This window comes from Alligator mississippiensis, chromosome 3 (assembly GCF_030867095.1).
Source record: "Alligator mississippiensis isolate rAllMis1 chromosome 3, rAllMis1, whole genome shotgun sequence".
NCBI lineage: Eukaryota > Metazoa > Chordata > Crocodylia > Alligatoridae > Alligator > Alligator mississippiensis.
In genome coordinates this window covers 102,304,559-102,448,737 of record NC_081826.1, presented here as the reverse complement: position 1 = coordinate 102,448,737, position 144,179 = coordinate 102,304,559, and positions in this window count along the sequence as shown.

Here is a 144,179-nt window from a genome sequence, read left to right as displayed (position 1 = left end):
TGTGTCTGTTTCTCATTCAACCTTTATTTATGTTTATATTCTGATAATACTCTCTCCTCTTTTTGACTGAGAGTCACAGGAATTACATACTACTATGCAGCTTTTTCATTTTGTGGGGTTCTTGATGAACTTACTTTTTTGTGCTCAATACTGCTCTTTATGGGCACAACTGCACATGCAATTACAGCTCCTGAATAAACTGTGAAGATTATTTCTCCAGAGTTAATTGCTTCATGACACCACATTTGAACATGTACATGGAAGCAATTAATTCTGGAGCAATAAACTCCGCAGCTTATTCAGGTACAGAACGTGGAGCCCAGGTGAGGCAGCTCTGGCTAGCAGTTTCCTGGGGATCAGCTTGCCAGCCTGGGGCTACTTCCCCTAGCTCCATTATGTGGTAGGTAGGCCCTTGGTATCATGGAATACCTATGATGACATTAGAGATTTGACATGTGATTGCTTGCCACGTGATCTCCTGTCTCTTTCATAGATTCATAGATGTTAGGGTCGGAAGGGACCTCAATAGATCATCGAGTCCGACCCCCTGCATAAGTAGGAAAGAGTGCTGGGTCTAGATGACCCCAGCTAGATACTCATCTAACCTCCTCTTGAAGACCCCCAGGGTAGGGGAGAGCACCACCTCCCTTGGGAGCCTGTTCCAGACCTTGGCCACTCGAACTGTGAAGAAGTTCTTCCTAATGTCCAGTCTAAATCTGCTCTCTGCTAGCTTGTGGCCATTGTTTCTTGTAACCCTCGGGGGCGCCTTGGTGAATAAAACCTCACCAGTTCCCTTCTGTGCCCCCATGATGAACTTATAGGCAGCCACAAGGTCGCCTCTCAACCTTCTCTTGCGGAGGCTGAAAAGGTCCAGTTTCTCTAGTCTCTCCTCATAGGGCTTGGTCTGCAGGCCCTTGACCATACGAGTGGCCCTTCTCTGGACCCTCTCCAGGTTATCCGCATCCTTCTTGAAGTGTGGCGCCCAGAATTGCACGCAGTACTCCAACTGCGGTCTGACCAGCGCCCGATAGATGGGAAGTATCACCTCCCTGGACCTATTCGTCATGCATCTGCTGATGCACGATAAAGTGCCATTGGCTTTTCTGATGGCTTCGTCACACTGCCGGCTCATGTTCATCTTGGAGTCCACTAGGACTCCAAGATCCCTTTCCACCTCTGTGCCACCCAGCAGGTCATTCCCTAGGCTGTAGGTGTGCTGGACATTTTTCCTCCCTAGGTGCAGCACTTTGCATTTCTCCTTGTTGAACTGCATCCTGTTGTTTTCCGCCCACTTGTCCAACCTATCCAGGTCTGCCTGCAGCTGTTCCCTGCCCTCCGGCATGTCCACTTCTCCCCATAGCTTTGTGTCATCTGCAAACTTGGACAGAGTACATTTCACTCCCTCGTCCAAGTCGCTGATGAAGACATTAAAGAGTATCGGTCCAAGGACTGAGCCCTGCGGGACCCCACTGCCCACACCCTTCCAGGTCGAGACCGACCCATCTACCACGACTCTTTGGGTGCGACCCTCTAGCCAATTCGCCACCCACCGGACTGTGCAGTCATCCACATCACAGCCTCTTAACTTGTTCACCAGTATCGGGTGGGATACCGTATCAAAGGCCTTCCTGAAGTCTAAGTATACAACATCCACCCCTCCTCCTGTGTCCAGGCGTTTCGTAACCTGGTCATAGAAAGAGACTAGGTTGGTCAGGCACGATCTGCCTGCCACAAACCCGTGCTGGTTTCCCCCCAGCATAATTTGCCCTGCCGGGCTCTCACAAATGTGAGCCTTGATAATTTTTTCAAAGACTTTACCAAGGATGGAGGTGAGACTGACTGGCCTATAGTTGCCTGCGTCCTCCTTCCTCCCCTTTTTGAAAATGGGGACCACGTTAGTCCTTTTCCAGTCCTCTGGGACTTGGCCCGTGCACCACGAGCGTTCGAATATTCTTGCCAATGGCTGTGCAATGATGTCGGCCAGTGCCTTCAGCACCCTCGGATGAAGCTTATCCGGCCCTGCCGATTTAAAGGCATCCAGTTCTTCCAAGTGACTCTGCACCACCTCAGGATCTATGTATGGAAGTCTGGCGCCTTGCTGCTGCCTCTCTACAACCCCAGTGAGAGACTTGTCATGCCCGTCACTTAGGAACACTGAGGCAAAGAACTCGTTGCGGAGTTCAGCCTTGTCCCCCCTATCTGTCACCAATTGTTTCTGCCCATTTAGCAGTGGTCCTATTCCCCCCTGGGCCTTCCTTTTACTCCCAATATATCTAAAAAACAATTTCTTGTTGTCTTTTACTTGGGTTGCCATCCTCAGCTCCATGGTAGCTTTGGCCCACCTAACTGCCTCCCTACAAGCACGAGCAGAGGAGGTATATTCATCTTTAGTGATCTCACCCTGTTTCCACTTTTTATGTGCTCCACACTTTGTGATAGTGTGGGCAAAACTTCTCCCCAGATGAATGCAGTTTGGCTACAAAACATATTCTACCTGAGGTAATAATCACAAAATATCAATATACATATCTTTATCAATGTAATCCTTCTTCTGGGCACCAGTTGGCAGCAACAAGGGCTGGGTTCAATTTTGGGGTACTAAATATATTTTACCCCTGATCGAGCCCCTACCTAGACCACCTGGGCAACACTAAATGAATCACTAGGGTGTCCCATATAAACAAAACCTTCCCAAGCAGTGTAAACACAAAAGGCAGATTTATTACAGAAAACAGAGGAAAACACCAAATGCTATTTAAAACACTACTAACTAGAAGACAGTCTATCGGTTGCTATGTGCTAGGGAAAGCTGCTAAAGAGCGTGAGTCCTCCTGTGGTGCAAGGGCCCCTCATGGCTCTTGGAGGAATGGTAGTGTGCCAATCTTTGCTCCCATTGAGAGGCTGTGTGTGTGGGGAGTGACTGTGGCTCTAGACAGCATGCACACACCCCTAAATTTTGGGTCGGATTATATGGACTGCTGAAACAGAAGTGCAGGAAAAACTCCAAAAGAAGCCAGGTTGATTAATGGCTACAACCGGCCCAACCACACAGCTTGACTAGAGACAAGGGCCATCAAAAGAAACAAGGATAAGACCAGGCCTGCCCTCTAGGCATGGGCTTCAGGTAATTTGGGTCACAGCTCCATGGGGAGCAGCAAGTTGCAAACCTCAATCCTAGCCCAAAACTGGCAGAATTAGAAACTCCCAGGTTTCAACCCTGTTTAAACTGCCAGAAAGACTAACTCCTGGACAGAAGAACCAAGGAACAAATACTCTTTTCCTGAGTATTAATCCCTGAAAACCTCAAAAGAACAAAGAGGAAGAGAAGGAGGAGGAGGAGTCCCAGACACTGGGACAATTCTCCCTCCCTCTCCCTTCTACCTGAGCTTCCCTTTTTATTATTTGCAAACTCCTTTTCTCTTGGAGGAGACATCACTCTTCAGCAGCCCCTAGCAGCTTCCTCCCACCCCAAGCCAGCCTAGCTCACCTGATATCCCTTTGCATGACATCCCCTTGGCCTTGTCCAGTCAGGGAGCACCGCACTCCAGTTCCTCTCCCAATCAATTGGCCAAATGAAGAATCCTCTGCTTCCCCTAGCCAATGAGGCCAGAGGGTTTTAGGTATTTACCCCACATACAGGCCTCAGCCTGCCATGTTCTGAGCATATGGCCAACACAAGGGCCATCTTGTCCACTCACCCCCCCCCCCCCCACACACACACTACAACCTAAGAGTGTGGGTGTTGCATCAAGTACAATATAATTGCAGTAACTGCCAGGCTTGGTGTTACATTTGATAAGGAACAGTGTTGATATGAATGTTGCTTTGGAGTTGCCCACAGTGAGGATATGCATATGAACAATTCTCAGTGGAGAAAGAGAAATGAATAACTAAAAACTGAAGTTCTTTAAGACATGTTGTCCACAGGCAAAGCTCCATCCCATTATTGCCCTCCTTCTCCTATTCCTTGGAGTCACACATATTATGTTACTCTTCATTTAAAAGGAAACTGGAAAAAAATGGAGCAAGAAAGGCCCTTTATCCTTTCAGCATGGAGAATATAAGAAGGAACACCCCACTGCTAAAGGAAAGGTGTTTGCTGCATGTGCACACCCACTGTAAATGTGTCCTTATATTTGTACATCCTAAATAAACTCCCGTTATCCAGTACTCCAAAGTAATTTCCCATTATATTAATCAAACCTTTAAATTTTAATTCTATACTCAAGTGAATTAGTGCTTGCCTTATTAGAAACCATATCTTAAAACCTCATTTTCTTATTATCACCTATACCTTCATTTTAATTAAAACAATATAGCTCTTTGTCCTTGTCTGCTGTGCTGTATATTGCTAGCCTAGTCTAAGGATTTGATTACCAGTTCAGACTCTTGGCTCCATTATTTTGTCTTCCCAGCAAGGCCAATATCACGTTACAAAGAAAAGTGACACCTGTAAAGCTCTTAACTAGATGTTTAATGCTGTAAATGTGAAGGAAAGAGTTCTCTGCTATGCTGTCTACTGATCAATTTGTTCTGTGAAATGTGTTTGATTATTTTTCTGTGATGAGGTGTAGAAACTAAGCTAGACATGGATGAAGTATTAAACTGAAAAACAAAACCACAGCAAAGGTATTGCCAAACCTAACAATTATCCACAAAACCCACACCCAGAGGATTAGAGAAGTGCAATTAAGTGGTAAACTGAAGAGGACCATCAAAAAGAACAACTAATCTTGCACTCTGTTATTCCAGCTCAGGAAGAAATTAGGCTATAGAATCCTGAGAGCAAATCCATTCTCAAAAGCATTTATGTGAAAATTAGTGGTATTGTTTTACCAACATGCTTTTTGGATAGTACATTATGATTCACAATTGTCCATTTGCTTTGGGCTGGAGAGAGTTCCTTCAATGTTGATTGTTGTTAGTATACAGTATATGTCATTGGTGGTTTCCTTGTGCAAACCAAACCTTAGTAAACAGATACAAAACTAGTTCTAGTTTGTCAGGAATCACTATTTAATCACAAGTAATACTAAAATGTATCCCTCATAATCATGACTGAAGAATACTCTCTTCTGTGCTGAGTATAGGATGTGTGTAAATAAACTTTTTGAATATCTGACAAAAATAGAGGTAGATTACACCACTTATCACTCTTTTTTAGCAATGATATTGCTTCAGGTGATATCTGTCCCAGGTATTGTTCCCAGGTGCTATTGTACATGCATGAAAAATTGAGATAAGGGTTTTACATATAGTACGTTGGACTTCAATTTGAACTAACTTGTTGGAACCCATTATATGGTTACATAATGTGTTTAATAAGATTGCGATATATGAACTAATGTGTGCAATATAGAAAATAAATACTGTAATTACAGTTGGATAACTTCTGGTAATTCAGACAAATGCGTATAACTTTAGTATAAGACTTTATATTTGATAAAATCATCAATATTGTCCCTTGCTTTAAACAAAAAAAAAGTAATAGTACATTTCTGTCTTCCTATATGTAAAGCACTTTGGTGAAAAGATGCAAATTTAGTGTTGTATGAAATGTCCAGATGCACAGTAATAATCTTACAGCTTCTTATGTAGATTTCAAAATGACAGAAAAAGATAGGTTTCATTATACCCATTTTACAGATGGGTGGAGTCTCTTCCTTAAAGTCATGGTACAGGTATAATTACCAACCAGAGCACCTGAATCCTAATGCACTAACTCATCCATAACAATATACCTCCCTCCACAAGGAAGGGAATAATATAGCCCTGTACATCAACTGCTATTTTTGCATGACTAGACTTACTACCCATCAATAAAAATCTGAAGCTGTAAATGCTCTGCAATTACCCAAAATGGTTTTCAAACCTCATTTTTTCAAGCAGAGTCTTAGTTTTCATCACCAAAACTATTTTGAAGCTAAACTGATAAAACCAAGAGTATTAGACATGCAATGTTTTATATCAGGGAACTATTTGCCTATAGCATCCCAATCATGAGTCTTGGTTAGAATCTAGATAAATTCAGACACATGCCCATTACTTTTGCCTGTCCTTAGCCATGCCAGTTTCCTTTGTTTTCTTGTTTATTCCCTATATCCGCCTGTGTGTTTGTTCTTTCTTTCTTTGATTTCATTACAAAGAACTTGGGGGGGTTGTTTTTCATTTGAATTTCTCTTCTCCCTCCCTCCCTTCCTATCCACCAATTCCATGGTTGAAACACCTTGCCTTCTCCATTTCTGGTTCTTTGACTGACCCTTCCTTGGTTCTATGATACCTTGCAGAGAGCTGAATGTCTGAGAGAGGCAGGATGCAGTAGACCAGTAGCAATTAGAGTGCAAAACAGTCAGTGCTCCATAGACCACTGTTAAGAACTATTTCTTTTTCTGATTTCCAGCAGATGATTACTTTTCTGACCAGGACTGTTTTATGTGTAAAATGAAATCCACCATTCTGGAAGAAAAGGTTGAATTCAAAGTCTTCTCTGCAACAGTTGGATTTTCACAGTAAATATTCCTGCATACATCAACAATTTGTTTTTGTAAAATTAGTTCATTGTGAAAGGCAAGTTTCCTGGGGCAAACTATTAGTATTTTAAAGTAAAACACTTTCTCACAACTTAAATTCCAAGTGTTCAAGGGGCTTATTTGATTGCTCTATATTCCTTTTTGAGAAACAGAAATCATAGTTCAGGGGAGGGGGCACTTCATGTCCTTTTTTTAAATTAAAAAAAAAATCTTTTTTTCAGACTTCAGCAGAAAATTCTTCTCTCTAGTCTTTCTTCATAAGAAGTAAAAAAAAATAAAATAAAAAAAAAATGGGCCAATTCTCTCCTGCTGTTCCTGAGTTTTTTTCCACAGCATGCTTCCAAATTACTGCAATATATCATCATTTCCAATAGATACGAGTTCAAGACTGGGTCAGATGTTCTTTCAATAGGACATCAAAAAAGTGCTAATACAATATGTTAGCAGGAAGTTTGTGTTAGTGGTTATGCATATTTCATTAGTAACCTTTGTTCTTGTGCTGTTCTTACAAAATGCAAAGTACACATTTTTCTTTTAAGTGTTTTATTTAAAAAATAAAATCCTATTTGCAGAGCCATGTATTTCAAATTTTCTAGAACAAATGAACTTAGACAATATGATAGAATCTAATGTTATATAAACTTTTGGCATTGAATTAATTATAAACTACATGTAAATTTCCCTCTTCCTTTCATATTTTACACTGGGGGGGGGAGGGGGGCGCTGCATAAATACTGGAAAATCATGGGTGGAGTATTGTTCTTTAAAGCCTGTGTTTAAACATCAAAGATGCTTGTTTATTTATTTATGAACCAGAATCTGCATTTGTTTAGCAAATACAATTAAATTCAAGGACATGAGTTACTGCATAACTGACTATTGCAAAATTTACTTATTTGTATGGTGTAAGAGGTTTTACTTTCTTTTGGTGTGTAACAGTTATGTCTGTTAATATTAATGTACATTATTTAGTGGTAAGACACCTAAATGTCAAAATCTTTCTAATGCAAATTACATTTCATATTATTTTTTTCAGGAAAGTGTATCGGTGCACATATCTTGTATACCCTTTTATAGACCAGGTATTCTAAGGCTGGAAGGGTTAATATACCATTAAATATGGGTATATTTTAATCCCAACCACTTCTGGTTTTATTATCAAGAATCTAATACCTCTATGTAATGTAGCATAAAGATTAATCAAGCCATAAAACTATGAGTTCCCCAACTTTGAGTTAATGATTCTACTTAATAATTGAATATTGTGTAACTTTTTTTCCTTCTAGCTGAACTAAAATATCTTTAGTTTAACTCCATTGTCCATCTGACTACTGCTTAGTGCAAGGGTGGTAACTTCTATTTCCATCAGTAAATTGTACCACTTAATGCAAACTAAAAGCATCTCTCTTCATCCTTGACTGGTACAATTTAAGTTTCCTAACCTGTCCTTATAGGTTCTTCCAACTGTTTCATTTAATTAGCGTCTGAATCTATATCTCTCGAACCTTTAAATTTGGGTCTGGGTTCAGGTGAGAGAATTTGGCCAGGCAAGGGGACACAGGAGTGAGATTTGGGTTAAAAACATGGAAATAGAGCTGCATGAAATCCAGGTCCTCAGTATTCATGATACAGCCCACACACAGGATTATTACTGCTCAGTGGATAGTGAGAGCCTCTGTTTCTACCAGTATGTTTTACTCCTTAATACAAACCAAAAGCAGAACTCAATCTGTTTAGTACAAATAGAGTTATGTGAACAACAGGCCAAGTATGGAAGAAGATAGAGCCTGGAGAAACTACCAACCCTACACATTAGGAGAGCAAAAAATCCCTGCTTCCAGCTAGATGCACAAGCTAGGTGTGGAACCAGGAAATGGAAATATTTTTTGAGAGTGGGGGAGAGAGAGAAATCAATGTTGCTTACCACAGCCACAAGAACATTGTGGAGACAGGAAGAAAGAAAATGAAACTCCTTCCTATTCAAAGTGCATCAGGAACTTTGGACACTCTCTCAGACCATGTAGCATGGTGAATCTGGGAAAAATAACTCCATCATTCCTAAAAGGCTATTTATTTCCAGCAACTCTTAAGCCTTTTCTCTCCCTCTGCCTTTTATTTTTATTTTTATTTCTTCTCTATAAAATAAGCTTGCCATCATCTGGCTTCTGCCAGACTGTTTTCCTTGAGTCTTGCTTCCATCTGTCTACACTGATCAGAGTAGGAAGAGTCTGTGCCAAAAGTACTTAGGAGGCAAAAAGATAATTCTTGTGTTTTCCTGAGATGCATACATTTCCTCCCCCCACCACCCCCACCTCCCTCCCTCTTCCACTACACACACACACACACACACACACACACACACACACACACACACACACACACACTTTATTTGTCATTTTTCTTCATTTGAATCTTGGTTGTCAAAACTTAGCCAAACTTAAACATGTCAGATAATAATGGCAAACCACTAATAGGGTGTGGGTGGGCTTGTGTAAGAACTCAAGTTAACTTTGTTTACAAAATGTGCTTTGCCTTTTTTTTTGTGTGTGTGACAAAATCACAATAGCAGTTTTTGCCTAGCTTGGGGCTTTGTCAAGAGATTGCTGTATACAGCACCTGTCGCCTTGACTTTCCATTCTCTAGCGCTTGCACTCAAACCTATAAATTAAGCACACACATATGCAGTATGCAAAAAAAAAGCAATTGTGCTTCATATTTAACAGTTTGGTAGCCTTCAAAGCATCTTACATGTTTAAAACACATTTTATGTGATCTATCTCATGAGCTTGAATTGTTATCCATTGTTTAAGCAAAAAAAGTTTATTTTTTGGAACAACAAAAATATCTGTTAATGCTGCTTCCCTTTTAGTGCAATTGTAGCTGTTAGTGGCATGCTCAAGAAGTCCAATTCTTTTGTTATTTTGTAGGTGACTGTGGTTGGGTAATCATGACTTAGTGGTCTAATATGTGAAGGGGGGACTTGTGGATTGACATAATGAAAATAACACGTAGTACCTTCACTGCAGTGTTAAACAAAACAAGAAAATCAAATATGCTCCAAGCCTCCAACCCTATCCTCTAAAAATGTGAACTAAGAACTACTAATATGATTCACTGTCTCTTTCCTGTATTTCTTCAGGGGAGAGAAAACAAACAAACAAAAACACACAAACAAACAAAATCCCTTAGCCCATCACCAAAAATCGTTTTATATATTTGACACTGGCTTCCTATTTTAGGTTACAAAAAATGAACTGCAACTCTGATCATGCTGTAGGTATGGATTGACTTATTAATACAAATACCATATCTACCTTGTCCATGGTTCCTGGTAAGAATTTTTTCTCCCTGTAGAATAATGACTAGTGAAATTGCTTGCCATGCTAGGGAGGGTGAAGAAATTTATTGGTCTAATAATCCTTTTTTAATCTTAAGGATAAATGGGAGAAACAGGCTTTTTTATTTATTTATTTTTTTACCCTTTGATAGGTAAAAAGAAATAGCTTATTTCCCAGTGTACATAATATTTTACAGCAAACTTCTGAGTGCATGCAGTTATTTGTTTCAGTTTCCACTGCTTTAGCCTACACCTTGTCCTTGGCATATTAGCAGTAGACTTGACTGCAGTATGTGGAATCTTTTTAAATCCACAGTTACTGCTTGTACTCCCTTACAGGAACTTTGTCAAATTTTAATTCCATTTCTGTTATTTTTGCACTCTTATCTCTAATATAAATAACATTCTGAGACTCTTTGGATGTACCCAAGGCCCTCAACAATTTAAAACATTTTCATCCCATCTCTGATTTCCAGAACAGCTGCAGAGCCTCACAAAACTTAAAACTTCAAGTAAAAATAATTCTAATTAAGCAATGAAGCATGATAGGAAAGACATTTCTGGGTAATTACAACATGCCTGGCTTGGTATTATCAGGCATAAGGTCAATGAGGGAGAGGGAGAGGAGGAACGTTATCCAGAATGCGCCTGATTACTATCAGAATTCTTCTGGCAGCCACTCGCAGTACAATTATGTCCACAATTCTTAAGCCATTTATTTCGTCATTTGGATCTCGACTGAACGAAGAATCTCTCTTCGTTGCCAATGGAATGAATCATTCAAAGTATGATATTTAGTGATTCGTGACATTAAAAAAAAATCAAGAAATATAGAGGGGAAAATAGTCCTATAACTGCTGCTAATTCACATGTAACTCATTTTTACACCTTAGTTGGAATATCAGATAAAATGGAATAGTGCACTGCAAATACAATAAAAAAAAAAAATGCTCATCTTTTACTATATTTACAGTAAACATTTTACCTGATTTGATAATCAGTTCTAATCTGTGAGACGCCTACAGTTGGAGGGCCGAATTCCCAGTCTTTTTATGAAACAAGCTGTGCAAGTACTTAGTTGAATCTAATACTTTTCACTTCATTGTGTAGCCAAACATCTTAAAACAACCTTAGCAGCCCCAGCGTTTCCACAATGCAAAACCTCTTCTCTCAGTCCTACTTTTTCTTTACAGATCTTAAGTGTTAGCCTCCTGTTTTTTATAACAATGTCCCAGGATAGCAAAACTACTTGACAATCTAAATTGTATTATTCTGTGCTTACAATCTCTTATTTTATTTGCGTGATCCACAAACCTCAATCCCTCATCTCCTTTCACTAAATGAAATTAGTTTTTCCACTCATTAAAAAAATTAATTGGCAAGAATCCAAGTTTTTTACTTCTAAACAAATTCTAATTTCACAAAGTCTTACCCTGAGGTGAAATATAAATGGAATTAAACATTTGATCCAGGTACAGACATTACACACAAATCAGTGTTTGGAAACTTGTCTACGCTCATAATAGAACAAAAGTTCAGTGCAAATAGACTGGTTTAAAAATGGTGGAACTTGGTCTGAGAGGGCATTTATACACATATCTTTTCATTTGGCAACACACTGGAGATCCACTGCTTCTGAGTAGACTCTATCAAAATAGAGACTGCTCCTCACGTGAGCTGATGCACACTGCACTGTGCTGTGTGCAGCTGTATAAGAGGAAAAATATGCGCCAGCACCAAGAAAATAACAGTGGTGTGTCTTTGAACTAAAGCACCTCTGAGGTGGTTTAGTTCAAAAGCATGCTGCCACCATTTTCTTTGCATTGACATGTATTTCACCACTTATACAAATGCAAGTGTCGCAGCACCGAACACTTTTCAAAGCACCTGGTGCTGTGGCAATTGCACATGTAAAAATGCCCACGCAGACCTAGACTGATATGGTATCAGACTTGCGAGATTGAGGTTCAACTGGCCTATCAAACTTCTGTACCAGATAACCTAGTGACTCGAGTTTGGTTGCGGTCTCCTGGCATCCCAGGTTGCTTCATGGACTCCCTCCTCTAGCCTCAACTCATACTCATCTGCTCCCAGGCTCTTGCAGCGTTGAGCCAGAAAAGCCTCTGTCCCCAGCCCTGCCTCCTGCCTGTAGCTGTCAGCAGCAACCAGGCAACAGAGGTTAGGGGAGTAATGGAAGTCCCCACTCTGTGGCCCTGCCCAGCTGTGCTTGCTTGGGTTGGGCAGGGGGGGGGGGGGACTGGGGCCATGGGACCTCTGCTCCACCTCACCCCATTGCACAGCTGCTGCTTACAGCTAGTGAGGCTCCCAGCCTTGCCTCCTGCTTGTGGCTGGGAAGTGGGGTTGAGGAGGGAGGGAGGAGCAGAAGTCCCCACTGCATGTCCCCAGTCCAGCACCCCCAGACTTCAGTCAACACAGCAGAGGGAGGCCTGGTGGTGGGGGCCTCCATTCCTCTTCCCTGCTGCTGACAGCCTGGCCTCCAGCAGTGGTGAGGCAGTGGTGGGGAGGGAATTGGGGGGTCCCCACCATGTGGACCCAGCCCTAGACCCCCCCACTCAACTACAGTCAGCACAGCTGGGGGAGCCTCAAGGTGGAGGTCTCTGCTCCCTGCCGCTCATGCTGCTGCTGGTCTATGGGGGTTAGGAAAAGGGGTCATGCTGGACAATCAAGGATGGTCTGGCTGCCTGTCTGAGCTCAGTATTCTCCAGCAGCCTTCTGGAAAGCATGTGGAAGCACCCACAACCTGCTGGCCTTGGCCAGTGTAGGCAGCCCTCCCTGTTCCCCCCCCCCCCCCGGATGAATGTCTGTTTTTTTTACTCCTAACCTAACCTATGGCACTTAGAGTAAAGCAAGAAATTTAGATCACTTCTGCCTTGGTCTTTTTGAACATCTGTACTTAGGCTTAGGAGGTTACTTTCTCACAAACCCAGAAGAACAACATTTGTATGGCACATAAGACCTAGGAACATTCCCAAGGAAAACGGGGAGTTAGTTTTTTATAGATGGTGATTTATTTCTAAGGACAGGGACAGGAAATTCCCTCAGCCCCCTGAGCTATTTGTTCTCTGCTTCTAAATGTGGCATGCCTTCTTAATAGTGAATATATTTTCTTTGCTTCCCTATATTTTTTTTTCCTGCAGTTTTCATTATCATGTATTAAATAGATTACACATGCTATTTATGGTACCTAAGTCTGAAGCTTTGAAACCTTGCTTTTCTCAACCCCCTTAAGAACTGAGAAATAAATTATAACTTGCAACTCTTCATATAACCATTTCCTATCACAAACAGCACACACTGAAACACTTTTTGTGCTAGGTTATACTAATTTATATTGATATCTTCTTTTTATTCTATATAAAACATGCAAATTACATTTTAGAGAAAGCAGGAAATGGTAGAGCTAGTCAGAGTATATATATTATTCTCCAACAGAAAATTTTGTACTTTTAGAAAAAGAAATAACTGAAAGAGTGAAAACCTTTGATTGTGAACTGATGCAGAAATGAGCCATGCCAGATGTAATTTTAGAATTCTATGTCCCCATTCTCTATCTCTGTGATGCCCCATGGCCATGCACCTATCCCATGATGCATATTATGGCTAAGTAGCCCTGCCTTTAAATGAAAACAAATGTTAATTTATCCCAAGCTACAACACCGTGAGGCACTATGGCCTTATTTCAAAAACCAATACTTTATTTTGAGGGGGGTTTTTGAAAGGGATAGAGGCTACAGGGAGAGGCTATTGGATGTTTAGGTCTTTTAATAAACATAGAATTTTTTCTGTGGGGAACAGGAATATTCATTTATTTATTTAGCATTTTCCTATCATCTGGTTAAAAAAAAATAGATGCGAATGATATTAGCCTTAATACATGGTCTGAGACATCAAAAAATGAGTTATATAAAGAGATTGTTCTTGACAATAGAAGATCTTTTACTTTTAAAAAGTAGGATCTATACCCGAAGAGCAGGCAGTTATCATGTATTTCTTATATTACACGAATCTATTCTCTATGGAGATTCATGCCATCACATTTAATATGCTACATGAAACCCTGTGCAAGGGGACAGAGTCAATAATCTGTACATAATTAGGGAAGATGCACTCTAAGGAAGGACAGGAATGAATATACATATCAAACTGAGAGGCAAACATTGCTAAAATGATTCTTCATAAAAGAGATGCTATACTCATCTTTAAAAATATTACTTTCTGTTCACCTTTCAGTAAAATGTGTCTTTTATACAGAGCACTATCACAACAAATGCAGTTAGGTTAAACTCTCAAAATAGGAAATACATGTTCTATGGGCCTTGTGTTGATTCTGTATTCAGGGGAGACTTTAACTCTCTAATTAAACTGGAATTATTTTCCAGTTTGTTTCTTAGCGCCATGGAAAATACACCCAGTCTCAGTTCTTTGGCATATGTTGGTAGAAAGCCATATTTTCACCTATAGTCAGACTCTCTCCAGATAACTCTCAATACCATTTTCTAGTGCTCTGAGATTCTTAGGGATGGCATGCTCACAAACCAAGACAGTTGCAAAGGGCTTGCATTCTCTTTCAGAGAAATCCCTCAAAGTAGAAGAAGCAAAAACTCCAAGGACTCTGAATATAATTTGGAAACAAACAACATCTCTCTTCAGATATTTCTTCATATTTATTTAGTTCTGTGCCTGATATTCATTTAAAAGAAAAAGAAAAAGAAGTAGTAAAATTGAAAAGCCTCATGTCATGATTTTATGTACAGGCACTGTGATAGGGGTGGAAAGATGTTGTTAATGGACATACTAAAGCACATAGAGTTCTTGTGCTTCTACTGATGTTAATAGTTTTGCCTTTTTGAAGTAGTGCTATCTTTTGTATACATATCAATAAGTCTATGATCCATAAACATATTTAAAACTCAAGTGTCAGATTCTACCATTTTAAACTAAAAGGTCTCAATTCATAGGTAACAGAGCTCTAGAGATGATGTCTACTAGTCTGAGGAAATATTGCTCAATTTGGTAGTGTAAACATAATACCAAAAAGCTTACAATCCCAGAACACTGAAAGATTGGTATACAAAATGGTAAATCCAGTAATATGGGTTTTTCATAAATTTATAAAATTGAATGTGGTACTGTATACTTGGAGAAAGGCAATTGCAGTAACTGTATTTAAGAAGAGAAGTGATAGGAAAAATGATCCAGGCAACTAAAACTTAAGGCTTCAGGAAAAATAATTTGAGAGTAAGAATAATGAAAGTCAAATGGAAATGAGATAAAATGCAGCATGGATTTTCTGAAGGTAGGTCATGCCAAAGTAATGTAAAATACTTCCTTGATAAGGTAACTGATTTTCTAGACAAGGGAAATGTGATAGATGTACTCTGTCTAGACTTCAGTAAGGACTTTGGAACGGTGCCACATGAGTAATTAATGTATAGAATGGAGAGATGGGAGTCGGTACCAGAACTGGAAGATAGTTAAACTAATTACAGAAAAAATAACAATTTGTTGTGGTTAAGGGGAGTATATGACTAGAGGACCTCCAATATTTTTAGCTATGGCAGTGGTTGGAAGTTACTGCTGGACTTCCTTCAGGGTTGCTCTGGTAGTGTTATTTAATATTTTCAGTATCAACCCTAACATCAAAGTTGGAATGTGTTAATAAAATCTATTGATGACACAAAATTTTGAGGCCTGGTCAATACTAAGAAGGATTTTATAGAGACAGAATGGGATGACCTTGAGAATTACAATAACCAAAGTGGGATGGAATTCAGTAATATAAATTACAAAGTCAGCTGAAAGTGGTTGAGAAGGAGAGAAACTTGCATACATTTTTTATCACAAGACTATAAGGATGGGATGCAGCTGTGAAATAGGAAGGTGATCCTAAGTTATTTAAGACATTTCCACTAGATTTCATAGACTTCATAGACATTAGGGCTGGAAGGGACCTCGGAAGATCATCCAGTCCAGCCCCCCGCCCAAAGGGCAGGACGTCAGCTGGGGTCATAGGATCCCAGCAAGATAAGCATCCAGTTTCATCTTGAAGGTGTTCAATGAAGGCGCTTGAACAACCTCCGGCGGCAGGCTGTTCCAGACCTTGGGGGCTCGGACAGTAAAGAAATTCTTCCTTATGTCCAGCCTGAAACGATCTTGTAGTAGTTTGTGACCATTCGTCCTCGTCATCCCTTGGGGCGCTCTGGTGAACAAACGTTCCCCTAGATACTGGTGGTCACCCCTGATAAACTTGTAGGTGGCCATCAGATCACCCCTGAGCCTGCGCTTTTCCAGCCTAAAGAGCCCCAGGGCTCTCAGCCTGTCATCGTAGGGTCTGCTTCCCTGACGCCTGATCATGCGTGTGGCTCTTCTCTGGACTCTCTCAAGCTTCTCCACATCCTTTTTGAATTGTGGAGCCCAAAACTGGACGCAGTACTCCAGCTGTGGCCTCACTAAGGCCGAGTACAGGGGGAGAATGACGTCCCGGGATTTGCTTGAGAAGCATCTATGGATGCAAGCCAGCGTTTTGGTCGCTTTACTAGCCGCAGCATCGCATTGCAGGCTCATGTTCATCTTGTGGTCAATGATGACCCCCAAGTCTCTTTCTTCCATAGCGCTAACCAACATAGCACTGCTGAGCCTATAAGGATGCTGCGGGTTTTTTTTCCCCAAGGTGGAGAACCTTGCATTTATCGGCGTTGAACACCATCAGATTCTCATCCGCCCACTTGTTGAGCCTGTCCAGGTCAGCCTGGATCACCCGCCTGTCTTCTGGTGTGGATGCTTTGCCCCAAAGTTTGGTGTCGTCGGCGAACTTGGCCAGTCCGCTTCTGACTCCAGTGTCCACATCGTTAATGAAGATGTTGAACAGTATGGGTCCAAGGACAGAGCCCTGGGGGACCCCACTGGTCACAGGACACCACGATGAGTGACTTCCATCAATTACTACCCTCTGGGTCTGACCCCGGAGCCAATTTTCCAGCCAGTGGATCGTGGGGGACCCAAGGCGACAATTGGCCAGTTTCTCCAAGAGACGATCATGGGACAGCAGATCGAAGGCTTTTTTGAAGTCAAGATATATGACATCAATCTCATCTCCCTTGTCCAGGTGATAGGTCACCTGGTCGTAGAAGGAAATGAGATTGGTCAAGCAAGACCTACCCGCAACAAACCCGTGCTGGCTATCCCTTAAGATGTCAGCGTCGGCCAGTCCGTTAAGGATGGCCTCCTTAATAAACTTTTCTAAGATCTTCCCCGGGATAGAAGTCAGGCTGATGGGCCTATAGTTAGCCAGATCCACTTTCCTCCCTTTCTTGAAGATAGGCACCACGTTGGCCTTCTTCCAGTCTTTGGGCACTACCCCAGAGCGCCAAGAGTTTTCAAAGATCTGCGCTAGAGGCTGGGCTATGATGCTCGCCAGCTCCTTGAGTACCCTGGGGTGAAGATTGTCAGGGCCGGCTGACTTGAAGGTATCCAACTTCTCAAGATGTTCCTTCACAAAGTCAGCATTAATGGAGGGCAGGGGATCACCCTCACCCAGACTTCCTGGCCCTGTAGCAGGCACAGGCGTCCCATGGGGCTGATGAAAGACCGACGCAAAGTACCTATTTAATAGGTTGGCTTTTTCCTGGGCGTCAGTTGTCAGTTGCCCCATCTGGTTCAGCAGGGGTCCAACGTTGCCCCTGCTTTTCCTCCGGCTCCCCACATATCTGAAAAAGGACTTTTTATTGTCCTTGATGCTCAAAGCTAGCTGGAGTTCAGTTGCAGCCTTGGCTTTCCTGGTCTGCTCCCTACAGGACCGGACCAGTGCAGAATAATCCTCCTTGGAGGTGACTCCCATCCTCCATCCTTTGTTTTTCTCTCCACTAGGAGTAGAGAAAAACAGTACACATTAAACTCCTTTATATGGCACTGGATTTCTGTGTACAATTTTGGTCAGCCAAACTAAAAACTATTTAAATTGGGAGAGGTAGAGCCTACTATAATCATTAGGGAAATACAGAGCTTCTTTTAAGAGAGGACAAAATCAGAAAAATAAAGACTGAGTGGAAATACGATTAATCTTACCCATAATGAATGTATCAGAGGGAGTGAAGACAAGGGAGGGAAAATAATCCTCTAAACTAATGGGCAATGTTGACATAAAAACAAATGGGTATAGACTAGCCATGAATACGTTTTTAGGCTGGAAATCAGAAGATTTCTAACCATCTTAAGACTGCTGTCCTGAATTAGCCTTCTAAAAGAAGTAGGGACATGAAACCCAACTATTTTTAAGATGAGCCCAGTGAATTTATGAATGGGATTATCTGCCTTTGTTGCCTGTCATAGCAGAAGACTGGACTTGACCTGGAAGAGTACCTTCCAGTCCTGTTGTCCTATGTCCTCTTTCTCCCTGTGATGTTCTCCCTAAAAGTGAACAAAATTTGCTGGATGATGTAATAAAGACAAGAGGAAAGCAATATGCAGCTTAAGCTCTCATTTGGAATGGTGGATTTTAAGGTCTTCTAAAAATCTTTCTTACAACAAATAAATAGATTTAAAAAGCTTTTCAGTATAGATTAAATATACTGAATAATTATTAGAGCTGCACGAAAGAGCACCATTTTGTCTTGACTTATGTTTCACTATTTCAATGGGACAGTGTTTTGTTTTGAGTTTCATTTCATTATGTCAAAATTGTTTCACTGTTTTGACGCCATTTTGATATTTTGCCTATAGGCTATAATGGGGAATTGCAAAACTGCCTATACATTTGTCATTTCTTGTCTGATTTGAATGAAAACTGTAGGGAAGGTAACCTCTACTGAAGCCACAAATCCTGCCAAGTTTCAAGGAGATAGGTACAGAGGTTTCTGGGAAACTGCACCTCAAGCTGCTGACAAACAAAACTCATGACATGTGTGACTGTGTGTGTGTGTGTGTGTGTGTGTGTGTGTGTGTGTGTGTGTGTGTGTGTGTTAAGGTGCAACCTCACTGGTGCTAGGGCCTCTACATGACATGGTAGTTTGCCCCACTGAAGACTTCTCCTCCCCCCACAGCCTCAATCCAATCCACCACTTTAAATAACAACAGGTAAGTAAGCAGCACAGTAGCACTAGCAGCATCTCAGGCAGCCAGACTATCACCTTTCTTTCCTTTCCTGCAGGGACTTCTTTACTAGCAGCTTTCAGAGAACTCTCCCTGCCAGCCCCAGCCCTGGGGCTTAGATGTGTCCAGGGCCCTGCCTCCTTCCAGTCAGATGACTGGGGACAGGTGCTAGGGGTGTAGGTTGTAGCCGTGTTGGTTTAAGGACATGGCACTGGCAGACAAGGTTCTTCAAGTCAATCTGGTATCTTTTAGTAGAACAACTGAATAGTTGGAGAAATATATCTTAGCAAGCTTTCAAGTTGAGAAACCATTCATCAGGCTGAGGAAGCACCTGCAGTTTGTGTGTGTGCTTTTCCTGGATGGAAGGGAATAGTAAAGAAGCCAGAAGCTGGCACACAATGCAGGCAAAAAAGCCAGTCAGCGAAAATGGAAATGGAGGCATCAGGGGGTGAGGGACAGGCTGGTGGGGGGGGGGCATGTAGCAGGTAGAAGTGCACATGTACTTGGGGAGTCAGATGTCTGGCAGGTTGTAGTGTGTAAGAATTCCACTGTCTATATTGAGTCCATGAGTTTCTGTACCTAGGAGGTTGATGAAGTACAGTTCATAGGCTTATCTGTGAAAAGTGGTTTGTAAATTCGCTTTGAGGATCAGGCCTGAGAGATTGGAGACAGGTAGTATTCTGTTAGTCTTTGATAGATGTTGAGTGTGTGCTCATTCTGGTGTGCAGTTGTTACTTGGTTCTTTTGTAATGTAATCTCATTTATGTAATATAAGTAGATAATTGTATATGTATGTGTATTTATGTAATGTATTCATGTAATAAATAAAATAAAACGATATAAATGTATGTATGTGTTCCTGTATAAATTCTGTCTTATAATATGCAATATATGCTGTGCTTCCCTGCACAGTGAATGGAATACACCCTGTGAGAGAGAGCACAGATATCTTTTCTGAGGGAAAAGAATCAAAATAGCTTAACAAAAACAAAAAGCATCTTGGGGAAGGAATACATTGAAAGGAATCAATAAATATAATGATACAATAAAAGGGTACAGAAAGCCAAAGGTATTGATGAATCCCACTTGCTAGGCCAGCAAGTAGGAAATGAATAGTAGTCTTTGTTGTTTGATGCTGCTGAGCTGCTGGAAGACACAGCTCAGAACTGACCCTAAGGCAGAAAGCAGCTCAGTTCAAACAATGCTGCTTTTTATGCTGTTTTTCCATCCTTCTCCCAGAACACAGGGATTGGAAGGGACCTCAAGGAAAGATCACAGTCACTGGCCAGCTACACAGTCAATATCAGAGAAGTCCTTCCCCCCTCTTTCCCCTCCCTCTCCTTACTTTCTGTTTCCCCGCAAGCAAGCCCAGCTTCAGCTTCAAAACTTTTGAAACGTTTCAACTGCCCTCATTTCATTTCAAAGCTGTTTTGAAGCCCTTCATTTCATTTCAATTTTGCTGTTTCAAACTCAAAATAAGTTGAAACAGCATCAAAATGAAACAGCTAGTGAAATTTTGCACAGCCCTAATAATTATTTCTTCTAATAAAATATATGAACAGTAAACACTCCCCCTTGGGGCTTAATCTTGAAATCATTATTGACACTTTATTTATTCCTTACTGTAGTAAAAAGGCACATTTTTTTTTCCTGTCAAGGCAAGGCTGCCTTGAATCAGGACACTTACAAACTTTTAAATACACTTTTTTTTTTGCTTTAGGAAAGCTATCCTACATTTCAGCCTTAAAAATAAATTACTATATTTTTATAGTAAAATAAACTGCTATTCTTGATATCCCAAATTACAACTAAAGTTATCAAACTTTATAATCTCAGAATGTGTATTCTGGACATGGCAATATGATGTGGCCGCCTTGATAGTAAAAGTACTATCTTATCTTATTTTTCTGTTTTGTAGTTTTTTCCTTTATGCCTTTCTTCAGGAATGTACCTGCCAACTAAAAAAATCAATACACACAGTTTTCTCTTCTGTGGATTTTAATTCCTTAGTAGTAAAAATAATAAGTTATCTTTCCTGTGGAATATCTATAAGGCAAAAGATACAAGTCTAGACTGATAACCTTTTGGAAATCTGGCATCCTTAGCATGTAAAGTAATATAATCTAAGATGTTTTTATAGAACTGTGCACTAAATTCAATCTTTTATTCAGACAAGTTTTGAATTATATCCTTCTTAAACAAAGTTTCTAAGAATGAACAGAAATGCTTTTCAAACCAATAGTCTCAAAATGCTGATACTGTAATTATGCTGACAAAGATCTAAAAATATCTTGCCTGTCTGTATTATGAGTTTGGGATATTGGACACTTTAGTATGTTCAAATAACTTTACTTTTATAGTGTTTTCTAGATCTATAGCATTTCTCCCTAGATCTTGACTTGGTTTTTACTATAAATGTCCCTCTGGCCAACACAGTTTACATCACAGCTGTCCAACTAAGTGGCTGGAGGCCAGATGCCCACAGGCCACTCTACAGCAAGCCATGAATCCCCTGGGCCACATTCTGCCCAGGACCCTCCTCCCCCCACTCATTGCACCATGTACCCCTCCTGGCTATAATCATCTTCCATCCCACCCCCTCCCACACACACACACTGCTGCACTTTGTGCACTGCCTCAGGCTCATTTTCAGCTCCCCAAGCCACACTAAACTATACTGCCCTGCCCTGCCCCTGGCTAGCACCCTGTCCCAGGGGAGCCGGGGTGACAGAGGAACCCCGGGTCAACAGAGAGCCCCACTTACCTCCTGTAGAGCCAGAAGAGCCGGAGGAGGGGTGCACGGCAAAACCACCGGTGCGGGTGATCACCCGTGCATATATACGGCTGTGGCCAAGCAGCGGGGGCAGAGGACGCTGCCCGGAAGAGATAAAAAGTGGCCCCAATGAGGAGGTGGTGCGGCTGATGCGAGGAGGCTGGAGGGGAGAGCCCTCATGCAGAGGGAATCAGCCACTGCACCCGGCAGTGTGGAAAGCCGGGGGTGGAGCTACCAGAGGCTCTGAGATAGTCAGCAGTGAGGCCAACAGCAGAGCTGGTGAGATAGCCAGCAGCAAAACCGGCAAGGAAACCGGCAGCGACGGTGATATCAGAGCCGGCCGGCAAGCTGCGTTTAGTGCCAACAGCAGGACCAGCGGGAGAGCCTGCAGCACAGTCGACCACAGAGGTGGCAGTGAAGGTAGGCACAACGCTGATGAGGAAAACAGCAGCTGCACCCACAGCAGAGCCAGCGGCAGCATCCGCTGAGGACCTGTCAAAGAGGTAACGTGGGCGGGCCCAACAGGGCCTCGTCGGGCTGCAGTAAACAACGGACAGAGACCTGAAGAAGGGCTGGATAGTGGATCCTCGTGGCCCCAGCGGCCTTGGGAAGAGGCGGGAATTAGACACCCCAGCAGGGGAGCCGTCTGAGTGGTGGGGCCTGAGCCCAGGGTGAACCACTCGGCCCAGAGGCATCTTTGTGGGCCTCCGGGTCCTTTAGCTTAGAAACCCTGGTTAGCTTGGTGGTGGGGTGGGCACATACCGTCACAGATTGGTTAGATTAGAGCGTTAGGGAGCAGTAGTGGAAGGACCAGGCCAATGGTCCTCTTGAGCCATACACTGGGCCTGAAGACCCAGACGCACGGCGGACGGGCTGTAGGCAGGAGCGGGGAGAAGCCGAGAACACCAAAGGGGCCTGAAGACCGATAGCCTAAGGTGGCAAGTGGCCGGGGTTTAGGGGAGGTCGGAGCCCCGAGAGTGCCCGCCGGGAGATGCGATCCCCCTGGAGGCTGCCCCGAGGGGGAACCCCCCACTGAGGTACCATCCCAAGTCGTGGCAGGAGGGTTAAGGGGACCCCCTGACGTCAGCAGGGGTAGCCTGTGGGGTCCACCTGCAAGCCCAGGACAGACATGATCTCTAGTCTGGGCGAAGGCTGTGCGGGAGCACCTCCTGGAATGAAGGCGGGCACACACCCACCACAGCACTACTTGTCCCACATATCCTTGTCATGGCATAAAAGTTGCCAAAAATTGGTGCCAATTGAGGGTGGCTGTGAAAAGGTTAACACAGGACCATGCCCCCTCCTTCCTGCTACCTGTCACAGAACCTGGCAGCCATAATGTAGCACACTGTCTTTATCCTTCTACACCTTCATGCAGTGCATTTATGGAAAAGAAAATCATCTTACACACTGAAGACTCACACCCCGACTTTTGGAGAAAGGGGTGTAAGTGGTGTGAGAGTAAATATGGGATCAAAAAGAGCTGCTTCCCATTTCTGAAGTATTTCATTTTTAAACACTTAATATATGTCAAGTAAACTAAACAAAGAACCAGAATCAAAATGAGGATCCTCCTTTCACCAAGCAGCCACGTGGCTAGAGTGGTAATCTCAGATGTTGGAGACTAAGCTTCAGATCCATGATCTGCTTGATGAGACTTGAACTTTCATTTTCCACAGCCAGAAAAGTACTCTAGCTCTTACAGTTGAGGTATTCCAGGTTGGTGTTCTCTCAGTCTCTTCTACTGACATACTTCCATTCTGAGAGAGAAAGAGCCTCCAAGTCTCCTGGTGGTTGGAACACACTTCTAAGAAGTTGGAGACCTTGATTGACCGTCCTTCTCTGAATCCTAAAGAGTGAAGGTGTGGATTAGAATTCCCTTAAGAAGTGGGGTTTGAGTAGGAGATCTCCTGACCCTTGGATTATTATAGGAAAGGGGAACCACAACCACTACTTTCTTCCCGAGCCTCGTCCTGTTTCTTTGGCTTTGGTTGATGAAAAAACATTCAATTTTAGTTGAACAAAATGCTTCTTTTGAGCTGAAATCATTTATCTCATTTTCCTTCAGCAAAATATGTATATCTTTTAAATCAATCTCTTCAAAAAATCTATATATCCACAAAATTATCCAATATTTATCCTTTATCTCCCAACTCTAGCCATCATTCTTTTTTTTCCAACAGTCTGTATAAAAAGTTGCTTTTATTGTTTTCTAAGGTTTTGGCAATTCTACCTTCATTACCCCATCTGTCTCTTCCCAGCTGCTCATTTCCACCCAATCCTGTTTTAAGCGTTCAAAATAAATAAATACATAATTAAATATCTTTGCCAAAATCTCTAATAATAATCCTAGCCCCATCTGCCCCTACAAGCACACCAGATGCCCAACCCAGTCATTCCCGGTAATGATCTTTGTTTTCTAGCTTGGCTGTAACAACTATTTAAAACAAAGACCTTTCTTAATGAATGTTCTGTCTTATGGTTCTCCATTAACATATGCTTTCAAGAGGTATGTTGTACGTTCCCAAGACAAGGTGCTCAGGGAACTAAAAAATGAGTCTCACTTCTCCTAATAGAGTGTTTGGAGATTCCTGGAAAGCAGTGAGTATGATCTGCTGAAGAAGGGACTAGATAGAACAGCTGACCTTCATTTTTTTCTCCAGGGTCCTCTTCTCTGTTGGCAGCATGTTTGGTATTTATTACCAAACATGAGAATGGACAGTCAGCTGCAAACTCTGTGGTATAGGACCAGTTCACCAAGCTTTAGGTGTCATGTTACTTATGCTACTGATAAAATATTGGCGTGCCAATATTTATAGTCTGATTTTCTCTACTTTGAAGACTTGATTCCAATCTTTCCTTTCCCTACTTGCGATATAACACCCTAATTGATGACATGCTAATTAGGCATCCCTACTTTTCTGAACCATCTTGTCTACTTAATTTAAACACTTTTCAGGAGACTTGCCTTATTTATTCTGTAAAATATTTATAGGACAGATGCATTTGCAAAGCAAAAATCTCCTGAAGCACAGATATTGACTAAACTGAATCTTTTCAACCAGAACATTTGCCAGATGCATCAAGTAAGGCTAATATTATCAAACAGTGTGCTTTCCTACTAAAAATGAAAAATAAGTGTTATAAAAATCCTGTGTAAAAATGTGTTGTCAGGAAATTTGGCAGGGGGCGTAAGAGGTGATGGCGCTCAATACTTTTGGAGGTATGTAGGTGTTCGATTTATAGACAACTTCAGGGTAAAGTTAGGGGAATAAAACACTCTCTATTATAAAAATGAGAATAATTATTCCTTATATAATTACCTCTCTTTCCAGTAGAAACTGTGGCTGAAAGGGATATTTATTGACATGAGGGGAGGGAGGGGGGCAGAACCTGTATAAGAACTTTTTAGTATAGTTCTTCATATAAGTGTAACATATTTAACAAGTGATGATGATAAAAACAATTCAAAGGACAAAGATAAATATATGATACAAAGCAAACTTATTAAATCAAAGTTAATAAATCAGTCCATTCAGTAATTCTGGCCACCTACAGCTTGATCCAAAGTCATGGAAAGTCACTAGGGCAGAGTCCTCTATTGGATCAACTGCTAAGAATTTTGCACACTTCAGGCACTTATACACATGCTCCAGAGTTGGGGGCGGGGAGCGGGGGGGGAGGGGGACATTTTAATTAGAGCAGCTCTTGGGAGCCTCTCTAATTAAAATGCCTGCAGGATCTTGTGTATTCAGTGTCCTGCGTTTCAAAATGGCGGCATTTTAAAGCTCATTCAACAAGCATCCCTGCTGCCATTTTGAAATGTAGGGATGCTGAATACACAAGCTGCTGTAGCACGTTGGAGTATTTTCATTAGAATGGTTCAGCAGATTCAATTTCATAGATTTCATAGATACTAGGGCTGGAAGGGACCTTGGAAGATCATTGAGTCCAGCCCTCTGCCCCAGGGGCAGGAAGTCAGCTGGGGTCACAGGATCCCAGCAAGATAAATGTCCAATTGACTCTTAAAGGAATCCAGAGTAGGTACTTGTACCACCTCTGGCGGCAGTCTGTTCCAGCTCTTGGGGGCTCAGACTGTAAAGAAGTACTTCCTTATGTCCAGCCTGAAATGGTCTTGGAAAAGTTTGTGACCATTTGAACTTGTCATCCCATGGGGCAATCTGGTGAACAGGCATTCCCCCAGATCCTGATTTACACCCCTTATATACTTATAGGCTGCTACCAGGTCCTCCCTGAGCCTGCGCTTTTCTAGGCTGAAGAGTCCCATAGCTCTCAGCCTCTTATCATAAAGCCTGTTTTCCTGCCCTCTGATGATGCACATGGCTCTCCTCTGCACTCTCTCAAGCTTCTCCACATTCTTTTTAAATAGTGGAGCCCAGACTTGGATACAGTACTCCAGCTGTGGCCGCACTAAGGCCAAGTACAGCAGGAGGATGACATCCTGGGATTTGCTAGAGAAGCATCTATGGATGCAAGCCAGAGTTTTGCTCACTTTGCCAGCTGCAACATCACATTGGTGGCTCATATTCATCTTGTGTTCAATCATGACCCCCAAGTCTCTTTTGGCCATGGTGCTAGCAAGCATAGCACTGCTGAGCCTATAAGCACACTGCGGGTTTTTCTTCCCAAGGTGGAGTACCTTGCATTTTTCAGAGTTGAAGGCCATCAGGGTTTCATCCACCCATTTTCTGAGCCTGTCAAGGTTGGCCTGGATCACCATCCTGTCCTTGGGTGTGGACACTTTTCTGCAAAGTTTAGTGTCATCAGTGAACTTGGCCAGTTCACTCCTGACACCAATGTTCACATCATTAATGAAGATGTCGAATAGTGTTGGCCGAAGGACAGAGCCTTGGGGGACCCCATTGGTCGTGGCACACCACAATGATTGACTTCCATCAACTACCACTCTCTGGGTCCAACCTTGAATCCAATTCCCCAGCCAGAAGACTGTGATGTAGCTGAGGCCATGGTTAGCTAGTTTTTCTATAAGACAACTATGGTATACCAGATCGAAAGCTTTTTTAAAGTCAATCAATCTCTTCTCCCTTGTCCAGGTGATATGTCACCTGGTCATAGAAGGAGATGAGATTGGTCAGGCAAGACCTACCCACAACAAACCTGTGCTGGCTGTCCCTCGAGAATTTGCCTTCAGCCAGTTTGTCAAGAATGGTCTTTTTGAAGATTTTCTCCAAGATCTTCCCGGAAATGGAGGTCAGGCTGATAGGCCTGTAGTTCCCTGGATCTACTTTCCTCCCTTTCTTGAAAATAGGCACCACATTGGCCTTCTTCCAATTCTTAGGCACTTTGCCTGAGCATCACAAGTTCATGAAGATCCATGCCAGTGGCTGAGCTGTGATGCTTGCCAGCTCCTTGTGTACCCTGGGGTGTAAGCTGTCTGGGAGAGCTAACTTAAAGGTGTCCAACCTCTCAAGGTGTTCTTTCACTTTTCCCAATTAATCGAGACTTCTTCAATGCATTCTAATGGGAATGCATTGCAAGGTCTAAAAGTGCCCTTCTTGAACAAATTCATGCTTGTGGGGGAGAGGTGCGGGGAAAAGAGATGAATAGATTTGATCAGAGTATCCCCTCCTCTCTTTTCCCCCTCTTCCACCTCCTCCCTCAAACATGTTGCTGGTTCATTTTTTTATCCCAGTAGTCATGTGGTAGTCCCCTTGCTGCTTTTCTCTTAAACTCTTCACTAGTAAAGTTTGCCTTTGATTTGTGCCTTGGATTATGGCAAGTTTTGAAAACAAAGAGAGGTGTTATGCCTGGTGCTTTCCCATAAGAGCAGACCCCAGATTAGCATCATGTCAGCTACATCAGGAAGGGGAAAATTTGGATAATTTTCTTAATTGATAAGGCTCTTGCAAACCTAAAGCATGGCTGTTAGATATAATACAGTTTAGGAGTTATTTGATTATGATCAGAATCAACCCAGATTTAACTGATTTGATATATTCCTACATTTGAAAGAATCACCACTAGCAGGGATGTTAAATTATTACAAAAGGCTGTCATTCAAGTTATTCTTGTCTTGTCGTAATACTTCTATACATGCTTTACTGAATAATCTGCTTGTATCCTTTAATCAAACACCAGATGAAAAAAGGATAATAGTGAAATAAAAGGTTGTTCCAGTTCAGAAGTTAAATTCATATTAGAACTCACACTGTAATAATGGCTTTTTGTGAATTATTTTTGTGGTGGTAATGGATTATTCTGCCCAGTTGCAAACTGTTGGCACATCTTTGTTATTTGTATTGTTGGATCTTATGAGAACAGCAATAAAGAAAGTTGCTGTAATGGCTATTTACATTAATATATGGACTTTGGATTTCTGCCAAGTAAGCTTTTTTTCACTTAGATGTCTAATTACTGGAGGTTTTTTTTGTTTTTTCAGCCATTCTAGCAGTTTTTCTAGAATGCTAATCCTTACTATTAGCTGCCAAATGTTGAAGGTCTTTCATGTATTTGACAAACAAATCAGATTTAATATCATCAGTGAAATGATGCGAACAATTTTATTTTATTTAGGGTATTTAGAGACATAGTGCCTTGATGGTGTCACAAGCTAGAAATATTATTTGATGTCATATATCTTAAAACCTATTACCAAGAAGAATTTACTTGCTCACCAACATTATCAACAGAGAACAAAATTAAGGTGCTGAACCTTTTTATCACTATTAAAGATGGTATTAGGATATATGAGAATATTTTTGTAAGTTTAAAATCTATTGATAAGTGTTCATAAATCTCTTCATTTTAAAAATCAATAAACAGAGAGGCAAATAAATTCACAGATTGAGTGATAGCCTATGCTTTACTAACTTCTGTTTACCGTGGGAGGGTGATCCAGTTCTTCAGTGTATTCCAGTTTCCAGGCCAGGTGCAGTTGTGTTGGGTTTAGTCCCAAATAAAAGATTGGTGCCAGGTTGTTTGCATACCATTACCTGCCAATCAATTCCCACAGCCACAATAGAGGTCATTCTGCAACTACAAGGCTGCAGTCCATGCTGTCAGAAGAGGTTAGGGCAAATATACTTGTAGAAATAAACGTGTCATGAAAGGGAGGCTAAACAAGGCTGAAGTTATTGCTTGGAATTTTAATTTTCATGTGCTATGAGTAGAAGGGGAAAATGTTTGCTTCAATAGTATTAATTTGATTATATAAGATGCTATAATGTGTGAAGTAGAAATAGCCTGGATAGTAACTACTTAAAATATATTGTTCTGCATTGAATTTCAAGCCCCTCATTTGAGAAATTCTGAAACCAATATAAGAACAAATTTATTTTTAAAAAAACAACAGAAATTCACTAATGACTAGTTTTTCTCAAATCATGCTTACTGATGTCTATAACTTTCCAGAAATTGCAATTAATAAAGACTAATTTTTTTTTCGTTTTTGTTTTTTAGGGTTTTTTTTACATAAAAGTACTCATAGTTAATGTATACAGTAGTAATAGCAAAACATTCAAAACCAAATTCAAGTTTAAAAATGTGAATTAACAGTATTTTCAGTCTGCATCTAGTTTAAAGTAGTTTAGACTAATAATAAAATAAATATTTTCTATCACAAGTACAGTTGTACAGTTGAGCATATATAAAATATCCTTATATATACCCAAGTGTTTCTGATTCATAAGTTTAAATACAGTAGCATATTTATAATGCATAGTAGTGTTTTTCCCAATTCTCAAGTAACCAGAATCTTGGTTGTTCTAAGCAGAAAAGTTATAGCAAACTTTTTTAGACCAATAACCATAAATACATTCTTTAGTACATAATTAAGAACTTTAGTTATTGTGGTAACAGTGCTGAATTTTCAGGCAATGATAAACTATATAGATCCCACAAAGTAGCATCCCAGAAATAATAGATTGACAGATCAATTACTTTGCCAACTAAGGGGCCACTTAGCAACAAATAGCATAAAACACTGCAGCTCAGGCAAAGTAGGGCATGGAAGCAGCCAGAGTATCTAGGAGCTGCCTTATAGAAGCACTTCATTTGCAGATTGAAAGAATCTACAGGGATCCAAAGCTTCAGAGAGGGACCTTATATAGGAGGCCATTCTTAAGACAAGCTGATGCATAGACAGAAGTAAGAATAGCAGAGGAAAACAACATAAACAACAGTTCTTAGTTGACTAGCATGTGGTCTCTGGGCAGGAAAGCAGAAAAAGAGGCAATCATTAGGGGTGTGCGAAGTTCGGTTGTTTATTCGATTCAGAGAAGGTTCGGCTTGATTCCGAGGCCAAACCACCAAATCCTAATAGAATCCGGAGACCAAAAAACCCCTCTGAATTGATTCAGAAAAGATTTGGAAAAAGATTCAGAAGGCAGTGTTTCAGGGGAACAGAAACTGAGAAGAGGGAGAGGGAGCAGGTGGGGAAAGACTGGCATCTGTAGCTGGCCAGTGACTGTGATCTTTCCTTGAGTCCCCTTCCAATCACAGTCCTCTGAGGGAGGGACATAAAAACAGAACATAAGCCTCTGTCTTCAGCCTTTCTGTTCCTTTTGTGAGCTGTTTCTTCCTGAGCACTGGGAAGGCCCCCTGTTACAGGCTACTATCCCTGCTGTTTTCAACCCATTGTGCCTTAACGCACACACAAAGTCGCACGTCACAAGTTTTGCTTGTCAGCGCCTTGAGGTGCAGCTTCCCAGAAACCCCTGCACCTATATATTTGAAACTTAGCTGGTTTCATGTCCTCAGAAGAGGCTTCCATCCCTATTATTTTCATCCAAATCTGCCAAAAAATAAAAAAGTCATAGGTATTTCAGTGATTCCTCATTATAGTCTATGGTCAAATCTCCAAATGAGTCTGAATTAGCTTTGGAAGATTTGCCACTGATTCAGCCAAATTGATTCAGGCCAGCGATGTGAATCTCTGAATTGAATCACTGTCCTCTGAATTGGCTGAATCTGAATCAAATACTTCCCTATTTGCACAGGTCTAGTAATCATGGATTTCTCTACCTCCTCTAGGAGAAGAAAGAGATAGACAAGAACTAGTGAGCTCCCAAGTCCTTGAACCGAGCCATAAAGTCCTCCTAGGTTTTGAGTTTTATTTGGATTATTTTTACTTTGTTAGCTTCTCTTTTGCATCTCTGCACTGTTATTCTATGACAGAAGCAGTAATATGTCCTCAGACTAGGCCTTTGAAAGATGATATAAGAAGTCATGTGGCAACACAGATCTGTGCCATGGGCCCATGAACCCAGGAAGATGAGGGATAATGGGCAAAAAAACAAAAAATCCCTGTACCCCAGCAACAGCTCTAACATGGAGGAGATTCTGTAACTGCTGCCCTAGGAACAGGCCACTGCTTTGGAAAGGGAGGCCATAGCCAGGCAGCAGCAAAAGGAACTGAGTTCTCTGATACTGAAACTGCTCCAGATACTAGAGTGCTAGAATGAGGTAGCATAGCTATACCTAAAGGTGGCACAAGAAACACCATGGTAATCACATTACAATCTAATGATAGCATGACAACTATGCACAGTCAAGTGATATCAAATCCCTTTCCCATAGGACTGGGGTCAGGCTAGATATAAGTGGGCACATCTACTATGTGCACATGCTCTGGGGTGAGTTTACTCTAGAGTAATTGGCAGGGACCATGGGGTCAGAGACAGCTGTCTCTCGGTGGGGGCTGGGAGATTGCTCCCTGCCCCTGGGAGCTGCCTGCTGCTGGGATGTGTTCCACCACCAGACTTCGGCCAGGGACAAAGTTCCCTTGCAAGGAACTCTCAACCTGAGCTCTGCAGTCACAGGGCCAAGGCTGAGAGATTCTTGTTTTATGTCTACTGACAATCACTGTCTACCTACAATCATGAGTGTGGGGCCCAGGCTGGGAGATGAGAATCTCTCAGCCCAGGCCTTGTGAGTGGGGGGCTGGGAGATGAGAATTAGGGCTGTATGAAATTTCACAGGCAGTTTCGTTTTGACGCATTTTCAACTCATTTTGAGCTCTCAAAACAGTGAAATCAAAATGAAACAGAGAGCTTTGAAATGGCCTTGAAACAAAATGAGGGAAGTCGAAACATTTCAAAATTTTCAAAATGTTTCAAGTTTTGAAGCTCAAGCTGGGCTTGCCTTCAGGGAAATAGGAACTAAAGTAAGGAGAGGGAGGGGGAAGAGGGGAGAAGTCATTATTGACTGTGTAGCTGGCCAGTGACTGTTATCCTTCCCTGAGGTCTCTTCCAATCCCAGTGCTCTGGGGGAGGGATGGAAAAACTGCATAAAAGGCAGCATTGTTTGAACTGCCCTGCTTTCTGCCTTGGTGTCAGTTACTGAGCTGTGTGTTCCAGGTTTGCCTGTCAGCAGCCAGAGGTGCAGGGAGGGACCCAGAACCCAGAAGCCCTGAACCTATCTCCTTGACAGCTGGCAGGCTTTGTGGCCTCAGCAGGGGTTAGCATGCCTACAGCTTTCATCCTGCTGTGCCTTAACACACAAACTGTCACCTGTGTCATGAGTTTTGCTTGTCCACATCTTGAGATGCAGTTTCCCTGAAACCCCTGCACCAATCTCCTTGAAACTTGGCAGGCTTCATGTACTCAGAAGGGGCTACCATAGCTGTGAGGTTCATCCAAATCAGGCCAGAAATGACAAAGTTATAAGATGTTTCAAGCTTCCCCGTTACAGCCTCTGGGCAAAATGTCAAAACAGCAGAACTGTTTCAATGAAACGGAACGGAACAGAGGTTTCGAATCAAAACAAAATTCCAAATGAAATGCTGTTCCATCAAAACATCAAAATGCAAGTTGAAATGGAATGGTGCCATTTCACACAGCCCTAATAAGAATCTTCCAGTGCCCACATCATGATAGCGAAGTGTGGTCTGGGAGCTCCCTGCTGGACCAGAGGGACATTGTCCCTGCCCAGGCTCGGGTGGCAGAGCTCACCCCAGCAGCAGGCAGCTCCTCGGAGCAGGGAGAAATTTCCCACCCTCTGTTGCCTGGAGATAATTTCTTGAGGAGCACATTTGTTCTCATTCAGCCATCTACACATGCCATACTGCACAGTAAGTAATTGTGAGTAAATTTGCTACTTGTATTTACAGGTAGCAAATGTACTTGCTATTAGAGCAGATTACTGCACAGTAAACATCTGCACGTGTAGACGGTGATGCTTATTCCATAGTAATTAGCTCTAATCTTGAGTAAAGTACCTCATGTAGATGTGTCCAGTGTGAGGTAAGCTGAATTGACCAGGTGGAACCTGACAAACATGGAAGTAGAGAGATCAAATCCAATGACATTAGTCTAAGTCCCTAGATGAAGTGGGCAGACTAGCAATGGCATATCTGAATGCTGAAGATATACAATCCTGTCCAAATGAGAGACCCACTAAGAATACTGGAAGTAGGAGGTAACTTTCACTTTCTTCCAGAAAGAATTAGGGTGGTCCTAGTCCCTTGTCAGTGCATATGCCTAAACTTACCGTTCTTCAACTTTAAACTAGGGGAGAATTACTGAGGTAATATACAACAAGCCACACTTTTCCTCTCTCTCGACAACCACAGAACCTTTTTCTGCTTTCTCCCTTCAAAAGAAGACCTGTGAGGCCAGATGTGAGTGGAACACTTTGGGGATAAGGAAAGGATAAACACTGACTGCTTGGTAAGAGAGTCTGAGTGTGTTATATAAGGATACTTGCCTTTTAAGAAGCTTGAAATAATGTATCCATGTTTGTTGTATATAATTGTCTATGGGCATTTAGTTAGGAGTAAGGGTTCCAAATAGTTGCACAATAGAATTGTGTTATCTGCTTTAATATCTTGTGGTAATAACATTTAACCAATTCCTCACAGTTGATGGTGGCACTTTTGCTGAATGCATGGATAACATACAGAGCTTGAACAGAGGATAAGAGCCCAGAGTCCTTCCCACCCATCTCTCATACCCTTCTACATCAGTGACAGAAGACAACTCATTTCACAGATGTCAAATTATTACTAAGGTATTTAACCTGAGAGTGGAAAAACAGAGAAATAACTATAATAGAAGGAAAAAAATCCCTTATAAATGGAGCTATAGTCCATCCAAATTTGTCTGGACAATTTCCAACCTTTGAATTTAGAAGGATGCTGAGAGGAAGGATGAAAGTGATGTTCATCTAGTGGTATTCCAAAAGAAATTCCTTGAACTGGCTCAACTAACACTGTCACTGGGACAGAAAAAGAGGAGACACTGATGCCCAGTATCCTGCTACTTTTGGCATGGGATCCACAGATCTATCTAGGATTTTTATGCTTTTTGCTTAGGCTACCAAGTGATTGCCCCCAGGCATATGCCACTGATCCCTTTCCCTCTCATCAGTGCACCATTTGACCAGGTTAGAATTGATCTGACATGGCAAAGTTTAATGCAGTGTATTAGGAAACTTTATCAACTAGATTACTAAAAGGAGAAGCACATGCATCACTGAAAATTTGCTGAAACCTGGGAAGGATCCAGGCCAGGAGATTATCACACCTCCCTAGATATGGTTTCTAGGGTTAGGAACTTGGATCATCTTGATTTCCTCAATATTGTCCATTCCTTCAAATCCCAGGACATAGTGATTGTTGGTAGACTTTAGTCACTATGAAGTGTGCCAGGAGAGTAATGCATTAGTGCACAGACAGTTCTGAAAATTTTCAGATTGTGATGGAGATAAACATTTGGTATATGGTAGAGAAACCAAATAAGGGAAAAGCTTCTCTTGCTCTGCTGCTTACAGATAGGGAGAAATAATTTGAGAATACGAAGGTGGAACGCAATTTGAGTGACAATAATCATAAAATGATCAAATTAATGATCCTAAGGACCACATCAGAATAAAACAGTAGATTTTAGAAAGCCAGGCTTGAAAAAAATCAGGGCTGGCTGGTAGACCACAGAAAAGTTAAATTAATAGATGATAAACACAATTATCATCCAGTATAGGAGGTGTGTAATCAACCTAGAGTGAGGAAAGACCTGATTAGAGATCTTAATCTGGAGCAGGGATTCCTGCAATTATCATACAATCCCCAAAACATAGTCATTCAAATACACAAAGCCAGACTTGGACTTTGCTCTTACCTGCTATAATACCAACTCTGAGATGAGGACAATGGAATCTCTCTAGTTATCATCTACAATGCCCAGCTTGAACACCTTGGACATATCATTAATGTCCTCCAACCCCTCCTGGAACAGGATGACTGTCTCAAGATAGCTATGAGGACCAAACCTATCTTTGCTTGTGAACAACCTCCCAACCTCAAGTGGTATGTTTCATCTCTCAAGCCATAGGCTACCTAACTTCTGTTCTCAATGGGACATCAGGACTTGCAATGCACCCAGATGTTAACTGAGCTTCCCCATCAACAGTGAACACAGCATCACTGGACCAAGTAACACTGATTATAATATCCAAAGTTCATTCACCTACACATCTACAAACATTACATACACCATCACCTGCTTGGTGCCCCTCTGCTTTCCACATTGGACAGATGGAGTGATTTTTACATGTAAAAGTTCATGACCACCAATTTGGCATCAGTTCCAGAAGGATGCATGAGCTTATGGCAGAACACTTTGACCTCTCTGGACCTCAGAATAGCTGTTCTTAAACAGCAAAACCTTAAAACTCAAGTTGAATAGAAAATTGCAGATCAAAAAATCATCCACAGCCTGGATTGTGTTAAGTATGGTCAAAACAGTGACTACAAATTTTTATCCCATTACCTGCATTAGCTTATATGGGTTTATTACTTCTTTTCCACTCACTCCTAGCATTATTCCTCTGCCCCTCCAACCTCCTTCTTCTATCTTTTGTATTAAAGTCACTCTATTTGGTAGACTGCTCTGTGAATGCACTTTTGCAGTGCTGAAGTGGACTTGAGCTCATGAATGCTTATACATCTTTGATTTAGATGGTCTTTAAGGTGCTACCATGCCTTGCCTTCTGTCTGACTTCTGACTAACATGGCTAACTCCCTCTCTCTGTTCTCAGATCAGTAGAGCTGGTTGAAATTCATCCTAGAGAACTCAAGGACTTTCCTGAGTAATTGGTTATTATCTCTGAGAACACATATATGGCAGATTAGGTCCCAGAAGACTGAAAAAGGGCAGCTATAGTGTCCATCTTTTTCCTTTTTTTAAAAAGGAACAAGGAAGAACCAGGGAATCACAGACATAAATTTGCTATGTGAAAGCTACTGGTGTATTTCATTAAAGAATATATTTCTAAGTGCCTAGAGGATAACAGGATGACAAAGACCAGCCATCATGGATTTGTCAGGAGAAAATCATGTTTAACAAACCTGATTTGTTTCTATAACGAGGCGACAGGCTCTGTAGGTGGGGATAGGCAGGCAATACTAGTGGATGTTATATATCTTGATTTTAGCAAGGCTTTTGACACTATTTCCCATGACATTTTCATAAGTAAGATAAAGAAATACTTCCTAAGTAAAAATATTAAAAGATAGTGTAACAGGGTATACCTCCAGGGATGGTTTTGTTGTCCTCTGGCAGCTGTATGGAACCTGTCTTTCTATCCTGGCTTCCTTATCTGGCTCCTGTCTCTTCCTTTTGCCTACCACAACTTGTTGTTATGACTACAGTGATATTTAGGAGGGTTTCTTTAGGTGACTAGAGTCTAACCAAGGGTACCTCACCTTCCCCTCACATCTACTGACCTTCCTGGGTAGTGCAGGGATGCCCTTTTCTTCCCTCTCCCTCTCTCTACCTTTGGATGGGGCTCCAACCCTGTTGGGTCTTAGCCCACATAGCATAAGTCAGGGTCTCCTCCTCTCAGCCTGGAATCTCTCTCCCTGGGCTGCATCCTTCTCTGCCTTGTGGAAAAGTTTATATCCGAGTTACCCTATACCCTTCAGTCAGCTGACTGGGCTGCCTCCCTGCTTGGCCCACGTGCTGCCAGTCTCCCCCTGCAAGCTGTCAACCCTCCCCCTCAGGCTACAAAATCCCTAGCCTTAAATGGTCATGCTGCTTTCCCTCACCTGGCACTCTCTTCTCTGTAACAGGGCTCAGGTTCCCTCTTACAAGTGGGTATGGTTGGATAATCATAATAGCTATCAATGGCTTAATATCAAACTAGTTGGAAGTGGACTCTCCAAGGGATCTGTTCTGGATCTGGTACTGTTTAATAGCTTTATTAATGACTTGGTGGATTTGCAGAAAACTGAGAGGAGACATGTTGAAAGGTAGGTCCCAAATGACCTTGATACACTGGAAAAATGGTCAGAAATAAGTTGAATGAAATTCAAAAATAAAACATTTAAACTACTGAACAAAATTTGGAATTATCAAGAGGTCGTCTAGTCCAGCCCCCTACTCAAAGCAAAACCATCCTCAACTAGAACATCTCAGCTAAGGTTTTGTCTAGCCAGGTAATAAAAACCTCTACAGATGGGAGAGTCCACAACCTCTCTGGGTAACCTGTTCCAGTGTTTTACTACCCACCTAGTGAGATAATTCTTCCTAATGTCTAACCTAAACTTCCCTTGTTGTAACTTGAGACTGTTGCTCTTTGTTCTGTCACCATTGAGAAGAATTTAGCTCCATCCTCTTTTGAACCCCCCTTCATGTAGTAGAAGGCTGCTATTAAATCCCCTCTCAGTCTTCTCTTCTTTAAACTAAACAATCCCAGTTCCCTCTGCCTCTCCTCATAAGTGATGTCCCCCAGCCCCCACACCATTTTTGTTGCTCTCTGCTGGACTATCTTCAATGTGTCCATATCCTTTCTGTAGTGGGGTGCCCAAAACTGAACACATTACCGCAGATGTGGCCTCACCAGTGCTGAATAGAGGGAAATAATCACTTCCCTCAATCTGCTGGCAACACTCCTACCAATGCAGCCCAGTATGCCATTAGCCTTCTTGGCAACAAGGGCACACTGTTGGCTTATATTCAGCTTATTGTCCACAGTAACCCTCATGTCCTTTTCTGCAGAGCTCCTGCTTAGCCAGTCAACCCTCAACCTGTACTAGTGCAACCAGAACAGCCTCTACCAGTGGTGCAATGTTGTTGCAAAAAAACTATTAGTATGTTGGCTTGCATTAACAATCACAGAAAGTAATTCTTCCAATTCATGCAGCTTTGATAAATCATTACCTGGGCTACTTTGATACATCTTACCATGAGGTATTGATAACATGTGTACATGACCTGGTGGGTATTCATGAGACTCCCCTTAATTGATTCCTTTCTTTCCTAGGAGAGTAGTCCCAACAGGAGAGTACTCCCATTTGGAACCTTTCCTGTGGGGTACCTCAGGTTTCTATCTTGTTGCCTTGCCTATGAAGCATATACCTGAAGCCATTAGGTGAGATTGTGCAGAGTTTTGGATTAAGGGACCATCAATAATCTAATGACAAACTCTCTCTCTTTTTCAAACAAACTATGCCCTGCAGTCTTGGTTCCTACCCAGTGCCTGGCTACACTTGGGGTTTGTGTGTGGGTAAACCAACTGAAGTTGAATCTAGATGAAACGTAAGTGGTTAGTGGTTGTGAGACCATATGACCTGTCAGGAGAAAGGGACAACTATTATTAATAGTGTTCAGCCCCCCCTTAGCACTCAAGGAGTCCTTTTTTATTACAATCCCAATTTGTGGGTGACTGCATCTATAAAAAAAAATTCTTTCCTGATAAACTCTGATAATCTCAACTTCAGAGATGCTAAGTACGTGGGGGCCGGACAGCCCTGCTCCCCCTTGGGAAGATGGCTGTAACCTGAAACGCATAAAACTTTCCACATGTCCATCATTTTGACTCCCTCCTCCCCCCTCCCAGCAAAAATAAAAATTGGCATCTATGCAACTTATGATGCTGTCTAGTAGCAAGCCTGCATTCTGCCTCAAAATTGTAAGTTTATGCTTTGTATTATACTGACATGGCATACGTTTTAGTCGTTTAATTTCTCATAAAGGAAAGAAAAACAATATTAAAAAAGAAAATAATATTGTAAGAAATGAAAACCAATATTTTAGGCAAGCACAATTAATCTAATTTAATTGTATCAATGATCTCTGAATAAGTAGCATGATCTGTATTAAAATCACAGAGGATAATAAAATAGTGATTTATCTGAAGAATGTAACTATAATCTTTAGTTCTGTTTGTTAATTATCTCTAAGAAAGTTAATTTTTTAAAAAGAAGTTAGCTTGTTGAATTGTAGTTCTGTGATCAGTGTTTTGGGTCCATGGGCTAAATGAACAGTGTGGGGCCCCTTTGCAGGCTGGAACAGAACCTGTATACTGGGATTGGACCCTGAGGCCCTGTGCCACCTCAAGTCTGAGCCTGGGTACCAGGATCGGGCCCAGGGGTCCTGCACCACCTCTTTCCAGTCTTGTATGTGGGGATCCTGGCCCTGGAGCCTTGAGGCACCTCTGCCCAGCTCTGCATGTGGGGATTGGGGCCCTGGGACCTCACACTGCCTCTACTCAGCCCTGCACACTGGATCCAGCCCCATCCCTGTCCTGTGCACCCAATGTACTGAGCAGGATCATGTGAGCAGGGTGCCCATGGAGAGCAGTGTAGCCATATGACACAGTGCTGGTGGCTGGATCAAGCCCACAGGCTAGGGGTTGAGCTCCCCTGGTATAAATACTTATTGTGTTGTTGGTTACTTAAACTGTCTCTGCTACCATAATGATTCTCTAAGTTTATAAATAGAAGCCCCATTTTCTGATTGTTACTTGCAGGCAGCTATCTGAAATTGTTAGATATGCAATGATAATAAAAGCCTTTTAAAATGGCAATAGTAGTTCTCAAATTATAAGGCGTTCCAGCTGGCTTAATCTCCCTGTTCCATGGTATTTAGTCCCACTGCCAGCAGGGTTTTGACTTATGGTTTTGGACTCCCTATTCTACCCTTCCAGGGAATAGAAAAAGTTCTGATAAAGAGGAAGGGGAACTGGCAGGGACCCAACAGATTTCTGGATACTGACAGAGTTGGGGAGCAGCATGGTTTCCTCTTTTCAGTTTTCTGGAAATGATATTGGCTCCATTCTTCTCCTTCCTTTTTTTCCTTTCTTACTTATCTCTTATCTGCAAAATTAAAGTACTTAATTCTTAATTCACCGTGAGAAAGCATCCTTCAAAAAAAGCATTATAGTTCACCAATCTTAGCACAATACAAAACTAACAGGGTTCATGGCACACTGGTCATCTAGCATATGCTTTGATAGCTTGTGACACATACTGAGAGGTTTGAAATTTTCAGGGGACATATCTAGCATGAAAACTATTTCTAATATTTCTGATGCTTCAGTTTTTTCCAACATTCATGAATAAAATCTTGTTCTCCCTGATCCAAATTTAGCAAAACAAAAGGAGCTACTAATACTGGTGAAGACAATTGACCAGTTTTATTTACATAAATTAATGATTTTGTTTATTAACATGAATGCCAATATTTATTTATGTGTCTACTTGCAGTATCTCTTAGCAGTGAGTCCAATGATAAAATAATAAACTATTACTATTTCTGTCAGGATTTGGAAATGATATATTTTTAGGTTTATTGTTGCTTTTTATAAGGCAATACCTAGGTTTACACAGATATCCCAATAGATTGAATATCCTTTGGTGAGGAACAAAGAATGATAAGTGAATTGATATATGACTCTACCCTGAAAGCAGTAAGTAACTTTGTATACAAGACATATTCTCTGGAGAAGCAAGTGCTTATAAGTCATCCAAAACTCTCAAAACTCATGCAGGATACAGGATATATTTCATCTTTTACTGTTTGCCTACCAAACTTTTGATTCTGCCCAACAATATCAGCAAGTTAGAAACTAAGAACTGAAATAACACTACAGAAACATAGAGGTCAGCTTTCTCACTTTTTTTTTTTTTTTAGATATAAAAAAAACCCAGATATTTAAGCAGTTCACACTGTTTTATGTTGCTTCATTGTACAAAAGGTGGAGAATAATAAGGTGTCTACCTTCAGGCCTGTTCCTGGACAAATGACAGTTTCAACAAGATATAACTAATCAGTTGCATAAGTATTTTCCTGGTTCAACATTTTTAAAATTGAGATCAAAGGCAATTTACATTAAGATAATGTTAATCTTTCATTTGAAAGTTTTGTAACAGCAAGGAATTAGCATATTAAGCTTTGATGCACTCTGAATGCAGTTAGCCACTGATTTAATTTTCATTGCACTAAGTTGAAAGGGAAATAATGAATCTTTGGCTTCTGGTAACAGGAAGCAGTGGAGAGGAATATGTAGAATGAGAACTCTGTTTTATTTAGCCAGTTTTAAACACAGTTATTGCAAAAGCATGTAACCCAAGTTGCCTTTGGCATGCTCAAAATCCCCCTAAGATTGCAATAGAAATTTGGCAATACAATCATCATGGCCATATATTTGCATATTCTTCAGGTTTATTATTCAAGTTTGAGTTAGAGAAGACATGCTAAAATTAAGATTCTGTTGTCTATCCTTACTTACTGTTACTCATGCCTCTCCTTTTCTTCTTTCATCTTATTTCTGTGCCACCGGGTAGAATGGAAGAAGCCCCACTAATTATTTTAATGTAAAAGTATGGAAGACACTTTTCTTTTCACTACCTGCTAGCTAGGCTCACCTGACCACCTGTTTTCTTTTTAGGATAGTTAGTGGTATTTAGTGGATATAAATATTAATCAGTCTTTACCTAGCAGAATGTCAGCCACTCTATTTTTTTTTCATATGTATTGCTCAAAACTAAGGCATTTCGTACTACATAAAGATGTAGCAATTGACAAAACTAAAATGGAACATTTGTCATATAAGTATCATTTCTATAATGTCCTCCGACATCCTGTTGAGCCACTCTTTCAAATAAGAGGGATAATAGATCCTGATTTTTACTTTCAACTTCTAATTTTCAGTCTTCTCAGTGCTTAAAATAATGCCCCAGATAAAAGTGGTCTGATCATCCAAGGTATCAAACACCTATTAGCTTCTACTTTGAAAGTCAAACTATTCATTCTTTAGTGGCTGTAGGTGTATGTATATATGAACATTTTTTTTCATCTAAGACCGCAATACATTTTTTCCAGTAGGCAATATACACATATTACAAAAATTGTAATGAAATTAATGGTGCATACTAGCAGTAATGTCCTGCTATTAGGCCATTGTGAATGGCTCTTCTGATCCTTGGAAAAAAAATATTCTTTTAAACTATGATTTGATTTGATTCTATTTTTTTCTACCATCTCTACCCCAACACATAATCTGATGTTCAAATACATTTAGAAGTGAAGATAGTTTACTTGATAACTTCTTGGTGTTGTCAAAAACTTCCATCTCCTCTTAAGAGCTAAAGCAGCCATTATTTTTAGGTGTTGTTCAGGAATTTAAATAGTTTGTTTGTTTTTAATCATAAGTAGGCTTTCTTGATGGTATACCTATATTTTGTTTATGAAGTAATCTTTTTACAAATTTTATGTGGTTAAAAATTATAACTTCATTTTGTTGGCTGAGCCAGAGGTTCAGGCCTACTTAGCATGCTTGGAAAGAAATGCCTGCTAAATTTCCCTGAAATTTTTGAAGCGGCTAAATTTGCTTGACCTGAGGTACAGGGCACATTGTCCACAACTGATCACCGGGGGGGTAAGTGATCACTTCATTGGATAAGTGCAGTTTCTTGGTCACACAGATAAAAACATAAAAATAATGTCTGACTTTTCATTAAAAAATATTCTGCTAGTGACATCCTTTATTTTACCATTTTACAGTAGATCTATTTTGAGAAATCTGGAAGCCGTTTGAAACAGAAACACCTGATCTGCACCTGAAAAATATGTTCACATGCCTATTTTGTATGTACAAATATTTGTTTCTAGTATGTAATGATCTGTTTCTGCCTATCTGCAGAACTGTGATTCAGTTCTTGTGACTGTCATTGTCGCTGGTTCAGAATACTTCTGACTGATGCAGGATTCCCTTGCTTTATGCTGTACATGCATTCCTGAAAAATGGCACATAACTCAAATATGTTCCAAAACTTTGACTGTACTGACCCCCAGACCCATTTCTACCACTTTTACAAGACAAATTTGGTACTCACAAACAGCAGACAGTACACACAAGCACAGGGTACTATCATAATGAGGATGGCAGCTACAGAAACATGTGTTGCAGACAATGAGTGAGGAGCACAGATCCACACAGAAGACTATATTTTGGTGCGTGTCGCTCCCCCAGCACACCACACAAAGCAGCTGGTTGCAGGCTTCCACCACACTGATTGCATAAGAGTAAATTTACTTTGCATATAACAAATTTTGGTATAAAAAGGGTCATCTCATAAGAGTGAATTTGCATGTACAAAACCTGCATAAATCAAGGGAAATTGTACATATTTTGGCAGTGTATCTAGAAACTTTATATTTTCTGGTGAAGCTCCGATTCTTTTTATACATCAGATTGCTGTGTCACCTTAGCAGTGCTACTGTCTCAGAATTTATAATTGGAAAACGAGGTTGGCACAGAAATGAGTAATGCAGTTCTACAAAATGTGCATTGCTATCTATGTGAACCACTCACAGATACTGCAAGCAATTCTGGTGAATAATGGAAGGCAAAAGAAAGCAGGCTGGCCCTATCTTATCTTCTTGACCTCATATCAACAAGGCTATCATCTGAAAAAAACACTTTAGCAATGCTTCTCCTGTTCATCTAATCCTATCTTTTGTTTCTGTTTTCTTTATTCCATGTAAACATTTACAAGGTAAACCTCAAAATAACACTACTTGTCGTGAAAGTATTTGGTAAAGTTCAATCTATAAGAATAAGTAAACAATAATAAGAGTACTTTTGTTCAGAAGGGCACTTTCTGTAGGCAGTGAAATATTGACATCTTTATAGCCTTAATAATGCCAGTTTACATAGGAACCTTGTGTTTGGAATATTCTTAAAAAATGTTAGTCCTATGGGTTTCATATGCTGAAGACTAAGCAGAGAGCATAATTTTAGCAGCCAAAAATGTTAGTCAATCTCCCAGATACTGAAAGGGCATAAGTTAAGTGTTATACATATGCAAGGGAAATATTTATTATCCCCATACTGCAAAAACCTATATGCAAATATCTTGAGATAGCACCTGTCTTCCCAGGTCATGTTGCCTCAGGTGAGATCAACAGACGAGATCCTACAATTTCAATAAGGAGAGACTATCCTTTTGGTGAATTCTTCTACCATTGTGAGCCACCACCATCCAAATTTGCTAACCTTTTAGGCCACAGAATTCATATTTTTGTTTCTGAGAACACTAATGTGAAATTGGGCTAAGATGGATCCGTTCAGACTTTTCCTTATATTTTTGTTTTGTTAATTTATGAAAGAGGTGCCTCTACCTATATTTTTAAGCCTAAAAACATCCCTATATAATAAATAAAATACTTGATTTATGGATAAGAGTGCATATATTGGGTGCATGTCAATATCTGCTTATACTTAACTTTGAAAATGTGGACTTACATCATCTGCAATCTCTGTTCAGAGAGAGATTGATTTGGTAAGTTACTATAAAACAGATTTATCTTTTAATAGAGACAGTGGGAAATTATTGCTAGACTTTACAGGACCCAAATGGACTATTCTGCATATTTCAACTTTTTTCTGACTATGTTACAAGATCTCATCAGATAAGTGATGTCAGGTGGCAATGCTTAAATGATGACTTCATGATACTAGCTATAGTGAAAAAAACTTCTTATGCAAGACAGGGCAGCAATTCTAGACTGAATGAATAATTAAAATTCTACAACAGCCATGGCCTCAACTCAATAAAATATTTGAAACATTCTTTATTTTAATTACAGTATTAATTAAACATATTTAGATACTCTGTTGAATTAGGTATAGAGCACATATTAAGTACATATACCTGGATTGACTTCTTTGAATTATGGAAATAAAATTTTATTCTTTATTCAACCTAGAGATATATACTTATTCACATTATATACATATTCACTTAATATATATGAGATCAAAAGCTTGAAGGAGTTAAATGACAGTCAAGAACTTTCCTGATAACATTAGACCAACTAATGAATCAAGTCATACTTTTGTTAAATTCCCTGTTAGAGGAGAAATGCAGGATATATAGTATTCCAGTTAGCCTGAATCAGCTGGTGTTACCTGGGCAGGTTCTTGGACATCATTTGCTCCACTTCCTGCTCTTACTTTTACTTCTCTGCTGTTAATAGTTATTCCTGTTGCCTGATAAGGGTGAGGGAGGTGGGAGCTTTGAAGGAGTAACTGATGGTCCATCAAGTTTCTAGTGAATAAAGAAATTTCACATTCTCAAAGCTGTCATTGTGAACTGAGCTAATATTCATTCTTGCGGCAGTGAGCAAATAGGTGAGATGCCAAACTGGTATGGGAGAAGTTCATGTCCCTGATGTTACTAGCACTATATCTCTGATTCCTGCCTCTACCCAGGACAGCAAAGGACCGAACATGTAATTTAGCCCTTTAGTGACTACCACAAAAGATCATGATATACATTTTTTTCCTGAACTCCTATTTTATGAACATTTAAGTACCTACTCCTTGTGCATAATGTAGTGTAAAAGCAGATTTGAAAAATGGTCAACACAACACTGGAGGTGGGGGAGGGGAGAGAAGAAGGGGTGAGAGGAAGGAAAAAAAAAATGAAGGAACCAGTTACATGAACCAGAAAAATCTCTTGAACAGGCAGAGTTCTGATCACCCTATGAAGACCCTAGTTCTCTTGGGAGATCAATGACTGATTGTGATTCTTTTTGCTTGGCATTATTTGGAACTGCTTCAAATGTTCTGAATTTGACAGCAAAAAGAGAGTAATTCATTGAAAATAAATGAGACTTGTCAGGTCAATGAGTATCATTCTTCCTGGCTTATTGATGCCCTATTAGATATACCCCTATTGTAATATACCAGGATGATATAAAATAGTATTTGACACTTCTGGGAAAACTTGTTAACTATTTTTAGCTGACATAGTACAGAAAACAGTGCCTAGAGTATAGTAAACTCTGCCTTAGAACATGGAAGTGCAAAGAAGATTTTAAAACAGAAAAATTGTGCCTGGCTTTGCATCTCTTAGTCATGTGGCAGGGGCTGCTAACATTGGTATCTTCCTCCCTGCCTGCCCCCCCCCCCCCTCCCCGCCCCCTTACACACTCAGGGGGCTTTGCCTGGAGTGGGGAAATGCCTGGGACACTGTGCAGGCACCTTGCCCAGTGAGTCAAGCTGGGAAGCAGCCTATAGCCTTTAAGAGGACTGCAGGCCACCCTGGGGTTGGTGACACTCAAGTGCACCCTTTGGTTGTTGCCCTTTGGTTGGGACAGAAATGGGGTAAAGGGGTGCTAGTGTTGGTTGTTCTGGGTTTTTTCAATTAAACAATCCGTTTCCTTGGAGGAAGGGGAAGATCAGTGGGTTGTGGAACAACTGTGGCCATTCTTTGAGAGAGGGAGCTGTATTTTGGGAGGGTGAATGAGGGGATGACTCCTCTGGGTATGTAGCAGGGGAGTGGGAATTAATAGAAATGGGAGGGAATATGTTGGGTTAATTAACATTTTCTTCTATGGAGGTATTTAATGTGGGTTTGGAAGTGAGGTGGAGTTTGAAGAGACGGGACGGGGTTGAGCAAGGAAGGTACTCTTCTTGGTCAGAGGCAGAGTGCTTTTGTTTGTTTGTGGGAGGAGGGATCTTTTCTTCTACCTTCTTATTTAATACTTTATTCAGTTTCTGTATTTTTTTGTCTTTTCGGGGGAATTTTTTTGGAGGAAAGGGCAGCATATAAATCAAACCAATAAATAAATGTACTAACAGGGAGTAGAGCAAGTTCTATCAAGTTTTTTGTTACTGTAACTTCTAATGACCATTCTCTTGTAGTCCTAGGCCTACATTGGCAATTACTGGCAAAAACTACTAGCAATTCTAGTTGTTCAGTAGTTTGTAGGACTTGCACAAATATGTTCCAGGCAAAGAACACTAAAATATATATTTCATGAGGGTATAAATCGGATATGGAATACAATGAAGACCATACGGTACTATGCCAATAGTGCATATGTAAACAAACATGCATAATAAAAGAAAAGGATTATAGATGTGAAGAGATTTAGAGAAGGGTTTGGAAGGATAAGTTGATCTATTGGGTTCTGTAAACTCTATTGGTGTCCTTTTCCAACAATGCTGTGTCTCTAAAATTAAAAGGGAGAGAAAAAACCTCACAGATATTATAGATGGAAGGGATAAATTGAAAAGGAACTTTGATTTAAGAATTCGTAGTTGTAGTAGTAGTATACAATTACAAGAGCAAGTCTGCCTTTACAGGAGTGAAGAAAATGGCTGGGTTAAGGGACTTTCTTCTTTCCATCCAATACAGTAAAGGCTGTAGACATGCAACAATGATAAAATCAGCTGGAGTAGTGATGGGGAAGAGCAATTCTTTCCAGTGCCCTCTCTACTTGGAGAAAGTGGCTGTAATTGGCTGTATCAGCCCTATTCCAAAGTGAGTGGGGTCAAATGTGCTTAATTCACAGGCTGCAGGGTCCCTGGTGCCTCATCCTGTGGCCTGCAGGGTTCCCTACAAATCTATGGGATGCTTTATGGGCCATGGCCCAGTGTGCTAGATCCAGCCCACAGCGTGGTGCAGTTTGATCCCTGAATGCAGGGCCCCCGTGCCCACATGTAGGGCTGGATGGAGGTGGCATGGGACCCAGGAGCCTGTATCCTAACACTTGGAGCCTGGTGAAGGTAGAATAGGGCCCTGGGGCCCCAGTCCTGGCACATGGGGCTGGGCAGGTGTGAAGTGGAGTCCCAGAGCCCTGGTCCTGGCACACAGGGCCAAGCAGAGACAGCGCAGTCCAAATCTAGGCATGAGGGCCTGATTTTGGGGTGTTGGGTCCAATCTGGCCTGCAGCCCAACACCATTCATTTGGCTCTTGGAGCCAAAAGTTTGAGTACCACTGGGTGAGGAGAAGACAGAAATATGTGGAACCAATGACTTGTCTCTTACCATAGACAGGCTTTACCATCTCAAGTCTTGAAAAGTTTAAGTCTGTGCCCATGTATCTAAAGGAGTGAGAAACTATGGCTACATACACAGGTTCTAATGATTTAGGATAATTTTCCAATGTTTGTTCTCCTGGTAGAAAAGCTTGCCCAGAGATGTGTAATTTGAGTTACTGTGGAGCAGAGAGCTTACAGTGCTGGTGCTGCACAGTCAATGGGGTCTTGTGCACACATCTTAGCATGCTCTGCAAGCTCTCTGTCTGCACAGAGACAGATGACAGCAGCGCACATCTCTGATTGGTTGACCTAAATGGCTCGGGGTCAGCCTATGTCTACCTGCAGCACAATGTAGAATTATGAAGGGGTTGTGTTCTGCTCTCTGCTGGAGTAGCAGAGTCCAGAAAATGACACATGATCTCCCAGGGTAGGGTGGGCAGGAAAAAATCACCCTGGGATGCTGCAGAACTGTGCTATGGTGGAATGTGTACAGACATTGGCTCTGCCAAGAGAAACTCTCCTGGGAGTGATTTAACTCTGGTTTTCTCCGGTTATATTTCTCTAGAAGCAGCCATTTTTGCTCTGGGAAAAAAAAAAATTATGAGCACTCATAGTTTCTTTTGGGAAAGCATCAACTCTCCCGGGGGGGGGGGGGGGGGGGAAATGACTGTTTGCATCTGGCCTGGGTCTTCAGCCAGGTGTGGTTTGTCTACACAGGCTAAAATCCCATCCCATCCCCAAAGCTCTTTTTGCTAGTGGAATCCATGTCTCCATCTGGGAGCTTCACTGGTGTATTAGCAAAGTGTTTGTAATATAGACCAGCCCTTACCAAATCCAAGATGGTTACTACTTTTCTTATAACTACCATTTCACCTATGCTTTTATTTTGAGGTACAAAAATGGCAAAATGGCTTACCTCAAATTATTTATAATTGCCAGTTAGAACCTCAAACAGTAAATAATTAGAAAACACTATAGTCAGGTTGATTAACTTCCCACAAGATAATATTTCCTTTAATTTATTACCTAATATTTAGTTTAATAAAGCACAAACACATGTTTCTCATCATAAATTATGTGACCATCTGTTCTTAGCTGAATGACCTTGTAGGTTATTTCCTACAGCTTTGACTGATAACGAATGTGTGTTTTAAGACTGCAAGGACAAAGAAAGTGCATTGAAGAGCTTTGTGATGACAGTGTAATTTATAAACATACTGCATGAGTAATGTGGAGTAAGCATGCAATGATATCACAGTAATGTCTGCTTGTAGGACATATTTAACAAATCACTGTGTATTCTATAGCCTCTGGTTGAATGCAGTTTGATTGGAAATGTGCTGACATTGCAACTGGATGGCTTAGGGAGGAGTAATGGAATATGGTGTTCAAAAACATCCTAGCTCAGTGGTCAGTGAAAGTTTTGTAATCTTCTGAAGGTCCTTTTCTTGCCTATGGGAAATAACTTTGAACTTTCTATCCATTTCTTTAAAAGAAAGTCAAGTAATGCAATCAAGATTGATATTAAGGGTACTGTCAAATTAAAAAAAAAGATAATAAATAACACCTGAGAGTAAAATAATTATCTCATTCACTCTTCATTATAGATAATTTTGGATTATGAAAGCAAACTATGTATTTTTAATGTTATCAGTTTCATAATTTGGTTCCCAGTTGTTAGTAGTTGGCAATATTTTGGTTGAAGAGAGGTTGGCTTATCAGCAGTGGTGGCAGCAATTCCTTATATTCAAGAATGATCACTCCCATGGGTCTCGTAAAGGGTTTCAGATGAGTCTGTTGATGGCTAAGAAGGCTAATACTAGAGCTACTGACTCTCTGGCAGACACCATAGGTAGTCATTAAAGGGAGGGGTGAAACTGAAGATTTCTTGGTGTAGTTTCTTTCCTTCCATTTCTGTCATTTTTCTGCCCCCAAGACAAGGTGGTTTTCCTCAAAATAAGTTGTACCTTGTCACAAGGTGTTGCCATGTAGCCCTGTTCCAGGCTAGTTTTTTTTTTTTTTTTCCCTCAATCTATGATGTTAATGCCACACGTGTTAATATTCACCCAGAGGGTTTCCTTGAAGCATTTTCTGTGGCCTCCACATGTCCTTTCTTCTTGGCTGAGTTAGGAGTATAGTAGCTGTTTTAGTAAACATATGTCATGCATGCGCACCCAATAAACTGTCAACTGTAGTTCATGTTGAATAATCAATGCTGCTGTGCTGGTGGTATTAGCATTGGTAAAGACACTAGCATTTGTGTAATGATCGTCCCATTTTATGCTGAGGATCTTCTAGAGGTAGTGCTGGTAAAGGTGTTTCAGGTTTTTCAGGTGATCCCTGTAGGTCACCCAAGCTTCCCAGCCATAAATAAGTGTTGGGGTTACCACAGCCTTGTATAGTAGGAGCTTTGTTCAAGTCCTGATGTCATGATCATTAAACACATGATGATACAGTCTTCCAAAGGCAGAGATGGCACATTGGATCCTGTACAGGATTTCCTTGTCAATGTTGGCTGCCTTTGAGAGATGGCTGCCAGGGTATGCAAAGTGTGTTCAACATTGTCTAGCTCCTGTCCATCAATGGAGTTCTTTGCTCTAACTGTCCTGGAGCAGGCTGGTGAAGCACATTTGTTTTTCCAATGTTAAAAGTTAGTCCCAGGTACTGGTATGTTTGAGAGAAGCTGTTTGCTTGTCTTCCTCATTATGTGCATCAACAGCACAATCACTGGCATACTGAATTCAGTTTCACAATTGAGGCTGATGTAACTTTGGCTTTAGTATGAAGGTGGGAAAGATTGAAAAAATTCCTATTCAAGCTGTACTCAGTGCTAGTTCCATGTGTCAGACAGTCATGGATGAGTATCTTGATGACCTCAAGAAAGATGGAAAACAGAATTGGTGCAATTACACAGCCCTGCTTGATGTCAGTTCAAATGGCAAAGGGTTCTGTAACAGTGTCACTGCCCAGGATGGAGGCAGTCATGAAGGAGTCTTAGGATTGTGATAAATTTCCCTGGGCAGCCGAACTTTAATAAGATCTTCCATAGAACCTCATGGTTAACATCATCAAAGACTTTGATAAAATTAATAAAGGCCTGATGTTTTCAGCATTTGTCCTGGGTCTGCCAGGCTGCAAAAATCCTCAGCAAGAGGAAACAGTTCTGCAGAATTCAGGTGAGAATGGCGCCAATGATGGAAAGGAAGGCAATACCTTGATAATTTCCACAATCAGACCTATCTCCCTTTTTTTTTTTAAAGTGACAATATTGGCATTCCTTAGGTCAGCTGGGATTTCCTCAGTGTTCCAGATTTTAAGAAACAGTGTGTGTAGCTTGTCGGTCATGGTTTCCCTGCCAACTTGGAAGGCAGGAGTGCTATTATGTAGGCAGGGATGTTGTTTCTGTTGCAGCTCTTCCCAGTTCAACTCCTACCTTCCCCCTGAAAATAAGTGCTTGGGGCAGTTTCACCCCATGGCAGTGGCAATATGGAGATAAATGTTGATATCACATGATAGAATTGTGCTGCATACCTCCATTTTCCCTAGATATGTTGGAACCAAACTGGGAAAAGCTGCAGCAGAAACAGTTTGCCTGCCTGCTTAACTTAATGAATGTAGGCATACTTTTCTGCTGCCACTGCATCTTTGTTTGGATCTAAAATGCCTCCTGAAAACAGAGACATTTGGGACAATTCTTCCTGCTTCACATGCCTATGTCTGGGAGACACTTCAGGAATGGAATGGGAAGGGCTGTGGCACGAGCATACAATTCAGCCACAGCTGCTTCCTGATCATCTGGCTCTGCAGGAGGTACACAGCACAGTTCCACCTGGCTGTGGTGGCAGCAGCAGTGGGGTGAATATTATCTATTCTAATATTATAAAAGCCTTAGTTTGTCCATCTGTCCATAATGCTGTATTTACGCTCTGATTGGCTGACTAAAACAACAAATCAGAGTGCTCCAAAGCATTTGGACAGGAGACAACACGGTGGAGCATCACCGTGACAGCAGGGACACAGGGGATGGAGCAGGGGGAGGCAGCAGCAATGGAACAGGGGGAAAGGGGGAGTGGGCCAATTCCTCCCTCCCCCAACTGGATGAGAAGAGGGGGTGGGGCTGGACACAGGGGAATGCAGGGAATGCGGAGCTGCTGGGCCCTGTCAAAAGCCAGCAGCTAGGGGGAGGGAGGGGAGTGGGAGTGGGATCACGGTGGCAGTGCCCTGCTGCCACCATTGCTGCACCTCAAAAACAGCCCTGAAGTGGGGGGGGGGGAGGGGGAGTGAGCCTGGCCCTGAAGTGGTGGGGGCAAGGGTGGGGGGAGTGTGCCTGTTTGCCCCCTCTGCTGACCAAATGAGAAGCAGAAGTGGGGCCAGACATGGGGCTCTGTCCTTACCCACAATGACTGTGGGGAGTGTGGCCACTACCCTGCCACCACATCACCCTGACAAAAGCCAGCAGAGAGGGGGAGGGAGGCACAGTGACAGCATCCCACAGCTCCCAACAGGTCCTGCCAACAGCTGGAGGGATAGAGGGACGTGGGGAAGGGAGGCAAGTAGACACAAGGTGGGCCGACCCAAAGCAGACCTGAAGCAGGGGGAAAGGGGGGAATGGGCCCAGACCTGAAGGGGGGGGAGGGTAGAACAGGCCTGCACTCAGAATGGGGGGATCAGGGCCAGACCCAAATTGCAAGGGAGGGGAGGAAAGGGGTAGTGGTGGCTAGACACAGGCCTCTGTCTCCATTCTTGGTGGGCAATTGGCTAGTATAATTATAATGACCTAATACATTGTTAGCATATTAATTAATAATATAATTATAATGTGTGCATTATAATATTCATAATATTTAAATTAGCTTTAATGGGGTGCTGCTAAATTTTGAAACATTTTGGAAGGGTGCCTCAAGTCTAGAAACATTTAGCACTAGGAGTGTGTGAAATCCACTGTATTAGATTTGGATTCGGATTCAGTCCAAATTGGGGACAGTGATTCAATTCATTGATTCAGATCACTGTCCACAATTTGATTTGGACGAATCTGAAGTTTTAATGCTGATTCAGAGAACCAGTGATTCAGTCATAGACGCAGCTTTAAATGTTTTTTGTACATACCTGGAGGTACCAGGCACAGCTTGTGAATGCTGCGATGATAGGCAGGATGGAGCATCCCACAGGAGTGTGGAGGGCCACCCCACAAGTTCGGTGGTGAGCCTGGAAGTGGACCAGAAGTCCACTTCTGGGTCTGCCACTGGCGCATGATGAGGGGGGAGGGCTCCCGGGTTCCCCCTCAGACCCAGGAGGCATCAGTTGCGGGGGCCCCGGGCATGCTCATCAGTGGTACTGGAAGTAGACTGGAAGTACTTCTGGTCCATTTCTGGGTCTGCTTCTGAGCATGCTGGGGACCCCCCTGCACTCCTGTGGAACACTCCAAGCCACCTCATACCTTGAGGTATGTAGGAAAAACATTTAAACCTGTGTCTATGGCTGGATCACTGGTTCTCTGAATTGTCAAATATTTCTGAATCCCTCTGAATCGATTTGGAGGGTTCTGATTCAATTCAAAGAGATTAAAGGGTTTCCTGATTGAATTTGGAGATTCGGCTACCAAATCAGTCCAAATCTCTGCTGAATTGAAACAGCAACTTAAACTTTACAGCCGTATTGAGCACCAATAAAACTCTGATTTAGTTAAGGTATAAGGTTCAAATCTACCTACTTTCTGCCAATATTTCAATTCCCATTCATTAGTAGTACAGTAACTTGAGGGAAAGGGGAATAGTTTAAATTATTATTATCCATATAAAGTAGGACTTGGATGAGAAGCTGGGAAAAACAGATACAATTGGATAAAACAGCTGAAGGATGAAAAAGTCAGAAGTAGCCAAAAAAATGGATACAACATATATTTTGGTATCCTTCCTTAGAAAAATGAAATGTTGTAATTGTAATACATGGATGTCTGTAGATAAAACGGGGCTCCAGAATTGAAGCGGTGGGTTTTTAAAAACACTGCTTCAATTTAGGTCCCTTTAAACCCCCATGTTGTGCACACACCCTGCTGACTTACCTGCCTTTCCAGCAGCAGGGAGGGGAGGGCAAGCTGCTGGTGGGCGGAATGGTTCCTGGGCTGTGGGGTGGGGCTGGTGTTTCCCTGCATGACAGTGGCAGCCCCTGCCCCAGGTGGCACCCTCCCACAGGCACTCGGTTGGGTCAGTCTGAGGGAGCATCGCAGCTGTAGAGGGGAGCACCAGCCCCCCCCACCCCCCGCCCCAGCTCAGGCAGGAAGGCAGGCTCCAGGGGGGAGAAAAAGAAAAGACCAAGCTCCTTGCTTTTCTTGGGCGGAGCCTGCTTTCCCAGGCTGCTGCCAGGCTGCCTGCAGGCTTTCCTGTAGAGCCCCTGAGCTGCATGGAGCCCAGTGCTTCACTCCGTGCCTGTAGGGGCAGCAAACTAAAACTCCTCAGAGGAGTTTTAGTTTGCTGTGCCCCAAGTCATTTAAGGCGCATTACACCACCGAATTTCCTACAGTGGCTGTAATTAATGTGCAATATGGCGCCGACACGTGCAAACACCGACACCATCAAAGTGGTGCAAAAGCATTTAGCTTACTTTAAAGTGTCATGCATACATGCCCCTCATTTCATCTGTACACTGTAAGTCTGTCCTGGTAGCAACAATATGCAAGAACATTTCCTCCTCTTTTTTATTTTCATTAGTACTAGATGTAGTGGACTAAGCTCATGTTGAGAAGTCTGGTAAAATTCCATTCAGATTTGTCATATTTTTTAATAAGTAGGCATAAACCAAGAGTGGAAGGATCAACATTGGACCAAAAATTATTTTATACAGAGCTGGATGTTTGTAATTTACTCAAAATATATAATCCTTTGAGCAAAAACTGTTGGAATTTTCATATATGATTAATACTTGTAGTATTTTTACAGTTTGTGATCAGTCTTACCTAGAAAAGAAAGAATGAACATTACACTCTTCACTACATGGCTCTAACCCCTTCCTAACCTTAAGAATTGATCAGTTATGGTTGGTGGAGTTGTAACCATTTACATAAAAGACTGGACTTGGCCCATAAGCTGTTTTCAGTAATTGAGTCCATGGATACAGTGATTTCCCATTTTAAGTTTTTGCAAGAAACATTGCCAATAATGAATTGGCAGAAGTTCAAATAAACTACATTTTCGCTGAGTCTGTTGCTGGTAAATCACATTTTTAAACCACCCATTTCTTTAAGAAAATTACCTAGCATCATGATATTTTCCAAAAAGGTAGACGTTTTAATTTTTTGTGTGGTCCTTGAAAAGTGATAATAGATATCAACAAATATTTTTTCTGACAATTTAACATCTTCTCTGATGCATACTATCTAGTCTTCTAAAGATAAGTGCAAAGCACCAATGAAGTTTACAAAATAATGTGTCTGTGGAAGCATAAGAGGATGATAAATGTATGTAATAGTATAGCTGGCATTGTTTGTGTTTTGGCTTTACAATCTCATTTTCAAATACCATAGACAATTGTACTGGGAAATAAGAATATAAGTACATATATATTTTTCATATATATATAATGCTTGGTTGTGATGTACAACTATCAAACACCCTCATAGCTTTCTTCATTGAATTTAAACCTGCAGTTTTCCTTGTAACCCTTTTGTGGTGATAGAAAGAACAACAATAACTCACAGAGAGCACTGCTGCCACCATTATGGGTATTTATTCTGGAGAGAGAAAGGGAGAAAGGTCACACATGCTCATTTAAATCCAACTTACTGGGATCAACAAGTGTAGGTGGCAAGTAGAATCACTCAAGTAGTCTTATAAGCAAGGATCCTGGTTTTCTCAGTTTAAAAATTGCAAATTCTCTTATTAAAAAAAAAAAATAAAAGCAAATTCTCTGATGAACCCAAAATCAGCAATTAAAATGAAACGTCGTGTGTGTGTATTAATTGAATGAAATCTCTTCTTGATATATTTACAATTTTAAAGCAATTTGGAAACCTACCAATGCCTCAGTCACTATAATAAAAAAAATTCTAAATACCTATAAATTTTGGTATTAATTTTGGGATTTTATCATGGAAAATCAGAGTTCCCCCTGCCCCCTTAGCTCACCAAGAAGCAGGTCCAGGTCCCTCACTCTCAAGCCACAGCCCCCTGATGCTGATGGTGCCCCTCACTCCCTGCCCACAGCCCCTGGCCTTGATGGTGACCCTTACCCCCTAACCACAGACCCTGGTCCTGCTGGTGACCCTTGCCCCCCTACACACAGCCCCCTATTCCCTCCAGCCCATCTGGAGGGGCCACTAGCTGCAAGGGCTGTCAGGCCAGGGACTTGGGTCCATAGCCACCTGCCCCCCAACATCAGTACCCAAGCCCCAGCTGCCACCTATGGGAGGCAGTGGTTGCTGTGGCCTGAGCGGTGAGCAAAGCATGGAGCCCAGCTCACCTCCCCTGTGGGTGGCATGGCAGGGGTGGGTATGGGCTACCTGCTGTGAGCTTGGGTTCCCCACCCTACTGCCCTCTCCCTGGGGCCCCTATGGACCAGTGGGTAGGACCCGATGTGGCAGGACAGAGCGGAGCCTGGCAGGAAAGCTCTTTGCTGCTGCAAGCCCCATGCTGCCCTGGTGAGGTGCCCCTACCTGCCCAGCAGCAGTGGATTGACTGTGTGGAGTTTTGCCCTTCACTGCTGTCAGGCAGGCAGGGGGAGCCTCACCAGGGGGTGTGGAGCTTCCAGCAGCAGCAATGAGCTTCCCCACTTGGCCCCACCCTGCCCTGGCATGCTGGGTCCCACCCTATGGGATGTGGAGGCCCTGGGGGGAGGGCAGCAGGGCAGGAAGCCCCAAAGCTGTAGCAAGCAGCCTGCACCTGCCCCCCACCAAATATGGGGGTTATGTATCCCCATGGCCTCCTGGGAGTGAGTGCAGAAGTGGGGATCCAGCTCTTCTCCACTGCCCCTTGGATGAGACACCCATAGCCCTGTCCCACTCCCCAATGGGGCCCTGAAACTGTGCATTCCAGCCCCAGGCCCCAAGCCCCACATACTGCCTGGCTGGGCAGCAGCCCCAGCCTTGCCCAACTCCCTTCCTCCTTCCATCCTTTCTTCCCTCCCTATGGGGTCCTCAGTCCTGCCTCCCACTCCCCCCTGCCAGACTTACCGGTGAGAGCTGCTCTCCAGGCTGCCTGGCAACCATATGCATGTATATGCACATAATGTGCCCTGCCTGACTTCCCTCCTCCCGTTCCTTCCAGCCCCTTGCAGGCTGGTACTCTGCCAGCCTGCAGAGAGCTCTTTGCAAAAGTGGAAAATGTGTGTTTTTCTCAGTTAAAAGGGAAAATCCATGGTTTTTTCCATTTTTCCATGGGAAATGGAAAACCCAGATTCCTGATCATAACCAAGGTCATGTTGTTGATCTTTTCCCAGGTCACATGAAAGACAACATTTCTCTTCTGAGTTCACTCCCATGCCTTCTTATGTTTCCTTTAAGTCCTTCTTTCTTTTGTGACATTAAATGTGAGGACAATGAACTTCCATTAAGTGTCAGCCATATACTTTTGGTTGACCCATAAAATGTTTGTGGGGATTATAAAGTTTCCTGGGAGGAAAAGCACTTTAGCAACCGTCTTAGTGACAAAAGAAAATTCTTATCACTTTGCAACTGCCAAGTGCCAGTTACTTTAATAGGCATAGAAAATAACTGAATGCTGTCTTCTGTCAAGGCTGAATTTCCTGTGCTGTAAAAGCTGTTACCTTCAGATCGTTTGCAGTTGATGAAATAGCATATGTTAAGGCAATGAAGCATGTGGCACCCTCTGATTTTTTCATATGCCATCTTATGGAGAACACAATTTAATGCTGAAAAGGCATATCTCTAGTACAAATGCAGATGATTTCAAATATGATCTGGCATTGTACTGCCATCTGAGGATTTAGTGGGATTTCATTAAGGATCTTGGTCATGAACACAGAATGGGAATTTTCTGGCATTGTCTAACCTATTAGCTTAGAAAATAAAGCAAGAGAATCTGACATGGAAGCCTGACTTGGTGCCAAAAATGTAAGAGTCTCATTACAATACTGAAATGGTGGTTGTTATGTACAGTTATGCCCCTGAATGGTACCAAAGTCAGTGAGACCTTGGGATACTTGAAATAACCAATACAAGCTAAAGTTGATAGTGATAATTTATCCGTCTAAAATATTTTCAGAAAGTGCTTTCACAATGAATCAGAAAGAGTAACATGTCTTACTATTGCCTTTTGGTTCCTCTTTTTAACACTCTTTCTTAACTAGGTTTAAATACAGAATCAGCCTCAGTAGTGGGTGATGTGGGCAACACAGGGAAATAGCAAACATGCACTCACACACATGCATGTGAGCCCTGCTGCCCCCAGCCACTACTCAGGAGGAGCTGATTAGGGCATGTGCCGTCAGGATGGCACAAACTTCAGTCCACCTGCCTTGCTTCTGCACAGCAGCAGTGATGCCTGCCTGCCCACCTGCCTGGCACACCATGCTACTCCGCTTCCCCACTGGACTGTGCCTAGAGCCTTGCACCTCTACCCACCTGTCTCTGCCTGGTGCATGCCAAAATATAAGCTCACTTGGGGCACCATTTTTCATAGATTTTTCATAGATTTCATAGATTTATTTCATAGACATTAGGGTTGGTAGGGTTTCATAGATTTATTTCATAGATATTAGGGTTGGAAGGGACCTCATGAGATCATTGGATCCAGCCTCCTGCCCAAGGGGCAGGAAGTCAGCTGGGGTCAGATGACCCCAGCAAAATAATCATCCAAATGCTTCTTGAATGTGTTTGGAGTAGATGTTTGCACCACTTCTGGGGAGGAGTCTATTCCAGACTCTGGAGACTCAGACTGTAAAGAAGTTTTTTCCTTATGTCCAGTCTAAAATGGTCTTCCAGCAGTTTGTGACCATTGGACCTTGTCTTTCCTTGGGGTGCTCTGGTGAACAGATGTTCTCCTAGATCCTGATGCACACCCCGATATACTTATAGGCTGCCACCAAGTGCCCCCCCCCCCGAGCCTATGCTTTTTCAAGCTGAAAAGTCCCATGCCTCTCATCCTCTCCTCATAAGGCCTACTCTCTTGACCTCTGATCATGCATGTGGCTCTCCTCTGGACTCTTTCTAGCTTCCCCTCATCTTTCCTAAAGTGTGGAGCCCAGAACTGGATGCAGTACTCCAGCTGTGACCTCACCAAGGCCGACTAAAGCAGAAGGATGACATCTTGCTTCTTGCTTGAGATGCATTGATAGATACAAGCCAGGATTTTATGTGCTTTGGTGGCTGTGGTATCACATTGGTGGCTAATATTCATTTTTTGGTCAATCATGACCCACAAGTCTCTTTCAGTTGTAGTGCTAGTGAGTATAGGCACTGTTGAGCCTATAGGTATGATGTGGGTTCTTTCTCCTGAGGTGGAGCACCTAGCATTTCTCTATGTTGAAAGTCATTAGGTTTTGATTCACTCGCTTTGTGAGCCTGTCCAAGTCAGCTTGGATCCCCAGTCTATCCTCTAGCATGATTGCACTTCCCCATAATTTGATGTCATCTGCAAACTTATCCAGTCTGCTTCTGACACCCAAATCCAGGTCATTTATGAATATGTTGAAGTGTACTGGTCTGAGTACTGAATCCTGAAGGATGCCACTGGGCACCATGCATCAAAGGCTTTTTTGAAATCCAATCAAATGTCATCAGCCTTTCCTCCCCTGTCCAGGTGACATGTCACCTAGTCATAGGAGATGAGGTTGGCCAGGCATGACCTACCCATAACAGAGCCATGTTGGCTGTCTCTCAGGATGATGCCTTCTGTTAGCCTATTGTTGATGGATTCATCAATAATTTTATCCATGATCTTTCCAGGGATTGAGGTCAAACTGATTGGCCTGTAGTTCCCTTGATCTTCTTTCCTTCCTTTCTTGAAGATAGGCACCAAAATGGCCCTATTCCAATCTTCAGGAACTTCTCCCTAGCACCAAGAATTCTTCAATATCCTTGCTACTGGTCATGCTACGATGCTTTAGCAGTCTTGGGTGCATTTCATCAGGGCCCACTGACTTACGGATGTCCAGCTTCTCAAAGTATTCCCTCACAAGGTCTTTGCCAAATGTAGGTGTGTGGTCACCTGTGCCCTTGCAATCCTGTGTCCTGTCAGGCAGGGTGATCCCCGTGGGCTTGTGAAAAATCTACCTAAAGTAATCATTAAGGAGATTAGCTTTTTCCCTGGGTGTTGGATGTCAGCTGCCCCATTTGGTTCAGCAGGGGTCCAATGTTGTCCTTATTTCTCTTTTGACTCCCCAGATATCTGAAGAAGGACTTTTTATTGTCCTTTATTCCTATAGTTAGTTTGAGTTTGATTTCAACCTTGGCTTTTCTGGTACATTCCCTACAGGTGCAGGCCAGTGCTGTATAATCTACCTTAGTGGTATTTCCTGACTTCTATCCCTTATAAGCATCACTTTTCAGATTTGGGAGGTCCCCGAGTTCCTTATTGAGCCAAGGAGGTCTCCCAGCCCTTTTACTACCTTTTCTGTGGGCTGGAATGAACTTCCCTTGTGCTTTTATGATTATATCGTTAAGGAGTGACCACTCATTTTGGACTCCCTTCCCTGTCAGATCATGATCTTTCAGGGCCTCAACAACCAGCCTCCTAAACTTGTGAAAGTCAGCTTTCCTCAAGTTGAGAATTTCAGCATTGATGACTGATTTACCAGCTTTGCAAGGGATAGACAAAGTGATCAACTTACGATCACTATCACCAAGCTTCCCCTCAATCCTCAGGTTGCTCACTAGATCATTCCCTTTGGCCAGGACCAGATTTAGCAGTACCTCACCCCTTGTTGGCCTGTGATCATCTTGAGTCAGATAGCTCATCAATGCAGGTGAGGAAGCTTTGTGACCAATCAGATTTCGCTGAACACTCTTCCAATGAGATGCCAGGGTGGTTGAAATCACCCATGACAACCATGCACTGAGATCCTGTAGACTCTGCTAGTTCCTTAGAGGATTCATGGTTGAGCTTTTCCCCTTGGTTCCAAGGTCTGTAATAGACTCCTACAGTAATATGCCCTTCACCACTTTCTCCTTGCATTCTAACCCAGAGGGTTTTGAGTTGCCCTCCTTGGGTGCCAATGTCAGCTAGTATGGAACTGTACTGCTTCTTGACATAGAGAGCTATACTCCTGCCCTTCCTCCCAACATGGACCCTACTGGACAAGGTATAGCCATCTATACCTGTGGTTCAGTCATAGGTGGGTTCCCACCAGGTCTCTGCTATCTCTATGAGTCATAGCCCTAAGGCTGGCTCTTTTTACTATATATTGCCTTTGCCTGATAACTGGTAACTGTAACATGTTCACTGAAAAAAAATGTTTAACAAAACAGGTTAGACAGGTAACTTTAATCGCCTTTTGGAAATAGGGCTGAGTGTAATGTAAGTATCTCATTTTAGCACACTTTTTTCTACATTTATGAACATTATTTAGCCTCATTATAAACCATACTGGATAGTATAAGTCATTTATACTTTAACAACACTGTCCACATAATAACGGAATTGTATGGTTAGCTCTCCAACTGGTAAATAAGCATCACTCTTGAAGGGATGGCTAAAGTTATGCAAATTTACAATACTGAAATCTCATGATTTTTTGAGATTCTCCATCCTGTTGGCAATTGTCCTAAACACCAAGCTGAGAATGCTGCACACTTTTTCATTCCTACCTCCGTAGTTATTTAATAGTATATATAAATTATATAATTCCTGAGGAAAATGCTTGATAGGGTGGGTTAAAATGGTTTGTTCTTTGGCTAGGCGGGGAGAAAAAAAGCAAGAAAACAAAAAATAAATAAAACCTCCTGTCCCCTTCTCACCTTCAACTTCATGATAACAATATGTGACAATAGAGGATGTTTGCACCTGGTCTAGCACTTGCGAAAGTTAATAAGATTTCTGAATTTTAGAAAGTTTGGGGAGGAAATAGTTAACAAGAAATTTAGATGAGTTTCCTCTTTCAAGCTAATTTCATGTAAAAGGAAATGTACCTAAAGTTTCCAGTTCACTGGTTCCTGATCTATTATTTGGTAGTCTTCCAAATGAAGTAAACAGATTAATACCTTCTAAGGTTGCATGCATTTATTTAGCACATATGAATTCAAATAACTTTTGTTTAAGTTACTGTCTTTTGGTCATTTGCTAAAGTTGTTTTGGATGTCTGAAGTATTTAATCTATATTTAATTTGGAAAAATGTGTTTCATAACATTTAGACTTGCTGGGCAACACGATAATGGTCTAGAGTTGGTAATCTAAATAATACGCCTTGTGATAAAGGTCAAAATTTTGTTAATTGTAATTTTTGTTACTGTACTGTCCCTAAAACTTTATTATTGAAGTTAACTGAGAAAATATTGGTTTCAGGTAATCAGCTATTTCAGCTGTAATTGCTGTCAGACTGCTGACAGATGCTCAGTTAAAGGCTTGATGGGATCTGATCCTCGATTCAGAGAATCATGCCTTCTGTCCTGGTGTGGTCTAGTCAGCCCCATGTTCATTTTAAGGTGCAGTTGAAACCAACCCCAAAAGTATTTTTAAAATGTTATGTAATACTTTTGTGGCTGGTTTTACCATTTTTTGTCATGCCATTAATTACATAAATGTGTAGACAGATTACAGTTTAAGATTTGATTAACTGGTCCTCTTTGAAAAGTGTTAGTAGATGGAGACTCATTCACTGAAGGAACTATTTGCAAGGATTTTTGATGAGAAAATGAACCCTATTTTTTTTGTTTGTTTCTGAATAATCCAAGAATAGAAAAGAAAGCAGAATCTGATTTGCTGCTTATTTCAGATCTCTCAAAGCTCACAGATTGTAAAAAGTAGCCATTTCCTTTGGAAAGTTAAAGGCTACTCAACCTGAGAGGAAAAATCAAACTAAAAAAGGTAGGTAAAATCTAAACTTTTGAACTTTGTAGGCATTGTGTGTCATGCTGGGTCATTGGTGGCCAGGTCTGGGAGTCACTCAGGGTCTGGTAGAGAAACCAGGTTCAGAAGCAGCATGCAGAATCTGCGTGTTGGAAAGCCAGATGCCAGGAGGTCAGTCTGAGGTGTCAAGTCGGAGATCCAGGGGATTGCACAGAGTCAGAAGGTGAGCCGAGTTGGGTAACCTGGAGATCAAGCCAGATGTTGCATTGAGGAAGAGGCCAGGTTAGGAAGCTAAAATGCCAGGCAGAGTATGGAGTCTGAGGGCAAGCTGGGGCAGTTAGTCAAGGGATCCGGCAAAAGGCTGGTAGAGGCACAAAGACATGACAAATAGTGAAGCAACCTGGGTACAAGTTGAGCCCTCTTGCTCATATACTTCCTTTTCTGGCTCAAGGGTTTATATGATAAAGGCGGAAGTATCGGCTAACTCTGGCTGGCCAGCCTCTCTGATGGCAGGGAGTGCACACAGCTAAGCACAGAAAACGGCTTCTGACCACCTGTGTCCAGCCTGGGTGCTCAGCCAGGGAGGTGGCAGCCTGGGATGAATAGGCAGGTCATGGCCTCAGGTTTGAGGCCATGGCCTGACACTGGTTAGCAGTACACATAAAAGAGCAACAAGAATAGCCGTTCATTTTAATGAACGTGGAAAGGTTCTTGGTAGACATCATCAGAACACATTCTTTGGGAAGTGCAGGCTTTTCCTTATGAAAGAAGGAGTCCTCCTGTTCAACTTCCTTATAAATCAGCTGCAGAGTTGGACATACTATGTCAGATATCAGTCTTAAAATATCTTGAATGTCTTATGCTATTGATGGAAATCATAAGTAAAAGAGAAATTTAATTATAAGTATAGCTAATCATTAGCCATTGTCAATTATATTGCTTGCAAATTTAGGAGAATCACTGCTTTTGGTTTCTGCTCTATATGCAAAATTGATAAATCATTGATATGCAATCTCAGTTCCTGCTGGCCTTAAAATTAAATGGAAATAAATACTGCAGCAAGATATGCTGGGTGCCTAGCAGGGTGGTGTAGGATATTAAATATGTCTTGTCAGTCCAGTAAGGAAGACAGATTAAAATGGTTGCTAAAAATTGTATGTGGGTCTAATTGGCTTCTAGCCAGGCTTTTTCAATAAAAATTTACTGCCTCATGCAAAATGTTGGAGGAGTAGTAATGGTGACAGATAGAGGATCATAAATCTGGACACTAATAAACTTACCACTTTTTTGCAGAAATTACTAATGTTTTCTTAAATACTGAGCCAAAGTACTAAACAGATGCCATGAATTATAATTTGATTCAGTTATGGAGGCATGATGAATTATTGTTGGATTGTTGATGGAAATTAACATCACTCCTGTGTGCTATAGTCCTATGGCTTAATGTTTGTATCATGTGCAGACCCCACAAATAATCTTTTTGGAGAAAAAAATCCTTCTTTAACATAGCATCTGGCAAAGTGAGCTATTCCTCACAAAACCTTATATGCCTCTCTGATTCAGTAAGTCTCTAAGGTACACCATTATCCTGTCTTTTGCTTGACAATTGGGGAATAAAATAGCCATCCACTTTTGGAGCTTTTGGACTGTAGTAGCACTCTTGCTAGCTATATGCCAGTATCTGAATGCTTTGTCCAGTGGGCACATGCAATTCAGTCCTACAAGCCACACTTCATAGACATGACAAGCTGAAGATGATTCCTGTTATGGCAGTGTTTGAGTTTTCAAAATCTGCTTTCATTCCCCAATTGAAAGAATGGAGAATGTTTCAAAGCTTTTGAGAAAATAAAAGTGTGCATGTATATAGGCTACTGGTTAGGCAGCTTATTGCAGGCTCTTAAACTTGCAGCTGTGTTCTTGCTCCTTCCTCTTCATGGTATCACACCCTTCCAAATTCAAATTTCTTTCCTTTGTAAAAACCAGGGTATTTTGGTTTCTGATATAAAAAGGACTAATAGTTCCAAAACTGTTCATGCTGCTGGGGAGTGAACCACCATGAACCACATCTGTATGGTATGTATACATCATCTCTCTGGCCTAGCCATGAACACCAAAGATAACAAGATGAGAAATGGGTTTGCTCGCATTTTGTGGCAGGCATATATTGGTAGCTATGTTACCAGTAATTATGTTAAAGCTCTAGTAACATTTTTAAAAGCACGTAGGTTGCAAAGTGCAACACATGCTCAAGATTTTGAAGTGTTCCGTGAAATGAATGTTCCCATAGTTTCAAGTCCAATGGAGAAAAATTGTAGATACTGTGTGACCTGAGATGCTGGGAAAAAGAGAGGAAATCAAGGTAAATATTGCATTCTGCAAATGTTACTAGCAGATATAGTGCATATTGTGAATATGGTCACTGCATTTATAAAAAGTGATACACCAAATGTAAGGGGTCTGTGGGATTAAGTCTTGAACAGTGATTAAGACATCAGGATTGCTTCTGCTGAAGTCACTGATTTCAGAAGAGACAGGATATTTTTTCCCTCAGCCATGATGTTAATGATGCAGCATCCCAATCATTTCACTCCCCTTTGACATGAAGTGTGATAGGGTGTAAATCAGGAAGACTTCACTGTGTACAGAAAGGTGCCATTTCAGATATCTTTCTAATTCAGAACCAAGCTACTCACTGTATTTGAGATGCTCTTTAATACTGAGATTTGTTCTCATTATTCAACTATTTTATCTCCATATTAATAGAAGAAAATCCTGTAATTTGCTAAGTAGACTTCTCAACACATCCACTTATGATGCTGAATATTTCTCTTGCCTTAGCCCTTCAAAGACTTAGTTTTATTTAGTGAAATCCATACTGTGATTGCATCAGTTCACAAAAATATGGTATTTTCCTTTAAGCCTGAAATAAATGTCTTCAGCTTTTGGAGATTTCTTCGTTTTTAGCTTCAAAGTTTACTTATTCCCAGCCTCCTCATAAATACATGTATAAAGAGGTTATGTAATTAAACTGCATACAAACTACAATGCTCCAGTAATGTTATGGTTGGGACAAAAACCCACTGGAAACTACAATTTTGTGCTCTTCAATCTGCTTGTGTCTATTTAATTCAATAGCTTCAGTAATATTATTCACTAGCTCTGTTAAAATGTAATTCTGTACTGCTGGATTAGTGAAGAAAATAGAATCAAAGTATAGAAGCAAAAAACTGAAAGGAAGGACTAAGGGGATTAATTATCAGAATTGGGCACCAGAGACATGGGTTCCCTGCTTCTGATTCTACTAGAGATCCTAATTCAGAGAAATGCATATGCTTGTTTCTAAGAAAACTGATTTTTGCGTGAACAAGTGTTTATATTCTTGTTGAATCAGGACCTAAAAATCTATACCTTGTTTTTCATCATCAATTATTGCTGTGGAGTGAAGAGTATGATATTAGATGCCCCAGTGCTTGGGAAATACTATCATTCTATGGAAGGTGTTATGAAAATGCTAACGGATTTTTTTTCTGACATGCAGTATTCCTGCCCTCCCCTTCTCCCCTAAGTGTTCAGTGTCCTGACATTTCCCTGATGCAAACAATGATATAAACTAAAGCTTACCATATTTTCACACAGGTGGCCTTTCATTTTCCATAAATGAGCAACATTGACTATCATTAGAAAGTTTGGAGGCAAAATGTAATTTTGGGGAAGTCATTAACTTGAACAATTGCTTTACCACTATAAAGCTGCAGATACATCTGCTTTTTTACACATAACTAAAATAAAGTACCTACTTGAAGATGGATTCTGTTTGTGACCTCTGTTGAAACAGATTTCTCAGTACTCTAATTGCTGTATCACATCTTCCATGCCTAATTCCTTATGGCAAATTATAATTTGTTTTCTATTGTGCATTAATGACATCAGGTTAGTAACAGTAGGCTATGTGGGATGCTTTCTCCAATAGTTATGAATATTAAAACTTGTACTGTAGCATGAACTGTGCGCTCCCACAGCTGTGTATGACATTTGAGTAATCGTGCTTGCTTATACAAGATTTTTTTTATTTTTTTTTTAGAGTTTTTTAGAGCCTGAGGCTAGAAGGGATTTTTTAAAGGAAAAAATAGGTTAATAAATACAAACAATTATGTCTAGTATTTTTTTTCTAATTGCTGGTTCTATATATGACTAGTAGTCATATATATATATATATATATATATATGACTACTAGTTCAATAAATAAGTGTTAGATCATGATTCCTGAGAATCTTTCTAACTCACAGCTCAACAGAGGTTATATCTTATGTTTTACATTTTAAAGTTCTTGTTGTTTTTGTTGTTTAAAGTTGTATATGTCCTGTAATATCACTTCCTTTCCTTGTAAAACTAGTATAAAATGATTAGCTGTTTAACCATACCAGTATTTAAAATTCATGGGAAAAGCCCATCTATTTTACATGCATTCTGGAAGCTGATTTATATCATGGTGACAATCTTCATTCAATAAATGAATTACTATTACAGTGCATGTGCATTTTATGATTAAAAATGACAGATAGGGCAGCATATATCATTTAATATTGGCTTGGTATGATTCCTAGACAGATGTGCAGAAGGATTTTAAAATTGTCTATTAATAATAAAGGATTTCTGTTGCCTGTGGCAGAGCCATAGGAAAAGAGGAGACAGGGAAGGTCAAGTTGACATTGATAGTCATTATAAAGTGACATCTATGATATCTACTGCAAATGAAAGTTCTTAATTTAGAAACCTTGTACAGTATTTGAGAGGAAAGTGATTATAGATATATCTTCTGCTGAAAGAACATATGTGTATACCATATTTTATATTTACAAATAAAATTTATAAAAATATGAGGAAACCTGATGAAAGTTGAAATGAATTCGGCCAGGGATAAATTGAAGGACTGCTACTCTACTTAAGACAAGTCGTGTGAGTCCTTTGCAATTGCTTACAAAATAATGTGAACTTATTTAGTGAGAGAAATGACCTCCTAACAGTGACAATACTTGTAGTTAAAAGTCTCACAACAACCTATTAGCACAGGGTATGTAAAAATGAAATGGAGTGGTTACTTTCTAAGATGTAAATATTTAGACATTCCTGGGATAAGTTTGCCATTTGTAGCTATAATTACTACAAGATAAGAAACTTCTAGTATTTTTGCCTTACTTCTGGGCCACTTTCATAAACTTACCACCAGCTGATTGAAAACAATACAGTTTTGCGCATAGCCCAGTAGGTTTCTATGGAAATACCATAGATGAGGGATATAAGTAGGAACTATAGCAGTAAGCATGCCTACCCCAGCCACAATTTTATTATGCATATCATTTGGCCACATAAATAATTCTGTGAGTAATCCCATTGGTTTCAGTATAAATGTGTTTATACAAGATTCAATTACTTGACCTTTGAAGCCAAATAAAAATTCTCATTGACTATAGTCGTACAATATCATGGCCATAATATGCCATAGGAATTATAGCATGGAACTATTATACAGACTCAGGGGAAAAACATAAAGTAGACAGCATATGTGAATAATCTTAATTAATCTTTAAGCCTTGAAGGGTGGGGAACCATCTCTTTTTTTTTTTTTTTTCTATGCCTGGAGTTCTCAGGTACTACCACCAGAAAATAATTTATGTCTAAGCTTATAAATTTGTATGCTAAATCTTCAGCAAACCCTTCAGAAATGGCAGTCCATGTGTGCCTCTCCAATTGTTATATGTGGGGCTTTATTTCATTTGACTTTTTTACAAATCTCTCTCTTTTTATTTTTTATTTGGGAGTGGGGGAGTGAGCTGGCCTGGCAAGAAAAGATGAATGCACTTGGGAGCACTTTGGAATCACATAGGAGCAAAATGAAAGAGTTTGCAGATTTGTTTCTAATATTTTGCTGTTTTCTAGGTAAAGCCTTGGCTGGGATGATCTAGCTGGGGGGTGATCCTGCTTTAAGCAGGGGGTTGGATTAGATGATCTCCTGAGGTCCTTTCCAACCCTAATTTTCTATGATTCTAAGAGTCTATGGGGGGTATTTATTATGGCAAATCTGAGAAGGATTTGGTTCAAGCAAACTTTCCCCCAAACATGGGAATAATATTTTGGCAGGGGTGTATCAGTGCTCCTGCTTGGAGTAAAACCCAGAGGGTCCTGGTTAGAGGATTCCCCTCCTCCTCTCCCCTGATCAGATTGGTAGGGACTGTAAAGGGCTGTCTTCCTCTGTAACAAGGGACGTGGTCCACTTCCTTGGACCTTAATTACATTTTTACCATACCTTACAGAAGCAGGACATTAACTGATGTTGTCAGGTTAGGGTGCTTTTTGTGTCTTTGGGCAATATGCCTTGTAGTTGTACAACAGGGTTGGTTGATTAGTTTTAGGAATAGGTTAGCAAGAGCTTGCATGGGATGGCTTGATCATGTCTCAAGCAGGGGGTTGGACTAGCTAATTTCTGGAGGTCTCTTCCAGCTCTACTTTTCTATCATTCTATGTGGAGCTGTATACTTTAGCAATGTCATGATTTTTTTTTTAACTTAAACTTGTTTTTATCATGACTGGCAATCTGCCTCTTTGAATAAATTTCAGTCTTAAAAATCATAAAATAGTATGATTTCTTGCTGCTTTACTACCAATATTTTATATTAAAGTTAATCTTTTAGGGAACAATTAAGCAAGGAATTTATTACCTATGTAGAAGTTATGTAACTAGAAGTCAGTACCCTGTGTATGTCATCTCTTTAAATACCTTAGAATTTAGTGACCTTTTCCTTTAGTTATTTGAGCCAGCTGTGTTGACTTGCAATTAGCCTACTACCCTGTCCATTTTGACTTTTAGCCTGTCAGATATTAGAAGACAGGGGAAGAAATAACCTGTAAGTTTTGCTGTGAAAAAAATAAATTTCTTGAGAGGCAAGAGTTTTTGCGAGTGATATTCTGTTGGACCAACTGTATAGTTTGTACCAGAAAGCTTGTTTATATTCTTCCCAAATACCCTTCCTTGGGTCTGAGAAAAAAGCAGACACAGCTTAAGCAGACTGAAAAAAAAGCCCATGTAAAACTCCATATGTTTATAAAAAGAAGATATAAAAAGTAGCTAGCAGACAAGAGAAATGCAGTTGAAAGGATAACCTGATAAGTGGAGGAGAAAGACTGTTCAAAAGGATTGTTATCACCTCTTAGGGCAGGATTGCATCACATTTAGTAACTCTTGATCAGGAGGAGGAGGAAAGAGACTTCTGATGATGAATTGGGTGAGGTAAGGAGTTGTCTGGAAGCCAGGATTTGTGGGGTATAGGGACTAGTTATATTTTTTTCAGTGTATGATCCTTTTTGAGTAGAGCTGTTAATTGTTTGTTGATCCTTCTTATTGGTTCAAGTATGGGATAGTAGGTGACAGCCAGGGGTGTACATTTAATGGGGATTTTTTCTTGTATTATATTAGTATAATTCAGGTATTTGTGTAATTCTATTACAGTCTATTACAAAGATACCTGCCTTAACCATAAATGCAAAACTGATGTTGACACATCTCCACTGCCACAATAATCAACACTCCCTGCAACAAAATCATCAGACTCCATAGATCATACATGTCTCCCCTAGAATAAGATGCATCTCGAGACCTACTTAACTTGCAGTTTCACAGATTTCATGGAAACTGAAATGCAGGATTGTCTGCAAAATCCACTCAATATGGATCAACCAAAACCAGCTTAATAAAAATAAAATGCTCTATCCCCAGTGGAAGTAAGTGGTCCTTGCTGATGGGAGGGGTAGATGCCAGCTGGTGGGGCAGCACAAAGGGCAGCAGACAACATGGTGGCTATTCTGTTGTTCCTCCTCCCCTTGCTAGGGCCTTTCTGTCAGTCAGTGCCGAGGGGCAGAGCCACACAAAGGGCAAACAGCAATCAAGATGGCAGCTGCTCCTTCATTCCTCCTCCCCCCCCCCGAGGGCCTCAATGCCAATCAGCACCAAGGGGTGGGGCCACTGCAAAATGACTGTGGAATTAGAACTTTACACTGCAATCAACACATGAAAATTGGTAAGTCCTCCCACAGTTTAGGTAGACTCCAAGATGTATGTCATCTAGTGTGCCAGATATCCTCATGGAAACTATGCGGTATAGACTGAACAAAGATACCTACCAGAATGACCCATTGTGGTAGAGGAGGTAAGACAACTGCAGGTAGAAAAACACTTTTAACAGGACAAACATTCCCTTTCTGACCTCGCAATCCTCATGCTCAAGGGAAATTTACAAAATAACATCAAAAAATAGGCCTGGGAACAAAAAAATCATAAGCTTTCTAGGTGCAGAGAACCAGCTACTAACACAGATATTGACTTTATGGCTTATAATCACCTACTTGATAACTGCTAATCTCTCTTCAGTATACAGATGATAATGAACCTCTGCTATTTAGCTCAAGCTGTGTCTGCTTGTCTGCTTCTCTCACATCTGAGCAATGGGCCACCAAAGCTTGTCTATATCCCTCTCAACTATGCAGTTGTTTCAAAAGCAGGTATCACTCAAGTAGATATAATAGATATCTTTCTAGCATATTTCCTGTGCCATGATGGCTATACCATCACTTCAATACTACCAAGATAATTCTCTTCCTCTTTATGGTGATTCTAGTAATTAGAATACATTCATAAAATAATAAGAATGGTAACGATACTTAAATAAAAAAAATAAAGATAGATACAAATTTAACAAAAAAAGAGAATTACCATTGCTAGGCAGAACAACTGCATATACTAAACACTTACAGGCCAGGTACAAAAGTTACACTACAGATGATCCCATGATGTGGGATCATTTGTACCAGATCCCATCATGACTCACTTCAGTTGACATTCCACAAGCAACCCATGGGAATTTCCAGCACCCTGCTCACCTCCCATCCCAGAGCAGTACTCTGGCTTCATCCAGAGCTCATGTAGTCTGCCTGAGCACCAGGCTGGCCCTGCCCCTGGGCTGTCACTAACTAGAGTCAGCAAAGCCCTTGTTTCCAACATCTTTCCCCCATGCTTTGTTCCCTCCAGCCAGCTACAAGCCACTGTCTGGTATTATTGCTCAGTGTCTGGATTTCATTTATCTCATCTGGGCATTTGTAAAAATTTGCAGCTTTCCATTACCCAGACTGTGCTGTTTGCTTGACAGTGTATTCACACATGCTCATTTTGTACAGTGTTTTGAAGTATCTGTATCCAAATCTGTCTTGTTCAGCTTGACCCATGCTTCTCTGTCAAGCTTGTCCCAATGGGGGCATCATTTGGAATTTGTATAAAATGCTGTAGGAATAGCTTTTAGACTGGATTACTATGAATGATTATTTCATTTCGATTCACCCCACCCCTTAAATAAATTCAGCACAATACACAAGGCTGCGGTACCTGGCCTGCTGGGCTCTCCATGGGCTCAGAAACCTGACAGTAGTGGAGTGGATAGGATCTGTCTTCTGTTACTTAGTCTAATGCTTAAGAATGCAGGGAATACATCTGTGTGTTTGGTATAAGCTGTGTAGCCTGTTATGAGTCTCTGCACACTGTTAAGTACAGTGTTGAACTTTTTAGTATAACAACTTCTGGCCTATACAGGAGCAAAGTAATCTGCTAGGGTGTATATCATTGCAAGTGTGGTTGTTTCTGTGCACTTTGAAGTTGGCACCCCATGTCATGCTGGTAAATGTCTTAAGGCAGATACCTGTGCTGAGGCTTTACTGCTGACTTTCTGAATGTGATGTTAACACATGAGGGAACCATCTAATGAGACTCCTTGGTAGTTTGGGGTATGCTCATAGGGAAGGATGTGGTAGCCTACTCTGGTATTCAGTGTGCTTTTGGTTCGATGATTGTGCAGTGGAAGAATGATGATACTGATTTATTGATGCTTCCCACTGATCTCATGCTTTGAAAACACCTCCCCCGCCAACCCTCACACTACTGGCCTGGAATGAACCACTAGAGGCACTAGGGTCTGGACACCATACTATTGTTGGGGGCTTATCAGTCTGGTTAGGAACAGAATTTACACATAAACCAGTTTAAGTGATCAGAAACTGGTTTAAACCTGTAACAGAACAAAAGTTCAGTGCACATAAAAGAGTTTCAAAATGGCCAAAAACTGGTTTAAAATAAACCTGGTTGGATGTAGTATCAGACTTCTCTGATTTGGGCTAAACCAGTTTATGGAACTTGTGTTCCAGATCCCTTCCTGGTTTAAGTTAAACCAGAGTTGTCTACCTTCTTAGCATGCTCTGCTGCCCTAGCCTGGACTGTGCTTTCTGCTCTCTAGCCTGAGCAAGGGTGGGGGTGAGGCTCCAAGCATGGCCCCGTTAAGGCAAAGTGGGCAGGGAAAGAGTTAATACTTTCCTCCTTCCCCTCCCCACCCGCTGCAGTCAGGGTCTGCCTGTCTGGGTGAGTGGAGGAGGCATGGAGGCCCCAGCTGTGGTCCCCAGGGGCAAAAGGGATGAAGGGAGGAATTAACCCCCTCCCTGCCCCCTTTGCCTTAATGGAGCCATGCCAGGAAGGCACCTGGCCAAGCTCCCGCCCCCATCATTGGAGCAGCAAAGGGAGGGGGAGGGGCATCAGCCTCTGTCAGGGTGTGCAAGCAGGGAGTCATAGATTCATAGATGTTAGGGTCGGAAGGGACCTCAATAGATCATCGAGTCCGACCCCCTGCATAAGCAGGAAAGAGTGCTGGGTCTAGATGACCCCAGCTAGATACTCATCTAACCTCCTCTTGAAGACCCCCAGGGTAGGGGAGAGCACCACCTCCCTTGGGAGCCCGTTCCAGACCCTGGCCACTCGAACTGTGAAGAAGTTCTTCCTAATATCCAATCTAAATCTGCTCTCTGCTAGCTTGTGGCCATTATTTCTTGTAACCCCCGGGGGCGCCTTGGTGAATAAAACCTCACCAATTCCCTTCTGTGCCCCCGTGATGAACTTATAGGCAGCCACAAGGTCGCCTCTCAGCCTTCTCTTGTGGAGGCTGAAAAGGTCCAGTTTCTCTAGTCTCTCCTCGTAGGGCTTGGTCTGCAGGCCCTTAACCATACGAGTAACCCTTCTCTGGACCCTCTCCAGGTTATCCGCATCCTTCTTGAAGTGTGGCGCCCAGAATTGCACGCAGTACTCCAACTGCGGTCTGACCAGCGCCTGATAGAGGGGAAGTATCACCTCCTTGTACCTATTCGTCATGCATCTGCTGATTTACGATAAAGTGCCATTGGCTTTTTTGAAGGCTTCGTCACACTGCCGACTCATGTTCATCTTGGAGTCCTAGTGCAATCCAAGATCCCTTTCCAATTCTGTGCCACCCAGCAGATCATTTCCTAGGCTGTAGGTGTGCTGGACATTTTTCTTCCCTAGGTGCAGCACTTTGCATTTCTCCTTGTTGAACTGCATTTCTGTTGTTTTCTGCCCAGTTGTCCAACCTGTCCAGGTCTGCCTGCAGCTGTTCCCTGCCCTCCGGCGTGTCCACATCTCCCCATAGCTTTGTGTCATAACAGGGAGGGAGTTTATTTCCCACCCGCACTTTCCTGTCCCACTGGCAGGGACCACAGCCATCCCAGCATGGCCCTATTAACGCTAAGGGGATAGGGAGGGGGTTAATCCCCCCTCCCACTGGGGGACTGCAGCTGGGGTGCAGCCAGCCTCCCTTCCCACACATCACAGCTGCAGCTCAGTGACAGGGAAGCTGAGCCATGTGAGTGATAGCAGCCTGGCCTGGCATACACAGGCAGTAGCTGGCTGGGCAGTGGGCTACCCGGGCCAGCTCAGAGGTGCCACAGGGGCTCTTGTGTCCATAGTGAGCCCCCACAGCAGAGGCCCAGGTAGCCTGCTGCCCATGTGCCCCAGGCCAGGCTGCTGTCCATGACTGACAAGGCTCAGGTTTTCTGTCACTGAGCCACAGCCACTGGGAAGGGCCCCACGCCCACCATATGATTGTCTCAGCCTGGGCTAGGTGTGTCTGGACCAGGCCACGGAGGTGGGGTGATCATCAGTGGCTGCAGCTTAGTGACAGTTCAGGGTGGACCAGGTCAGGCAGTACCACACAGAACCCCCCTCCCCACCCCGAGTTGTGGGGAGAGGGAGGAGGGAGGGAAGAGTCCCTCTCTGGTGCCAGTCAATGCTGCACAGAGCCTCCTCTTTGCCCTGGCCACACTCCATCTTCCCCCACCCACCAAACCCTGCAGGCCAAGGTAGGGGTTTAAACCCCTCCTGAGACATACTCAGGCCTGCCCATGGACTCCCCCACCATGCCCTTTCAGTTCAGCTTCCCTGTGGGAGGGCATGCTCTAGCACCCCCTGGGTTCTGGCTTGAGCTGCCACTCAGGCACATGCTTGCATTTCCAGAATGAAAAGTGAATATCTATCCACTTGCAAATCAGTTCAGTCTCTGATGGTTATACTCACCTGCAAAGATTGAATCAATTCAGGCTTGGGCCTTTTGAATGTCTGTCCCTAGCCTCTGTGTTACATTGAGTGGGTCCATAAATCTGGGTAACTGACAGCTGGCTGCTCCATCCCTTAAGGAAACATTTATTTCTTGAGAGAGGTCAGAATGTTTACCCAGATCTACCAGGCTCAAACCCTAACCCAAACAGACCCTGATATACACTAGAAGCTCGATGCTTCAGTAGGTGAAGAAGATGGAGCTTGACTGTGCTCAGTGGTGACAGATGACAGAACAAGTAGCAATAATCTCGATTTGCAGCAACAACAGTTTAGGTTAGATTTCAGAAAGAATTTTCTCACTAGGAGGGTAGTAAAACACTGGATCAGGTTACCCAAAGAGCTGGTGGAATCTCCATGCTTGGAGGTTTTTAAAACCTAGGAAAGACAAAGCCTTGGCTGGGATGATGTAATTGGGGCTGGTCTTGCTTTGAGTACGGCATTAGACTAGATGACCTCATAAGGTCCCTTTCAACCCTAATTTTCTATTATTTTCTATGATCAGGTCCAGGTGGGTGACTATTGTGAAGAAATCCCCCTCTCTCTGTCCCTCCCTCAGGTCATTCCAGCTGGACCCCTTTCTTTCTCTCTCTTGCTTTCTATTTGGTTCAGGCTGGTCAACCTGGTGACCTGGCCAAATAAATTCCTGAGGTGGAGGTGGGAGTGCTCTCTTCCTCCAGCAGGCATTTTGAAAAGTCACAAGCAAAGTGCCTTCAGGCTGCAGCCTAGATGAATTCCTGTAAGTAAAAAGTTGGAAACTAGCCAGGAGTTTGGATTTATGTCTAGGCATACACATGTTAAAAAGATTATTATGCCCAAGACTGTATAAGACTCTGATTGCTTATGTTTTATCAAAGTATATTCTGACTTCCTTTTTCTATCCCCCACTGCCCCCGATCAATAAAGGTATTGGGTTACAGCATGCCTTGCTGTATTGCTGTGAAGGGGGAGAGGCAAGCCTTTTTCCTCCCAGCCTGGCCAGCAGACCTTGTCTATGTACCCTCAGTCCTACCTGAGGTTATCTTGGGATGCTTTGAGCTGAAAGAGGCACCCATAAATATTACCAGAGGGCAAAGCACCCCCAAGGTCTGTAGGGCTTGTGTGCCCCAGGCTACACAAACAGAGACCAGTGCCCAGGTGGTGGCAATGTTACCCCAGGCTTGTGGGTGTTCCCCAGGAAGCAGGACAGCCAGCTGTAGGCACCCCGTGGGAGACTCCCAAAGTGAGGTTTTGGGGCCTGATACAGTGAGCTGGGTGGCTCTGCATAGTAGTACCCCCTACTGTGCCTCCATAGCTATAATGGAACTGCCAGCCAATTAGTGGTGGTTTCAGCAGGCCAGGAGCCCATGGAACACACTGGGAAATATGTGAGAGCCCACCCCACTATCTGCTAGACTCAGGCAGTTCAGGCAGGCTCTGAACCCTCCCTCTCCCCTCCCCTCCCACTGCCGTCCCCAGGGCTAATGTGTATTCTGCTCCCTGCTGACCTAAACGGGGGTGCTTACAGTAAAGTTCAAAAACTTAGCAAACTTCTGCCACAGGCTACTTGAAAGTATGTCCTTAGCCATATTGTTCCCTCCAGAGGAACCTCCATAGTGCAATTTTAGCACAATTAAATTTCTATTTCTCAGTCTTGATTTATAAAAATAAAGCCAAAAAAACTAAACAAAACCAGGACACTTCTGGAAAGGGAGGGAAGGAAATGGTGCAAGAAGGTGCCTAATAAACTCACTGCAATGACAGTGGTCACTAAGAAATGTATGTCACTGTCAGATGTCAAGGCCTCCTCAGAGGCACTATTCCTTGGGGAATCTGTGCAATCTCTTAGGGGACACTAGCCACAGTACTCATTAAAACAATTTTCTGTTATATGTAGAGTCAAAATATGGCATTTATTTGGAGATTTTTTTAGTATTTTCACTTCTTTCTTTTTTCTGGTTTTCAGTTTATAGTGGTTGTGATATGAATTTAGACAGTATACATACAAACATATGTATTTATATTGTACATATATATGACCATACAGGCCATAACAATGCCAGTTTTATGTCACATTAATTTTAGTAATAGAAAAATGGATCTTGTGAAAGTAGCTTTGCACTCATATGAATGTTCTTTGAACCATGCTGTTACCCCCACTGTGGAACAGACCCTGACTCAGTATAGTCAACATTCCCCTTGACCTTACTGAATTATTTTTTTTTAGGAAAAGTAAGTATATTTTATTACAACTCAAACACTTATAATTCAGGGGTTGTCAGCCGGGGGTACATGTACCCCTGGGAGTATTTGAACCGGTCTTAGAGGGTATGCATGTGCAGGTGGGGATGGAGTGCCACCACCTCTCAGGAGCAGGGCTGGAGCAGGGCAGTGGTACCCCTCTGTGGAGCAGGGAAGATCATACATGGCGGCTGCTGCCACCACACACCAGCCCAGTGAGCTTCCCTGCCCCAAAGAGGAGCACTGCTTCCCTCACCCCAGCCCAGTGAGCTTTCCCACCCCGCTCCTGCTCCTGGGAGGCAGCGGTGCTCTGTCCCTGTCTGCCAGCATGCTGTTCCTGGCTCCTTGCTCCGTCTTTGGCCATGCGGTCCCTCCCCACCCTGCTCCCTACTCAGTATCTGGCCACCAGGGGTACTTAGACTAAAAAAGGTTGAAAACCCCAGTTATAACTGAATCTGAATGCAACATCACAGGCTTAAAGTTCCCCAGATATAAGTAGAAGCATATTTATTTTAGAAAAGCTTCTATCCTCTAAATGAATTTAGAATTTTATAAGTGTGTGTGTGTGTGAGACAGAGAGAGAGAGATTTCCTCTTCCTGAATACTTTTTAATAGGAGTGGCAGAACAACCTCTCGCGTGTTACACGAATATGACCTTTTAAGTTCTGTGGCCTACATAAGGGTTTTTCTTTTTTTTTAAATGGTCTGTGAAGTTTATATCACATTAGTAGCCTTAAACCACTTATAAGGCCTACTTGGAAATGACAAGATTCTCTAAGAAGTGTGCTAATCCAAACTGATAGCAATATCCAAAAGTAAGCAAAGATGACATAGTGGTTATCAGCTAAAAGATAAGAAGGGTCAACTTGTTGATGTGCCAATTCTAGTAGTTAAAGGGAAAAAAGCAGAAAGAAGCTCTAAACATGATATAATAATTATTCTGAGGAGCAAAAAAATGTCTAGGAATGAGCTTATCTATCATTTTAATTGTCAGCATGGTGCAGAGTTGTCATGGAAGACTTGGCACTAACCACATCTAGAAATGGAGTGGCCAGTGCTGTAACTTTGGCAGCATGCAGCATAGCCTAAGGCATGAGTAAAACAGCAAAATTATCTGAAAGACAGTCAACCAAAAGTAAAATAAACATAAAAATGGTTAAGTACTGCAAAGGTCTGGAATGTAACTTGGATTGCTACTTCCGAATCTCAGCAAAGCCATTTGCTAGAATTTCTGATGCTACAGGGCATGTTGAATGCATACTTGGGATTGACTGTGGAAACTTTTTTGGAAAAGGTAAGTAATAATACTCTACTATATTTTTTGTTTTCTTCTGATGAATTGATCAGTTGCATAATAGTGATTATTGCAAGATTATTTTACTTGTGAATTTCATTAGTCTCAGTAAAATTTTCTTAATAATGATGCAATGATATTGTCTCTCAAGCTTTGGAGAGAAAGAACAGAATTGACTAGAAAAATTAAGATTCTTAAACCTCTTTCCAGCATTAATATAACAGTATTAATTTTTAGCAGTCAAGCCCTGATTCCCAGTAATAAATCTGACTGGGAGAGATCTGTACTGGACATCCATAATGATTTCAAAGGAGACAGAATTCTTCCTGCTTTTGCCCTGGTAAGCCAAGCTGTTGGTGTTAAAAACAAAAAACTCTTTCTGCTCTCACAGATTCATATGATAGAATCTTAGTTGCATATAAAAATGTACTGTTATTTAAAATCAGTGTCACCAGATGTTCTGAGGGCAGATTTACACTAGCTGGGTACTGGTATCCATTTTTTGATTCCTGCAACATCAGCATTAACTGTAAATGTGTTTGTTATTGTTGCATATATGTCCAGCTCTTGACAACATAAATATACCTTCCCTCAATCATCTCTACATATTCCAAAACTGTATTTAAATGAAACCACTGTGAAAAAATATCTGGACTGAAGTTTTAAAGTTTGCCTTTATATTCTTTAGGTAGAACACTCTTTGCCAGGCACCTTAATGTCTAATTTGCTTTAAATATAAATATTATGAATACTTGGTCAACATTCAAAGAACAATCCATTTATGGAAGAACAAAAGCTTATTGTATTTTTCTCAGTGTACTATGAGTTAAAATTAAGCTTTAGGCATTGTACTAAATATCAGCAGATGTTGATAGACTATTAAGTGACTTATTATCTCTCTGCTGATGTCCCTATGGGAGATGGAAAAGAAGATGAAAATAAAATTGGAAAAACCCCTAGCTAAAGTTATTTGGGCCAATGAAAGTTGTATAACATTTATATTAAACTGTGAACCTTCTCCAGTCCTGATCATTCCATTAACAAGCAGCATCAAATATTTGTGCTAGTCAAAAGCTCAAATGAGCAATACATTTATAAAAGTCAGTGAGAGTTGCAAGGCTAAAACCCCAAACGCTGCTTTGAAAATTTAAGGGAGAAAGTAAAAATTTTATATATGAAGCAGTACATTGCTATCAAGGGAGAACAGGAGTGGGATAACACAGGAGAAAAAGTGAACGTGCTGTATTACTCCTGTTCCCAGCTTTGGTACCAGTGGACATTTACAAAATCAAAGCGACCTCTGGTTAAACATGGTATGTCCTAAAAAAGGAGAGTCCCTGAAATATAAGCGTGCATTGATCATCTCTCTCTTGCATACGTACGGAAACAGCATGTTAGCACCATATACCTTTATAGAATGGTATACACAGTCCTAGCTATGGAATAATTATTGTAGAATTTGAACTTTTGTGCTATTTAGCAACTTCATTTTTATTTTTTGTATCAGCATTTTGTCTTCTGTATCTTCAGTTCTGTGCATTATCTGCAATCTCACATTTGATGCTTTTATATACTCAAGCTTAATTCAATGATTCCCAATCCCTGCTCAGAAGGCATTTAAGCATGTATTCAGCTATAAGCACACACATAAGCACTTTCCTGATTCTGTGTCTCAAAACTTAATCAAATGCCTACCGAATGCAGTGTGAACAGTCTCACTGGGTGCCTGTACATTTGTAGGGAGGCTGTCCCAGTGCTTTACTACCCTCCTAGTGAGAAAAGTCTTCCTAATGTCTAACCTAAACTTCCCTTGCTGTATTTTGAGACTGTTGCTCCTTGTCCTGTCATCTCTACCACTGAGAACAGTTTAGCACCAACTTCTTCTGAACCCCATTTCAGGTAGTTAAAGGCTGCTATTAAATTCCCTCTCATTCTTCTCTAGACTAAAGAAGGCCAGTTCCCTCAGTATTTACTCATAAGTCATGTCCCCCAGCCTCCTCACCATTTTTGTTGCCCCCCCCCCCCACTCTTTCCAACTTGTCCACATCTTTTCTGTAGTAGGGGCCCAAAACTGAACACAGTAATCCAGATGTGGTCTCACCAGTGCTGAATAGAGGGGAATAATCACTTCCTTTGATCTTCTGGCAACACTCCTACGAATACAGCCCAGTATGCTATTAGCTTTCTTTGCAACAAGGGCACGCTGCTGGCTTATATTCAGCTTACTGGTCACTGTAACTTCCAGGTACTTTTCTGCAGAGCTGCTGCCCAGCCAATTAGCCCCGAGCCTGTCCTGGTGCATGGGATTTTTCCATCCTAAGTGCAGAACTTTGCACTTTCTTTGCTGAGCCTCATGAGATTTCTTTTGGCCCAATCCTCCGATTTCTCTAAGTCGCTCTGAATCCTCACTGTACCCTCCAGCATATCTACTACTTCCCCCAGGTTGATGTCATCTTCAGGCTTGCTGAGGATGCACTCTATGCCATCTTCCAGGTTGCTGATGAAGACATTGAACAAAACCAGCCCCAGGACCAACTGCTGGGGCACTCTACTTAATAATGGCTGCCAATTAGACATCAAGCCACTGATTACTATTCTTTGAACCTGATACTGTAGCCAGTTTTCTATCCACCTTACAGTCCATTTATCAGCCTGTATTTCCATAGCATGCCTGAGAGAATGCGGTGGGAGACAGTATCAAAAGCCTTGCTAAAATCAAGGTACACTACATCCTCTGGTCTTCCTGCATCGACACAGCTAGTCACCTCATCATAAAAGACAACCAGGTTGGTCAAGCATGACTTGCCTCTGGTGAATCCATGGTGACTGTTCTTAATCACCTTCTTCTCCTCCAAGCAGAGCTGTCCCTTTGGGGGCGGGGGCAAAATGGGGTGACTGCCTTGGGGCAACTGCCTCAGGCCCCATGTTTTGGGGAGCCCCGTGGACAGTGCTGTACATGCCCCATCGACAGCACCATTGGCACATGCTGGGGGTGCCACCACTCTGCACGGCTACCATGCACTGCTTGCTTCATGCTCCGGCCGATTTTCACCTCCCTCCCCCCACTCCGCACCACTCCCTCCCCCATTCCCCCTCCCCCACGCACTGACATACCCAGAGCCCCACACACCCCTAGGGTCGGTTCTGCTTCCAAGTGCTTAGAAATTGATTCCTTGAGGATGTGCTCCATGATTTTTCCAGGCACTGAAGTGAGACTGACTAGTCTGTAGTTCCCTGGATCCTCCTTCTTCCCTTTCTTAAATATGAGCACTATGTTTGCCCTTTTCCAATCATCTGGGACCTCTCCTGATTGCCATGAGTTTTGAAAGATGATGGCTAATGGTTCTGCAATCACATCAGCCAACTCCCTCAGCGCCCTCAGGTGCATCCCATCCAGTCCCACGAGCTTTTACATGTCCAACTTTTCTAAGTGGTCCCTAACCTGTTCTTTCAGCACTGAGTGGTGCTCACCTCCTCCCCAATTTGTGCTGCCTGGTGCAGTAGTCTGGGACCTGACATTTCCTGTGATTTCAATGAAAACCATTAAAATTTGGCAAAGTTATTAGCAACTGAAAATAGGGTCTTATGATAGGAAGTGCTAGTCAACATTAACTATATAGTCTGCCTGTAATTTGACACATAGTATAATATGGTGTTTGAGGCTATTTTATTATAGTTCCAAGCCTTGAATTCAAGAGGACACAGGAAACACCGAGCTTTTTCAATTTCAGCACTAATTTCCTCACTTTTAAGTGTTTACATTTTTAACTACTAATGATAGTATCTATAGATCTTATTACAACTCCTCCTCCTCTTGAGGTGCCAGTGCTTTAATTGAGGTCATACTGGATGCAATAGTAATACAAATTGTATCAATTTGAATGTATATATAAAATGCACATGGTATAGGTATAATAGAACATTTTTTCTGGTGGTAGTGGTAGAGGAGGAAAAGAATTATAGGGTGTGGACATATAACATTATTATTATAATTCTGTAATAAATTTACTCTATATTGAACAGCTTCAAAATTAGATTGCTGGCTGTGGGGGAGATAATTTGCATAAACATATATGGAATAAAATTGACTAAAGGCATGGTCACATGACTGGAACACCTATTTATAGTTACCCCTCACTTCCTGAGTGAAGGGACTTGCACTGTTCACCATGTGTGTTCACCCACTCTGGAATAGCATATTTTTTGTCCATTTTCATGGTATATTTATTAATTTAGGCCCCAATCCTGAAACATTTATGTATGCTCTTTACTTCTGTGAGAAATGTTGAATCCTTGGTCAATGGGATTATTCTGTATGTTTACATATAAACATGTGTTCAAATATTTGCAGATTTATAGTTCTGAATATAAACCTAGTGTTATGGAAATAAGAATAACCTTGTGAATATAAAGCAGGGGACAGTGCTGAATTTCCATGGCTCCACCTGGACTTTTTTTTAATAAACAAATTCTTCATTTTTTTGCTGGCACCATGCAAATTAGTGTTTAGGGCTGTAATTTATAAATAAGTTATATCTATAAATAAGTTATATCTATATCTGTATCTATATATTTGTATAGCTACCACATGGTTTTCAATGAAATGAAGCAAAAGAAAACCCCATACTCCAGGTGGCATGTATTAACACTGCTAACTGGAAAGTAAGTGGATTGACACATTTAATCTTAGAAATGTTTTAAAAAATCCTGCAGACAAGAGCAGGCCACCTACATACTCTAGCTTCTGAAACTTGGCTTATTTTGAAATTGTTCTGATGCCAGAGGGAAGCTGGGGAAAAGATTTCCTTGGGAATGGCCTGATAATTATTTAATTGGGCCAGCTTCTGAGAGATTCACAATGGGAGCTGATTATCATATTTCTCATTGGGCACAGATTTAATTTTGCTGCAACATTACAAGAAGTACTGATTACAAAGTCCTATGTCCTTATCCTTCAATACAAAGTCAAGTAGTTATAAATAGTGACTAGTTTGGAAAGTGATATCTTAGAGAACTATTGTTTATCCAGGAGAAATTATTATTTTCAATATTTTTCCTCTTATGTGATGTGTATTTGATACTATTCTGTGTTTAGTGGTTGGTAATTTAATGTGGCTAATAATTAGCAGTTATGGTTTATAGTTTGCAATTATGCGTATTATTTTTTTTAAATGATACTCAATACTACATTCTTTGGAGATACAAATTCCTATCGCATAGCATTCAGTTGATATTTAAGGAAGGTAGACCAGGGCTCTGTGGTTTTGTGAGTGTAATTCCTAATAACAACAATAACAACAGCCTTATTTTTACATAGGCTGAGGTGAGACCTTCAGACAACTTAGCCTGTGCCTTAACAACAGCTGGGAGTCAGAATTTAATACAGTTTTGGGAGAGGAATCAAGGTAGTAGGCATTTGATTATTCAGGAAGGGGATGGGTGACAGGGAGATACTGTTTCCTTCAGGCCTGCCAACTTTTCATAAAAATCTAATTAGATGTTAATATCCCTTAAAGCTGTATTACTTCTCTGTAGGTTTCTTCTTTGACTTTTTTCTGAGAAGCTACATCTCAGTAGTAGAGTTTACTTACTGAAATCTATAAGGCTGGTGGCAAGGACTTGGTACTGAGACTCCACAAATTTATTCTACACATTTGGAACAATGAAGGGATCCCTGAGGAATGCTAACATCATGACTGTTTTCAAGAAAGGAGTTAAGTCCATGTGGAAACTCCTGAGGTATCACCTTCCTTTCCAAAGCAAGGAAAAATCCTTGGCTGCATTTTCTTAAACTATCTTCTACCCTTGATGAGGAAGTCCTGACAGAATCTGTGTGGTTTCAGACCATCCCGTGGGGCAATTGACATTATTTTGTTGCCCATCAGGTCCAAGAAAAGTGTTGGGAACAACACACCAAGATAGATACGGCCTTCATTGACCTCACTAAGCCCTTTGATTTCATCAGTTGTGAAGCCTTGTGAAAAGTACTGGCCAGATTTGGATGTTTGGAACAGTACATCAAGGTCGCAAAGCTTCTCCATAACCAGATGACTATGACAATTCTATGTAATGGATCAGAGATTAATCTATTTGTCACTCAAACTGGGGTCAAGCAAGGATGCACCATCACCCCAACTATCTTCTCCTTTTTTGTGACAGTCATGTTGGTTATCATTAAGGACCACCTTCTCCTGGAATTGACATTGAAAAGCCCTCCATTCTTTGGTGTTCTGTCTTGGATGTTTTCAATCAAAGACCAAACTATTCAAACCAACTACCCTTGACCACAGGCGACTGGTAGCAGGGGCACACTGCCCCCCCCCCCCCCCGGGAGATTAGCTCCTGACTCAGCCCTGCACAGGACAAGGCAGCTTTTTTGTCACATGGGCTGGTGGTGTATTGGGGGAGGGGTACACTAAACCATGGCACAGAAGTTTAAGAGTAGATATGAGGCTTTTAGCCCACCCCCAGGCCCACCCACAAATTGTGCTTCCCCAGACTGAGGAGGCACCAGTCACCCCTGTCCTTGACCTTCAATATGCTGATGACTGAGTCATCCTTGCACACTGAGGAAAACTTCCAGATTGTGCTGCATCTTTTCAGAGAAGCCTACCAAACTTTGGGTCTCTTTCTCAGCATTGAGAAGACTAAAGTCCTCTCTCAGTCTTCCCCAGGCCATGAATGTGGTTTCCCTCCCCCCAACCAACCAAATTATCATTGAGAGAAAGACCCTGGAGGTTGGCAAGCACTTCCACCACCTTGGAATCCATGTTTTTCAGAAGATGAATGTCGATGAGGAGAACCAGCACAGGAGCCAGTGCACAAGTGCCTACTTTGGGAAATTGCTTTGGCATGTCTTTATTCATCATGATTTCTGGAAAGACACCAAGCTTTACAATGCAACCATCATCCCCACTCTCCCCTACTGATGTGAACCATGTGTGATCTATCATCATAACCTCATGAGCCTGGAGAAGTCTCACCAATGATGCCTCCAGAAAATCCTTCACATTAAATGGGAAGATGACTAGACAGACACTAGCATCCTTGCTGAAGTCAGTGATCCTCAAGCAGCAACTTTGCTGAACTGGACATTGTGTCAGATGCCTGAGTCTTGACTCCCAAAACAAGTGCTCTATTCACAGTTTAGTAACAGCCTGAGATTTTATGGTGGCCAGAGGAAATGCACCAAGGACATATTGAAGGCTTACCTCAAGAAAACAGATGCCAACGTCAAGACTTGGGAGGAGCTGGCTGCTAACTGATTCCAATGGCACCACAAGCTCAACCAAGTAGCTCCCCATTTCAAGGTAAAGTATCTTGCTCTCAAAGCAGAGAATAGAGAGCAGATGAAGAAAAAGGATAGAAATCCTAGTCAAAGGCCTCCCCTCCCATGCAGAAAGACCTGCAGCTTCTGCAGATGGGTCTGTGGTTCAGGAATTTGACTCAAGTCACCTCAAGACCCATCAATGAGCCATGGTAGATATCATCCTTGAATTGAGGGATTGCCAACAACGAAGCCTTCATAGATTTAAGTGGGCCCTTTCCCAACTTTACCCTAAACCGTTTGGGAGGCTTTTTTTCTCCCTTGCAATTCTGTAGGTGCCAAAATCATGTCCTTGAGAAAAATGCATTCTTCTTGCAGGTTTCTCCATGGAAATAGGAGAATATCTTGGGGATAGGTCCCACCTGTTCTATGCCTAACTATGTACCAAAGTTAATAATTGTTTGCAGCAGCACTTGAGAATTAGGAATGGATCAGGTAAATGCAATGCAATGTCCATTTAATATATCTAAAATATAGACTAGTCTTCAGGCATCTGTGTTGGTTTGTGGTTTTTGTGGAAGCTGCATTTTTTAAAAGGTTGGAAAAGATGCCTTCCTAAAACTGTCTAGTGTATGGATTTATTTTTGCTCTCATCAACGTAGGAGGCAGAGGTTATTAAGCTTTGCTCTGGCTTGTGCCCTCCAATTGATATGGCTGAGTTGGATTTAATTTTTTTTTCCTGTCAAGGCCCCTAAAGCTTGTTGATGCCAGGTGGTAGTTTGTGAAGAGTTCAGATAAGATATATTGTTATCTTATTTCATCATGCCACTGTAAGTATATTTTTCTCCCCAATGATCAGTTGAAACAGCATATTGAAGGTGAAATCCTTGACCCTATTGAAGTCAATGGGAATTTTGCCATTGATTTCAATGGGGCCAGGATTTCACATTGAATGCTGATCAATGGCATCATGTTTTAACAAAGATGTCTTTTCCCAGACATTCAGAATTAAAAAAAAAATGTTATTTTTCTACGAGGCTAGCATGAAAGGATATGCGTCTAGGAGGAGGTGAGAAGTAGTTTGTTCAATTTGTCAAAAATATTAAGGAGGGGTGGGGTCATGACAGCGGTTTTCAAATATTTGAAAGCCTTCTATAAAGGCAGAAAAGAATAAAACTGTTCTCCTTTGCTGTAGAGGGCCGAACAGAAAGCAATGGATTTAAATTACAGCAAAGCAGAATTAGATTAAATATCAGGGGGAAAAAAGTTATTACTGTTTGAACACCAGGGCAGTGGAAAAACTGCTTGAGGAAGTTGTGGAACCTCATTTATAGGAGATTTTCAAGAAGAGACCTCATAGAAACATTATTCTGTATTTGATTATGCAGATATAATTTATGCAATTATATAACTAACAAAAGGGTAAGAGTAATAACTAATATTGCTTGAAAATAAAAGAAAAATGGAATGCATACCTATTATCTGAAACACCAAATAAATTCTTAAATGTTCAAATGTTTGCTTCAAGAGACGAGGTAAAACATACGTCCCAATTAGATTGAATATAAAAAAAAAATGTAGACCATAAATAACTGCACATTCCATTATAACAAATTGGAAAAGTGCTACTAATAAAAAGAAAAATGTTACCCCCCCCTCCCTCCCAAAAAACAGTATTTTGGATGTGAGCAGATCAAGGCCTATGCGCATTAAAGGGAATAGATTTTTTTTATATTTGGGGAGCCTGCCAATTTTATATTGCCAAGCTGCTTAAACCCTGAATGTCCCTGCTGAATGAACATCTAAATACTGTACATCTTAACTGCAAGTGTCTTTTACTATCTACCAGCTGCAGCCATTGAAACCTGACAAAAAAGTAACCAGATTACAGAGTGTATAGTGATATTCTCTTCACCGGTATATTTTACTGAGCTTTGTGATGAGAGTTTTTGCCAGGACTTTTCAACTAGAAGGTTTCAAAGTTTTTGTTCTCTACTTAAATTAGCAATGCCACCTACACACAGGTTATGATGTCCATTCCAATATCCACAACTTCTGCAGAGGTCACTAGTTTTTATAGCATGAGGTTTTTTGAAGTCATTGAATTAGATTGTGCAAACGAAATGTGAGATCTTTATGACCTTATTTAATAGCAGGTTTTAATGTTACAAGGGCTGTGGTTTCCCTTCACCCTTTTGAAACTGAATGGAAAAAGGGAGAAAAAGAAGCAAGAGAATGGCCTTTATTCAACATATTCTGTGAATATTCTGCTTGTTTAAAAGTAGAGCAATTGTTAAAAGAGCAAAAAGAATAGACATTTCAATAGATCCAATTATGTAATGTTGCTAACAAGCACAATATATACAAAAATAATAGTAAAAATATGCTTTTAAACAGGTAATATGCTACTGATTATTTTACAGTCTTGATAAGTGAATATTTTAAAGGATTTTCATCTAAAAGACAATCATGATCAGAACTCATTAACTGATGATAATTTCTGCTTTAGTTAAGTTTATCTTTTAAAATGGACTGATAACATTTTCCCACTTGGAAAGAATAGACTTTGAGTTATGTTCTGCATGTGGAATACCTTCAGTAGCAGGTGGAGAGTGTCCAATCAGGTAACAGCCTGAACCTCATGATTATAGCAATCTTGTCATGCATGGAAGTTTGAATTTCCTCAAGCCCAAGAAAATATTTAATCTAGGTGTCCTATGCTTTGAGTCAGTGCTCTAACCCCTGAGCTACCTGCTTATAGGGCAATGGCATTACTTTCATTCTCCTAAAAGCCATTGGTCACTACTGTGTTTTGTACAGAGCATAACACTGTCATTGTGGCTGGAAAGGTTACTGGATTGAGCCCCTCAGGTGAGAAAGGTAAGAGAATGCTCTTGTCAAGACTGCTGCACTTCAGCACATACACAGAAGCAAAACTTTGGGAGAATGATGATTTATAATGTTGACTTCTAAAAATGTCTGGCATCTAGGAGCTTTAGGCACATGCCAGGTTACAAATGATCTTAGCAGAAGTTTTGAGGAGTGCAGTATTGAATGCAGGCGTGACATTCTTTTAGGCATCTGGCTTTAGTTGTCAGTCAGAAATCCAGGTGGAGAAAGAACACTGAAAGGATAGCCATGCCATTTTTTGTAGGAATTCATGTGTTTCCTGACCCTTTTTTCTAGGTAGCCACATGCTCCTCCACAGCTTGTTGAGGTCTGTGATGGCATTATCAGTGAGCAACTCAGAAACAACCTTCTAGCTCTTGGTCATTCTTGGAAAGAATGCTTGTACACCCATCCCTTGGCTAGCCAGCATGTAACCAAAAGGAAGTTGGTCTGATTTTCTGTTTTTCTAAAAAAAATCAAGTAGTTTGGGATGCTATATTCAAGTGTCTATTCAGAAAAATGGAAGCATTATCATCATTACCATTATCATCCTGAAAAATAAATATATAAATGATTTAAAGTTACATTATTTGTCAATAATGATTCATTATTTATATCAAATAAAGCTAATCAAAGCCTCTGCTTTTTCAGTAAATGTATATTTTGGAAAATATATTTGTAGTAGAAATGATGCACTTGCACTTGCAAATTAATGTAATGTGCATTGCTTTTTCAGTTGTATGTATTCTTAATATTTAAAAAGAAAAATGGAAAATTAAAATCATCAAAAATTAGTGACATAGTTTAAATAAGGAGTTTGATTATTAGCTTCTGTTAGTTGTATCTTAATCAAATTCAATTAAAAAAACTAGGACATTTTCTGCTTTTCATTAAGAACTGTATCTATGACAGTTTCCATAGGCTTCAAAGATTACTCAAGTAAGCTTATATGGATTTTTTGTCATACTGACAAAAGGGTTTTTATTCATTTTCCTTGTGTTCAAAAAGGCTGCTAATTTTTTAAATTAATGTTAAAATTACTTTTGACACTAAGTATAAAAAATCAGCAAGAAAAATTAGACCTTCTAAATACTGAGTGACTGAAAATCAGAGTTCGATCCACTGTTCACTGAAGTCAATGGGAACCTTTCCACTCAATATTCCCTTTGAATCAGGTCCTTAGTATGAACCATCATGAAGCCTGAAACATAGAGTGGCATAACTGTTTGGCTATAGAAATAGGAAATGTGTTCCCAGAGAATAGTTTTCTATCTCTAATGAGCTACTGCTGGTTTATGGACATAGTATGAATTCAACTGAAGTTCATTTTTGAGTGTTCCTATTACTTGAATTGAACAATTAGGATAGTTTTGTATCTTAACTGCTTCCCCCCCTCCCCCACCTCACTTTTGATCCAATTCTTCACTCACTGAAGGTTCTTATTAAGGGAAATTCAAATAGCTACTACTGGCTTCAGTCTAAAATGTTCGTTATTCACACTGTTAGTAAAGGAGCTTGTATAGCTTAGTACTAGTCCCTTTCCAAGAATCCCACTTTTCTGAAGACTCTTAATCTGTAGATGTTTCTCTTAGAGTATTGTTGTTTTACAGAAAAACAAATGTTTCTGAAAATGAAAAAAGAATTAGAATACTCAGACATAAAAAAACCATAATAAGATTTTAGTAGAACCAAGGCAATATTTACAGTAGGTTCCTCTGGAATTAGAATACATTAAATGCATTTCTCAGTGTAAGAGTGACTCAGGTGACCGTTTTGCACCACAAATCATTTTTTGTTTGGCTAGAAATAGCAAATAGAACAATGAGAAGAATTGGCATTACTCAACATCTGTTGGGCATCCATAAGTGTTTAACTGTTTCATGGTGGTATGGCATCTTCCAGAAAATAAATGTCTGGGTCACTGCAGTAGCTCATTAGTGAAGTGTTTGTAGGTACTAAATGGAACCCTTTTTATGTATGACTCACTATTATCTGAAAAAAATGCAAAAGGAATATTACTTCTATGCAGGATTGTAGTTCAGCAACCATAAATACTCAAAGGGGCCATTTTGCCATCAGCTGCTTATCAGATCTTTTAAAATTACCCATTTTTACATAAATAGTAAAATATAGTGAAGGAGACTAAAGTAATTATTTTCTTTTCAACAGGATGAAGCAAACGTAAGTGCTTGGTAGATGTATTAGTTCACCACATCTAGAATTGTAACTTGTATATTGCAGGACACTGGAACACTTCAGTATTTTCATTGTTTTCAGTCCAGAAATTGGAACACATAGAAATGGAAACTATTGCATCATTTACATTTTGTCATTAGCCCTAGAAACTATATTATAATCCTCATCTTTTAGATTATAGGCCGAATCCCTATATATTGAAATTGAAATTAATTGGTGACTTTTCTTTGACTTTGGGGGATTTTGAACAATGATTTAAGTCAGGGCTGTCCATCTTCTAAGGGGCTGGGGGTTGAGTGCCCCATGAGCTGCACCAGCAGGGGCATGTGCCCAGAGGCTGCACCAGGGTGAGCCATGGACAGCACATGGATGCTTGCACACTGCACTGCACTGCACTGCGCAACTCTCCCACTCTGCACCACCTTGCTGAGCACCCACATTGCCTCAGGCTCACTCTCAGCTCCCCTGGCTGTGATGTGCTGCACAGCCCCACCCCATGGGTTGGGGGTAGGCAGCAAAACCCAGAGAAGAGATGGGGAACCTAGTTGCTGTTGCAGCTGGGCAGAAGGCTGGGGGCCACAGTTTGACTCCTTCTAGCCAGCAATTGGACAGGCCTGTTTTAAATATTGATTTTATTGCATAAAATTTATACTTAGCTTGTTAATGTATAAGACTGAGAGTTCTGAGATTTCCTTTTAGAGTTTCTAGTTCAGATTCCAGTGTAATTCTGTATAAATCCATAAATCCATTGGCTTCAGTGAAACTATACTGATTTTCACTGTCCCAGAAATCAGGAGGGTGACTTAAAAAAAAGTATATAGCTTGTCTTCCTCTGTTCAGAGAAATTAAGTAGTTCAAATGACTACTTCAAGTAGTCATTAAGTTGTTCTAATGACACTTCAAAGAATATCTTCATCAGGAGAAGGAAGAATGACCCTATCTGGTGTATAACCAAGAACAGGACAACAAAGATGTTGATGTCAACATTGAGGTGTAAGTTACATTTTCCTCTAATTTTGATAATAAAAAGGATGTAGGTTATGAAAGAAGTAAAACTGAATAGGCCTTGTAAATAAATAACCTGTAAAGTTTTGCTTATAGAAGGCAAAGCCTTATTTGGACTATCCAGAGAAGTAAGAAGCATCCATAGAAATAAGCTACCTCCTATCTGCACTTTATATTAACTTCTAGGTAGACCAGAAGTCATGGACTTAAGGCCCACAGGCTGGATTTGACTCATGAAACCATGGATCTGGCCTTCAGACATGGGGCAGCAGCATTCGATGGCAGAGATCACCTGCAGCGGGAGCTCTCCCCATTCTACTGTGAAGATGAACATTGGCTGTAGGCATTTTCCCTTTGCCACCAGGGAGACAAGTAGTGGCAGCAGCAGGATCCTAACATGCCTACCTGCCTCCAACCCTGGTGGGGTTCATTCTAGCCCACAGCCAGAAAAGTTTGCCTACTCCTGAACCAGACAGCCACATTATGAGCCATCAGTAGGCATTCAGGCCTTAGACATAGCAGGAGATTCCAAGCACTATTTTACTAGTGAGTATATAAATATTTTGAAACTGTCACCATATATGTGGTATAAACTGAAAACAGGTTTTTTGTTTTCAATAAAATATATTTTGACATCAGATTTTCATGTGTGCATATTTATTTTACAAAAAATGCAGCTTTTAAATATAAGTAATATGCTTCTGTGATAGTCTACGTATTTGCATGCTAGCAAATATTGTCATTTTAACAATGTACTAACTTAATGTTAGAACATACTTAAACATTATGAATGAAATCTAGGCCCCATTAAACTTACTGCAAAAATCTCATCTATTTCAGTAGGACTAGGATTTTATTCAGGTTCTTATGTTTCTCTTCACTGTTGCTTCTGGAAGTGATGGACAAAGTATATGATACTATATAAAGCTAAAATGTATACTTGGACAAGAGCTGTCAAGGTAGCTGTTGCTCTGTTTGCCTTTATTTTACCCTGTCATGCATACAAGTCTGGTTGCTGGGTTGATTAATATGTTTGCTTTTCTACTTTCATTTTTCCCTGCCTCTCTTCCACTCCCTCTGGGGCTCATGACAATCTTGCATTAAGTCACTTGCAGTGCCAAAACCACCTTCTTTTTTTAGGATAAGGTGTGGCAATTATATTTCTTGTCAAATTTTCTCAATTCCACCTAGATATTTGGCTCTGGCTAGATAGCTGTAAATATGCTAGGAGATGTAGAACATGCTAAGATACTATGTATTATGCACAGTGAGACAAGAAATAATTGGGGGGGGGGGGAACTAGTTTCTGAGAAACCACATAAGAAAAGTAATATGCTCATCAGTACCTTGGTATGTACTTCTGATGCCAGTATTGGGTTTGCAGTAGGAACCATCCCCTATGAACCACTTTGGTCCACTGTATTCACAGTTCCTCTCTATCTTTTTTGCTAGGTTCAGCATCCCCAGTCAAGTCCCAATCTTCCATCCCCGATGGCTAGGACCAAGCTGGGGGTAAGTCATTTGACTCCTCTAAGTCACCTCGGTGGGTTTGCTGCTGGCTGGCTGCCTTCCACCATTCACCGCTCCTGGGGCTTCTGGACCTCACTTCTGGTCCCCTGGTCTCTCTGGGTCGGACTCCTTTTCACTCAAGTGTGGGGTTCTGGGCCCTTAAGTGTCTATGGCAAGTGCTTATAAAATGCGACCATGCTGGTGCTGGTGTTTCCCTGGTGCTCATCTTTTCCCCCTGCGCTGCTTTTTGCTGCTGCTCCACCACCTAACACTGACTCAGCAGGTAACTTCCTTCTTTCTTGTCTTCAGCACTGTCCCTCCCCCTTCCCCCCTCCCCCCCCCACTGTTGATAACAGAGCACTGAGTTACACAGCAGTTACACAGCAGTGTTACACTTTTGTGTTACACAAGGAGCTGTTAGTATTTATCAGCCCATCAAACAATACAAAGCCAATCTAATTAGTTCAAGCTTTTCTTAAACAACTTTTTCCAAGAAAGGAAGGAGGAACATAATCAGCCCTAAGCTGACACTGCCTTTGTCCCGTCTCCCACTGACTGTAGCCAGCATGTGTTATACTAGCTAATGCTGAGAGGTATCTGTGTGAGGCAGAGGGGAATCCCTGCTTGATCAGGGAGTGGTGGGTGGAGCAGCGGGCAGGGGGGGGAGCAGGAGGAAGCCAGTCAGATGCCACTGTGTCTGCAGTCGCTGCTGAAGCTCCAGCCAGGGAGCAGAGGGGCAGGGCCAGCCCTGCTGGGTGGGAGCAGACAGCCCAGCCCAAAAAGCATGCTGGGATGCTGTGATACTCTGGATTAACTTAGACCAGGAAGGGGTCTGGGACAGACATGGCATAAACCAGTTTGACCCAAATCAGTTAAGTCTGATGCTACATTCAACCAGGTTTATCTTAAACCAGTTTCAGCCATTTTCAAACTGGTTTATGTGTACTGAACATCTGTTTTGTTACAGGTTTAAACCAGTTTCTGATCACTTACACCAGTTTATGCGTATGTCTGTCCCTAGCCTAAAGGTTACCTAGGCCAGGAAACCTTAATCACTCTTGGGTGTCTCCAAAGTCTCCTCACTGATTCTATGGGGATCCTATGTGCCTAACTGTGTCACTTTGGATTGCTTCTGTGACGACATGAGACAGAGACTACTTGAATCCTGACAAAGTTGCTTCTATGGAATTTGATGAGCCAAACCACTTGTGCACTGATATTATTTACAAACAATATTTACCCAGGCAGAATGATGGGTGTCTATACACTAGTGCAGAGGCTGCTCCAACACGCTGGAATTGCCATGGGTCAGCAGACTCCTGTGTCTCATGTATCAGCGTCTCTATACTTAAAAATGGTGGTGGGGACACTTGATCTAAAGTTCACTGAATGAACTTTAGTTCAAGCACCCCTGCCACCATTTTGAAGCTCAGGGATGCCGATACACAAGACGCAGGGGCGCTTTAATTAGGGAAGCTCTTGGAGCCTCTCTACTTAAAGCACAGGCTTCACCCCACCCCCAGAACACATGTAACAGTGTCTTATGTGTTTACTTGTTCAGACAGCAAGTATAAAGAGATACCTTTAGAAGGCACAGCTTAAATTAAAAGGGCAGCGTAACTTTTAATTTTGAAAGACTTATACAATATTTGCAAAACACACATTAACTTTTTTCTTCTCTGCAAATCATTATGTTTAGGCTAACTATCTGATAAGGTAACATAGACTATGGTCTGAAGTCTCAGCTGCTGAGCTTCCCTAAAACCATATTTACCCAAATCCAAGATAACTTTGAATTTAAGGTGACCCCTCAATAACTAGGAAAAAAAAATGTTTTAATTTTCCATGTATAACATCTAATTAGTGTCTTTAAATTTCTCCCTGCCACTGCTGTGTTGGGGAAGGCAGAGGCAGGGTGAGGAGCTAGACCCCCACCCCTTGATCCTGTGTTTCCTGCCCTACCTGTGCCTGCCCCCCACCCCGCTGTCTGCCCCCATCATGCATTCCCCTGCTACCTGTGCCTCCATGTCTATACCCTTGTCTCCCCATACCTGTGCCTGTCCCCCCACTCCCTTACCCCTCCCTGCTCCCTCCTCTGCCATTGCCCATGACAGGCAGAGGCTGAGCTCCAGCTTCAGCCTGAAGCCTAGTGCAAAAGCCAAATCTAATTTGCCCCTTTCCCTAGGCCAGTCCTCAAATCTAAGACGAGCCTTTTTTTGGCCTGTCCTGATTGGGGGAAGAGAAACCCAGCTCTTGGATTTGAGTAAATTTAATAGTTAATTTCTGTGACTAAGAATTTTCTGAGTAAAAATACCTTTCAGACAGATTTATTAGACTGACTAGTACTGGGGATTTCCTCTCCCAGTCCTCCTCTTCTCTGTGACAGTGAACTATGTTGCATTGCAAATCTTGGCTCTTTAAAGAGTTCATGTCCTTTTGGAGTTAAGTAGGTTAGTCTATTTATACTTAAGTAATTGAATAGCATACTCCAAGGAGTGCTTTGTTAAAAGTTCATGACAAGTAGGTTTTCTTTCATATTTTTACCTCAGAATATTTTGCTGGAACAAAACTATGCAACTTTATTTACAGCTGTATTCCAGCTCCTGTAATGCAGATAGGCTTTGTGAGGAAGAGAATACAAGCTTCCTGCCCCTTTCCTTCAGAACACTCACATAAGGGACCCCCCCATTGTTTGATTGCAAACACTAGGACCTATAAAATATACTAAAGAGGTTTTTTTGTACCACCAGTGCTATGCTGTAAGGAAGGGAATGCTACAAACAATCCTGCTATTGTTAGGAATATGACTGGAGAATTGGTGGTTGGGGCTTTGCTCTAGAGCAGTGGTTCTCAATTCTCAACCTGTGGCCCACAGGTCACATGTAGCTCAATCAGCACACTGCTGTGGCCCATATGACATCCTGTTAAAAAACCCCAAAAAGCTAAAGACATTTGATGGTGTAGAAATGACTGGTATTACAGAATATTGATTTACTTTGCATTACTGTCAGAGAACAGATACAAAACATTTAAAAAATGGATACACAGGAAGTCAGTTGTGTGAGTATGGCTTACATAACACATTGAGAGCTGTAAGTGTGGCCCAGTATGGCAAATAGGTTAAGAACCACTGCTCTAGAGGGTCACAACCCAGAGGATCATGAAACAGACAAGGTCAGGGAAGCCAGTGTCTCAGCTACAGTCAGGGAATCAGGAGAAGACGGGTCACAACACCAAGGTGCGTAAGGGATACAGAGCAGTGGTTCTCTGCCTTTTCAGAATCAGAGCACCCTTCCACCACTTTCTGATGAACTTTTTTGTAGCAGTGTCCCCATTGGAGAACCACTGTTGGTGCCACTTCAGCCTACCTCAGTGCTTCTCAACTGGGTTCTGCTGCCTCCAGATAAAATTGCTTTGGGCCTGCTACACAGCCAAACTAGAAGGGCTAGGGCCCATTTGCACACCTTTCCTGCATTAGGGCTCTGATTAGCCCAAGGCAGGTAGGAGTTGCCTTGGGCCGTGTAGCTGTTCCTGGGTCCAGACCCCTCTGCACTCCTTCTGGAAACAGAGGTGGGCAGGTCAAACTATCCAGCTGTTGTATCAGAACCATAATGCATCAGGAATGTGCATGGATACATTTTACATGGCTGCTGTGGTGGCAAAAACACTGATATAGGCTGTAACCTGCTTAGAACCACAAGCCAATGGGTAGGCAGGGATGGGACACAGAGATCCAGACTGGAATCACTAGCCAGAGCAGACAGCTATAGCTCCTCAGGGCTGGTAAATGGGCAATAATCAGGCTTAAGTCACGAATCAGGAATTGACTATCAGAGGACAGGGTCCTAGACTGGAGTGGGTTAGGGAGCTGGCAAGGCAGTCTGGAAGCACAGGGGTCTGGGCTGAGGTCTAGAACAAGGAGTCAAGCAAGCAGGAACCAGGGACTAGGATGATGCTAGGAAGCCAACAATTTGGAGACAGGAAACCAGTAACAAACAGTCAAGATTTAGGATACTAGGAGAAACCTAGAATTCAAAGGTAGGAACCAGGAACAAGCCCATGGTTAGATAAATATCTGTCTTTCTCAGTAGCCTGCTGGGCTCTGAAAGAGCGGATGCTTATAAGCAGGTGGCCACACCCATGTAGGCAACTGGGACCAACTAGTTAAGCCACTGGCAGCCAGGTCCACTCAGGAACCAAGGCCAGTGTGGAGGGGGTGATGTTACTTTCTGATTGCCCTGACTTCTGACTGTGACACAATGCAACAAGGACTTGAGGTATTTATACACTTGCTCTGGGAGGTTTGCTTTATTTTCAGTGGCTCTAAGAGCTGCTCTAATTTAAGTGCCCAGAGCATCACATGTATCAGTGTCCTCTCACTGAAAAATGTTGGCAGGGGCACTTTAACTAAAGCTTGTTGAATGAGCTTTAGTTAAAGTGCCCCCAACGCCAGTTTTTTAGGATGAGGATGCTGATGCACATGCTGCTGGGGTTAGCTGGAGTACAGTAATTGCCACCATGCTCCAGCAGATTTGACTAATTGAGTCTGCTCTGAGGCACTGTAATTACAGTACGTTGGAGCAGCCTTGATGTATGCGTATAGACACTCTTATTGCCCAGCATATTCTCTCTCTCCCTTAACTTTTGAGCCCCATTTGACTCTGCCTATATAAAGGTATAGTGACCATTACCATGGTAATTAATTAATCAGTTTTATACCAAAGTGCCTGGTAGTATTGTGAAATTCACTGTAATAGCATTGTGAAATTCACTAATATATTGGTTGTATATCCCATGGGCACCAATAAATGGAAAATTAACATTATTGGCTGTTGGCTTTTTTTGGCCAGTGTAGCTGATAATGTCACCGATAAATCCTGTGTGTATGTGCATAGCTGCAGCATGCATATGTCCAGGAATGCAGCCTGGTGGTGTGGAGAGCAGTGATTGGCCATTAAATGTGGGGGGGGGGCATGGGGGCACAGATTGAGGCCCTCATGGTGAGAGAGAGAGTGGGGCAGTGAATGTGACCCCAGAGCCAGGAGGGTGAGGGAGCCATGGGTGACTTGTCTGGAAGGTACAAGGAAGGGGTGACTTCCAGCTGCTAAGTACTTCCCCGGGGGAGGTATGGGGTTCATGTGCCCCCCATATTTGTGCATGGGGTCAGGGAGGGCTGTCTTCTGCAGGCTGGGGCCAGGGGCTGTGCAGCCTCTTCCCGGGGGGTGTTGGGGGCTGAGCTCAGGGTGGGCTCAGCTATGCAGTACAGGTGGTGGTGGCACTGGGAGGATTGGCTACAGCGGGGATATGGGGAATTTTGGAATTTTGGGGTAGCTCTAGGCCCTCAAGCTTCCCCTTATGGCCACCTCTGCTTGGGGCACTTTGCTCTGCCCCGTCATCCTGTGGCCGGCCCTCGCCCCACCTGAGGGTGCAGTGGGGGTGACAGTGATAGGATGGGGGGTTTGGAAGGACGGGACAGGCAACGGGACGATGAAGGTGAGGGAGCCACAGCTCCCATTTGGGGAGGCAGCAGAACAGAGTGCCCTGAGCAGGGGCAGCACTAGGGTGGTGTCAGGGGCTAGAGCCACTCCAAAATTCCCTGTAGTCCCCCCCACATCCACCCCTCCCAATGCTCCTAATGCTACCTGCCCGGAGTGGCTGAGCCTACCCTGCCCCCACTGGAAAGAGGCTGGTGCAGCCCCTGGCCCTGAGCCCACAGCAGGCAGCCCACCCTCACCCTGCATACCAACCCACGGGGCACATTCCCCATATGCCTCCCACAGGGGTGTGTGCAGCAGCAGGGAGCCACCCCCACACTCCCAAATGAGCTATCCACAACTCTGTCTCACTCCTGGTCCCAGGGTCACATTCAGCACCCTGGTTGGGCAGCATCTGCCCCTGCCCCTGCCCCAGCCTGGATCTGACCTTCTACACCCCTTAGATTCATAGATTCATAGATTCTAGGGTTGGAAGGGACCTCAATAGATCATCGAGTCCAACCCCCTGCATAGGTAGGAAAGAGTGCTAGGTCTAGATGACCCCAGATAGATGCCTATCTAACCTCCTCTTGAAGACCCCCAGGGTAGGGGAGAGCACCACCTCCCTTGGGAGCCCATTCCAGACCTTGGCCATTCTAACTGTGAAGAAATTCTTCTCCCCCACAGACTTACCAGCAGGGCGCTGCTCTCCAGGCTGCCGGACAGCATTTCTATAAATCGACTATCAGATATGGCTAGTTAATGGTATCGGACAAAAAAATCTTTATTGGTGAACCCCTAGTATAAATCGCAGGTAAGTAGAAATTGAATCTGTCCCAGTTCTTTTTATTATGCACGGTGTTTTTTGACAATATGTTGCAGCTTCTGCAGAACTAGAACTGAGGCTTTGAAGTTTGCTTGGACAATTCATTGTTCCCACCTAGAGAGCCAATCTCTACTAACTCTGTATGCACTACTTGCTTTTATATCCATGGGAATTTGGCAGGTGGGCAATGAGGACAGACTATCTAAGAGGTCTTTGATACAGATCAGAGAAAAATTGTAATTGCCTACTGTGTTAATTAAAAATTTGCCCCTGCATTCTCAGGGGTATATTTACAGAACAATGCTTAGGATCTTATCTGTACCATTTGCTTTAATGTTAGTGAATTTAATAGCTAACTCAGACTATTCCCCCACCCTCCAGGATATATTCAGGCAGCTTTATGTTTCTTCATTGACATCAATCATCTTTAATCCAGCCTCAAAGGATCTCTCCTACCTATAACCTCCCTACTATAACTCTTGGGCTTTCTCTAACTCCAAGAGGTGGCTGTAACTTGTTTATTCTTCCATGAGAAGTTTTGGAGATTTTGATTTTTTTTCTCCCCCCTGATTCTGGCTCAGGATAAAACACTGAAATCTAAAAAAAATTAAAAAAAAAAAAGAGAGAAGGACAGATAGGCTATTAAAAAAAAAAACAAAAACAAACTCAGACCAATAAAAACATTGGCTTTAAAATTTTCATAGTGTTTTTTACTATTTTGACTTTTTTCATTAGTAAATTAAAATTTCAATTTCAAAATGAGAAATAGTTTTGAACAAGATTCACTCTTTTGTCAAAACATCCTAACAATTTTAGAATATCCTAGAAATATAAGATGGACATTCCCAACTGTTTCTTTTTGCCAACCTGCTAGTAAGCTATTTTGTTGCTGCAGTTGGGACCCGGATCTGGATTAAAGTTTGTTAGCCTTTCTATTTAATAAATTATATATGTAAAATTTTATATTAAGTACATGTATGCATGTGTGTATGTATGCTTACCTATAAAACTATTTAGTCTACCTTGTCTTTGCTGGCCTGCTTTGATAGCATTAGGGGAAAAGAAAAGTATCATCCTTTTTACTTAATAGTTGTCAATTTTAAGATTTTTTTTTCCCTATGATGAATCAATTGTGTTCATTTCAGATTTAAATCATACATAAAATTGGGAGGTGCTGAATGCAAAAACTCTTTTAATTTCAATTCTGGGTAAGCTCAAACAAACAATTACAGAAATTCACCATAAGACTATAACTTTATTTAATTATTTACCAGGAATCTGTAAATGAGTGTTTCAGTTACACTGACCTTTTCAAATGTGTGTTTCTAGACTTTATTTTAGCCTTCTCACCTGATTGAAAAGGATAATTGTCCCTTAGACTATGGAAGGCGCAAGTCGTCCTATTTGATTAACATATTTTTATTTTAATATGCATACTCATCAATGAAATGTAGTTATGAAGTAAAAATAGCTAAATCAAGTTAAGATCTTCAGCTATATAAATTAGAAAAGAACATGGAAAGAAGGCACAAAGGCACTTTACACTGAGTCTAAATGGCACAAGCCTAAAATTAAAAGAATTTTTTGCCTCTGATTTCAATAAGGATGATGATGTTGACCGTGTCAGGATGGGAATACAGAAATTACTATAACCAAGTTGGAAAATACTCAAGGAACTTCATGCATTCAACTGGAGGATGACCAATAAGACTTCATCCTAGTGCTCTAAAAAAAAACCTGGCACATGAAATTGCAAGTCTTGTAGCAGATATTTGTAATAAATGAGGTAAAGGGAATTTTAGTTGGATACAAAAAAAAAATCTAGCCAGTTTTATAGCCTATACTCTGGGAATCCAGTTTTCAATCTGGTAAGGAAAAAAGGCTTGTAAACAAAATGGAAAACAGACGGCCCACAGGACAAATTTGCAGCCAGTGTTTTTAAAAATGTATGAAAGTATAGCCCTAACTGTTTTAAGTCAGGAAATGAGCAGACCCATACAACACTGCTAGAAACACAAGGGCAGTTCTAGGTCAATCTTGACCATGGTCTGCTCTTACAGATAATAGAAGAATAGGGAATTTGCGTTTATGTATCAAAGCTAAGAATGGAGAGAAGCACAGACTAGTGTGGTGTGGAATATGTATGTAATAATGTTTCTCCTTGTTTGGATCTTATCCATTATGTAAACACATCAAATAGAAGGTGACACTGCTAAACTGTTGGGTCTCCTGATCTGCTCTCTGAAATGCTACTGACTGGTGTTCTGATTATACAACAGACTGTACAATATTGAACCAGAGCAACGTGTTTGGAGGTAAAAACAAATAAAGGCATTCTCCTGAATCTCAGTGAATTTATCGAATAAAATGGGGCTGTGACTGAGTAGGACCTCTAAGACTCTACTCAAATACATGTAGAACAGATATTACCTCTTGATGTGTTTCATACACTTTACCTTTGTGAAATTAGAAGTCATAGCTACTCATTCCAGCTGCTTTCCCAGAAAAATAGGGGGTGGTAGCAAGGACTGCATTAGGCCAGAAGGGCAGTGACCACCCTACTAAGCCAAGCAAGGGAAGGTTGGTTTGGTTTGCTTTGTGTTTAAACCGAATGAAAGTCAAATACTTTCTTGTTCCATTTTGTTTCATGTATGAAACTCATGTCTTTCAGCTCGACAGCTTATTTCCAGAATGGTATTTCATGCTTTTTAAGTTTTTCTGTTAAATCATTATCTTTGATCTTAGCTGGAAAGGATAAGTATTTTAGCATCCCAAACATCACTCTTCTCACCAGTATGAAAAACACCATTTTTTCCTTTGTGTTCAGTAACAATTACAGTCAAATACTCATCAAGTATCTGAATATAAATTTTAAGCCCTTTGTCTTTTCTGTGTAGATGGAAACTTGAAATTGCCACATGTCAGAGTGAAGACACTTTATTTATTTAAACCAGAACACCTCCTCCTTACTATTTCTGTCATAGATTCCCCAGGGATGCAAACACTTAGAGCACCTTTGAGTAGTTCCCAAATCCAACCCAAACATAGCTTGTAGAGTGTGTGAGCTCCTGGCTTCTTGGACTCTGAGACCTGGCCTTTTAGACCAGGTACAGAAGTTACATTTATTATGTGGTAGGCATGAAGGAAGCACTCTACAGCCATAACTGAATAGACAGTCTGGGCATATAGAGCACTGTAAAAATAGCAGATCCCACTCTAAGTTAATCCTGGATGGATATGGTATCAGACTTCAGCATTTTAGGTTAAAGAACCATAACTAACATCTGTACCACATCCCATTGTGACTCACAATAGGTCAATTCTGCCCACAGCCCAAGGAGCTTTGCAGCAACTTGCTCATCCCCCCTCCAGGTTGGCACTCTAGCCTTGGCCAGCTCTCATGCTCTGCCCTCTGAGCCAGCCCTGCCCCTGGGCTGTCAATGACAAGAATCAGTGAAGTCCCTGTTTCCAACCCCTTCATGCTTTTACCCTCTCGCCAGGTAAGAGCCACTGTCTGGTGTTAACACTCAGTGTATGGATTCCATCTACCCCGTCAGGCCATTTGTAAAAACTGCAGCTTTCAATTAAGTGCTGTGCTGTTTGCTGGGCACCACATTTACACAGAGGACTATCATAGATGTTCATCCTGTACAGTGTTGTTTTGAAGCATTTTTAACCGGATCTCTTTCTGTTCAGCTTGGCCCGTGCTTCTCTGTCAAGCATAGGCCAACCTCTATACACACACATTTTGGCGTTTGTATAGGAATAATTTTCAGGCCAGATTACTCTGAATGATCATTTCATTTCTATTCACCCCACCCCTTATCTACATTTAACACAACACACAGGGCCACAGTTCCAGGTCTCCCAGGCTCTTTACGGGCCCAGAAACCTGGTCACAGGGGAGTGGTTAGGATCTGTCTTCTCATGTCGCTTGGTCTAATGCCTGAGAGTGCAGGGAATATATCTGTGTGTATATAAGTTGTACAGCCTGTTATGAGTTTCTGTGCACTGTTAAATACAGTGTTGAGCTTTTTAGTATAACAATTTCTGAGCCATACAGGAGCACAGTAATATGTTTCATAGATTTCATAGACATTAGGGGCTGGAAGGAACCTCGTGAGATCATCAAGTCCAGAACCGCTTCCCTCCCCCCTCCCCCCCCCCGCCATAGGCAGGAAGTCAGCTGGGATCAAGTGACCCCAGCAAGAAAAACATCCAAATATTTTTTGAAAGAGTGCAGAGTAGGTCCTTGCACCACCTCTGGAGGGAGCCTGTTCCAGGCCCTGGACACTCGCACCCTAAATAACTTTTTTCTTATGTCTAATCTAAATCAGCCTTCCTGGAGTTTATGGCTGCTAGACCTTATTATCCCTTGGAGAGCTCTGGTGAACAACTGTTTTCCCAGGTCCTGATGTACCCCTATTATATAGTTGTAGGCTGCTACCAAGTCCCCTCTGAGCCTTCTCTTTTCCAGAATGATGAGTCCCAAGTCCCTCAGCCTCTCCTCATATGGCCTGCCTTCCAAGCCTTGGATCATATGAGTGGCTGTCCTCTGGATTCTCTCTCTCTTGGCCCTGAAGTGGGGGGCCCAAAACTGGCTGCAGTACTCCAGCTGCAGTCTCACCAGGGCTGAGTAAAATGAGAGGATGACATCCCTGGTTTTGCTTGAAATGCATCAGTGGATGCACGCCAGAGTTTGGTTTGCTTTGCCAGCCACAGCATCGCATTGGTGGCTTATATTCATCTTGTGGTCAATCAAGATACCCAAGTCTCTTTCGGTTGTGATGCTAGCGAGCATACCACTGCTGAGCTTGTAAGTGCGTTGTGTGTTCTTCCTACCAAGGTACAGCATCTTACACTTCTCTATATTGAAGGCCATCAGGTTTTGGCCAGCCCAACTTGAAAGAATGTCCAAATTGGCCTGTATCCCTAGCCTGTCCTACAGTATGACCACCCCCTCCCATAATCTGGTGTCATCCGCAAACTTTGCCAGTTTGCATCTGACTTCCAAATCCAGATCATTAATGAAGATGTTAAATAGTACTGGCCCAAGTATCAAGTCCTGAGGAACTCCACTGGCCACCCTATGCCACGCTGATTTGCTCCTGTCAACTAGCACTCTTTGGGTCCGACCCATAGCCATCAGACCATAAGATGATCAAGGCCACAATTTCCCAGCTTAATCATGAGGACATCATGGGGAACTAGGTCAAAGGCTTTCTTGAAATCCAGATATATGACATCCACATCATCTCCCCTGTCCATGGCACGTGTTACCTGGTCATAGAAGATGATGAGGTTGGTCAGGCAATACCTGCCAGTCACAAAGCCATGTTGGCTGGCATTTAGATGCTTGCCTTCTGTTAGTCTGGTGTTGATGGATCCCTTGATAACTTTCTCCAGGATTTTGCAAGGATGGATGTCATATTAATTGGTCTATAATTCCCCAGGTCATCCCTCGTCCCTTTCTTGAAGATAGGGACCATGTTGGCTCTTTTCCAGTCTTCTAGGACCTTGCCCAAGCTCCATGAATTTTCAAATATCATTGCCGGGGGGGGGGGGGGCAATGATGTCTGCCAGCTCCTTCAAGCCTCTCGGGTGCATTCCATCTGGGCCCACGGACTTGTGAATGTCAATTTTAAAAAACCAACTATAGTTAAATGAGAATTTTCTGTCCACAGTTTGATGTTCAAAATGGAAATATTTTAAATTGTATTTTCACATGACAATTTACAAATATTGAACATCACAATCTGCTCTGTGATTTACATTTGTGATTGTGATTTACATTTGTAAATCACAGAGAGAATTGTGATGTTCAATATTTGTAAATTGCCATGTGAAAATAAGATGATTTAAAATATTTCCATTTCTGTGTATTTTAATTTCCATTCTATTTCTGTGTATGTTTCCAATTAAGAAAAACAAACAAACATGATATTTGCTGGTCTGGTTTGAACCATCATTATGTAGAAGATATAGATACACTCACCTGGGAGTATGCAGCTCATGTTGGGCTTGCCTTATTCACATACACGTACAATTTGTGATGTTGAGAATTAATCCCTAAGGCATGTTAATGCATTTTTTTGACAATGCTTATTAACTCTAACAAGGTATTTAAATTGCAGATAACCTGCTAAGTGAATATTCAAAAGGTACTTGACAGCCATACACTGGCATCCCAAATGCTCTTTCCAGTCACAAATGCATTTTCTTAGTAGGTTAACTTCAGAATAGTTGATTCAGTCTCTAAGAGCCCTGGTATCAAAGTGGCGAAAAAAGAAGCAAAAAACACCTCTCTTCAAAGTAAAGTGGTTTAAAGACTCAAACAATATATTGTCATGGTAGGACAATAATTTATGTCAAATTTACTCATGCATCATATTATGGCCTAAGAAAAGTATGCCTGTATATGATACATGGATAAAGCAAGTGTAAAAATCTTTCAAAAGTCTGTTACAGCTGACTACATGATATGTCACTAGCATGGAGTCCAATGTTAATATTTGACATCCAAATGGAAAATGACACTACAAAATTCAGAACTTAATATTTTTACTGAAACAGGATCTTGGGACCATATTGCAGTAATCACTAAACATGGTAATTGGCAGTCCTTGCCCCAACCAGGTAACCATGTGAGTGGAGCTCATATTTGAGTCATTAATGAAAACGGTATGCTTTAATACAAATATGATAAATTGATAGCACTTACCACAATTTACTGCCTGCCTAGGCTATGCCTTATTACATTTAAAGATTATTATTATTATGCCTTATATTGGGTGGCGAATTGGCTGGAGGGTTGCACCCAGAGAGTTGTGGTAGATGGGTCAGTTTCGACCTGGAAGGGTGTGGGCAGTGGGGTCCAGTAGGGCTTGGTCCTTGGACTGATACTCTTTAATGTCTTCATCAGTGACTTGGACGAGGGAGTGAAATGTACTCTGTCCAAGTTTGCAGATGACACAAAGCTATGGGGAGATGTGGACACGCCGGAGGGCAGGGAACAGCTGCAGGCAGACCTGGACAGGTTGGACAACTGGGCAGAAACCAACAGAATGCAGTTCAACAAGGAGAAATGCAAAGTGCTGCACCTAGGGAGGAAAAATGTCCAGCACACCTACAGCCTAGGAAATGACCTGCTGGGTGGCACAGAGGTGGAAAGGGATCTTGGAGTCCTAGTGGACTCCAAGATGAACATGAGTCAGCAGTGTGACAAAGCCATCAAAAAAGCCAATGGCACTTTATCGTGCATCAGCAGATGCATGACGAATAGGTCCAAGGAGGTGATACTTCCCCTCTATAGGGCGCTGGTCAGACTGCAGTTGGAGTACTGCGTGCAATTCTGGGCGCCACACTTCAAGAAGGATGCGGATAACCTGGAGAGGGTCCAGAGAAGGGCTACTCATATGGTTAAGGGCCTGCAGACCAAGCCCTATGAGGAGAGACTAGAGAACCTGGACCTTTTCAGCCTCCACAAGAGAAGGTTGAGAGGCGACCTTGTGGCTGCCTATAAGTTCGTCACGGGGGCACAGAAGGGAATTGGTGAGTATTTATTCACCAAGGCGCCCCCGGGGGTTACAAGAAACAATGGCCACAAGCTAGCAGAGAGCAGATTTAGATTGGACATTAGGAAGAACTTCTTCACAGTTCAAGTGGCCAAGGTCTGGAACGGGCTCCCAAGGGAGGTGGTGCTCTCCCCTACCCTGGGGGTCTTCAAGAGGAGGTTAGATGAGTATCTAGCTGGGGTCATCTAGACCCAGCACTCTTTCCTGCTTATGCAGGGGGTCGGACTTGATGATCTATTGAGGTCCTTTCCGACCCTAACATCTATGAATCTATGAATAATCATTCTGCCTGTATTGAAATGCTTGTAGTAACATTTAAGCAAAAAGACAAAGGAAAAGAAAGAAAACGAGAAAATGATACAGTAGGAGCTGTGTTTTTATGACACTGAATAATATGATAGTTCACCTGATTTAGGATACCAAATGGACATATTGGGTAAGTGTGATCATTTTTTCTCGTGGACCTTTGCCTATAAGAAAAGAGCAGATGAAACCTCATTGGCTTGTTGTCCCCTCTTTAACCTTTGCAAAGTGAGGGAGGGAGAGAGCTCAATTAGTTGAGCCCTTGAGTAGGTTGGAGAGAGTCTACACTGAATTATTAACTCTGTTAACCAGCACTGAAAACTGTTAAATGTGGGTTATGAAAGCAATGAGTGGGCACATAACACTGTCCCCAAAATTAAGTTAATAAAGTGATTTGCTGTAAAAAATTCATTCCCTGCGTCTGTATAGTCACCTGCATATATCTGTCAAAGCACTTCTTTCAAAGAACAGGTTATCTGATGAGATACAGTGATTTTCTTATAATTGGGTAATTGCTATGTAGCTTAGATCTGCTGCTTCTAGACTCAGGAAAATGAAGAAAAAGAAAAGGAAGGCAGTTAAGTGTTAGCTTTGAGACAAGAAAATGCAGGTTCTAAATTGGGTTATTTTTTGTTTGTTTTACTTAAAAAAAGATACAAAAATTGGTCTGATCCATTTTCTTACAATCACTCCCAGTTTGATCTTGCTTTTTGCTGTCTGTGCTGGGAATTCTTTTACTTATTCTTCCCCATTCTTTCTGGATTCATCCCCGTTCTTTACTTATTCATCCCAACCTTTCTTAAAGTTACAGGGTTCTTCTTTTTTTGGGGGGGGGGGGGGCGGGGAGGGGGCATGATATGTAATCCTTTCATCTTGTTTCCCTATACAGTAGTGATGCTATATGGAAAGGGTGGTATGTAAACATAGACTGTTAATATTACTTTATGTCAAATATTGCTCTTAATTTTAGAGTGGCATTGCTACAGTAGCTACTTCATTGAAAGTAGGGAAGCATCAAAACCTAGAGACTCCAGATGCATATAGTTATCGACTGCACCCATTCTACAGTCATGTGTCTTGCTTTAAGCTGCATGATCCTAGACCGGGAGAGGCATGTCTGGGCATTTCCAGTGCCAGGAGTCATATGGGGAACCTGATAATAAGTACCTTGCTGTGGGAGGAGGAGTGCGTAGTATCAGCAAGGTTAGTAGATCCATGGAGGTAGGTTGGCAGATCTAGGATAGTAGCCTGCCCTGATGCAGGGGGTTGGTGGGACTGGGGGGGGGGGAGCAGGGGACAGGGTCAGGGACCTAAAATAATTTGGTCGGGGTCAGGGGCAGGAAGAGCAGATCCCTGTGGCTGGGGTGAGGTGCTGGGCTTTCTCAGCCCTAGGGCTGTCCTCTGAAAACATGTTGGCATTCGATAGATTGGGGTAACCCATTCCCCATCTAAGTTAGTTCACCTCCTCAGATAGAGGTGAACTAACTTAGATGGGGCTGCCATTTTTGCCAAATTTAACCTCCCGCTAGACCTGTATGATTAGGCCATTGTTTGACCTAATTCTATATGTAAACGTAATGCCTGTATGTACCCTAACTGATTGAGAGAGGCATGAGATTTCATAGGCATCAATCTATTTTGTCATACTAGTCTGTTAGCATCAGACAAAGTAGGTTGCTGCCTAAACTCATGCCTCTCTGAACCAGTTAGTCCCTAAGGTGCCACCCTACACTGGCTTCAGAATAATATGGCTAACCACCTCTCTACTGAATAACTGTTGCATTTAACTTGCTAAGTGACTACCAAATATGACTTCAAGGCCTTTGTTAAATTAAATAAGATGGGTCAAGTGATTTCAATTAGATGTCAGAAGATGTAAATGCATGTAGATTCATTGGTGTATAGGTTCATTACCCTAAGGATCTGGTCGGTACTTGCTATTAAGTGTCTAAACCATTAATGTTGGGCCTGCCATAGATGCATGATGGGGTGGATAATAATTCTTGTAATTTGAATATACATTTTGAATAATTTTATTTACACCTTGGACCTGGATATAATAGTGTCATACTCCAGAGCTTTGAGACCTGCTCAATTGTCCTGCAGCTCTGCAGAAAACTGGCACAGCTTACTATTTCCCTTATACCATACAGTTAAACAAAAGAATGCTCAATAAAAACAGTAAATAAGTGAAGAGAAAACAGACATAGAATGTATTGGTACTTGTGCTTTATGTTGTTACTTATAAAAAAAATAAATGCACACAAAACACAATGAGTGGAGTTAAAAGCCCTCATGGTGAAGTCAAGGGTATCAAGGGATGAATCTAAGGAACACATTCCCTGTTTTGAGGTGAATAACACTGCTGCATTTATATGTGAGCTGTGTCCTGCTGATATAACAAATTGTCTACTGCCTTAGGAAGGTTATCATTCTTGTTCTACCCATGTATTCCACTTCCTGTAACACAGAGTGAGAGATGCACTAGATTAGATGACAATAAAATTGACTTGCTTTAATGACTAAAAAATAGAATTCCTGAACCTGAAATAAAAAAGAGCAGCCCATAGTATTCTGTTGGGCAATGTTATTGATGTGATAACATGTAATGTGTTTCTATTATGTTGTGTCAGTTGTTCCTAGCTTTTGTTCTAACTGGGTAGACTTAATTAGAGATAATGAGGCAACCTTCAAAAGTTGTAGACATTAGTTTCAGATTATCATCCATAAAGCTGATGCCTATTTGAACTGATGCAAACTTCTTTGGTCTGCTAATGAGGCTGTATGCGGCTGTAAACTCTTCTGAGCAGGCTTTTCTCTAGTTTGATTTCTCATACTTGCCAAATAACTCAGTCAAAAATACCACCAGGCTGATTATTCTCATAATATTTCCAATGTGGGTACCACCTATAACCAAGAAATATAAAAGTCTGTGGCAATTTGAAAACTGTGACTGATTATCTGCACCCGTGACATTTTCCATCCTCCAAAATGTCTTCAAATTATTATACTCTGTGTATTAATTATAAGAGCATACATTACAGACTAGACTTGTTATAATTGATTAATTTAATCTATGCGTTGAAATTGCATCAATCGGTTTTGGGATAAGTCTTAAACTTCCCTGGCTTGGCTGAGGCAATTCTTTCCCAATATTATTTATCTTTTATTCCTTACACATTCTAAAATACTCTGAAAATTGTTACTCACATTTGAATTAATATTTGAGGTAAGTTGGTGTAAATCTATGTAGTCTTGCTGAATTAGACTCACCCAAATTTGAATGCTGTCCTTATGCTTCTTTTACCATTTCTCTCTGTTTCATTTATTTCATCCTTCTGGCAATTTGGCTAAATGTTTCTGTCCAGCTCAGCTTTTTTTTTCTCTCACCCAGCTCCTACAAGTCTATTTCTGTGGATGTTAGACATTGTAAAGCATTAGTGCTCAAAACCTAGAAAGCTGTTAAAATCAAGCCACTGCTGATGGAGGTGGTCATTGCATTCAGGCTCAATTACATTCATTACAGATCTCACTTTAGGAGGTGTCTTCTGTTTTGCTTCCCGTTTCAGGTTATCAAAGAATAATGCAGATTTCTGCACTAGCTACCTGCCAGGCTAGAACTACACAATTTTTACAACCCGTATCAGCCATTAAGTCTGTGGGCTGCTAGGAAAACTTCACACTGTCTGGATCACCCTGTCAATAAGGCCATTTTTTCTTATCTCATCATGATGCCCACAGCAGCACCTTAAAACAAGGTCCTACTGTATTTCCCAGGGGAGATGGAAGAGGGCAGGAGCCTTACTATCTAGTCCCTCCAGGGAAAAGGGAAAATCCTTGCTTTGGTTTTACAAGCACCAGCAGGCTTATGCTTGACCCTCCTTTCTTACCAGTCACCAGGGCACTTACCTCTTCAAACCCGGAGGCAAAATAGTGTGTGTAAACTTAGAAGGGCTAAGGCCTTTTTTTCTCCTTATCTATTTGGGTTAGGATTCCCTACTTCTGAGGGAAAAGGAGGGAATTTATTCTGTATATTCTATCATTTTGAATGTATTTATACATTTTTTGTGCTTTTATAGTTTACTTTGTTACATCCAGAAACTATATTATAAAACATCAGCACCATCAGTTCATAATGTCACTGAATATAGAGCAGTGTAATTATGTATGCAAAGACTGGCAACTCATACACATAGGGCAATAACATAACAATAGAGCAAATGCCAGCCTTGTGACAAAGCATATACTGGCGAAACATGTATGGAATTAATTATAATGTTAGAATTCAGTAGCTCATTATTGATTCTTTACCCATGGGTGTCAAACAGAGTGGTTCTGCATGCCACATCTGGCCTCCTGTGTTATTGAGGTGGTTGGGGAGAGTGGCCTGCCACAGGGTTCGAGGCCCTCGGGGCTCAGTGGACATATTGGTTATCAGCAGAAAGGTGAAACAGCCTCTGGTCACCTGGCTTCTTCACCCACCTGCACTGCTGTGGCCCTGTCTCCCTGGCCACTGGTCTCTGCCATGTACCCCAGGCTGGAACTAGAGCTGTCATTGCAGCACAGGGCATCTCTAGCTCCATCACAGGGTTTGTCATAGCTCTATCTCTGGCATGGACATGCAGTGGGGGCTAAAGGTGCTGCTGCTTGCCTTGGGTCCGAGCCAGAGCTGCTGCTACTGCCACCACCACTGCTGCATGCTCCAGACTGGACCTGGACCTGGAGCTGTTGCCACTAACACAGCTTCCTCATGCCCTGGTGATTTGGAGCTTGCCTGCAAAGAGCCCCATAGCCCAGATCTGGCCTGAAACACAAGGCGAGTTTGATACCCGTGCTATACACAAAAACTGCTACCTTGTGATATTAATGCCTTTATGGAATTTATTGTTCTGAGGTGCACAGGAGTGGGGAGAGTTCCCAGCCAACCTCCTGCCTACTGTCATACTTGGTGTTCAGGCTGCTTGGGTCTGTGTGCTCTCAGAGGCCATTACATGCAGCCAGCTTCCAAGAGGCCAGGTGTGGTGCAGAAAGAATGACTCAAATTTGTGTTTGGAGGCAAAAGCTCAACTAAGTTTCTTGTCTCTTCGAGGTTTGTTGTCTCTTAGGACAGTACCCTTAACAGGTCTGTATAGCAATCAGCCCAGCTCAGCAAAACTGCCTAGGCAATGGTAAGAGATGCATTAAGTGCAACTGTTGCCCCCTAGATTGCTACAAAAGGGTGAGTCTCATAGTTTCGTAGTTTGTAGGGTTGGAAGAGACCTTGACAGTTCATCAAGTCTGACCCCCTGCCATGGCAGGAAAGAGTACTGGGGTCAAACGACCCCAGCAAGGTATTCATCTAGCCTCCTCTTAAAGACCCCCAGGGTAGGAGCCAGCACCACTTCTCTTGGAAGTTGGTTCCAGATCCTAGCTGCTCTGACAGTGAAGTAGTGCCTCCTGATGTCTAGTCTAAATCTGCCCTCTGCCAGCTTGTGACCGTTATTTCTAGTCACTCCTGGTAGTGCTCGGGGGAACAAGGACTCCCCCAGTGTCTCACAACCCTTGTATGTATATCACAGATACCCCTATCCAGTACCAATTCTTGTTTCTCTGTGTTGAAATATCCCTTTTCACTCATCTCTTTGCCAAGTACAGACACCTGCAGCTCAACCCTTGCCAATTTCAGCCTTTCCCTGCCAAGTTTGGGCATCTAGAATTTACGCCATGCTGATTTTGGGTTTCTCCAGGTCACTCCCTGCTGAATTGAGGTATGTCCTGCTCAGTCCCTGCTGAATACAGCTTTCCTCTTGTTCTTTTTACTTTACTACTGAGTTAAAATTTTGTATTCCTCAATTTGTTCAGCCTACTGTTTCTTACTTTGAGTCAGCATTTTTGCTCACTGCATCTTTTATCCGATCATCCTGGGGTCAGTGAAGCCTGCTATGCCCAAGGTCCTTTGCTGTGCCTTAGCTTAACTATAGTTTAGCGTAACTATGGCTTAGTATAACAAAAATTCCTACAGAACAGATGAAGGGAAGATGGGGATGTTGAAATGTCAAGGTTAAGGTATTAGCACAGTGTCATCACAGCACACTCCCACCCAAAGTCCTGAGCTTGACCAGGAGTTTGCCCAGGAACTGGCTGAGGCAGCCTGCTCCAGGACCATGGTTGTCATGGGTGACTTCAATTACCCGGACATCTCGTGGGAGGATCGCTCAGCAAAATCTGAGTGGTCGCAGAGCTTCCTCTCATGCGTGGATGACCTCTACCTGACTCAAGAAGTCTATGGGCCAATGAGAGGCAAAGCGCTGCTCGCCCTGGTGCTGGCTACTGGGCATGACCTAGTCGGTGGCCTAGTGATCGATGGGAAGCTGGGTGACAGCGACCATAAGCTGATCACCTTCACCATCTGCCGAAAAGCTGGCAAGTCGGTCAGCAACACGCAAGTCCTTGACTTCAGGAAAGCCGACTTTGACAAGCTCAGGAGGCTTGTCAGTGAGGCCCTAAGGGACTGTGACCACAGGGAGAGGGGAGTTCAAGAAGAGTGGTTGCTCCTCAAGGGAGTGATCCTCAATGCACAAACTAAGTCTATTCCATCTCGGAGGAAAGGCAGCAAGAGGGCACAGCAGCCCCCCTGGCTCTCCAGGGACCTAGCAGACCTCCTGAGGCTTAAAAAAAAGGCCTACAAAGGATGGAGGATGGGAGTCACCTCCAAGGAGGATTATTCTGCACTGGTCCGGTCCTGTAGGGAGCTGACCAGGAAAGCTAAGGCTGCAACTGAACTCCAGCTAGCTTTGAGCATCAAGGACAATAAAAAGTCCTTTTTCAGATATGTGGGGAAGCGGAGGAAAAGCAGGGGCAACGTTGGACCCCTGCTGAACCAGATGGGGCAACTGACAACTGACGCCCCGGAAAAAGCCAACCTATTAAATAGGTACTTTGTGTCGGTCTTTCATCAGCCCCATGGGACGCCCATGCCCACTACAGGGCCGGGAAGTCTGGGGGAGGGTGATCCCCTGCCCTCCATTAATGCTGACTTCGGGAAGGAACATCTTGAGAAGCTGGATACCTTCAAGTCAGCCGGCCCTGACAATCTTCACCCCAGGGTACTCAAGGAGCTGGCAAGCATCATAGCCCAGCCTCTAGCGCGGATCTTTGAAAACTCTTGGCGCTCTGGTGTAGTGCCCAAAGACTGGAAGAAGGCCAATGTGGTGGCTATCTTCAAGAAAGGGAGGAAAGTGGATCCGGCTAACTATAGGCCCATCAGCCTGACTTCTATCCCAGGGAAGATCTTAGAAAAGTTTATTAAGGAGGCCATCCTTAATGGACTAGCCGACGCCAACATCTTAAGGGATAGCCAGCACGGGTTTGTTGCGGGTAGGTCTTGCTTGACCAATCTCATTTCCTTCTACGACCAGGTGACCTATCACCTGGACAAGGGAGATGAGATTGATGTCATATATCTTGACTTCAAAAAAGCCTTCAATCTGGTGTCCCATGATCGTCTCTTGGAGAAACTGGCCAATTGTCGCCTTGGGTCCTCCACGATCCACTGGCTGGAAAATTGGCTCCGGGGTCGGACCCAGAGGGTAGTAATTGATGGAAGTCACTCATCGTGGTGTCCTGTGACCAGTGGGGTCCCCCAGGGCTCTGTCCTTGGACCCATACTGTTCAACATCTTCATTAATGATGTGGACACTGGAGTCAAAAGCGGACTGGCCAAGTTCGCAGATGACACCAAACTTTGGGGCAAAGCATCCACACCAGAAGACAAGCGGATGATCCAGGCTGACCTGGACAGGCTCAGCAAGTGGGCGGACGAGAATCTGATGGTGTTCAATGCCGATAAATGCAAGGTTCTCCACCTTGGGAAAAAAAACCCGCAGCAGCCTTATAGGCTCGGCAGTGCTATGTTGGCTAGCACTATGCAAGAAAGAGACTTGGCGGTCATCATTGACCACAAGATGAACATGAGCCTGCAATGCGATGCTGCGGCTAGTAAAGTGACCAAAATGCTGGCTTGCATCCATAGATGCTTCTCAAGCAAATCCCGGGACGTCATTCTCCCCTTGTACTTGGCCTTAGTGAGGCCGCAGCTGGAGTACTGCATCCAGTTTTGGGCTCCACAATTCAAAAAGGATGTGGAGAAGCTTGAGAGAGTCCAGAGAAGAGCCATGCGCATGATCAGAGGTCAGGGAAGCAGACCCTACAATGACAGGCTGAGAGCCCTGGGGCTCTTTAGCCTGGAAAAGTGCAGGCTCAGGGGTGATCTGATGGCCACCTACAAGTTTATCAGGGGTGACCACCAGTATCTAGGGGAACGTTTGTTCACCAGAGTGCCCCAAGGGATGATGAGGTCACAAACTACTACAAGATCATTTCAGGTCGGACATAAGGAAGAATTTCTTTACTGTCCGAGCCCCCAAGGTCTGGAACAGCCTGCCACCGGATGTTGTTCAAGCGCCTTCATTGAACACCTTCAAGATGAAACTGGAAGCTTATCTTGCTGGGTTCCTATGACCCCAGCTGACTTCCTGCCCTTTGGGCGGGGGGCTGGACTCAATGATCTTCCGAGGTCCCTTCCAGCCCTAATGTCTATGAAATTTATGAAATCATTAGGTTTTGAGTACAAGGTCCAGGCTTCAAAATTCTTAAAGGCAATAGGGGGAAAAAAATTACTCATTCAGAAATAAGACACTTTGCAAAACTAGGGATTAAGGGGACAAAGAGGGTGTTGAACTTCGGTGTCACTGAAGGGGCACAGTTAAGGGAACACATTATTTGTATGACCTGGACTTTATATTTTCATATGTTCACATTTCTAGGTTTGTTCTGAGTTTAACCTTAACTCTTATTTTCTAGTTTTCTGATGCTTGGGTGTTTCTAAATATAATGTCCTTTTAGATCTTTTTCAGTTACTTCTTACTACTCTAAGAAATTATTTCAGTTTAACAAATGATTCTGTCTAAAAAATATCTGCATCAGGGCTGTCAAAGATAGATTGTGTGATATTTTTGGAGGAACTGGGAATTCAGGGGTTGGGCAAGCAGGGACAGGGCCAAATTCCAGCACCTGGAGCCCCACTGGGGGTGCATATCAGGAGTAGAGGGGCCTTCATTGGGTCTGTTCAGGAACCTGCTGTGGTTAACACCACCAGCACTCATCCCATTGCCCCCAAGAAGTCCTGAAATCTATATCCAGACCAGGGGGTGAAGAGAGAATTTGACACACTGAACTACATTATTTGTGTACATTACAATCCATTTATAATATGTATGCATATATTGGTTGTTCTACATTATGAAATACAAACGCAGTGTACAACTGTGAACTGACCCACTGCAGCACCAGCCAGACTATTGCAATTTTACTTGGCAGGGGATGAAGTAAAAGACCCATACAGCAGCCTAAATATCTTCTGTTGTGCAAGGTCCTGAACAGCAGGAAAAGGAGGCAGGGCAAGTCATGTCAGGAGCTGGAAAATGCACCACTGAATGCAACTTCTTGTACAGTTTAGAGAGTAGTGTCACCACATGTGGGTAAACAGGATGCAAACCCTGAGTGCTGCCTAAGGGAGGACAGCAGAATGCAGGAAGCAGTGCCTCAACTTGCCCTTATCCCCTCCCATACTCAACATCTTCCCTGCAGTGACATTGGCAGCCAGGGCAGAAGAGTAGATGTGGTGATGGTGTCAGCCAGAGTGTCCCTACTAGGGCTGTGTGAAATTTCAATGGGTATTCCATTTCAAAGCTATTTCAACAAGTTTTGAGCTCGAAACAGCGAAATTGAAATGAAACCAAAGACTTCAAAACAGCTTTGAAACAAAATGAGGGCATTCAAAATGTTTCAAAAGTTTCTAAATGTTTTGAGTTTCGAAGCTGGGCTTGCTTGCAGCTAAACAGAAACTAAGGAGAGGGAGGGAGAAGAGGGGAGAAGATCTGCTCTGATATTGATATCTAGCTCCTGGTTCGATTCCCCAGCTCTCTGATCACTGTCCCCAGCACTCTGATCATTTCCCCAGCTCTTCCAAGGAGGCATGGGCTCCCAATCTGTATGCAGGGTTTCAGCTGGCTGCTGCTGCAGGCTGGGGACAGTGGCAGCTGCTTGGTGCAGCCTGTGCTGGGCGCCAAGAAGACTGCAGTGCTGTCACTGGCCCCAGCCTGCAGCGGCAGCCTGCTGAAACCTGGTGTACAGATCTGGGGGCCTGCACCCCCAGAGAAGAGCTGGGGAATTGAACATTCCTCCAGCTCCTGGTTCAAGTTGTTGAACATTCCCCCAGTGCCTGGTTGGATTCCCCAGCTCCCCAACTTGTCCCCAGCTCTCTGATCACTTCCCCCAGCTGGAGCCAACAGCAGCACCCAAGTCTGCCTGGCACAGCCTGCACCAAGTGTCGAGCAGACTCGGGTGCTGGCGCTGGCCCCAGCCAGTAGCAGCAGAATGCTGTCATCCTGCATGCAGATCTGGGAGCCTGTACCCCCTGAAAGGAGTCTGGCACAGCTCTGCAGCCCTCCCAGGGTACCTAGGCTCCCGATTCTGCATGTGGGATGACAGCAGGCTGCTGCTGCCATCAAATGATATGAGTTTTGTTTTGAAGAGTTTGAGATGCAGTTTCCAAGAAACCCCTGCACCTATCTCCTTGAAATTTGGTAAGCTTCATGCCCGCAGAAGGGGCTACCATTGCTGCATTTTTCACATGTATCAGGCAAGAAATGATAAAGTTATAGACATTTTTGTGATTCCCTATTATGGCCTATGGTCAAAACAGTGAAACAATTTTGATTAAACAAAACAGAACAGTGCTTCAAAACAGTGAAATGAAACACTGTCCCTTCAAAATGGTGAAACAGAAGTTGAAACAAAATAGTGCTGTTTTGCACAGCCCTAGTCCCTACCAGAGGAAACTGCTTCTGTGGAGAGGTGCCAGTGGGCATAGGAAAACCCAGGTTTTCACCCTCTTACTCCCTTCTTTTTTGTGGCTGAATTCTGCCTTTTAAATAGCTACTCGACAAATATTCTGGTGGTGCAAGAATTCTGCAAGAATGGCTTGCCCTGAGCTCAAACTCTACAAGTTACACTTCTGAGTTTGGAGGGACCATGCAAGGAGCCTGCAGAGATTATTGCCATTGTGGGGGTGCAGTAGACTCTGAATTTAAGGTTAATATTCTTAAATTAGTTGTAGGTCCTCCACCCTTTAAATGTGAATTAGCTATTTTCCTTTTTTTTTTTGGAACTCTTATTGCAACGTGCTTAACACAAGTTGATCTTTAACTTCCCTTTACTGGACCATGTTAAAAAGATTTGCATGCAAATAATGGTTGTTTCCCTTCTATTGCTGTACAGAGATGTAAGTTCATAAAAAATCATCCCCAACATATTTTAATTTTGTGGGTAAATTTGACTCTTCTTCCTCATTTATTATTCTTGAGATCTGCCTTCCTGGTTAAAAGCTATGGGATGAATTTGCCAAAGAAATATAGGGAACTGCTATTTCAGGTGGTAATTGGACAGTCTGAGGGAAGATGCAATCTTTATAAATATAACTTGCAGAGGCACAATTTCTGGCCACATTATAAAGTTGCAGAACTGCCTTTCATATGTAAAAATTTTTCCCCCAGAAAAAAACTCACTTTTCAATGGAAATCTGTTCTTCTAACATCATGCTAGAACAGCAATGCAAAAGCTGCTTTGTGTCTTATAAAACTAGGACTATATTTATTTCAATATTATCCCCATACTGTAGTATTATTTATTGATGGTTTACATGATCTCTGATTGCTTTGGGGGAAAAAAAAAAAAACCTATTACACTGCAAAAGTCAATTTATGTTGCTATATTTCAATACGCAAAGCAATTTAGTGTTTCAAAAATAAATTAAAATTACATTTTACTCGCATGTAATTTATTTTTTAGGCAACATATACACAGTGATTACTCTTCTCCTCTATAGTCATTTATCAGTGCTCACAAACACTGCTCAGCCTAAAACTGGTTCAGCCTGGTATCAGGAAAATCAGATTACTGCTCAGGGCACAGAGGTACAACAATGAGGTGCACCACCCCAGAGAGACCAGCTGCATCTGCAATGGGGAAAGGGGATGCTTACGAAATATTATGTATAAGTTTATGTAAATATGCCTACTTCCTGAACCTCTGCTTACCTCTTGGCTGAAGTAGGAACCTGAGTTCTGTCTTTCTCTGCCTTGTAGAAAGCACAAAGTTAACCCTATAGTGTCTGTAAAACCTCAATATGTAAGTGTTTGAAATTCCATGATCCATTTGAATTATTGTACAGGATCTGCCCAAACAAATATGTAACACATGCAAAACATTAAAATTAGTCTACAACATTTCCAACAGAATTTGCAATATTGTAAAAACTGTCTAGGTGGTAAATCAACTGGTTTTCCTTATGCAAACTTCACCACTCTATTGCTGTAATGAACCTTTAAATATGAACCTTTAAATAAAATGTTTCAACATAGCATTTACATTTCTATCCTTTACTATACACACCCAAACACGTATCTTCTGTCAGGGATAATATCTTGGTCTTTGTAGCTTGATTGTAATATGTAGTATATAAACCCAGAACACATGCATGCATATATATAATGTATATGTATATGTACACACACACTAGCAAATTGCCCATCAAGAATTGTGAGGGGTGGGGGAGACGGAGCACTGCACATCACCACCCCACGCCCCTGCTCCCCCCCACACGCCTGGCCATCTGTCTGTGTGTCTGTCTGTGCAAAGCACTTGATTGGTTTCATAGTAGGTAGGGTTGGAAGGGACCTGAGCAGATCATCAAGTCTGACCCCCTGCCATGGCAGGAAAGAGTACTGGGGTCAAGTGACCCCAGCAAGGTGTCCTTTTAACCTCCTCTTAAAGACCCCCAGGGCAGGAGCCAGCACCACTTCGCTTGGAAGTTGGTTCCAGATCCTAGCCGCCTGACCCTTAGACCTGACCTAGCCGCCTTCTACTTCCTGAGGAAGTAGAAGGATTGTGGGTTAGGCTACATGGGGGGCAAGGAGAAAGGGATTTGGTGGTAGGGGTCTGTTACAGACCCCCACACCAAGGGGAAGAAATAGATGCGGGGCTCCTGAGGCAACTCTCAGAGACCATAAAAGCTAAAGAGGCGGTAGTCATGGGGGACCTAAACTACCCGGACATCTGCTGGGAGACGCAGACAGCAAGGTCCCATCGCTCACGCAGGTTTCTAACTTGTGTACAGGACCTCCACCTGACACAGGAGGTGCATGGTCCCACTAGGGGGAATGCCATACTGGATCTGGTATTGGCAACGGGAGATGACATGATAGGGGACCTCCAGATCGGTAGCTATCTGGGAGACAGTGATCACCTTATAATAGAATTCAACATAAGACGGCGAGTGGGTAAGGTAACTAGTAGGGTAAAAGTGCTAGACTTTAGGAAAGCTGATCTCATTGCACTCAGGCGATTAGTCAAGGAAGCACTGCAGAGTAGGAGTTTTGATGGGATGAGTGCCCAAGAAGGGTGGCTGTGCCTAAAGGAAACGATCCTTTGGGCACAAAGCAAGACGATCCCCGAGCGAGGCAAAAGAGGGAAAGGGGCCAGGAGGCTTCCATGGCTGACCAGAGAAATCCAGGGCAGCCTAAGGGCCAAAAGGGGAGCACATAAAAAGTGGAAACAGGGTGAGATCACTAAAGATGAATATACCTCCTCTGCTTGTGCTTGTAGGGAGGCAGTTAGGCAGGCCAAAGCTACCATGGAGCTGAGGATGGCAACCCAAGTAAAGGACAACAAGAAATTGTTTTTTAGATATATTGGGAGCAAAAGGAAGGCCCAGGGAGGAATAGGACCGCTGCTAAATGGGAAGAAACATTTGGTGACAGATAGGGGGGACAAGGCTGAACTCCTCAACGAGTTCTTTGCCTCAGTGTTCCTAAGTGAGGGGCACGACAAGTCTCTCACTGGGGTTGTAGAGAGGCAGCAGCAAGGCGCCAGACTTCCATGCGTAGATCCTGAGGTGGTGCAGAGTCACTTGGAAGAACTGGATGCCTTTAAGTTGGCAGGCCCGGATGGGCTCCATCCGAGGGTGCTGAAGGCACTGGCCGACGTCATTGCAGAGCCACTGGCGGGAATATTCGAATGCTCGTGGCGCATGGGCCAAGTCCCGGAGTACTGGAAAAGGGCTAATGTGGTCCCCATTTTCAAAAAGGGGAGGAAGGAGGACCCGGGCAACTATAGGCCGGTCAGTCTCACCTCCATCCTTGGTAAAGTATTTGAAAAAATTATCAAGGCTCACATTTGTGAGCGCCCGGCAGGACAAATTATGCTGAGGGGAAACCAGCATGGGTTTGTGGCGGGCAGATCGTGCCTGACCAACCTAGTCTCTTTCTATGACCAGGTTACGAAACGCCTGGACACAGGAGGAGGGGTGGATGTCGTTTACTTAGACTTCAGGAAGGCCTTCAATACGGTATCCCACCCCATACTGGTGAACAAGTTAAGAGGCTGTGACTTGGATGACTGCACAGTCCGGTGGGTGGCGAATTGGCTAGAGGGTCGCACCCAAAGAGTCGTGGTAGATGGGTCGGTCTCGACCTGGAAGGGTGTGGGCAGTGGGGTCCCGCAGGGCTCAGTCCTTGGACCAATACTCTTTAATGTCTTCATCAGCGACTTGGACGAGGGAGTCAAATGTACTCTGTCCAAGTTTGCAGATGACACAAAGCTATGGGGAGAAGTGGACACGCCGGAGGGCAGGGAACAGCTGCAGGCAGACCTGGATAGGTTGAACAAGTGGGCAGAAAACAACAGGATGCAGTTCAACAAGGAGAAATGCAAAGTGCTGCACCTAGGGAGGAAAAATGTCCAGCACACCTACAGCCTAGGGAATGACCTGCTGGGTGGCACAGAGGTGGAAAGGGATCTTGGAGTCCTAGTGGACTCCAAGATGAACATGAGTCGACAGTGTGACGAAGCCATCAGAAAAGCCAATGGCACTTTATCGTGCATCAGCAGATGCATGACAAATAGGTCCAGGGAGGTGATACTTCCCCTGTATAGGGCATTGGTCAGACCGCAGTTGGAGTACTGCATGCAATTCTGGGCGCCACACTTCAAGAAGGATGCAGATAACCTGGAGAGGGTACAGCGAAGGGCAACTCGTATGGTCAAGGGCCTGCAGGCCAAGCCCTACGAGGAGAGACTAGAGAAATTGGACCTTTTCAGCCTCCGCAAGAGAAGGTTGAGAGGCGACCTTGTAGCTGCCTATAAGTTCATCATGGGGGCACAGAAGGGAATTGGTGAGGATTTATTCACCAAGGCGCCCCCAGGGGTTACAAGAAACAATGGCCACAAGCTAGTAGAGAGCAGATTTAGACTGGACATAAGGAAGAACTTCTTGACAGTTCGAGTGTCCAAGGTCTGGAACGGGCTCCCAAGGGAGGTGGTGCTCTCCCCTACCCTGGGGGTCTTCAAGAGAAGGTTAGACGAGTATCTAGCTGGGGTCATCTAGACCCAGCACTCTTTCCTGCTTATGCAGGGGGTCGGACTTGATGATCTATTGAGGTCCCTTCCGACCCTAACATCTACGAATCTATGACAGTGAAGTAGCGCCTCCTGATGTCTAGTCTGAATCTACCCTCTGCCAGCTTGTGACCATTATTTCTAGTCCTGGTAGAGCTCAGGGGAATAGGGACTCCCCCAATGCCTGCTGGTCCCCTCTGACTAGTTTGTAACAGGCCACTAGATCCCCCCTCAGCCTTCTCTTGTGGAGGCTGAACAGGTTCAGGTCCCGTAGCCTCTCCTCATAGGGCCTGCCCTGCTGACTCCTGATCATGCGGGTGGCCCTCCTCTGGACCCTCTCCATGTTGTCCACATCCCTCCTGAAGCGTGGCGCCCAGAACTGGACACAGTACTCCAACTGCGGCCTGACCAGTGTCGCATAGAGGGGGAGGATCACCTCCTCGGACCTACTTGAAATGCATCCTGGTTGTTTTAGTAAGCATTGTGGTTGGTTATCTCAGCAGCCAATCACAGTGCTCCAAGTTGATTATGGACAGATAGGCAGACTAAGCCCTTTATATATATATATATGGATTCAGTTATTACGTCAGAACCTGTCTGATCAACCACTTGGTCCACAAAACTTGTTTTAACTCCTGTATTTGTAATCTCCTTTTCAAAGCTCAGAATGGCCCTGCTCTGAAAGGCTGCATCCAGACAAGTGCAACTGTGCAGTATGTGGTACTGCACACTCAGCTTCCGGGGGGGGGGGCTCAAAAAAACCCACACATTAAAAAAAACAGAGTGGTGCATGTGGAAGCACCATGTGCCACCCAAAACTGAAGCCTGGTCAGCCAGAGCCATTCTTCAGCTGCTAGCCAGGCTTCATGCTGCAGGAGCAATGTGGCTGCAGCTTCTCTGGCCCCTAGGGCCCCAGGTAAAGCTTCTGGGGCCAGCACAGTTGCTGGCCCCAATCTCCCCTACCCCACCAAGGGTAATCTGCTGCACACCAGAGGGCACATGGCATAGACGTTTCTTGGGTACAACTAGCAGTGGTACAAGGTGTCCTGCTGCTAGTTGTCCCCAGGGAACCAAACACCCATGCTCATCTGGACATGGCCAAATGGTGAATATTTGATTCCTTGTCCACAGTGACATCTTACTATACTGCTTTGGAGATAACTATTGACCATGTTGTTACCTGATGTTTCTGGGCTCTGCTACCCGAGTTTCCCTGTCCTACAGTTATTTATACATGTACAGAACTAGAAAGTATTTTGATTAAAATCCATGTTTTATCTCTACTGCTTCCTTTTTTGGGGAAGCAAAGTCAAATGCTACAGTCAAAAGCCTAGGGGCAAGGTAAAAAGCTTTGATCACAGAGGGGGAAATGGTATCTTTGGCAAATGGCAAAGTGATTCTATTCTACAATTATCTTTTCCCCAGTAATTCAAGTAAAGGCTTCCATGGAGACCATGTGTCCTATCCTCTAGGCTAGAGACTACGTTACCATGGTAGCAGTCCAGAAAGAGAAGGACCAGCACAGATATATTCTGTGAAAGCAATGAAGGCTAACATAAAATAGATGGCAGTAGATATGATATCTAAGAAAGGTACCAGGGATTCATGAGAAAAGTAAATTATTTTTCTACACTGTAATTTTACAGATAGAATTCTTTTCTGTGACTTAACTTTGAGACCTAAAATAAAAGTTGACACTGAAAACCATATGCTGCTTGAAATATTGATGCAGACATTTGAGCGAAGCCTTCTCCCAGTCTCTGATTCTGCACTCGGGTCCCTTGCTCTCCATTTGTAAATCCACTAGAACTCAGCTCATTCACTTCCAAGTAGTTTGCAACCCCCATAATTCTCAGTGAGTTGTCAAATCAAGTATGAGCTACGCAATTGTTTGCTGCTGCTTTTACTTCAAAGGGCTCGGCTTCTCCACTCATGTGGAATGCAGCGATAGTCTTACACAGCTGACTGGAGAAGTGGAAGCCTTTGAAATAAAAGCTGCAGCAATCTGCTGTAGTTGCTGTTTCCAGCACCTGATCTCATACAGCTGTTTGCTGCACCTGTATATGATCCCTGGTTGTCTCACAAACCCTCTTCTTCATAAGAGCTATAGAACCTAACCCCACTTCTATTATATATATATCTAAAATACATGGAAACATATTTGCTTCAGGAGGCTAGGGAAAGGATGAGCAAAATACGGTCTACAGGCCAGATCCAGCCCTCCAATTGATCATATCAGCCAATGGCTGCTCCCTGCAGCACTCCGCATGGGGCCAAACTCCACCTGAGGCAACCCGTTCCATGCTCCAGTGCATGCTTGCTCTGCCTCCTACCCACCAATGACACCACCCTGGCCCCAGCCCTTGTCCTGGACCCAACCAGTGTGCACAGCTTCCTGGTAGGGCTGCTTCTGTGGCTGCTGCAGTCTCCTGGATACTACTTAGCTCCCCCTGCCTCCAGCAGCTCTTCCTCCTCCTCCTCTTCCTGCCCCTGCTGTGCTGCTCCAGGCAGCAGGTAGGGCGGGAAAGCAGCTGAGGCTTTGGAGGAAGCTGGCCCAGTGCTTGGGGCTCCAGTTCAAGCTCCTGGCTATTTTCCATCCCCTCTACCCACCTGCTGTGCTGAGCAGCCACCTGTGGGCAGCCAAATGGGTGTCAGGCAGCCCCACCAGAAAACTGTATATCCTGGCCAGGGCCGGGGTGGTGCTTTTGGCAGGTGCAGGGCAGGTGCAGATGGGAGCATGGTGCAGGCTGCCCCGGGTAGGAGCAGTGGGGGGGGGGGGGGGCTGACCACACCCCCACCTGCACTTGTACTACGCTGCCCAAGTGAGCTTTTTTTGTATGTGCCCCCTGCCCTCCCCACCCCCAGCCAGATCCCAGGACCTAGCACAGGGGCAGCCCCCCACCAGCATGTGCACATCTCCTCATACATACACACCCAGCCCTCCCACACACAGTATACAACAGTAAGACTTTATTTTGAGCTATTATGCAATTGCCTCTATGTACCTACTTAAAAATAAGAACATAAAGCAAGACAAAAATATTTTTAAATTAAAATTAAAATACGACAGATATTTGATTTTAATATATGATTTGTTTTTTATCTATAATTTGTTCAAATGGTATTTTCTGAAAGATGTTATGTGTGCACCCCTCGACAGCTCACCAAAACTCATTAAGTGGCCAGCCAGCTGAAATAATTGCCCACCCCTGGGCTAGGGTATGCAATATAAAAAATGCAGTACATAAAGTCCAGTTGCTTTATGTAATGAAATTGCTCAACAAGTTAAACTTCTGTCTATGGAGCTTCATAACAGATCAAATTTCTACTCATTTGTGTCTCTTTGCATGGATGGAAAAGCGGTTGAATTTCTGAGATTTCATTATTCAAGAAGAGGAAGACTGCACAAGAAGCACTGGCAATCTCTCTTATTTTTTTTTTCACCAGAGAGAAGTACTTTTTTGCATCTCCACCCCTGCTGCCCGGTAGGTCCCTGTGCTGTGCAGACCTTAACTGGGAGGACCATGGCCTGGGCAAGGGGGAATGGAGCCCCCCCACCCCTGCCCCCTGCAGCTAAAAGTCTGGCATTGGGCTGAGGCTGGGGTGGTTAACCAGCTGGGGGGTGGGGGGGAAAAATTGGTTTCAGGGGAAAAGCTCCCTCCACCTTGCGCCCCCCCCTACTGTGCAGACCCCAGCTGGTGGTGCCATGGCCAGCACAAGGGTTTCTGCTTTCCTTGCCCCTGCCACCCCATGGCTGAGGCTGGAGCCTGTGTAAGGCTGGGGTGATTGCCCAGCCTGACTGTAGAGGGAGGAAAGCCGGGCTGCAGGGAAAAACCTCCACCAGAAGGCCCTCTATGCTGTGTAGACCCCAACTGTGGGGGGCCAGGTAAATGGGCTCCATTCCACCCCTCACCAGCCCCCGTCCCCTCACCGGCTGGGCTGGGGAGCAGGAGCTCCGCTGCCTCCACTCTGACAGCCCAGGGGTGTAGTCAGCTGGGTTCAGCTGGAGCAGACAGCAGGGCAGAGGCTAGTCTGCTGGCCCTGCAAGCAGGGGTTGGTGAGGGAGACACAAAGCATCCTGGGATGCCGGGGAATGTGAGGTAACTTGACTTGGGAGGGGCCTGGGACAGAAGTTCCATAGATCCTAAATCAGTAAAGTCTGATACTACCTCCATCCAGGTCTATCTTAAAACAGTTTCAGCTATTTTAAAAAACAGTCTATGTGCAGTGAACTTCTGTTCTGTTACAGATTTAAACTGGGTTCTGATCACTTGGACCAATGTATGTGCAATGCCTGTCCCTGGCCTAGGATTTTAAAGCAGAAGATCAGAACCAGTAACTTACAATTAACCCAAACCCCTTATATTAGGTTATCAGTAATTGTTGCTATGACTTGTGGGGGAAAAAAAATCATTCATTGTGGGTTTGTGCAGGGGACTAGGACTTGTCAGCAGTAACAGGTGAGGTAAACACTGTGCACTACTTTTTTCATTGGCAAAACCTGGCACAGCCCAACTGATTTCAATGGAATTGCATACGTTTGCATTGCAGATTTTGGCCTTTTTTGCCATCTTAAATGTTCATATATTTGGTATTATACAGGCGGTTAACACTCTTCAGCGCACGATACTTCTCTTCAATTTGGAGCTTGGTTCAGCAAAAAAGTCTCTTAGCTGTCTGTCCATTAAAAATCTTTTCAGCCCCATTGTAATACTGTATATATGGCAGCAAAGCCCTGGGGAATTCTTCCTCTTTCCCAGAGCTTTTCTTTAAAATAATTGTTCCCATTGGGAGATAGATTGTTTGAACCCATTCTGTTTGGGTTGGAAGAACTCTGTCTCTAAAAATTTTACAGCATAGCTGGAGAAAGGACCGAGAGGTGGGAAAGAGAAGAACAAAAATGCTGAGAAAATGAGACCTATAGTTAGAAGACAGGAAAAAAGCTTACTTGCTTGAATAGTTTAGCTGTGGCTGAGATTGTTTTATGTTGTTGTGTTTATGGCAAATGGGAAAGGCCTGTAGTAGAGTCAGGGGTTCTGACCTTACATAGCCTTTTTCTTAATGAATCATGAAGGTGATTGCAATTAAATACTATGTATTCCCTTTAGCTTAATTTGTCAGTGTTTGTTTAGCTGAAGTCCCCCCATTTTACTGATTTTTTTTTACAAGAATTCTATTTTGACATAGTAAATTGCAGAGCTGTCGAAGTCAGATGGGATGTCTCTCAAAATGGTAATTTAAACCTGAAGTTCTATCTTCCTCCAATTTTTCATTCAGCTACCTAAACTAGCTCTGCTAGGAAAAGGCTCTTAAGTTGTCATTAGTAGTCAACTTCTCCGTGTAGTCAAACTTACATTAATGCACTTGTCTTATTCAACGTGATAGTCTTTCCCATTCACATTTTAGAAGTTATAATCAGATTACAGAGACGCCACTGAAATATTTAAATGACCAAATAAAAAATAAAAGTCTATATCTCTTAATGCCAAAAACCTGTTGTTTTTTTTTAAATCCTCCTTTCAGTCTGATGCACAGATGTCATTGACACATGCAAAAGCAGAATTATCTATGTCTTACAGCTATAAGAAATCCAGCTCTTGTCATTAGTCTGTATCTTTCAGTTTTGATAGACTGACAAATCGAACAAAAAGGAAATGAGTTTAAATATTAGGTGCACCAACTGCTGAAGTTTTCAGGGATTATGAAATTGAATTTTTCCCTTTCCCCATAGTCAGAAGATATCTGGGTGCTCTTTTGTATTAGTAATCATCAGTGAATCAGAGAAGATCGATAGATCTCCTATTTTGTTAAATATAGTGAATATGAAAAAGTGACCCGGAATTAGAATTAAATTTAAACCATTTGCTCATTCCCCATACTTTGCAGATAGATTTTAATTGAATAGAAGATAGGGGACTGCTAAACTTTTAATTGTAATTATGAACACTGATGAAAATTCATTTAATATATATTGACTTTTTCAAGATATGGCAAGAACTATGTGAAGTGGTGCAAAGATGAGCTGATTGTATTTACATGGAAATGAGAAGTTTAATTAGAAAGACAAATCGGTAAAGTTGATAGTAAGGTTCATTCAGCTTTATTTGTCTCCTATTTAATAGTATACTTTTTCTGGTTAAATGTATGCCAAAGGGCATTTCATTAATTTTTATTTTATTTTAATATTGGAGGAACTCTATTTTTTATTATTACAGAGAATCAGGGCAGAGAAACTAAGAAGTTATATAGGCATGAAGTGTAGGTCAGGGTAGCAAAATCAGCTTTTATGTAGGCAGGAATTTGTAAATTTGTAAATTTGATAGGTGTCTAATGAGAGACAGGCTTAGTGGAAAATGGTCACTGTGAGGAAAAGAGGGGAAAAAATTATATCAGGAGATTTAGGGTCTACTCTTATCTCACATGCCAAAGCTAAGTAAATGCATTGACACTTCAGGGCCCAGGACTGACTGATTCCTGTGTACTTGTTCCTGAATGCTACTATTGCCTTGTGCCTTAGGCAAACAGTTCCTCTTACCTGAATGTCCTATCTTGACAATGTGCTATTACTGTCTAATATTGTGTGGCCCAGGTGACATCACCTTGCAACCAAATTAAGTGTCACAGTTATGCAGTGAATTAGAGCAAGTTGCGCAGGATTCTGTCTTGAGAAATGCAATTAACAAACTGGAAATCGCATGTAATGACTCAATCAAGGAAACATATTGAAACCATAGACAAAGGGAGAGGTAAAACAAAGCAAGAAATGTGTTTTAAAGATTTATGAGTTGCTGTGAGTCCTTTTGTGAACACTATTTTGAATTTAAAACTTGCAAGTTGTGTGCAGCAAGGCAAATTCCATATGATGTTATGCTTTATTGTGACCAGTTTGCACATCTCTTTCATAGTCAATAATATAGGCAATTTTTATGTCATTTAGCCTTTCCTAAAATACGTGGACAAACAACATAGCAATAGTTGGCAAGAATATTTATCAATATTCCAACCTGGACTATTCAGGGGTAATGTTAATTTTTTTCATGCTTTGTTTTACCTCTTTCTCTTTCTATACTGAGAGGAAATGGATATGTAAGACCAGATATTCACCAGGGCATAGAACAATTGTATGCCCTTAATTAAAGTTACACAAGCCAAAGGTCCAACACCTCAATTTGGACTGCAGTCTCCTGTGAAGGGAAAAAGAGTAGGAAGAGTTGTTTCTTCCCCTTCCGATATGTGATTTTTTTTTCTCTGAAACTTGAAATATAAAGTCTAACTATCTATATTATCTTAGAGGTAAAATGTACTAGGTCTACTTTATTATTATATTTTAGTCTTTAATCTGTAAATAGTTAAACAATTACATCTGTAGCACTCTTTCACTAGGGGATATATTTAATTTACATCCATCTTTCTAGCAAACTTGGACAAATTATTGCTATATCACAGAACTATACCTGTTTAATTATGTGGCAGAACTTGAGAGAGTGGCTTACTGACAGCAATATTGTTTCAATTTCATGTGAGAAGTTTAAAGCAAAACAAGATTCATATTTAGAAAATAAGTCAGGTTTATCCATTACCAGAATTTGGGTGGCTTCAAGCATCTGATAGCATTGTAATGTTTACTTGTGGGGCAGTGTTTCATGTCTTCACATAGATTACATAGATTGATTGACTCATCCATCCCAAACACCCAGGCATGTGGTGAATAACCAGAAAGAAAGGAGCTCTGGATAGTAACACTCTTCATTAAGATGGGAATTAGTGGTGCAATAAAATTCTGTTATAGTCCTTTTTAAGAGCTCTCATTTGGGTTCCTTATGTTTCTATTCTCCTATGTATGCTATATAGGGTAAAAACTATGCTTTGACAAACTATAGTTTCCATGATACATTGCTTTCTCCAACCTTGGTGAAATGAAAGATTCCATCAGGAGAGTTCATTGCTGAGGTGCATAATTACAGATGTATTCTGACCAGATGATCTTAGTCACAGAAGAGAATGGGAGCATAAGGAGCTCAAAGTGCAATCATTAGTCTGTATTCTGGTACTATTTTGCATGGAAATATTTTGATTTTCAGTCAGGATATTGTAATTTTTGCTATCTTGTTGAAATACAGAAATATTTTATGTAAAGTAGATAATTTTGTTGTTATTTTTTATTTCAGAAGACTTTAAAACCTAGTTTCTATTGAAAAAAAAATGTTTGATCGAAAATATTGACCAGTCCTATACATTTCCAGAACCCATTATCATGATGCAAAACCCCCTGATGTCAGTGGAAGATAATATTAAACCCTTTGCCCCTACAGTCATAGTCTAATGAATAGAACTTTTAAATATAAAAGACTTTGTTCAGTTACTACAGCCATTAGAAAAAGTTTTCAAATAAGTTATAATATTAAACTGATTGATTTAAAAGGCAAGAAAGAAGTTAAGCTTAGAAATTCATTAGCAAAAAAATGTTATCAAATTGTTCTTCAGAAATTGGAAGCACATGAACAAAGTCCTAACATCAAAGACAGGATACAATTATGCCTCATATAAAATGCATAATTTAGATATAAATTAAGAAAAAATAAAAATGTATTATAAAAGTATTGGAAGAAAACAGAAATCAATATAATGCAGTTGATGGAAGCATTATGGTGGTTGGTTATCTTGGGGTTTGTTTTTTATTTATCCCACTAAGAATCGTTGTGTTGAATTTGCTGAAGACAAAGTTTTCGGAGATGAAACACTGTGGTCAGTCAAAAACCAATTAAGGACTAGCCTGGAGAGAAATGCAATTCTGACAAAAAGAACTAAGACTTGATGATAGCTTCTTATGTTCTTAATATCTCACAGATTGTTATTTACTATGCCTGAAGCATTTTGTAGTTTTTAACTACTGAAATTTGTCTTCTGCCAGACAGAAGTTATGATAGTTTAGGCATGTTCTAGTAATAGTCACTGTAAATGCAAACTGCAGATGGATGAAAGTAGTGTGGAAAGCATTAAGCAGGTGTCTGTAGTATTTAATGTCATTACACTAAAGTAAAATTTGTAAATTTTGCTCAAAATTTTGTTAAACACACAGAGCTGAAAACAAAGTTTCCATACTCATTAACATGTGGATTAATTTGCTATTTGTCCCTGCTTTATACACTGCCAATGCATCCTCACCTGGAGTAACTCAGCATGCTTCTAACAACCACTATGCTGATCTACACAGTCTATAGTTCTGACAGCTTTTCTGAGCATCTAGCTTCATATGTACCGTGCCCCCAGAAATGTTATATATGCCATTCCTGTATTCAAGGGTCAGTGGTTTGCCCTCCATTTTATTCTCAAAAGAACCAACAAACTAGCTACCCCGCTTTAAAAGTATATATTCATCCATTTGCCGTATCATGTTTTAATGCTATCTGTATAGCTACACCTTACAAAGTTTTATTTCTTGCATAATGTAATTGTCTTTATTTATGCTTGTTTTATTATAAACACATTAGTGAAGAGCTATATAAAATGCCAAAATCCTTCTGAGTTTACCAGTCCACAGGGCTAGGATGCTTAACATAAATCAGATTTTGTAGCCAGTAGCATAGGGTAAGTAATATGGTTAGCATCATGTGTAGTTAGTTACCTTTGACTCTCCATTTGCAGCTGGGTCATGCCTTTGGCACAAGTTCTGAGACTCTAGAGCTATAAGGTGTAGACAGAAATAACAAATGGATGTTTCAGATGCTTTTGACACATTTCAAAGGGCCAGCTGTACAAACATAGAAGTCCTTTGAAATGTTCCAAAAGCAGCTGAAGCTCTCCAAAATGCAGTAAAAGTTCCATTAACCAGCATCTTACAAGCTGGCATGCTCTATTAACTGGCATGCCGGCTTGTAAGGTAAAGTAAAACTGAAAGTGCTCACCGTGGCACTTCCAGTTTTGCCAAGCCCCCGTGGCCCGGGGCAAAGCAACCTGAGCTGCCAAGCCCCAACATCCTGGGGGCATAAGAAGCTGCACAGGGCCCGCGGGAGGGTAGGTGATGCCGTGGGAGGGACAGTGGCACCCCAGACGCTGTGGGAGAAACAGAGCCCAAACAGGCAAGGACACCTGTTTGGGCCTCTCAATTAACTGGCATATTTTGTGAGCTTTTACAGTATATATTAACAGAGCATATATTAACGGAGCTTTTCCTGTAATACCTTTTAAAATAAAGTGCTATTTTTGAAGTATCTCATTTTTGTTGCATATTCAGGGGAAATGGAGAATCATAGGTTCTTCAGAGTCCTATGTTGCTCTTCTCTCCCCATACCTCTTCCATGAAGTGGAGATAGATAGTATGGCTGTGTGAAATGGCTGTTTCAATTAGGTTTTGGATTCGGCCAGTTCAGAGGGACAGTGATTCATTTCAGTGTTTCGGTTCACTGTTCTGTTTCAATTTGACTGAATCTGTTTCAGCGTTTCAACTCTGTTTCGGTGATTCAGCCATAGGCTCTAATGGGGAATCACTAAAATGCCTATAACTTTGTCATTTCTTGCTTTTTTTGGATGAAAATTTCAGGGGTGGTAGCCTGTTCTGAGGGCATGAAGTCTGCCAAGCTTCAAGGAGATAGGTACAGGGATTTCTGTGAAACTGCACCTCCAAATATTCAGAGAAAACTCATGTCGTGTGTATGTTAAGGCAGAGTAGGATGAAAACAGCAGGGATAGTAGCCCCTTCTCAGGACATGAAGCCTTCCAGGTTTCAAGGAGATAGGTGCAGGGATTTCAGTGAAAATGTACCTCAAACTGTTCAAAGCAAAACTCATGATGTGTAACTTTGTGTGTATGTTAAGGTGCAGTGGGATGAAAACTGTGAGCATAGTAGTCTGTAATAGGGGGCCATCCCAGTGCCAGTTAGATCTCCGCCCTCCCAACTGTTTCTGGGACAACTGCCCACCCTTCTTTTTCCTGCTATGTCTTGATGAAAAACTGATTCAGATGTTTCCCAGGTGCAAGGCTGCCCATTTATGTGTCTTGGGGTGACATCCGTTCTGCAGCTCTGTACCTCCCCTACACTGCGGCCCATGCCTCGTACATTGCATCCTTCATCCTCTCCAGCTGTGGTCCCTTCTCTTGAACTTTTGGCTCCCCCTTAGGCCCTGGCCCTGCTTTCAGGTCAGGTGGAATCCTGAGCCTGGCAGGATGCAGTTTTAGGTGATGCTCAGGACCTGGGGCCTCCTCCTTCCTCATAGCCTCAGCCCATTCCTCCAAGTTTGTCCTGGCATGGGAGCTCAGCAGGGACATGTTCTTCCACTGCTGGGTGGTGATAAAGTGAGTGCCACTTCCAGCTCTGAGAGCAGGGCATTAAATGGTTTAAAAAGCCACATCTACAAAACTTTGAGGAAACGTCCACAGAGATTTTCGGGGTCGCGTTTTTCAGGACCCTAGATGCCCATCTTTGGTTCCAGACAAGCAGCGAGAGAAACCTCCGGGGCAGAACCGTGCTGCAGCCAGGGACTGAAGCTGAGTTTTTTTGCCAGGTATACCGAGAGCTCCGGCCAGGGAGCGACCCAGCAGGCCAGGCTGGGCAAGAGTTTCATGAGCCTGGCCACAATTCCAGCTTCGCCCCAGTGCCCTGCCCGTGGGTTGGGCCAGCCAGGGGCATCTCAAAAGGTGCCTGTAGGTCTGTGGGCCCTGGCTTCAGAGACCAGCGACCCTGGCGAGGGGCAGCAGGGGCCCAGGCAGCCCTCCATGGTACCACATCAACCCAGAGGTCTGGAAGGGGCCCGCTCCGTCGGGCAGGCCAGGCGAGAGTTCCACATGCCCGGCCACAATTCCGGCTTCGCCCCGGTGACTGGCTCCGAGCCCAGGCAGATAGCATATGTGGGATCATCTGCCACATCAAAATGATCCCACACTACACTACCCCTTTACTTCTGGGGTGCAGATGTAGATCCTGCTTTATCCCCCTCCTCAGCAGGCACAAGCACAACAACAGGAGGAGCTGACTCAGCTGAGCCATTTACCTCCACAACCTCAGTCTCCTCTGAGGTGCTTTCTGGAGAAGGAGACCTGGCTCTACAGGAACTTTGATGGGTGTGGAACACAAACTCAGATTCCCCTTCCTTCCTCAGAACTTCTCTGGCTATGGCACTGAGCTCCCCTGGTTCCTGATCCAGCTCCTCCTCTGGCACTGGAAGGCTCAGGCTGGAAAATGAAATTGGGGTGGAGGAGACTGACATGGTGGTTCTTGTCATGCTGGTGGTGCTGGGGGTTATTATTGTTGCTGGTGTTAGTGGAGGTGGTGCAGGTGTAGACACTGCTCCCACCTCCTTGCTGCCACTAGCAGAAGAAGCATCTAAGTTTGGGGTGAGGAGAAATTTACAGCTCTCTCTGTGCCCCTTCTCACTCCCCTGCCAGAAGACCTGACATCTCTCTTTCCAGCATCCCCCATGTTTGGTGTGCTAGAAAATGTGGGTCTGTTTGCTGTATATATATAGTGCTTTCCTGCACAGTGATGAGACACTGCCAGGCAAAACACAGCTTTCTTTTTGTTTGCAGTGGAAAAAAAAATAACAAAAATAAATAAGAGGATTTTTGGGGAAGAAATATTTGAAAGAGATTAACAATAGGGATGGTAGGCAAGGGTAAGTGGGAAAGGATTGGCTAACGGCTGGCTACAACCTAGACCCTTCAGATGCTGTGTTCTGCTGCAAGATATAAATCTCACAAAAGGCAGAGAGCAGTTCACAAACAGCCTTATGTGTTCTTTCTCCGTCCCTTCCCCAAAGCACTGGGATTGGAAGGCACCTCTGGGACAGATCAGAGACACTGGCTGGCTACAGAAGTCAATGTCAGAGCAGTCCTTCCCTCCCTTCCCCACCACCTTTCCCTCTTCTGAGTTTTTGTTTCCCCACAAGCCTGCCTCTGAAACATTCTGAAACATTTTGGATGGTTTGGTTTTGTTTCAGAAATGTCTCAGAGTCTTCTGTTTCATTTTGGATTTGGTGTTTTGGTGTGAAAATGGGCTGAAACACCTCCAAAATGAAGTGCTGCTGAAGTTTTGCACAGCCCTAATAGATAGCAGTTTGGAAAGTCTGGATGACTTGCTTCAAACTGAATCTTATTCCAGGTCCGAGGGTGTTATTTAGTCCCCACTAATTGTCCCCCACTCCAGACCCTTGTTTACCACTGCTTCTGCTATTGTAGCCAGATGCCCCAGCCCCACACTACCCTCTTTACTTTTCTGCTTTACAGTCCTTCACATCACTGTCTCTGACATAATTGAGACATAGGTGTGCACTGATCTGCTTTGCTTGTGCACATGAGACTGGATAATATAAATTCCGTTCACTAATTAAAAGAAAACAAACTTGACAAGTCAGGTTTGTATAGATTTTAGGAGAAGGGTGGGAGGAAGAGAGGTGGAAGTGTTGATAAACATACCTAATACCTCTTCAAGTGAAGGAAAAACAGCAGATATAGGGTATATACAGGCATTACATTTAGATTGACCTAACCACAATTAAGTTGATCTAAATGTCCTATTGTACAGGCATGTAGAAGGCTTAAATCACCCTACAAATGGTGTGCCTGATCTAAGTTAGTTCACCTGAGCAGGTGCAGTAACTTAGATCTGTGGGCCATAGTTCAAGGATGGTGTTTGGAAAATGGCCTCAGTTGCGTGTCGAGTGGGGCACTGAGTAGTGACCCCAACCCAGACACGCTCGGGGATGCCAAGTGTGAGAGAGAAAAAAAGCGTGACAACTAGTAGGTGAAGAAAATTCATAAGTTTACTTACAAACCAACAAGTTAATTAACGAGTCGAATACAGGAACTAATTACAAGGACTATTTACAGTAGCAGGTGGACACAGACGACGTGGTGTGGAGAACGAACAGATGATGGGTAGCGGCGAGTAACAAGCAAGGTGTAATTGTGAAGGTTGACTGCAGCCGAAAATACTATCAGTACAAGTATGATGCCTAGTTGGGCAACACACAGGGCATTCCGGATTGCGCGTGGTCTAGCTATAAGCTGTGGTAGCCTATGCTAGGAATCTAGCTAGAGGCCTAGGGGTCTGTCCAGACAAGACAGGTGATCAGGCTGTCTTCCTGAGTTCAGGATCATCTGGGAACCTTGCGCCGAGGCGCACAGCCCCCTTTATAGACTCCCTAGCCAATCAGGGTCCCCCCTTGATGGAACATTCTGGAGGCCTCAGCATGCTGGTCCAGCCAGTCATGCTCTAGGGGTAACTCCTGATTGGTTAGGCTACTAGCAATCACGCACTGTCCACATGATAGTGCAGGTTAAGGTCTCATTCCTCTGCCACTGCAGCACCGAATACCAGTCACGGGTAGCCATGTCACTTAATGTAACTAATTACAATCTGGTGGAGTCACATCACCTCCTGACAAGATCAAGATTGGGTTAACTCAGTTTCTCTGGGAAAGCCCAGCTGCTCACTGCAGTCCCTGGGCTGTGCTATTTCCACTACTCTGACCCTGTCTAGGTTATTTTTTTGTTCCCTGACTCTCTCCACTCATGGACCCATCAGCCACTTTCCCTTCCCCCGTTCCCCCCTGGTAGATCTGCCAACCCTTCCTGGACCCACCTACCTGTTTGTACTCCTTCCTGCACTCCAAATTACTTACACTGGGCTCACCATATCACACCTGGAAGCAGCAAATAGCTGCATGTGCTATTCCCAGCAGTGCCAAAGTCTTGCACATGTTGTTCCTGGTCTACATTCACACAGCTTGAAATAAGCCATGTGAATGTAGATCAGGTACATTGAACCACTGTACACATCCATAAATATTATGTTAGGTGACTGTCTTTTACCTTCCTATGAAGGGATAGAAATACTAAACAAGAGGGCTTATGAGCACTTCCTGAGTACTATAACATCACATATGGAAATGAAAAAGAAACCAAAGCAATGAGTAAGCAATTTCAATGAGTAAACAACTTCAGTGGAAGCTGTGCTAGGATTAGTGCAGAATTGGGTGTCTTTAGCATTGTGCGCAATATATTTTATTCCCACATGTGCTTTTATGTGTTTGTAAAAAGACATTTAAAAATCTTTTGGGAAAAATTGTTTTTAAAAGTATGTCTGTCTCTAGCAAAGTAGAAATACCTAGAATGGTGGCATGAAATTCAGTGCTACTCAGTTAAAAGCAAACAAACAACCAAACTTAATTTGCTACTTTAAAAAGAGATTTTTCTGATCCGGAACCCTTATGTGTGTATATATTACGTGGGTAACTACTTCCACAATTCTGTCACTTTAAAATGAGAATGCTGTTTGGATCAAATGAGAACTTGTGTTGCATAATGTGTGATGTTCATCGTGGTATTGGCAAAATAAGCATCTTGAATTTAGCTCTGGTACTAAGTTTTAAAGCCTGTGTGTTCATTTTAAGGAAGACTTTTTGTAGTATCACTAAGAGCCTTGTTGGATTTTACATTGTAACCTAAACAAATGTTAATTGGCTTAGTGTTGTTCTACTCCGTGGAGCAGTCACACCCTAGGGTGAAAAACCTGCTCTGACTCTCCTTCACCTATACAGCTGTGACTTGCCACTAGCGGCTGTGGCAGGCCAGTAGGGGGTACTGACCACCCACCTCACTGCACCTGACCACTTCCCAGGCTCCGAGTGCCTTCCTGGGGGCACCTCATGTCTGGCCAACCCCCTTCCTGAAGCACACCTGCAAGCCTGGGGGTAACACTGCCACACCCAGGGTCTGGACTGATTTTGGTCTTGTGCCCCCTGGGAAACACAGACGTAGTAGTCCTTGAGGGGTAATCAACCTAGTTCAAGAACTTGGAGTGCTTCCCTCACTCTGAAGCACAAATAGTGGTCTCCCTTAGTCAGTTGAACCAAAGGGACCCCAAGGCATAATCTAGACCCTCTCCCAATAAGTCTCCCACACTAGGTACAGAGGAGAAGTTTATTGGTTACAAGGAGTAGGTTTGGAATAGGGTGCAGGGTAAAGCAATATCGGAAAAATACTTTAGAGAAAACAGTGGCATGGTAGCCTTTGATCACACTTCCGATTTACTGCAAGCTATTTATCTAGTTAGATCTCAAGTAGCTTACTCACAAGTATCATCCAGAGGCAGGTGAAGATTCCCTCTGGAGGCAAACAGTTCATTGAACATGAGTTTCAAGAGAGAGAGCAAGTTTCCGATGTGGTCCAGCTTCTCTGAGAGTTTTCATCCTGGCTGCTGCCCCTCTTCCTGGGCAGTCTTTAACTTATATAGACCTTATGATCTCATTTACCTGGTCCAAAGAAGGCCAGCAGTTGTTGACTGCCAGCCAACCAATTTGAAATGCATCACTGGTTGTCAGTTAGACTGGCCGGATTTCTAGCCCCCTCCCAGTCATGATGAAATTGCTTAGAACAATAGGGATTTTAAGCCCCCTGCACCCAGGTGTGTGAGGCCAGTCACATAGGCAGAGGGAGCAGGTTTCCCCTTTCCCCAGGAATGTATCCAGCTCAGGTTTCAACTCAAGATTACTTGAAACTATGGGGCCAGGGGTGCCCTCTTCAGTGACCATGGTAACCCAATTGTCAGATTGGTCATCAGCCTAATAGCAGAGTTCAGGGAGAGACAGAGATGGCATTCTGCCACAGCGGCTTGGTGAGCAGGGCAGGACTAGGAGCAGGACTGTTTTGCTGCTGTCATCAGGCACAGCAAGGAAGCCCCCAAGGAAGCCCATGTAACAAGCATGGGGGTGAGGGAGGAAATTCCCTCCAAGTCCCTCCACCCATGCATGGAGCCAGGGACCCCCTTCTAAGCTGGAGTAGAGCCCCAGTTTTCCAGAGAGCATCAAGCTGGGGGAAGGAATCCTCACACGTTCAGGGATCTGGGGACACCCTGCAGGAAGCTTGAGTCTCCTGGACAACAGCAAAATGGAGGTGGGGGGGCTGGGAAATTCCCCATGTGTATGCTGCTGTTTGGCAGACCAGGGCTGTGCTGTGGCCAGGCTCCCCCAGATATCCCTAGGTCCCTGCACTTGTGTACAGAAGGATGGGGCAGGATAGAGCAAGTGTCCCAGCCCTGGAGCTCACTCTGCCCAGTGGGAATAGTGGGGCAGAGGTGCCACGTCCAGCTCTGCTGTGCCTCAGTTTCCCTCCTTGCTCACTGCATCCTGGAATACTGGAAGACTTCAGCTTGGGTGGAATAGTTATGGGAAGTGGCTCCATGGAAGTGGAACAGGAACAAAATTAGGCAGATTGGAGATAATCCTGTCCTGGAGTGGCATAACTTTAAACCAAGTAATGAGTGATTTAAGCCATATAAAGTTGTTAACATGCAGCCTGTTCAGGGATTAAGAGCTCTGGAAGTTGCTTAAACTTGCCCTGTAACAAGGCCCTTAGACAACAATTTTGGAGTAGGCACAAAAAGAAATCTCCAGTCCATTTACCCATTGTTTTATATTATTTTAGAAAATACACTGTGGCCTTTAGTGTATTACTAAGCATATTATGTTCATATATATATATATATTACTCTGAACACTCGGCTCACATTCCTCTTGAAGCCCACCCACTGTATTCAGGTTGAGCTGAATTAGGCCATAACTCACCAGGCAAAGGGATATTTTCTTCTGCATGATTTCTATCAGCTTAGGCAGCTGAAGTGTGGATAAAAAAAATAGGGAAAGGTAGGCTTTAGATCAACAGGTATAATGGTGTTAAAAATATCTACTGTAATTTTGAATGTGCACAGAAATTATTGTTTTATTATACAAATTAATTTATAATCCTTTTATTGGCATGAAATGTGCTTAGAGACAGATTTCAAAGCTGACATTAAAATGAAATATGTTCAGTGAAGCATATCAAGGACATTTAACTGAAAGTTATACCCGTTTTATTACCAGTGTTGGCAATATCTGCCTGATGTTTCGATACTAATCCCATTAATTTCAAACCTAACATTTTAAGGGAAGCAGAATATAGATTATTGTTATGAAGGTATGATGACATGCTTATTATTCCACTGGTTTCATGGTCAAAAAAATTTTTTTTCCTAGCTTATTCATGATTTTTTTTCTATATTGCTTCATCATAGATATTAGCTTGATTGTGTACATTTTTCCTTCTAGAGGAAATAATTTTTATACCCAGGAGTAGTTGTGTTAGTGAATAAAAAGGTCACACACATGTGTGTGTGTGTGTGTGTGTATTATATATATTTCTTTTTTTTAAGAGGATCCTTTTCACACATGGCAAATTCTGATTTATTCTGTACTGCTCAGGAGTCAACACTGTTCTTATAACATATAATAAGGGCAAAGAACTTTAATCACAGGAAAAAATGTACAGAGATTATAAATATCTGTGATTGTTTAAATATATAGACTCCTCAAAAGACTGTAGCAAGGCTGAAACTTTTAAATTTAATTCCATTGGTTTAACTGAATGGGGAGATCTCTTGTGCAATATGTCCAAAGCATCAAACAGGTGTCTTTTACTGGCTGCATAATATAGGTTATTGAAAACTTATAAAGAATATAACCTAAAATACTTAGTTTAGCTGCATATAGCGGGGTGAACATTTATTTTTACTTTATTTTATTGCTCCTGAGCAAAATGTATTTAAAATAAAGCAGTTGAGAAATTATTTTAGATCATTCTAAGAAAAAGCTAGTGCTGTTTAGAATCTAGTGAAGGACTATTAAAAGGTTACATGAGACCTACTTAGTATCAGTTCTGGATCTAGTTTTCTGTATAGGTGAAAATTGAGTGTTAAACAGAACCTGGTAAATGTCTTGCACTCTATGGGTATGCTGCAGTCTGCCATGCAGGAATCTCACTTTACTGATTTAAAAAATAGATTCAATACTACCTTCATTACCTGGGGGTAATGAGAATAATCACCTATCATCTGCAAAGGATTTCAGAATCCTTTAGAAAAAAGGTGCTGTATGCATGATAAGTATTATTTTAAGTTGTCTTTTTATGAACAAAAAATAATGTATCTGAGGATAACAAAATTGGTTATTATGAAGTATCATTTTAATTCTCAGATGTGTTAATTGTAGTGTAATATTTATTTCACTTCAACAATAAGGAAAAAAGGTAAAGGAATTTCACAGAAGACCTTATTTTCAATCTTAATTCATCTCCAATTCTTAGTCAATTCAGTAAGAGTTTTTGGGCCCCCTAACCTGCGGGATCTAAGCTCTTGTTGCTGAAAACCATGCCATTCAATTATTGGTCTGAGCCAAAAATTTTACAAGTAGGGCATCCCTGTTCTCAACATCTGGTCTATGGGCCAAATGCAGCCTACAGAGTCATCCTGTCTGACCCATGGGTTAGGAAATATGGCCACAAAGAAGCAGTTGACATTAATATGGCCACCTTCCCCCATGGCCAAATTCCCAAACCCCAAGACCCATGTGGCCAATCAGGTGCAGGTCATACCACTTCTCCTGTGTTTGGATTGAGGTTTGGCCTCCCCCCCTCCCCCCTCCGGGGTGGGCCGTGCCCTCTTCCCGCTGTGGGGCCATATTGGAGCTGGGTCATGCCCATACCCACCAAGAGGTCAGGCTAGCCCATCTTCCCTCCCACATGGCTGTGCTAGTGCCAGGCCATGCCCTCTCTCTCCCAAGGGGTTGGGCCATGCTCCCTCCCACCCATGGGGCTGGATTGGGGCTGTACCATGCTCACTTCAACTGGGGGACTGGGCTGCCTCCCATGACTTCTCTGCATGGCTGGATGGTGCCTGCTGCACTCACCCTGGGTGTTGGATTTGGATTCCAAGTGGGATCCAGTCTGTGGAGGGACTGGGAACTGCCCATCTGGCCTACAGGGGAAAAAGGTTGAACACCACTGATCTAGAATTAAAGTCATATCATCTTGACATGTTTATTTTGTAGGATCTATTGCCCCCTTGAAGGCCAGTTCATGGTAGACTATGATATCAAAACTAGCACAGCAATGTAAAGGAGGTTCAGTAGATTCATGTACTGCTTTGTTCTTGAGGCTGCAAGTCTGCCAAAGGCATGTCACTGCATAGATTTTATATGGATGCTTATTTACTACATGGTTTAGCTATTGTAGAATTAAATGACCTAGGCAACCTAGATTACTGTGTGTCAAATGTAGGTGTTTAAACTAAACATAACCTGAATTAGTTTATACACAAAGAGATTACAATGCTAAATAAGATAATTCAATGATACTCCAAGCTGACGTGTATACCAATATCAAAAGTGGAAATAAAAAATTAGTTTGTTAAAAGAAATCTTAATACGATTCTCCAAGTGATTGCCTGTCAGCTATCACTTCATTAAGTACTAAACCCTTTTCTTTGTCACTGCAAGTCATTTGATCCTGACAGTTTTTTATCCTCTCCTGACACTCTTCAAAAAGTACATTTTCTATTTCTTTAATGAAGACTATTGTTGCTAGAAGCCAAGGTTCTTCTTTCTTTTCCTTTTCCTTTTCTTTTTCCTTTTCCTTTTCCTTTCCCTTTTCCAAATTGAATATAGGCATGTGTAATATTCTGTGTAATCAAGATATTCAGATCATTAACTCTGTGATGGCACAGTTGTCTTCAAGGACTATTCCAGTCTAACATCTAAAATCATCCCTTAGAAGTGGTCTGCAATCTTTGGCGAACATAATAGCTTGTACTAGCTAGCACATTTAGTTAAAAATTTTCTGACTGTTGAGGTTCTGCTATTCAAATTCATTGATATAGCTAATGCTTGCTTACTACTTCCATAAAGAGCCCTGGGGCTCTTTAGCCTGAAAAAGCGCAGGCTCAGGGGTGATCTGATGGCCACCTACATGTTTATCAGGGGTGACCACCAGTATCTGGGGGAACGTTTGTTCACCAGAGCCCCCCAAGGGATGACGAGGTCAAATGGTCACAAACTACTTCAAGATCGTTTCAGGCTGGACATAAGGAAGA